General features: G+C 35.7%; 4 protein-coding genes across 15 annotated transcripts; 2 read left to right on the top strand and 2 right to left on the bottom strand.

Moving 5' to 3' along the window:
- Positions 1 to 25,452: 25,452 nt before the first annotated feature.
- Positions 25,453 to 84,991, top strand: LOC108002483 (Fanconi anemia group J protein homolog). 2 transcript variants are annotated; one of them, XM_017064196.3, is made up of 15 exons: positions 25,459 to 25,633; positions 25,865 to 26,411; positions 26,493 to 26,604; positions 70,636 to 70,698; positions 80,373 to 80,505; positions 80,585 to 80,686; positions 80,766 to 80,859; positions 81,136 to 81,360; positions 81,437 to 81,670; positions 81,934 to 82,245; positions 82,433 to 82,741; positions 82,935 to 83,267; positions 83,346 to 83,542; positions 83,617 to 83,668; positions 83,749 to 84,991. In XM_017064196.3, the coding sequence occupies exons 1-15, from the start codon at positions 25,542 to 25,544 to the stop codon at positions 83,836 to 83,838; spliced, it is 2,895 nt and encodes a 964-aa protein (XP_016919685.2). In that variant the 5' UTR covers positions 25,459 to 25,541; the 3' UTR covers positions 83,839 to 84,991. The 2 variants fall into 2 exon arrangements, with proteins under 2 accessions (XP_061933495.1, XP_016919685.2); XM_062077511.1 differs by lacking the exon at positions 70,636 to 70,698 and having other exon boundaries at positions 25,453 to 25,633.
- LOC108002485 (coiled-coil domain-containing protein 86) lies at positions 83,985 to 85,922 on the bottom strand. The gene is made up of 3 exons (XM_017064202.3): positions 85,272 to 85,922; positions 84,997 to 85,201; positions 83,985 to 84,169 (listed from the first exon to the last, which is right to left on the bottom strand). Exons 1-3 carry the CDS (start codon positions 85,469 to 85,471, stop codon positions 84,089 to 84,091), a joined length of 486 nt encoding a protein of 161 aa, XP_016919691.1. The 5' UTR covers positions 85,472 to 85,922; the 3' UTR covers positions 83,985 to 84,088.
- Positions 85,923 to 86,293: 371 nt separating this feature from the next.
- Positions 86,294 to 100,492, bottom strand: LOC108002484 (synaptic vesicle glycoprotein 2A). Of its 8 annotated transcripts, XM_062077512.1 has the most exons (13): positions 100,322 to 100,492; positions 100,135 to 100,177; positions 93,291 to 93,353; positions 92,055 to 92,216; positions 89,590 to 89,752; positions 89,090 to 89,211; positions 88,540 to 88,784; positions 88,203 to 88,360; positions 87,809 to 88,001; positions 87,350 to 87,464; positions 87,107 to 87,266; positions 86,905 to 87,032; positions 86,294 to 86,764 (listed from the first exon to the last, which is right to left on the bottom strand). In XM_062077512.1, exons 4-13 carry the CDS (start codon positions 92,092 to 92,094, stop codon positions 86,694 to 86,696), a joined length of 1,395 nt encoding a protein of 464 aa, XP_061933496.1. In that variant the 5' UTR covers positions 92,095 to 92,216; positions 93,291 to 93,353; positions 100,135 to 100,177; positions 100,322 to 100,492; the 3' UTR covers positions 86,294 to 86,693. The 8 variants fall into 8 exon arrangements, with proteins under 8 accessions (XP_061933496.1, XP_028524871.1, XP_016919689.1 ...); XM_028669070.2 differs by lacking the exon at positions 100,135 to 100,177; XM_017064200.2 differs by lacking the exons at positions 100,135 to 100,177; positions 100,322 to 100,492 and adding an exon at positions 97,965 to 99,283.
- Positions 100,493 to 113,558: 13,066 nt separating this feature from the next.
- On the top strand, positions 113,559 to 140,220 carry LOC108002460 (peroxidase). Of its 4 annotated transcripts, none has more exons than XM_017064150.2 (12): positions 113,559 to 113,979; positions 126,612 to 126,755; positions 128,060 to 128,378; positions 130,482 to 130,699; positions 134,639 to 134,815; positions 134,941 to 135,137; positions 135,274 to 135,457; positions 135,702 to 136,044; positions 136,214 to 136,544; positions 136,680 to 136,878; positions 136,983 to 137,088; positions 137,529 to 140,220. In XM_017064150.2, exons 1-12 carry the CDS (start codon positions 113,910 to 113,912, stop codon positions 137,614 to 137,616), a joined length of 2,376 nt encoding a protein of 791 aa, XP_016919639.1. In that variant the 5' UTR covers positions 113,559 to 113,909; the 3' UTR covers positions 137,617 to 140,220. The 4 variants fall into 4 exon arrangements, with proteins under 4 accessions (XP_016919639.1, XP_016919641.1, XP_016919640.1 ...); XM_017064152.2 differs by having other exon boundaries at positions 113,575 to 113,979; positions 128,072 to 128,378; XM_017064151.3 differs by lacking the exon at positions 113,559 to 113,979 and adding an exon at positions 116,554 to 119,997 and having other exon boundaries at positions 128,072 to 128,378.
- Positions 140,221 to 144,179: the final 3,959 nt, after the last annotated feature.

Genomic DNA, 144,179 nt, shown 5'->3' with positions numbered 1-144,179 from the left:
ACAAAGTTACAATTTTTGTTAAGCGGAGAAGGGTTTGGTAGCTTTCGACGAGTGTTCGTAGGATGCGGTTTTATTAAAAAGTGTTTTTTTTTTCTTATAATATCGAGAACAAGGTGAGTACGACGCGTCGACGCCAATGGAGAGGCTGAGCTCCATCCATCAGCGGTGAACGGTCGTCTTCTGGCATTCTCTACCGGTGCCCTCTTTGCCCCTTGGCGTCGTTGGACCATTCCAGTCCTCATTCCCCGTCCACCATCCTTCATTCCTTCTGAACTTTAATTCCACCGGTGCATTCCCCGTTACGTCCTGGCACGGACCTAGATGTAAGAGTAGACCAATCATCATATGGACTTTGGCGATCCAAACTGTCTTGACTGGTGGTACCGATTTAGAAGTTTGACGCTGATTTCAATGTTCCCTGCACATTAATGAGCCGCGCGATAAAATAAAGTATTACCGATAGCTAGGGACAGATAATATACGTAAATTACTATAATGCTCGGTATACAATTATTAATCAGATACGGAGAACGATTTTTATCATAAGTAGCATTATTAGTAATGCTATAACTCAATATAAATAAATAAAAATGATAGAAATGATAAAAATATTTCAACCTTCGTTAAAAATCAAGAAAATGTACACATTAATATACGATATAAACGATAAACTAAATTTAATGATATAAAAAGCAACTGTTTTGGAAAACTTCGATAAGATTAACCATACGTATTATAAAAATTATAATTGTACAACTAAACTTTTTGAATTAAACCATATTTTTAAAAAATCAATACCATGTTATAATTATTACATAATTTTCTCCAAAAATTCTAGGAAATGACGTCATTTTTCCTAGAAATTTTCAAGCACTAGAACGAATGAAACTTTACACAAAAATTCGATTTTGTATTAGGAGAACATAATATGGCAGGAGGTATTCCCAGGGATTTTTTCCAAGAATTTCACCACTTCTTGGAAATGACGTCACTTTTCCTAGAATTTCCCAAACGCTGGAAAGACTGAAATTTTGTTCAAAAATTCGATTTTGTATTAGGAGAACATAATATGGCAGGAGGTATTCCCAGGGATTTTTTCCAAGAATTTCACCACTTCTTGGAAATGACGTCACTTTTCCTAGAAATGCCCAAACGCTGGAAAGACTGAAACTTTGTTCAAAAATTCGATTTTGTATTAGGAGAACATAATATGGCAGGAGGTGTTCCCAGGGATTTTTTCCAAGAATTTCACCACTTCTTGGAAATGACGTCACTTTTCCTAGAAATGTCTAAATGCTAGAAAGACCGAAACTTTGTTCAAAAATTCGATTTTATATTAGGAGAACATAACATGGCAAGAGGTATTCCCAGGGACTTTTTCCAAGAATTTTACCACTTCTTGGAAATGACGTCACTTTTCCTAGAATTTCCCAAACGCTGGAAAGACTGAAATTTTGTTCAAAAATTCGATTTTGTATTAGGAGAACATAATATGGCAGGAGGTATTCCCAGGGATTTTTTCCAAGAATTTCACCACTTCTTGGAAATGACGTCACTTTTCCTAGAATTTCCCAAACGCTGGAAAGACTGAAACTTTGTTCAAAAATTCGATTTTGTATTAGGAGAACATAATATGGCAGGAGGTATTCCCAGGGATTTTTTCCAAGAATTTCACCACTTCTTGGAAATGACGTCACTTTTCCTAGAATTTCCCAAACGCTGGAAAGACTGAAACTTTGTTCAAAAATTCGATTTTGTATTAGGAGAACATAATATGGCAGGAGGTATTCCCAGGGATATTTTCCAAGAATTTCACTTCTTGGAAATGACGTCACTTTTCCTAGAAATTTTCAAACGCTGGAACGAATGAAACTTTTGTCGAAAATTCTATTTTGTATTAGGAGAACATAATATGGCAGGAGGTATTCCCAGGGATTTTTTCCAAGAATTTCACCACTTCTTGGAAATGACGTCACTTTTCCTAGAATTTCCCAAACGCTGGAAAGACTGAAACTTTTGTCGAAAATTCGATTTTGTATTAGGAGAACATAATATGGCAGGAGGTATTCCCAGGGATTTTTTCCAAGAATTTCAGTACTTCTTGGAAATGACGTCACTTTTCCTAGAATTTCCCAAACGCTGGAAAGACTGAAACTTTGTTCAAAAATTCGATTTTGTATTAGGAGAACATAATATGGCAGGAGGTATTCCCAGGGATTTTTTCCAAGAATTTCACCACTTCTTGGAAATGACGTCACTTTTCCTAGAAATTTTCAAGCACTGGAACGAATGAAACTTTTGTCGAAAATTCGATTTTGTATTAGGAGAACATAATATGGCAGGAGGTATTCCCAGGGATTTTTTCCAAGAATTTCACCACTTCTTGGAAATGACGTCACTTTTCCTAGAATTTCCCAAACACTGGAAAGACTGAAATTTTGTTCAAAAATTCGATTTTGTATTAGGAGAACATAATATAGTAAGAAGTCTTCCGTGAGATTTTTTCTGAGAATTTCAGGAATTTTCGAAAATGTCATATTTTTGGATTTATTCGTAATGTTGGTGTTTTTAAGGAATTTTTTATAGGATAGGTGGGTGAAATAAAATTAAAACGATTTATTATAAGTGATATTTATTAATAAATTTATATAGAATACATTTACAATAATACTGTGTTTTAATATATATAATATATTTAGAATTATATAACGATAATTTAGAAGATGGTGAAGTCGAATATCCTTTCCTGGTGGAAGTATGGCCATTTTTATGAGGTACTTGCTAGTATGATAATCTGAAAAAAAAAATATAAGCCTTGAAATAAAAAAGAAAAACATATCTTACGCAAAAATATATATATTGTCAGTAGATTTCTTTTGTAATTTTTTTAGAAAAATTTTCTGGTGCCATTTTCTGTCTATTTATATTCTCCTAATACAACGACGTAATTTCAGGCAATTACGTTAATGTTATCTTCAGACTTTCCTTTAATTTTGTGAATGCTATTTCAGCATCGAACAAAAATATAATTTTGTATTAGGAGTACATAATACGACAGGAGATCGCTCCAGAAATTTTTTCGAAATTTTTGTATAATTTTTGAAAATGACATCACATTCTTGGAAATTTTCTGAACGAACGAAACTTTGTTAAAAAATTCGATTTTATTAGGAGAACATAATGTCGTAGAATGTCTTGAACAAATTTGTCCAAGAATTTCAATAAGTCTTGAAAATGACGTCTAATTTTCAAAATTTCTAAAAATATTTTCTGAATTTCTGCGAAAGAAATTTTTTTAAAATTGTATACGCTTTCTTTATACAGCCTTCACTTTCTTTTTGTTTTTAAATTTTTAATCGTTTCTTCAACAGTTTATTTAATCCTAGAGTCCTTTACTCCTATTATTTACCTTTAAACAATATTCCTTATTACCTGAGGAACGATTTTTACGATATTCTTTGTTACTCGATTAACGTTTTATCTCTTAATAAGAACAATCCATTTTTTGGACGCTCGAACGAGTCACCATTGATGGACAATTCAATCGATGCTTTTCACGCTGTATTTAATCGTGAAAAAACGCGAAAAGAACACGTGGAATGTTGCAGGATGTAATGATCATGGTCGGAGGAAGCATCATATTAAATCAATTACCGATCGTGGTACGTTCCTCTGCGAGGAAATGATAAAAATGGCGGCGCGCTCGATCGCAATAAATAAATCCCGTGTAACAGCGTGAAATTACCGAGACGCGTATTATTCAATTTCCGTGGACGCCGCTCTATCTAATAAATCGCGTTAATCGTGTTATTAATAGGTTCAATTAATAAATACGGCCGGGATCGGGCATGGCGTCGATTGGCCTTTGTACGTCGGTGTTTTATCTTTTTAATTAAAAGCCCATATCATGTGCGTGTCGCAAGGTATAATATGCTCGATAATTGCGCGATTTTAATTTTCGATTACGCGATTTTGATACGTTATCGAAATCGATTTTTTGCGAATTTTTTGAGAGGAAAAAAAGAATTTAACTCTTTTCCATACATTTGCATCTATTTTTTCATAGATAGTTTGATTATTTCTACTGATTATTTTACATTTTTCGAACATTCAATCTCCAATAATTGATCCTAATTTTTTTTTTTTTTAACATTTCTTCTAATAATATTTGTCTCAGTCTTCAGCGGAATTTTTTAATAATTTGCCAAAAATCTAATATAATAAAAATAATAGAAATACGAAACTTAAAAGTGCTCAAAAATTTTTCATAACGCAGTGTAAACTTGTGAAAAAAGTGTTACGGGTAGATAAAATGAATCCAAGGGTGTCAAGAATAAAAGAGTGGTGGTCGAATAATGCCAGTTCCGAGGAAGGTGAAAATGTAATGAAAATGACGTTAAATCTCTAACAAAAAGGATGTACCGCGTTAATCAGAATTAAACATCGCCAGGTGTAAATCGAATAAAACGACGTTTCGGGCCGTGAAACCAATTAACATGCCTTCAATGTTGCGATTATGGTTTATCCAGGCCGCTGTTACGTCGCGGCATCAGAAGATTAAAGGGAAAAGCGGAGGAGTGATCAAGGCTAATGTATTCCGATTAAACGCCATTTTTTTCACGCCAGTGTGGCGTAGTATCCAGCGGGGAGAAAAAGTGATTTACAGGGACCGGTGGTATCGGTGGTAAATTAGCGGCCCATCGAGTTACGCGTGCTGTTAATTGCAGAATTCATTTCACAAAGGCAAAAAAAGAAGGCGGGGAGGGGGGAAGGGAGAGGCGTAGAACGCAGGAAAATCGAGCATTCTACGCGCCCAAATAATCGCGACACGTAATTCGTCGACGAGTAATTTTTAATTCTCTCGCAAACAAACAAAAAAAAAATGGCGGATCTGTGAAGAAGAAATTGTTAAATTCGTCTCGAGCTCTACCATGACGTTAGAAAAGGAAATGAAGAGAAGGAGGAAAATATGCAGGAGTTAATTGAGAGAAAACTGGTTTCTATTACTTATATGGAGACTCATAAGGAGCTAGTAATTTCGATATAATTCTCTGGAAAATAATAATAACATGTAATATAAATTAACGTGGAATCGCGATTATTAGTCACGCGATTAAGAGCATAATCAATAAGTATCCTAGCCTTTAGGATGAGAAAATATCACAGATGATTACAGAGAGATCAGAGATGATTGTAAATTATACCATTTAGAATCAATAAAACGGAAAAGGAAAATTTAGAGAAGGAAGACAGACGTCTTATCATTCAACGTTAACGATATACGATTGAAAATGTAAAAATTTACAATTCCTTTCTCTTCTAAAATATCAATCGAAACGAAACACGAAATCTCTCACTGCGAAAAAACACTTTATCAAACTTCCTCCTGCTAAACACCTTTCGTTAAATTGGAAAAGAAAATTGGAAGGCATCGAGGAAACGGTAGACTCCTCTCTCCTCTCCCCTCCCCCCGTGTCCTGTCTCCGGAAAAATAGGCAGGTAACGCGTCACAGAACCCATTCACCTGCCCCCCTAAATAACACCTCAGCCTCTCCCTCCCTCTCGTGGCGAGGAACGTTTTTCAACGTCGAGGCGAAAGGGGTGGCTCGCCTCGATGCGGCCCCCGAGATAACCTCCTCGTTATTTAGGGACTTTCCTCTCGGACGATCGCTCGGCCGAGACGGGCGGGGAATTACAATGACGTCGCGTCTCACGCGGGACGCGTGACACCCCGTGCGCGTTGAAATTTTCAATCGCGCAGGAAGTCTCGATTATTCCCCGCTCCTCTCGATACCATCTGCCTTCGCCACGCTCTCACGGAGTTTCGGATGATTTTCCACGGAGATAATGAAATTCTTATATATATACATTTGTATGTGTGTTATGGTTTTGGGATTGGTTTCTTTTTTTTGATTCCTTTTCGAGTTTGGAGCGGAGAAATGGAAAGAGTTATGAAAGAGGCGAAGTGAAGAGAAGATATTCCTCATTTTTAGGAGATTTTGAAAAAGAGTATATATTTCCTTTGGACTGTAAAGGATTCTCTGGATGGACACAGTACTTGCGTCGGAAGAAAGGGTGAAGTGGTTGATAGAAATTGTTATTTCGTTCGTAGAAGAGGTCTCTTTTTAACAAAAGTTCCTGAATCCTCGGTGTTATCTTATCCGTGACTGATTCGCAACACTAATTGCGCCCGCGATATAATCTCCCCTCGGCTTAAGTCGGCCAAACGATTCCGGCTGTCTTAAGGTTGTCGCTGAGTCGCAGTAAAAGCAAAAGACGCGAAGAGAGGAGGACTTTAATGAACCCCGGAGGGCTCGAAACGAGCTCTCCACGGTGACACCTTCGAGGCCAGCCTCGTGGGTGCGATCGTAAACGAATTAAGGGGTTTTCAACCGAGTTGTAAACCGATACGATTAAGGAGCGGGACTGTAAAGGGACTGTAAAGGCCAATTAACACGGGCGGTGACAACGGGATTGTAAGTCACTCCTGCTGTTACAACTGTCGCCGTGAAAAACATCCTCGAGTACCCCCTAAAAACTCTAGCCGCTCTAAAGGACACAGTTTGAAAATTATTGTTCAACTATTGATATAATATATTTATTTATATACATTTTTTGTTGCACGAATCTCAGAATGACACGCCTCGATACTCATTTTCTCACGAAATGGAATAATTCTAGGAGCAAAGATTCGTACGTTGTTCTCTGGAACAGGGGGGTGATAGTACAGGGTACCGGTCGATAAAGGAAATCTCGAGAAAAGGAACGCGCTATCTTCCTCTTCTGTTTTCCGTTTCCCAACGTGGACACGCAAAGAGTTTTAAGGGGCTTCCCGTTCGACCGGCCACCGACAGGCCGGCCAAACTAGCGGCACGAAACTCGCCCGAGAGGGGAGCCACTCATCCGGTTCTTTTCTAACGAGCACAACACGTTTCTGCAACGCGCGTTTCCCTTTACATTCCAAATAAAATGCATATTTAACGATGAGTTTTAGCTTAACTTATGCAACAGAGATCTGGATCTCGACGCGTTTCCCTTAAAAATTCCTCCGAATCTGTATCACTCGCACGGCAGCGATCGAGATTCTATCCGAATAAATAAGATTCCCTAGATCTCTTTCCAAACAACTGCATATCACTCGATAAATACAATCCGATCGCAAGACGAAAATCCAACCGATTATAATAAAGATTTTATTTAAGAAAAATATACCTAGATCCCACGCGTGGAAAAAAAGAAGAAAAAAAAAGGGAAAAATAGGGAAAGAAATTAATCGAAATTGAAGAAAATCGCGAATTTTTTTAGTTCAATTATCGATGGAGCAAAGTTGGAAGCGAAACGACACCCTGCGTGTCCCGTGGCAGTAATTATGGCGACCTTTATGGTCGGTCATTTAGTATGCTTTTTAGCTGCGGGTTTAACAGCTGTGCGTTTCACAGCTATACACACACAAAGCTGGCGTGCCGCGTTCGCTCTTGGTCGCGGGGAATGCACGCAATCGGCGGAAGAACTATGCGTGCGCCTCGAGGAACCGGGACAACCTGTCGAAGAACCGATTATTTTCTCCAGAAATTCTTTTCGCGGAATTTTTCTCCGACTATTACGCTACATTAAGGGCGATATCGTTTACACGTAAATTGGTCCCATAATTGCCTCGGATGATCGTAATTAACGATGGTAATTAAGGGGGAGGAGAGGGGAGGGGAAGGGTGTCACGTTCTCGTACACGGCAAATTCGCCGTTTTTCGCTGTTTCGATCGAATAGTTTTTAAAGAAACTGCGGAAGAAATATTTTAATTGGCAATATAGTGGGGAAAAAGTTCGAGGATAAGGTTAATTAATCAAGTTACGAATATTCTGTTCTTCGGTTCGCAAGTCGGGGTTGGAAAGGATCGCGTTTGGCTCGAGCAACGTAAATCCAACGTAAATCAAGAATTACAAAAGTTATCGTGTTGGCAGATTTGACAAGTTTTAGCTAGCTACCCTACTTGCTAAGTCGAAGTTCAAGGAAGATACTTCTAAACAAGAAGGGAAACGAGCTTTCATGCGACCGTCAATCACGATCCACGATCGCGGTACCGGCTGTCACGATGTCTTCTTTGAAGGAAAAAGGAAAAAAGGAAGGAGGAAAGAAAGAAGAAAAAAAAGAAGCTTGGAGCTATGGGGAAGTAGTCGAGGAACAGAGCCGGGAATAACGAGACGTTGACGGGCCAATTAGACCTTGGAACGTGGCAATAGTTTTCTTCCGAGATGACGTGTTACCTCCGTTTTTAGGGGGTTGGCATAATTGGCATAAGGGAAGAGAATCAACCATCCATCTTTACCGTTTTTAAAATTGGTAAAAACGAAAAATGTCCAGACATCTTCTCATCTTTTTCGCATGCTCGAAATGTAAAAAATACAAATTATAATCAAATCTCCTCTTTAACCCTCTCCCTCCTTAAAAACAAAGGGGAAAAATCGAGCTCGCAAACTTCGCAACCGCGAACAACTTCACCCCCAACCAACAACCCCTCTCCTCCTCAAGAAACCAAGAAACCAAGAAAGAAAGAAAAAGAGAGACACCCGAGAAGCACGCAACCGTCCTTTCTCGATCCAACGAGCGCCCCAAGAAACTTTCCTCCACCGTTCCCACCCGATCCGGCAAAAATACCTGCGCCTCGAGTAACAACCGAACGTCCCCCGGTGTCAAGAGGGCCGCGATTTGACGCGGAGCGGCTCCTCGCATACCAGGAGCGGGACGACTTTATGGGAGGCGGTCGAATTCTTTCGATCGAGGGGCCTCGAGGCTGAGGGAAGGGGTTTCGGCCGAGATTTCGTCTCGATGGCACGTCGCCGGTTTCACACCCTAAGTGGCGCGGTGCCTCTGTTCCGGCCACCAACACCGTTCCGCGCCCCGTGTCGCCACGAAGCGCACACCGTTCCGCGGCCGGCTGAATAAAAGATGAGATTCACACCGAGCCTTGTTCGCGGCTCTCTCTCTCTCTCTCTCTCTCTCTCTCCACGCTCTTCGCTTTTTCTCGCCGTTTCTCGACCGCCGCTACGCTTAATAAAGTGACTTCGGCCGCGGCGCGCAAAAGCTTCGACCGGTCTTCGAAGGAGGAGGAGGAGGAGGAGGAGGAGGATAAAGGGGGACCGGTTCCGGATCTTCGTTTCGACGTTTTGATAAATCGGACGATAGAGTTTCTCGGTTTGGGTGGGAGGGAGGAGGGAAATTGGTGTGGGTGGGATATCTGGAAAAATTATCGATTGGACGCAGGTAGTACCGTGATTATGATACGATTCGAGTTATTTATTGTGTATTAAGTGTAAGTGAGAGAATGATCGATTTGATCTGTCTTATATATTGTCTTTTTGAACGTTAATTTTTCGCATAATATCCTATTACGATCATTTGACAATACACGTGGCTCTAATAATTCGAATCAATATTGGAGACGATCTGAACAAAATCTTTCATAAGAGAAGGAGGCGTCTCTGCGTCCTGTGTACGAGGATTCTATCGTCAATTTATCACCTGATCCTAGAAATAATAACATTTATAATCACTTAACAATATACGTGATCTTAATAATTCAAATCGATATTGGAGACGATCTGAACAAAATCTTTCATAAGAGAAGGAGGCGTCTCTGCGTCCTGTGTACGAGGATTCTATCGTCAATTCATCACTTGATCCTAGAAATAACACTATTTAATCTTATATCATGCAATTGCAATCACTTGACAACACACGTGGCCTTAATAATTCAAATCTGAACAAAATCTTTCATAAGAGAAGGAGGTATCTCTGCATTTTGTGTACAAGGATTCTATCGTCTAATTCATCACCTGGTTCTAAAAATAATACCATTTATAATCACTTGACAATACACGTGGCCCTAATAATTCGAATCGATACTGGAGACGATCTGAACAAAATCTTTCATAAGAGAAGGAAGCATCTCTGTGTCCTGTGTACGAGGATTCTATCGTCAATTTATCATCTGATCCTAGAAATAATACCATTTATAATCACTTAACAATACACGTGGCCGTAATAATTCGATGCCGAATCTGAACAAAATTTTCGACAAGAGAGGGGGGCGCGTCCCACGGACAAGGATTCTATCGTCTCGCAATTTAGAGGCGCGTCTAGGACCTAATTGGGCCGTCAACGTCTCGTTATCCCGTCTTCCCGTATTATCCCGTGACAGCTGGTACCGGTGTCCTTAGTTTCCAGTCGTTAAAAGCCGGCCCCGCGATCCATCCACGGGCAAATTAAACGTCCTCCTCCGTTGTTCCGTCGTCCCGGCTCCGTTTATTGATTCGTAATGGTCGCTGGCGTGTCTCATGCAATTCTCCCGATATTGCGAAAAAGACGATGGAACGCGGCCGGGCCGGAAACCGGTTCCAAACACCGGTCCCGTTTCGTACCCCCTCGCTCGGGGTGTCTTTCATCCAAATCAACGGTCTCTCGGATGATCCCCGTCCCCCTCGTTCGGGGGGCGGAACGTCGACACGCAGCGGCAACCCTGCCTCGAATTATCGATGACGCCGCGCTTATTTGCATAATGACCACCGTTGTATAATTAAATGGGACACGTATACGGGGACGTGGCCCACTGTTTGCCCGCCACGTACGTGTAGCTTATGCTATATGGATGATATTGGGTGCAAATTCGATGGGCTAATGAAAACTGATCGTATAGGAAGCGCTGCCTGTTGTACGGAAGGTTAGGTTAGCTTCACTCTTGACGTTATCGTGATCTTGATCGGGCTATGAAAATTATTATTTTTAATGCTATACAAACTCTCGTTAACTTGTCCACGTTCGAATAATCTCGCAGCGCGAATTTACAAAATTCGAGACGTTTTATATAATATATATAAAACTCCTGTACAGAAATTAAAATACGTAAGGGAAATGGTTATCCCCAATTTTGTTAAATTCACTTATTCCGAAACATCACACTCGTCCTATATTTCAATCGTCTTCCTTCGTCTTCCAACCATCTCCAAACCATCGAAACTCGAAATCGTATAAAAATCCCACGCCAAGAGGAAGAAAAAAGTCGGCGAATGCCAACACGAAGCCGTGTTCTCGCCCCCGGAGACGCGACGGGTGGAGGGCCTCGCCCGAGGAATCCGATAAGACGGGGCGTGCCAGGTGAAAATCGGCAAGCACACAGAGATTTCCGGAGCGTAATCGCGGCCGCCTGAATTACCGTGCTCTCACTAATGGCCAAATTAAGCGGCGTTTCTATACGGAATTACGGAAGCCGCCGCGCCGATATTTCAAGCATTCGCCGCCGTTAAGGCGAAGTAACGAGGCGAGATAAGGCGCCCCGCCGTACTTAAGGCCCTCGGGGCCTTGCTTAGGGGCCCACACAGAAGCCACCGCCGGCTGACCCACCCCGCCGCCCCATCACTCCGTCCTCCTCCTCCTCCTCTGGCCCCGAGCTGTGTGGGACCGCGCATTTATTCGATGGTGTTTCACGTTCTTCGCGGAGAAATTATCGCTACGAGGTATGCTCGCTTACTGTGACCAACCGCAGCGATGGCTTCGAGCCGCTCTCGAAATCCTCTTGTTCCGCGCCTCTCTCTCTCTCCTCCCTGATTTCTCGTCCATCTAATCTAACGGCCCGCGAATATCTGTCCACGAATTGTCGATGTGAGTGAAACGATATGGATTCTAACATCTCGAAACAAAAATGGAGATGGCAAGGGAAGTATCGCTGAAAATGTTGAAGCAAAGGTGGAATGAAATTTGAATATTGGATAAAGGTGACGGGGTGCAGAAGTTGAAGGTGATTGGTCGAACAACAATCGGAGAGACAGCTGTGAGTTGTGTAGAATTTAGAGAAACTCGGCCTTATTTTAATCCACGGGCATAAATTACGCTTCTCCCTGATGCTAATCGGCCTCGTCGACGTTTACACCAAGAGTTACACCGAGGGATGGCTGGACAAATTTCACAGATGCTCGTGGAAGCGGGAAATTATTCCGCGAAGGTGCCGCTGCAGGTGTCGCGTAACGAAAAAGAAAGAATTCCTCGAATTTCGTACCTACCTCGAAACCTACGATATTTATTGCTGTACGATTACGAAACGTTGCTTGCGAATTAAATATAAACGATATATCCTTTTCTCTCTTTTTTTCTTAGCAAGACGCGAGAGCGTTGTTAAGGGAAAAACGAAAGAAGAAGAGCATTGAATTCGTGGAAAAGCCGAGAGATCGGCGATGAATGGCATTAAAATCGTCGAAGGATGGGCAAAGATTAAAATCGCGTTTCGGTATAACGAACGCACAGGGGCCTTTTCGCCTGTTTTCCGCCCAATTTAGAGCGATTAAGCGTCGACGAGTGGATCCACTGGGTCCACTCCTCCCCCCTTTTCTTTTTTCTCGAGCTTTAAAATAATTGCACACCCTAATGTTTGAAACCACTTTTTGTTATTAATTCAAAATCAATTCCCTGGAACATCGAACAGCGATTTACGTATTTTAATTTAGAATTTAAGAAGAAGAAAATGTTTGCGAGTAGAATCGCGATCGAACTCTTTCTTGAAATATTACATTCCATGAGAAAAGTTTATATTCCGTGACAAAAACTTTCGATAATAAGCGTTTCAAGCATCGTCACAAATATTTTGATACGAAAAATATTTCTTCTTCCTTTTCTTTTTTCTCTGACATGTAACTCGAGTTTATTGAAATATTTACACCGCTTCGATACGTTTGTTGCACAGTTAAACGGCATTATTTTTTTCAATTCCAACTATTATTAAACCCAACGACAAAGCTTGGCGCTATTATTACCCGTCCAAGCGGTATAAATGCTAAAGACCCGTATCAAGATCGAGACACCGAGGTGAGCAATGGCGTGGGGGATTGCACCACGGCACAACCGTTGATATCAATAAAACCAGAACTTTTATTCCACCTATGGCTTATTAGCCTGCATTAGGCGGACAGTTTGATCGGCGGCCGGTCACTTATCGGGGGGAAGGATCGTCCGGACGGATGGAAAAAGAAGAAACCACCTCCCCCTTCTCGAGGAGGAGAGAGAGATACGCGCGATGCGGCGGCCAGGGATTAAATTTCACCACGACCGTCTCTACTAATGACTCCGCCCGACGAATTGGCCGATCGAATCGATTATAACCGGCTCCTAGAGCCAGAGATCGAAAAGAGGATGACGAGAAAGAGGGACTCGGTTTCTCTTCCCTTTCTTTCAGTCGATGGTCCCATTAACGCTCGTGGGCCCGACCTTTCGCATGCACGCGCGAGAATTATCCGCGGCCCGCGGACGGAATCGGGGGAGGGGATCGACCGTTCCACCCGTCACGGACAATTTAACACCTGGCCTAAATGGTTTGTTGGCGCATAATATCGGCCGGCCCCGACAGGATACGGGACATTACAATATGGAAATGACGGGGACCCACCGGCCGCCGTCCATTGGACACGCCGAGCCCCGGGCGCGGCCAATTTCTGTCACTTTAATACGCCCGGCCTCGTGATAAACAGGGGAGAGGGGGGGATGCGAGTTACGCGGCCACCTCGATCGACGGTATATCATTGGAATCCTTTTCTTTTTATCGATTTCCAACAATTTCCCCCGTTTTGGCCAAGCTTCTTTAGCTCGAAAAGTTCTAGAAAGATCGACACGTGAGATCGAGATCGGGTTCGTTATTTGTTGCTATTCTTATTATTTCGTTTTGCTCTTTGTTTACGCAATCTGTGAAGATAACGTGGTTGTTTGATAAATTTAATTAGGTTTGATTATCGAGATTCCTTACGCGGAAGTATCGCAATTTCGTTCCAACGATTAATTAACCTTCCAACAGTTGCAACAGTTCGTTGTTTCGGAACCATATGTCCGTGTAGGAAAAAAAAATCCACGATGATAATGATTGACGTGTTCCGCTAATAAAAGACGCTCCCCACGCGGTCTAGGAATTTCTCACAACGAGACAGGAAGGGACACCTGGAGGATTCGCGTGGAGCACAGGTGAATCCGTGAAGGTGCCGCTTCGACGCCGCGCCGGAAGTCACTTCCTGCGAATCGCTACCAGCAGAAATTTCGCCTATTATATTATCCCTCGATCCTGACTGCCATTCACGAGAAAAAAGTGACCAAACTCGACTCTTACTCGTCGATACCTCCTGAAACAAGCAGGCGTTGAGTGTGAGATAATCGAATCTTACGTATAAATTTTTAATTATCAATTTGCGAATATTTTCGATAAATAGCAATTCCAGATGGAAAAATGTCGATTAATCGAAGTGGAGAGATTTCTCGAGGCGAGTTTAAATTACGTAAAAGTTGCGCAGTCGAGGATGATTTCACGTTTGAAAGGGTCGAACAATGCGAGAGCGATGTCGCTGTTCGTCGCTCGTTTTCGCAACGCCAGAAACCACTGGCGTGTCCCGATCGTCGAGCAACGATTTGACATATGGGACACTTCCTACCGGCGTCGATTCACCGTCATTATTCCGTGGTGCACGCGTGTGCAGCACGCCAATAAGCGTCACGCTCGCCCGCCGGACACGGATTCGATTATCGTTCCGAGGGAAATTAAACGGCTACCGAATATGTGGGATTCGTGCGTTCCGGCCAGGTGGATGTTTCCTACGACGATCGTTCCGAATGGAAAATTCCGTCCAAGGAAACCATAAACATCCACCGTTTCCTTCTTCGAGAATTCGATGAAAATAACGTTAGATTATTAAAATTTCGATGAAAAAGTTGAGATTCAAGCCGATCTCCTGTTGGAAAGAAGAGGTACGAAATTGATCTCTTCATTTTTCCACGCAATAATGCAACGGAGTCACGATTTTCGATTAAATCTGTGTAACGATGAATTCGAGTGCAAACAGCAATTAAAGCTAGATTATGATTGAAGGGTTAAATGAAATAGGAAACTTCAAATATTTGTTTCAACTTATTTCAAATTCTTCTCTCCTCTGGTAAAGGTAAATGCTCGTAAAAGTTCGTAGAGAAACGTTTAAAAGCTTCGAGGGACTATTAATTCCACGTCATTCCTAATTATTCCATATCCTAATTATTCCTCGAGACGAAGGATAGAAACAATCGTTTTCACCACTTCCATCTAATCAACAGAATCGATCGAAATCTTTCCAAAAACTTGCCAGGGAATGATTCATCATGAAAAAGGAATGGAAGCCAGTAAACGCTGCTAAAAGAAATTCCATTAAATCCGTTGATCGAACGCGGAAAATTCTGGCACGCCATACATACGGTTACCGTGTAGTTACAATCCAAACTGGCGATCGGAATTGGTAACAAGTCCCTGTGGGGCGAGCGGAAATGATCGAGCCGCGGGGAGGGGGTGGAGAAGCGCCATAAATCTTGGTGGCGGGCGAGGGTGTGGTCAAACGCAGTGTCGAATGACCGTGGTCTCGTCTACAAATCTATAAAGGGTCGGTGGTGGCCGCCACCCTTGCCTCCCCGCGGCCTGCACGCGTGCACGAGCCGACGCGCGTGTCTTTGCACGGCGCAGGGACAAACGAGGCTGCGGGACCGCTGGTCAAACACACTGCACACCTCTCTGCCTGTCTGTAATATGTCCTCGTCACCGGCAACGGCCGTTTTCCCCTTTCGCGGAAATTGCCGTTTTTCGGTGATTTATACACACCCTCCCTCCTCCGCGGTACTGGAAAGAAGCTTGGGGGAAGGGTCATCCTCTCTATGCAAAGTGGAGGAATATTGGAAACGGCTGGGTCGGAATTGAAACGTAACCAAGGAGGCTAAGGAAATTGAGCTTTCCTATGCGTTATTAGACGCGATTGCAACGTTTGTGGTTGTGATGAAAGGGTGGTATGGGTATTCGTGAGCAGTTTCGAGCTGTTTCTTTTTTCCAATTATATTCCGTGTATGTATTAGAATTAGAACTGTAATTTACGTTCGCTTTTCTCTTGATCGGTAAACGAAGAATTTGTTTCTTCGTCGAGCTCGCTTCCGTCCTTTAACACCTGAGAAGCCAAAGAAGAATACTTGAAGAATATACGAATGATAAATCGCAACTCGTGCTTCTTTTCGAATTCTTCTCGTCCTTTATCGAACGATGACAGTTTCAGAATTGTTAAACAATCCTGCGAAGCCAAAGAAGAATACTTGAATATACAAATGATAATATAAATCGCAACTCGTGCTTCTTTCTTTATGTTCGCTTTTCTCTTGAACGAAGATCGAGAATTTACCTCTTCGTCAAATTCTTCCGTCCTTTATCGAACGATGACAGTTTCAGAATTGTTAAACAATCCTGCGAAGCCAAAGAAGAATACTTGAGAAATGTACAAATCCTAAAACTCGCTCCTCCCTAAAATCGGGGCAGTCTGATTATCGCGATTGTCGCAGCACGGATTCATCGATCCGGTTCTTTGTGCAGACTTGAGCAATTATAACGGCACGAGGGGGACGTGGGAACGAGGCATCGGCGTTGATACGTCGGGGGCGCGTATTGTAATGGTTATTAGCGTCATTTAATTTTCCGTCGTTCGTTCGTTAATCGCGGTCTCCCGACCCATCCTCCGCTCCTCCTAGGAAATGGCCGATCCATTTGTCAGCGGCGTACCGGAAGCGGAGAAAGATCCGTCCGATGGACGGACGCGCAAAGGACTTCCTGCATATCGAGCCGGCCCGCGCATTCATTCCGCGGGGATTATTTATTTCCAGGGGGAAATAAATGCGCGATGCCTCGGTGTTTCACATGTTTTACATCGCCTGTCCCTCCCCCTCCATCCGGTTATTAGTCGTCGAGATTAAAAATCAAAAAAGGAACGAAAATACGCCCACTCGTACGTAAGATCGTACATTTCGTATAATTTCCAGTTCAGCGCCGCTCTTGATACTCGTTATCCGCGAGAGAAGAATAGATCTGAAGTAGATAACGGAAATTCGTTGAGAATATTTCGTCGTATATTCTCGTTATTATTCATTCGAAGGTAAAATTCTGGAAAACGTTTCTTTACAAATAGACGCCGCGCGCGGAGGATTGATTTTTCGGGTTTAGGTTTGGCAAGAAATAATTCTCTAGAGTTCACTTTTGGATACTTACGTTGATAAAAGAAAATATTTTGGATATCGAAATACGTGTTAAAATTTTGTTTCGTCGAAAATATAGAGATAAAGAGAGATCATTACAATTGAAGGAAATCAAAGCTGACTTTGAACGGAAGAACAATTTATTTGAACGGAATAATCAATCAATCAACAGATTTTACCAATTTGTAATACCTTTTCGGCACAATGAATGAAAATCCTTGTACATTTTTTTAGAAACTCTTTTTAACTGTTGCGTAATGTTTTCAAAATCTAAGAATCTAAAATTGTAAACAGCAATATTTCAAAGAGGGATAAAAGCTTTTTCAATAAGCTTCCTTCCGAGAGAATTTTCCCCTTGGCCGGGCTCGATCTCATCTTTCCAGAGTTTCCCAAAGTCACCGGCCCCCTTTTTCTCTCTGTCTTAGGGACGATTATTCGTGCGGACACACGGATTAGCCCATCGGTTTGTGGATCGCTCTAAGGGGATCAACCCCAAGGATTAGCCTCCGGTGTGGATGAACAGATTATTTTCCGGAGATAAGCCAGGATCGCTTGTCAGACGACCGGGATCCAGAAACCGAGCAACATCGAGAGGATCGTTTCAATAGGATATTGGAATTTAAAGCTAATCGTATCGCGTGACAGGCAAAAGTCGAATTGTTTGGAAATAGAACGGGCGAATAATTTTCCTCCTTTATTATACTTCTAACAGAAGAGAAATATTTATATTTCTACGTTTCTACGCTTCGTGTTGTTACGGAATGTGTAAATAGAATTTGTCGTTAAACACTTGGAACAAAAGTATTTAAGAGAGAACCTATTAATGAATTTACGATGATACATATTGTGAATATTCTTATATTATTATTTTATTCGATGTGATATATCAGACTAATGTAATGTAGGAACGAAAATTTTCTTTTTCTTTTCTTTTTCATTGATGCATAAAAAAATTAAGATATTTTTGTAATCGTTTTTGACAAAGAGATTACATCGAAATTTGATAATAGGAAAAAAATGATCCGCTCGTATCCTCCGTAAGAAAATTTCTTCTTGGAACATGTTGGACTCGTTAAAAAAGAAAAAACACATCATTAAAAACGTTTATCACCAGTGAACAAGTCCTATCCTATCTTTTTTTTTTCTCTCCTTTTTCCTCGACCTTTAACCCGACTCGATCGGGTCGCTCAAAGGTCAACACGACATTTTTCCTCCCCGCACGATGTTATAATCACCATATGGAGGCGTCATTTGGAACCGACTGCTCCATGGAATGCCGCTCGAAGGAATATCGATTACGGTAATTACGCTTATCTAGTTTACTGCCCGTGTAATCGATCCAGCTACTAGGAACCTCACTTAACGCAAAAACTTTATTATCTGGGGGCCAGTCCGGAAAAGCTGTAAAAACTTTTATGCCCCATCGTCATCGTCGTTTTCACGGAGGGACGAAAAAGCATATTCTCTGATGACGGAAATTTTGGATTTAGAACGAAATTCTGACCACGATAAGGCTATTGAGTTTGAAAAAATATTTTAAAGGAAATCTTTACGAATTTGTTACGAAACTTTTTCCAAGTATCGATTTTTCAACAATGAAATTTCGAATAATTTACGCATTGTATAATTAATTTATATATACCATCAAATTTTTTAAGGAATCACGCTTACTTATCGATCCACTTAAGCTACACGTACCAGCATTGAATTAAATAATTCAACATCCACTCCCAAGTATGGAATAGTATCGAAACATGTCCTCCCCTCGTGAAAGGATCTCGATTCCAATTCCCTTCGAGGAGCAATAAAACAGCGAGAGGCCCAGCGTGGCCAACTTATATTATCAGCGAGAACGAGTGCTATCGTCCTCGAAACGGCACGCGCGCGTTCCCGCGGTGGCACGAGGACGATACCCCATCTTTTCCACCCCTGATTCCCTCCGCTTCGCTGACCCTTGACCCTCCTGGATCCTGCAATTAATCTGGAATTGGATAGGACGTCTTGCGCCGCGAAAATATCGAGCAACTGCGAAAAAAAAGAGAGGGAGGATCCGAGAGAAAGCAGGGGGTAGAGTTCAGCCGAGTGAGAGGTGGTGATCACACAGGACATTGAGCATCCCGACGCCGACTGCGACAAATTATAACTTATTTTACGACTTTTTTGCACCGGCCATTTAACCTGCCTCGCCACGAGTGAGGGAGGGATCGGAAATGATCTCACGCACCCTAATCTTCTCGAGGTTTCTCAAGAAGATATGCTCCAAGGAGCATATTTTGTTAAATTATCTTATGAATTTGGTAATTTGACGTATGCAATTCGAACATAAATAATTGACTTGAAAAGTTGGCATTTGTCATAGGAGGCGAAAAGAAAAATCGAAAGCCGTTTTTTTTTAATGAGTCGACACTTTAATGAAATCTTTAGAAGAGTTTAAACCCGCGAAAACGAGCACTCGCGATAACGAATTAATAATAGCCTTGGGATTGCAAAGAGGGAGGAAGTGATATAAAATATAAAAAATTAACATTGTCCAGCGCGTGACGAGTTGCGATCGCGTGTTGATAAGGGGCGAACGCGAAACTTGTTTCTTGGGCTGTTTCTCGCTCGGCAAGGGAGCGTTACCCCGTGACAGCTGGTGTCAGAACGCGGACACCATGACGAAACAGTTAATGTATACCCGCAATTAAAAAGAGGAGAGAGTAAAGAAATGAAATCTTCCATCTCTATCGAGATTATTTGTTCATTACGAATGAATTTCAATTTATTCGTTTTCCATTTAACATTGAACAGATTCGAGATTCTTCCAATTAAAAGAGGTTGTAACGTTGAAACGAACGGAGCACGAACGTCGAATAAAAAGCGTAAGGACGTGAAATCGTGATTTCTCGAGGCCAGTTACCACCTGGCTGGGGCAATTACCCACCACTGTGCAATTATCAAAGCGGCGCTTTGCAAAGATTGCATGAGGAATAAGATAAGCGGCGCGACCGAATTATAAATGCTTTATAAGGAAATGCGCGAGCAAACTCTTTTACTAAATCAAACTAACGCCTCGGCTATACGCGAAATTTATTATTCCCTCGCTAAGTAAGAAAACATGTGGAAGGAAACGTAACGTACGTAAAACCGTAACTGAAATAACTGAATACTGTGACCAACAACCCTTCTCCCTCTAACAGATACCCTTATTTTTGCAAACGTTTAACCAGATATTTTAAAGATTCTAAACTTTTAACAGACTGTTTCTGTTTATTCTCTTCTCCAATCGCATCTGTTATTTCTCCAAGATCAATTCGGAATTCAACGATGTATGATCTTCGTACGATAAAGAAGATAAGACTATATTAAATAAGAAGCGACGGTAATCCGATCTCATTTTCGATACACAACATAAAGAAAATGTCTCGTCGTTAATCGTAAGAGAAAAATCCTTGTTTCCTAAAACGTCTTCGTGAAATCTGGGGAACAAGGCACCACGCAGCGTACGCACGTCCCGTTTTATGGCCGTCTCCTCGTGGAAACTAAACTTATTACGCGGCGGGGGTGCGGCGGCTCGGTTTCCACCCCATCCGCCGACGAAGGGAGGCTTTTTATTAAATCACACGTCTCGCGTGTTCCTCGCCGACCGATTAATTCGCCGTGACGCTTCCTTTTGTGGCCTTGGACCGATCTTATCCATATTTCATCCACCCCTCCTCCTCCCTCGGCGTGTTTTCTCGCTGCGGCTTTCGTCGAAACGCAATATTCGATAGATCCTCGAACGCACATTTTATGGCATTCTTGATCTTTCACGTGCGACCACGGAACGAATTTTCGTCGAAAGAAGGTGTAACGCGAGAATATAACGATTTGAATGTTGGATTCGATTATTCAGATATCTCTTATTTATTAGGCGATCTTCCAAACGTGAGATAATTATTTTTATCAACAGCGGTATATGTTTGGATCAAGTAATCACGAGTTTCGTATAAATTATCGTACACGAGGAGCAGTAATTTTTCTTTTGCATATCGGATAAAATGAACAAGCATCGAAGAAAGTGTTCGTCTTTAATGTCCATCTTAAATGTTTGTTCTTACGTCGATTCGTGGATTTGGACGCGTTTCTGTCGGAGCACGCTAATAGAATCATTTATCGTCGACGAGCCTTTTGTCGAGGTCGAAGAAACACAGACAAGGGTAGGTTCTGGGGGAAGGAGTTCTCGAGTCCTGCAAGGGACGGCTAATTCCACCGTGATCGCATCTGATCGATGTCCCTCGACCAATCCCGTGGAAAAGTTATTGTCCACTGTGCTCCTTCGCCTTCCAACTACTCCCTTTTCGCTAGCTATCGAATTTTTCCAGCAGTCCAGATGAAACGATAAATCAAAAATTGAACGAATTGAAAATAAAAATAATTCCTCCATCCTTTAACGAATTTCTTAACTTACGTTTTATCTTGCAATTCTACGAAGTAGAACACATTTGGAAAATCGATTCTACGGGCAGAAAGAAAATTGATATACGAAAATAGTCGATTTAAACGAAACGAGAGATAGAGCGAGAAGAGCTCTTATTCTCTGATAAACAACTTATACGTACCAACTTTCACATCCAAACTTGTCACATCCCGTAAAATCTGACGATTTTAAATTAATTCCTCTCGAAACTTTCCCTCTTGGAAAAAACAAAAAAACGAACGAAATTTACGAGATACTTTTACACTTGTACTTTTACCATCCTCCAACTCTATGAGATATGAAAATATCCGCGAGATTCAGCGTTTTCGACTTTAAAAAAGATCGGAGGAAAAAAGATATGCAAGGGACAAAACATATACACCCTCTAGGAGGAGCTGGCACGGGCGCACATGGACAGTTTCCCCGGTCCCCAGCCAGCATGATTCTTTTATTTTACTTTCGGCCGTGCTCCTGGACACGACGTGCCCGATTCGACCCTCCAGCTCCGTCGTTTCCCGAGGAAACAAAGAGGAAAAGTCTCGGATGGTGAAAGAGAAAAGGGAGAAAAAGGGGGAGGGGGGCAGGGGAGGACCAATGGACGAAGAAGGTCGCATATGGTGTCCTCCAACCCCCGAAAGTTTCGTGGCGGAGGGAGAGAGAGAGAGAGAGAGAGAGGGTGGCTATCTACGCCTGTCCTCCCGAACTCTGACCCTTTTATCTTATCTCATGGCCGATAGATAAGCACCGGTGATAAAGCTGCCGGGCGAAATGAAGGCACCGTTGGCGTGGATGCAGTCGCCATTCCTTAATTAAGTCCCGACGACCGTTTATTCGGTTTATTGGCTTGTTTGCCGCATGACTCTCTCCCCTCCCAGTGACGAAGATGCTGCCGGGAATTCTCGGTCGTTCGAACGTTACAATTCCTTTATGGAATTGTTCTTTTCCTCTGGCTCTTCCTTTTCTTTTCTTTTTTCATCCTTCGCCTCGAGAAACAATGCGAACGGGACGAACAAAGAAATTACGTATCGTGTCATCCTGTTTTTTAATAAAGAAGATTCGAAGAAGAGCGGTGGACGAAGATTTCGATGAAATTTAAACGTTTAGGTGGTCAGAAAATTACCGCTCGCCTCCACTTTCCATCCATCCATCGCGGGGGGAAAGAGAAGAGGTCGGTGTTCAAGATCGAGAAGAATATAGGCGAAAGAGATAGGCGAGATGGAGAGCAAGGGAGAGCAGGGAGAAAAAGAGAGAGAGGCAGAATTCATTACGTATTCCTCCGGCATCCCTCTTGATCTCCCCGCATTTTTATTGCACTTGCTCCTACTAAGAATATGTTTTATTTATATTTCATATTTCTCTCTTGTGTGTCCCCCTTCCCAGTTCCCGTGACCACCACGAGAAGCAGCGATTCCCCGGATTCGCACAGGGTGACCACGGGATACCAACGAGATCGACAGGGGGGAGGAAGGGGATCTTTTTTCCCCCTTCTTCTTTTCTCTCCTTCCCCCCCAATTTCAACCTTCGATTCCACATCCCCTTCCCTCCCATTCTCCCTCGGTGAATATCGAGAATCTCTGGAAGAATATTCTGGAAAATCAGGTCATGGCGCCGTTTTGAATGAGCCGGATCATTCGATGGAATCAAAGCGACAACCCTCTGTTTTGCTCGATTAATTGAACGCGGCGCACCAATGTTTAACTCCAAGTATTCCTGATTGTTGTTACGACGATTGTTTACCCTGTTGTTGGTCGATGGCGGGATCAAAAAACGGGCCAACAAATTGGAAAATTTGTGTTAAATTAAACGACAGGTTGTAAACACGCCGTTCTGATCGATCATCGCGCATTAGACCGCGTCGAGCGTGCACGCTTCTCGCCGTTTATATTGGTTAATTGATTCCCAGAGATCCCGATTGTATCCCGACGACACAACTCGTGGAAAAAGCGGAGGGGAATAAAAAAAGAGTTGACACATCGCACAGTCGGCGGCGCGTAAACCGGATCCAGACGCTTTTGTGACTTTTCGGGAGGGGTGTTACACGCAATTTGCCACACTTTCCTATAGTAATGACTTCCTCGGACCCCTCCACGTATTTCATGGATATCACACTGGCTGTGCATAACTTACAGCCGAGTGACCGGGCTAAGTTACGGTCCCAACGTACATCCCTCGCCGAGCGTGAAGCGACCAGACGCCGGGAAGCAAGAAGTAAATCACGTCTCGCGATCGTAAAAACTGAAATGTTGAAGACCGAGGACACGTTTATAGCTCGTTTATAGTATTAGATACTACGGTTGCACACTATTAATCCAATCGTCTTTTCCTCCCAACGTTTTCGATTTTAGTCACTTTGAAAGTATGAAACTCGAGCACTCCATCGAATATCAAATTTTTGTTTATATTTCGTCTACGCTCGAATCGGTTTCGAATATTTATTTTATCCCTTGGACTATCTGCATAATATGTGGCACACGTACGTTTCGTAAAGCAGACACTGTATATCTTTCCTTGTCTTTTGTTGTCTTCCGTTTATAAATTGCACGACAATTGAAATTGCATTTTCCGTATAATCTTATCGCAACTTCCTCGGAAAGGCACTTGTATAAAACTTGTATAAAATGGATTTCCTCGATGAGAAGGTAGTTTAACGTTGTGAAAGAAAAAGAAAAGAAGATAAAAGTCTCGTAGCACGCTCTTGTAAAAATTAATCGAGACGGTTCGAGGAGGAAAGTGTATTCTCCTCCCGTGAACCGTGTTATCATTAAGATATACATCATAACCGTGTGAAAACGCAAGGTCTCCAAGGATCGTTCGAAGTAAAGGTACGTGAGCTGAAAATACTCTCCGCAACCTGAGTAATTTCATTGCATATACGTGACGGTCTCTCTTAAACGTCTTTACCCTGCTCCGCAATATGGAAACGTATACCCTTATATATACAACCATACGAGCTTACGTACGTATACGTGATGAAAGCCGTGTACAACTCGCGCGTGGGAATTTCGGATAATTTGATAAGGATTCATGTCAGCGCGAGATGAACCTCCTCTCCTCCGTAGAATGAAATTCCTTATTCAAGTCGCACGCGCGCCGTATGGCTTTTAAATTCCGTAGCCCCCTTTGATGGGGGCCGCTTTCGAAATCACGGACGCAACAAACCACGTAAATCAGAAGTTTGATACGTTGGACCAGCCTGTATCGTATAAATCACACGCGGAAATTATATTTTTTTTTTTATCTCTCTCCTCTGCTCTCTCCTCGCCGGTAGGGGACGCATCTTCTTTATGAAGGTCACCGAACAACATCGGAATTAAGGCCCGAGAGGGGATGCGGGTTTCACCTGTCTAATCCTCAAAAATTATGTTTCCTCGCCGGGACTTGTGTGTGGAATAATGTCCCGTATAAATGCTCAACGGGGGAACTGTCGAGAAATTGATGACAGATTACTTTATGTGTTACGAAAGTGAATGTGAGAGGGCACTTGTCTTTCTTTTCTTTTTCTTTTTTTATTTTTTCTCGTTTAAATTTGGATCTTTTGGACGGAAATGGAATAATGGAATTTTGAGGATTGTTGGACTAATGAATCTTTCTTATTAATTTGTGCTGTGTATTTATCGAATGATATATAATATGTTAATTGATTCTCCTCAGACTCTTTTCAATTATTTTCGTAATATATATTCAATGATGTAAAATAATTATATTTTAGAATATTTTAAATAGTGATAGTAATAAGAGAAATTTTTAAATATTATTCACGTGACATATTCACCTAGACACGTGATTAATTTGACGTTTCATCAATTTTGTGCGGGAAAGTTTATTATAATTTCATTATAATTTTCATTCTTTATTTATATTTTTACAACTCTGCCCGTTCGTTCGTGTAAAAATATTTTTAAATTGTTACGAAAATATAATTTAAATATCGCGCTCTGACATACCGTAAATTTAAAAATGTGAAATGTGAAGGCTAGGTAAAGGCGGGAAACGCGTGTGACACGTACATAATAATCATCAGCTGTTTCTTCTCGATTTAATCAGTGTCAATCGATGCTTGTGATTTGTGTAATTATAACAGTGTTTGGATATATCATTTATTTAATATTCAAGATAAAGATCGAAGAGTGGCTTGAACAAGCAAAGTATGTAACGATACACGTGATAATGTATATAGTTTTTGAGGTTATATTAGCTTGTTGCTTTGTTTCCGACAATTTTTTATATTTATTTTACCTGACATTATATGAATTTTATTAAAAAAGTTTTGCAATAGCGTAATATTTTTTTTTATGACTCAATAACATATATTTATTTATTTGAAAAAATATAATATTTCTGTGACACTAATTTCCTACGTATAATTCTATTTTCAGTATGAATAAATTAAGTCTAAAGAGACATCATTCGATAAGTGAAGAGTCCCAGAATGAAAGTTTTTGTTCAAGAAGTTCGATCAATAATGTTGAAGTGACCAGCGATGAAAGTGATAACTTACAAAATAACAAAAGAATAGGAAGTGAAAAGAAATCTACTTCTCCATTGATTTCAAATGAAAACTATGATGAAAAGACTAGGATGAATAAGTTTCAACAAAGTACAGACAGTATAGAGTCGAATGAAGATGATACAGAATCTGCGTTTCTTGTAAATTCAAAGATTTCAATGTTTAATTGGAGTAAACAAAGATCAAAATTAAACACGAATAATGTTGGAAAATATAGCGATTCTGACTCTTCTGACAAACATACGTCTACAATATCTAAACGTAAACGTAAATATAAAAAGAAAAAACATAAAGAGAAACATTTTATAAAAAAGGAAGATACTGAAGTAGAAATACAACACGAGCTACTGATATCTGGTATTAAAGTAAAACTACCTGTGAAGCCATATTCGTGCCAGGTTGCTGTAATGAATAAAGTAAGAATATTGAAAGGATATTGTATTGAAAAAGTGATTCGTTAATAAAGAATATCACCAATATCATATCATATTTTACAGCTCATACAAGGTTGCATCAAAGGAGAGAACTGCCTTTTGGAAAGTCCAACAGGAAGTGGAAAAACCTTGGCTCTTCTCTGCGGTGTCCTGGCATGGCACGATCACTACATTGGTGAGTCAATAAATTATAATTATATCTATAAACTTTTTCAATCAATAATAAATAACAATAAATAAATAATAGATAAATTAAAATCTATCGTTCGTGAATAAAATCATTCTTCTTGAGCTTACATTCTGTTCATTTATTATCTACTTTATTTCATACACTATCGAGACACTTTCATAAATTAAGTGAATCTGTTTGCACTTTTTATCTATTTCATTATTATTGTATTGTTATCATACAATACAATTTTACGGTCAAAAAGAATTCTTAAATCAGAATCGCATCTCGTTAAAAATGTTCCTTTTCTCAGCATATACTGAATTTTTGGTTATCCTGTAAATTTTAGAAATCAGAATTAATATACTTACATCGGTTTGTTAAAGTTTTGCTTCGTCAGAAGTTTTAGAAACGCGTTACGACGACGATGACGTACAACTGTCGCGTGAAAGATGCAAAATATTATCGTTGCGTCATGTTTTTGTTGTTTAAATTACGGGAACTCGGTCGGACGTTCGTAAAGTTTTCGGGAACTTGTTTCTGTCTTGAAATAACTCTGTCAGCTCTGTAAACGCAAAGAAAATTAACGATTTGTTTAAAATAACCACGTAGAAAAATACCTTGAAATTTTATTTAGAATTTATATTCCATTTGCTACTTGGAAAATTCTAAGATAAAATAATGCTTATTAAAAAATTGATTTTTAAGCGATTCATTTGGTTTATTTTGTATTAGAAATTTTATATTTTCGAAATTCATTGAAATATAAAAAAAGATAGGGAAAAAAGTTTCTAAGTAGCAATCGCGTTCTAATTCATGTTTACTGAGCAGGTAAGTACTTAATTCATCTTATGAAATATACCCATATTTTGTTCCAATATTATCCAATAAAAAATGAAATTATTAAAATGATTCTATCAAAACTAAATACACAATTTTCACTTAGTATTTCTTGATATTAAAAAATCCTAATCACAAAACAAAATAATCGTCCCATTATTAAATCTAAATCTCTTGCCAATCCTCCGAGTGTAAAAATTAAATTCGTGGCGTGCACGAGATATGAAGCGTGCGGATCAAGGACTCGAGAAAGAGGACTAAGGATTTAAAGAAGTTGCCGTGGTGAAACAACCGACTATCAACAACCGTTTCCCCGCCCCGTCCTATTAATTTAAATTATTCGGTTAACCCTTACGTAGCCGGATTCCGTGCTTCCGTCTCTCTCGCAGCTGTGCATGCCGCTAATTGGCCGCGATTCGCGCAATTGCTAAACAATTAGAATCAGAGTCCTCCTCGTCCTCGACGGTACCAGCTCGCGAAAGGACGAGGCCGTTTGTCTGTCCGTCCTCCCGTAATCTCGCCGCCTTTCCTTGCCTTTTCGGGCTTATTATTATTTCGTATTTGCATAACGGCAATTTGCCTCCTTTGTCGCAATTTTTCTTCTCTCTCTTTCCACCGCGGACCGTCGTTACGGGTGATTTAGGGATACACGAAATAAGGGTGGGGGGAGCACGCGGAACATGAGAAATAACCATGGAAAGGACTTGAAATTTCCAAAGTTTTATCCCACGCGCAAGTTAATTTCGGGTTATCGAGGCAATAAATAGGAAATTCGAGGGAGGGGGAGCGAAGTAATGGGGCAAGTTTCTATAACACGGATTTGCGTCGTGTGGAAACTCGAGAAGGAGAACGTTCGCCTCGAAATTTCTTCGATGTTTGCGCAATGTTTCGCAACGATTCGAAACGCGCACGTTTTCGTTTCGTTGAATTATTACGACAATGTATCATCTCGAAGCTCGTATTCTTGTTGTTTGGGGTACCCTGTCCTTTTCATTTCATTCGAATAATTAAATCGTCTCGGATGGATATCCGAAAATCTGCGCGCTTTCTATATGTAGAATTGCATCTCTGATTTCGTTCTCTCGTCGAAACCGAAAAGATTATTATTAGGTTTTTCCCTGGGTGTAAATAATCAACGCGAGAAGCGAAGTGTATCTGAAATTGATCGTCGAAAAGGGCAATCTCGGATGCGTAAACGTTTTATCTGATTCGTGCATAGGAAAAATGAGCGTTCCTCCTATCGACAATCGCTTCGTTTCTTATCTGACGAGAGAGTCGCGACGCAGACGGGCCATTGTCTCTCTGAAAATTCCTCGGGGGAGGGGGGTGTGTGGCAAACTCCGGACCGATGATTCAGAAACTCTTCAGGGGGTTACGTATCATTGGTCGTGATCTTAATATTCGAGTGGATCCACCAACTAAGTCTGACCGTCCTTCTTTTCTTTTATTCGTGAATCCTCTTATCGAATTACGGAGAATTCTCATAGGAACGGAGAATTTTAATAACAAAACCATCCGTCCGTTATTATCAAATATCTTTGTCTTTAAATTTACAAATGTATATGTAAACATTTTTTTCCAAAAATCAACTTTACTGGATGGATATGTTAATGATCAAAATAGAAAATGGATAATAATCCCAATAATTGTTCGGTTTCAACGCGAAAGTTGAAAATTGTTTCATGAAACGGCGATGTAAAATGTTTTCTCTTATTGAAAACGTTCGAAGGAGACAATTAGAAGAAGCCAGGAAGCGTATCGTTCCGCTTCCGGAATCACGGATGGAACCTCCCCGGCTTCCTCTCCTCCACCTTCTCTTCCTTCTCCCGTCGTGACATCGCCCTCGTGAATCTGGAATTATCGAGCACGCGAAACCTCTTTCCGCTCGGCGGATCGAACGTGGAGGAAGGAAATCCTGGGATTAATTGGTAGTTTTCTGATTTCCAGTGTATCATTGCCGACATGTTCCCCTTTGCATACCGTTTCCACCAGCTATCGTTGCTCCCTGAAAATTGCACGAGGTGTTACGCGACGAGAAATATAGCGAACCTAAACTCGATCTAAAATTCGATAAACGACAATATACCTCTTTCTTTGATATTTGTCTAAAGGGAGACGATAATTTCGATCATGAGACAGAATTAAATTTATCGTTTCTTTTTTTTGTAATCGTTGTAAAGAATTAAGCTTTCGCCGAATGGGGCTTCGTGATTTTAAAAATGAAATTATGTGAAATTGTGTGATAACGGGGAACGTATTATGCGCGGAATTATATACTTCTTCACGTAATACTATAATATCCAATGAAACGTGTAGGTATATTATACCAGGATGTTATACGAAACGAACAAGCGAAATCGAAATAATTCTACAGGAAAATAGAAATCGATACGCACGCGATACGCACTTGTTTCCCCATCCAACGATTGTTAAAAATACACCGATGATATACCTTCTCTCGTGAATAATTATGTACAGCATTCAATCATTTTTTAAAATTCGAAAATCCGACGCAAACGATCGAAACGTATCCTTCGATCGTTCTCGTTATTTTAGAGAAAAAGAAAAAAGAAAGAAAGAATCGGTGCCCTCGAACGTGATCCGAAGAGGCGCGTGCGGATCGCCTACTTTGATTTCACCACTCGTGTCGCTCGACACTCGATACGCTTTGTAGTACGCATTCGTAATTAGGCGAACGAAGAGAGTGTGTGGCTCGATTAGCGTTAGTCATGGCAACAGTCCCTCCCCGCCCATGCACGACATGCTCCTCCATGCTTTTTTCTCCAATTATAATTCCTTTAAACCTGCCACTGTCACGCTCCAGCACGGAGGTCGAGTGGTACTGCTAGCCGCCGAAACTCGTGGATTCGTGTGCGCCTGCAAAGAGTGGATAATAATAATAAATCATTAGCCGTCCTCAACCGGTCGTAGCAGAAGAGAACGTCCCCGCGACGTGAGTTTAATCGATACTCCGACGTATCGTTACGATGACCATTCCAAGGCGCCATTCAAATTCGTGATTCTTTTTCTTCCTTTCCTTTTCTGTTTCTCGCTCTCGATAGGGAAAGGGGATATTATTACGCGCGCGTAATATCAAAGGATTTGCACGAAATAAATGGACAATATTTGATCCCTATCCTCCTCCCTGTTATTCTATTTCCGCGTATTAACCGGTGTTGTAACGAGTTGGAAAATTTTTGGTCTTTAGCGTGATTACAGGATTTCTATTTATACGGGTAGCGTTTTTTCATTCGTTTGGATTAAAGAGCGGTTTCCGAGGGATAGATGAAAATTTGAAATTTTCTGTAATTACGCGATCCTCGGATTTATTGTTCGAGTTTTTATCCTTCCCCTCGTTCCGCTCCTTTGGCCGGTATGTACTTACGTGGAATTAAAATATATGAGTTGCGGGAAGAATGGTAAATGCGGAATTTTTCTTTTTTCTTTTCCTTTTTCTTTCTTTCTTTCTTTCTTTCTTTTTTTTTGTAATTATTCCGTAGAAATGAAGGTTTCGCAAAGTTCAACTTTCATCCCATTTTAAAATCAACTCTGAATTTCACGTATGACAACTCGTACACGTCATCGTCTGAATATCAATTGAATTTACCATGAAAATTTTGTCGAGATGTCGTTCACGTAGCGCATCGCTATCCCCTTTTATATATTAAAAAAGAAGAAGAAGAAGAAGAAGAACCTGTAATTTCCAAACGAACAAACCAAGATCGACCAAGAATTCATTCCCCTTCTCGCAAAATCTGTCAAAATCTTTCCTTTCCGTTATCGCGCGACAAACAAAAACATCCTCCTCCCATATATAATATTATTAACCATAGAATCTTAAATTGCCTCTTTCACAACAACGTAATGCAACATACTTGCTTACTTTCTCCCGATGATTTATTATCCCTTGAAAACTATCGATCAACCGATCGCTAAAAACCCTCTCCCCCTCTCGCAATTAGCAAAGAATTCGCAAAACGAAAATGTCTCTTGCTCGCTCCAACTTACTCCGTCGAGACGATGGTAAGTAAGGAGGGAGCGATGGTCTTCCTTTAAAGGAAAGGACAAGGGTGTGGATGGGGGGAGGTGGAGGGGTATAAATTTCAAAAGTTTATCGCGGAATCGCATGCACGGGCTAATGTCACTTTATTACGAGGTTCGTCTCGTTCGTACGGACGAGAGTAGTCGAGGAAAGTAGGGGGAGGAGGAGGTCTGCGAGAGGAGGGAGGGAAGGGCCAGGAGGAAAGTTGGCAATAATTATCGGTGAACGGGGAATTATATATCGTTGTACCGGGCAATGTCGACCCCGTCGTCGCCGTGAATCGTCTTTGCGCCTCAGCATGCAACTCGACGACGACGACGACGACGACGACGACGAGTACGCTCCTCTGTGACGTTGTGACATTAATAACCGGGTCCTCCCGGGGGCTTTTGTGCTGGGGAAGGTACCAACCGTGGTACCATCGTCGAGCACCGTTCCCAACGGTCTATATACACTGCATACACTGCTCGTGATGCAAGGAATTGGGCTTGAATGTATATCGTACGAATTGATTTCGCCCCTTCGGTTTCCTCGCTTGTTTCGTTTTGGCAGGGTGTTTAGGAAGTGGTCTCCAGAAGGATTTATCCTCTCGGGTAAATTGGAAATTTTGCCTCCTTGGTTGAGTTTGTTGTAATTTTCGAGTTTTGGTAAGAGCGTGTTTATAGTTCTTTTCAGATGTCGAGCTCATTTTTTTAATATTTTCGTTGCGATTGTACACGCGTAAAAATAAAAAGAGAAGGAAATGCGAGACAGGTATTTAAATCGATCGTCTTGTTATAAAATTGAAAAATTATGCTCCAAATGAATCCAAAGTTAAAAAAGTGAGTGCAATCGTCGATCTGTTTTTGACAATTGGAAAGGGGATTTGTTTCCTTGAGGTTTTATTAAAATTTAGATATCTTGAACAAGAGTTAGTAATAGAAATCGTAACAGAGTTGGCCGACGTTGAAATGTAGCTAAAACTAAAATCTGTTACCTTTGAAATGGAATATTTTACTGACAGCAAAAATGTTTTTTGCCCGAGTTGGTTTTTCAAGTTATGTAACATTTTTGCAGGATCGCGTTTCTTGATGGAGTCACGTTTCTGAGAGAATTTTTCTGAAAAAGGGAATGCAAATCGTTTAAAGGGTTGGTGGTGGAAAGCAGAATTTTGCGAGTTTCAACTGGTGGCTCGTGAAATTTTAATGGGTTGCCAGTAGATGATATCCAATCTTGAAACGAATCTCATTTCACTTCATTCTTTCAAAGAAAGTCATCTCTAATTCTAATTTAACATCGCTCGTTTCGTTGCCGATCCAAATAATCGCAGCAGGGAACAAGGGAAAAACGAGTATTTCTAATTGAATGCAATAAAATTTTTCCTTTTTACTACCTATAATTTAATTAATCGGATTAGATAATCAGTAACAATAAGTAAAACAAAAAAATCTTATCAAATCATTAATTAATCACACTATTAAACTAAATTTTATCATTATATACCAACAATCTATCCGTAAAGATCAATCTTCCCCTCGAAAACGAAATCATTCTTTTATCGATCGCTTTGGAACGATTCACCCCCGATTTTCCACGATTCCTCGTGTCAAATCGTGAGCGGTTACCTCTCCCCCCTCATTCATCGGGGGAATAATCGCGCAGCTATCCCCTCCCCAGCGAGAAAAATCGGTCTCGGATCTAACGTTGGCGATTCGCGAAAAAAGAAAAGAAAAAAAAAAAAAAAAAGAAAGGAAAAAAAGGGAAAAAAAGAAAGAGGACGCGGTGTGTGGAGAGGGACAAAGGGACGTGCGTCTGCCGCGAACAGAAAAGAGATGGAAATAAAGGGAGGAACGGTAGTGGAGGAATGGTGCAGGGCTACCCGCAGAGCACGCTACTTACTGTGGCAGCTTCACGAACGAAAGACAAAGGAAGGCCCATGCTTTCATCCGTGCCGACATTAAGGTACCTACCGTATACGCTCTTTTGGGACACAATAAGGTCCGCATGCGGGTCCAACGGATCTCACGTCTTCTACGTACGCATACGGTTTTCTTCACAATGAGAATATCTCTTTCTCTCTCCCTCCCTCTCCCCTCCCCTCTTGCCTCTCTATCTCTCCATCCCTGCCCCCGCCCTCCTTTCGCTCCCTCTCGATTCTCTCTCACTCGCTCTCTCGTGTCTCTTCTTCCTTTGCTCGCTCTCGCCGATCCTTCCTTCTCCTCTCTCGTTTCGTTCTTCGCCTCTTCTAATTCGTAAAGTATCTTGCGCGTACATCTCGCGCATGATATTTCGAGTATTTTCGAGTATTTATTATGTATTTTAATATAACAGGTGAAAATATTCTATTTCTTCCCGCGCGGATTGGATTTTGATGCTCGGATCGGATGACGATTGACGAAACGCGTCGAAAATATTTTTCAACCATCTTTTCGAGAATGAAAGAAAAATAGGAAGAGTTTTTAAATTAAATTTTTAATAAGAAGTCTTTAATACGGGCTGTTAAAAACGAAGTGGAGATGAATTTTTATGAAAAAAAATCCGATATTATTCATCGATCGATTCGACAGTGTTTCTTTCCTTTTTTTCGATTTTTTTTCCTTTTTTCCCATTGGACGGGAACGATTGAGCTCCACAGAATAAGCAGGGACGTTCGAAATTATGAAGTTTGCAATAATAAACCGCGGTGTTCAGGGATTATGGGCGAGGGGGGAGGGGAGGGGAGAGGCGTAATTGATTGCGTGGCAGCGGCTAACGAGACCAATTATTCATAACCAGTCGATACGAAGATTCGAGTACGGTGAAAAAATAATACACCGGCTAATCGTTATTCTGTTTACCGATATCCATCGATTCCAGCTCTCGTATCTCGTCTCCTCCCTCCTCCTTTCACAGTAGTAGCCTTTGCCAGCCTCGGATATATTTTATTTATGCAAAGTGCTATTGTTACAACCCCGCCATCTCAAGGCACCACGTGATACACGAAATTCGCACTTTTTTTTTTTTCTCAGAAAATATCTGATCTTAATTGCGAACGATCCCTGTCTCTTCTAAAATGAAATTTAGAGGGAAAAGTAATCTGAATAATTATGGAGATTTAATCCGAGATTTTGCTCGTCAGAGATACAACATTTAACGAGAACGTTCCACTTTACACGTATATATATGTATAAGACGGCAGCAATAAGATTTTTAAGATACTTTTCAAAAATTATCACGAAAGCTTTTCACGAAAGTGGAGAAATAAATTCTATCGTGTTGCGGGAAACTTTTTCAAAACGAAACCGATACCTGATCTATCCGAAAATTGCACGTATATGTAAATAGACGTATATTAATTGCGATATATCGTGGTGGATTGAAATTTCCTCTTAAAAAAGAAAAAGAGAAACGGGGGATAATGGTGGAACGTTATGCAACATATCGATCGATAATAGGATGCAGAATGGTCGCGGGAGCAAAAGGTCCGCGGACAGGTCTTGGCTGTCCCGGATGGTCCCAGCCAGACGCGGAAGATAAGGGACCCCCCAAAGGTATGGCGTGCGCCGCCGGTTCCCAACCAGTCCTGAACTCCTCTCTCGGGTGGTCCTCGACGTTCTCTCCGGGCCGCCCTTTATACGGACCCCGTCCTCTCCACCCCTCTTTTCCACGCTGCTCCTCGATTCTCTCTCTCTCTTTCTCTCTCGTCTTCTCTGACGATGACGACTCGCCTAGTTTTTCCTTCCACCGCGCTCTCACTCCACCTTGAGATTCTTTCGCGACGACAGAGGGCGAGAACTCTTTTGGCAAGTAATGCGTGGAGAGCACGAGTTGCTTATGCATTTAAATACTTATCCCATTCGAGATTTCGAAATTTGCAGAGGAAACGTGTTATTACACTTTGTTATATTTCGTATAACTCGAGTGGAAAGTAGGATTAACTCCGTGGGCATAAAAGAGGAAGGTTATACGCGATATTCGGTTAATTCCCTGGAAATGGATGCGAAACAAAGGGTGTCGTTTGAGGAGGGAACGAATTTCTGGAACGGCGGATTAAAAGAATCGCAAGGGGGATAGAGATCCTCCTTAGTCGGAGGCTGGCTATCTGGAATCGTTATGGCCCTACGACTCCTGGAACAGCCGATTCCTGGACCACGATCTCCCTTGCAGGGCGCAGGGAATTACGCAAGACCGCGGCTCCTCGCCCGGAATCCGCAGGGCGGCGCTTTTTGAATCGCGAATCCTTTCTCGGAAGCGGATGCCGGCCAACCGATGCGTGCGATCGCTCGATCGAGCGTCCCTTCCCAGCACGAGTCTTCCTATACTGTGAGATTCGAAAAATCAAAAGCTTGCTGCTTCTGAAACAGTGGGAGAAAGTGAAGCAGGAGGAAGAATGTTTAAGACACTTTCTTCTTAATATCTTCTACCATCCTAGCCCCGATAATTTGCACGAAAAGCGTCCAGCCAGCCCGTGAGTTAACGAAAAATGACGCGCGTATAAACCGAATCGGGAGATAAATTGACTGCGGCCTTGAATGATCCCTCTCCCCCTGCCCCACTCCCAGCTCGGACGAATTCGACCGCGCATTCCCCGGTGTAATTCACGTGGAATCGATCCACGCGCGTGGATATATTCGGGAACGACGTGCCGCCCGTTTTTTCGTTCGGACGGAAATCGTTGCGCAGGTAAATTGCGGCCGCCAATTCACGCCGATGCCTCGCGACCAATTTTTCCCCGTCGCTGGATCCCGCCGTTTTTTCGCTTTCTCGCGTCCTTCTCCTTCCGTATCCGCGCCCCCTCCCACCACGATTAACCTCCCCTTCGTGGTGCGCTGCGATTGAAAAAGGGAGGAAGGGGAGGGGAGGAAAGGTGGAAATGGGATTGGAAAGAGGCGGAGAGATGTAATTGGAAAAGGACAAAGGGTTCTGTTTAACTCTCTGATTTAACGTTGTTTATTTGATCCGTGAGTCCACTCGAGTTCGAATTTCTTTATTTTTTTTCTTCTTGGTTTTTGAAAATACCAAGGAGCGTGAAAAGGTTTTGGTATGTTAGCGAATAATTAATATGTGAGAATTTTATGATTATACGATAGCATTTGAAACTCTCCTCTTGGATCATCAGATTTTCGGTTCAGAGAGTGTAAACGCCGTTGAGAATACTTTTCAAATCCGAGTCACCGAATTTGCATATTCTCGAAGGAATCTGGAAAAAATTTCGAAAGTCATGTAAAATCGGTTTCGTTCGAATTAAAGATTGAAAAAGAGGAGGAGGGAACGCTGCGAGAGATCGAGATCATCGGCACCGTTTATTTCCACCGGCCACTCGCCTAATTAGATTTAATTGGCGTGCGCCAAAGATCATCGTAATCCCAACTTTTTTTAATTCGGCATAATTCAGCGCATACATTACCGAACGAATCGCGCACCGTCTGAATTTCTAACGAGTCTGAATTCAACGACGAGACAGACGAAAACCTTCCCACGCGTCCGATTTCTCGATTAACTTTCGAATCAAGTCAAACGAGAGCGGGGAAAAAAATAAGTAGATAAATAAAGAAAAATTGGGGGAAACGTAACTGGGAGGAAGGGGAAAAACGGCGCTAAAAAAGGGGGAGAGAAAGAAAAGAGAAAAAGGTTATCGAGTCTCGCGAGATTGTTTATCCGATCGATTTTTATTTCCAATCTTTCGTATCCAGTTCGGGTACGGAAGCGTCGAGCGCAGGGAACTCAGTTTGTCGAATTACAGGGGCGGGATACGGGGAAACGTCTAAATAAATAAATTGTTGATGGGCGACGCGTTCGATCGAACAGCGTCAATCAATCGGCTTTTTAATCGTCACTGTAACGCTCCAATTCCGCGAGGATTTCACCCGTGCGTTTCGTTCGCGCTGGAACGAAGGGGTTTTTTTTCGACCGCAGACACTGCAAATCCCCTGCTCCCCCGAATTAACGGAATCGAAATTTCGATCGTTTCCCGGCATTCGAGCGAGGCTTCGAGCTCTCGATCCTCGTCAACGGTGTGTGCCCCATTTTGCACACACCGTTTTTTTCCCACCCCACCCCTCTGGGGCGGAGGTTTACTGTGTTCAACGATATAAAAATAGTTTGTTTCCCCCTCGACCCCGCAACTAAACGGAACGAAAAAGAAATATTCGCGTGAAACGCTTCGTTTTTTTCGACTTCTTTTTTTCTTCTTCCGTTTTTCATTCTCTCTCTCTCTCTCTCTCTTTTTATTTCAAACAGATGCCCGCACGAGGTTTTCGAGGGAACGTGTTTGCACGACCGAGTGAAAAGTTTCGATAACACGAAATCCAGCGTCTTTCCACTTCTTTATTTTAATAATTCAATCGCTTCGACGTTCCGCCATTTTTCTACGCCACGAATCGTTTTCAAATTTCCTTACTGTATCTCTCTCTCTTTCTCTTCTTTCAGATTAGCTCCAACCGTATCCTTCCCATTTGTTAAACGGACGTTGCTTCCTCCTTTCATTAAAGTCAACCCATTCTGTTCGTTTCGAAGAAAAAAAGTTGAAAGGAATTCGAAACTTTTCGTCGATCATCCAAACGTATATATATATATACACATATGTAGGCTATATTCCCAGGCGATTCGATCGCGTGTCCTGGTCCCAGCGTTTCATTATCGGAAGCTTCCCTGGTCGAGCATCGAGAGTGCGGGGCCCGTGCCGCTTGGGAAGAAGCGGAACAGGGGGGAGGAAGGAGAGAGAGAGAGAGAGAGAAGGTGGGCGACACCCTCTCGATCCCGGTTAGTTAAGTGCAGAAACTTCTCCCGCGCATTCTGCGCGCTCCTCCTCCCCTGCCCCCTCCCCCGGCCCCCTAAAGCGGCCATACAAATTTATGGCGTGCACACGCACAATATGCGTGCACACGACGTTAAACAAAAGCGATAGCGCGGCGGCGTGTCGGTGTGCGCGTTCGCGCGGCTTTTTGCGCGTGCGTGCACACCGGGGATCATGAATATGTATGGGTCTCTTTGCGGAAGATATGCGCGTGTCCTTTTTCCAGCAGCGTGTGTGCGTAAGATCAAAGGATGCCGCCCACCTTCTTTCTCCCCTCTCCCTCCCCCGCTCGTCTTTGCTCCTCGTTCCTCCGCCGCGGCTAATCGACCCCCTCCCTCCTTGCGCTCGCCCTCTCCTCCGCCCCGTCTACCCCTTTCCATCCCAGAAATCGCGTCTCGCTCCCACTCGCGCCGCATATTTTTTTTCTCCTGCTCCGCGCCGCCCGTCAGCTCTCCTCCCCCTTCTCCCCCGTCAACTTCATTCGCGCGAGTGTACATTACGCGAGCTTGTGCTCCTTCTCTTTCCTTTCTCTTTTCCCTCTTTCCGGCCCCCTCCTCTTCCTTCGCGTTTCCATCTCGCTTCGCGAGGAACGCGCGATTTTCTTCGCAGGGAATTTATCAGCTTGAGGATAATCACCGTGGGGACGAAGATTGCGTTATAAAGAGGATGGAGGAAGGGCTTTCGGTGACCATTTGTATTTTTTTGTGATCTTTCTCGTAGCATTTCGAGAGGTTTCCGACTTTTTCTTCCTGGTAAATTAGTTGATAGGGTTAGATTCTTGGGTTATTGGAATTGTGTGAATTATTCCTTCAATCTTTAGACGAAGTTTACTCGAATATATTTCGTATAATCGAATGGGTTTAGCTCCTCGTTTCAATATTTCAAATATATTGATCTGAAATTATGGCTGAGAAGTGTGGCTGGAACCTCGCGCATTCCATCGTAGATGCTTCAAAAAGTGGGGAGATGATATATATTGTAATATCCATGGGGTGACGAGTCGGTTTAACGATGGGGTTAAAGTCTCGGTGAAAGTTTCCTTCTATTTCGCGTTATTTCAGGAAAGTTGCTGGAACGGCGAAAAACCCAGTTCCAGGGATAGATTTCTTCATTTAGGTTCGGATAGGTCTTCGTAAGTCCATTCAAGTTATCGACTGCTCGATGTACCCGCATCGGAAAATCTTGTTCAAAATATACCTCGTGAAAACTTTCAAGTACCGCGAATTAAGTACAAGGGAGCATTGCGATCTTTTTCGAACACGTGTGTGAACCGAGCAAGTTTCTCGTTGGTGTGCTGTTGGTCTTCTTTTATCGCCATGCGCTCCTCGCGGAACTTTAAAGCACCGTGAACGATGTTTCCCCCTATTTCGGCCTGCCCGACCACGAGAGACTTCAATCTCACGTACCGAAGAAAGCCTTTCTCAAACTTTATTCACCCGCGTTCCGAATAACCATCCCAGTTTCGTTTCCTCCTCGATGCATCCTCTAATCGATCGAAATTAATAACCCAAGTTCGAATCGAGGCTCGATCGTAAACCAGCAGTCAACCGATCTTTCTCCTAATTCCCTTAATTGTCCTCGACATTTCTCACAACCCTTTGAGTTTCCACACTTCCACCGTCGGTATTCCACCAAATTCCACGGTGGAAACCCTCTCTGTTTTCTCTCCAAACATCTACGCACATTCCTCATCGTCGTCGTTTATCATTTTCCTCCATCGTTGTTCGGTCGACTGTACATCCAGTAAGTACGAAAAACTAATAGCGTATGCGTTGAACTGGGTGAGAAAATTCTTGTTCGCCCAGTAATGAGTGTCTAGTGGTCGATTGCGAAACGGAAGCGGGCCTCCGTTCGGCGAATAATGCGCCCACAGCCGCGAAGAATCGTCGAACGCGGCGCGGAAGCGGATGCTAATTAATGACCCTTAATTCTCTTAATTGGTCACTGTTATCACGGCGATCCACTCGTCCCGCTTGTACTCTTTTTCAGAGAGGGAGAGAGAGCCGCTTTCGGGCCTTCCACGCTTTCCCACACTCGACTGGCCACGCTGCCCGTACACCACGGATCGATCCCTCCGCAGGACCCCCACGATTAATTTTTCAAGGTCACGAATTTTCTCATCGCGCCCTGTTCGTTCGGCCGCGGTACGCGTGCCTCCATCTCGCGGTGGCGCCGCCAAGCTGGTGGCGGAGTTAGCCTGGAACAGAACCCTGTATACGCGGTGTCTTGAAAAGAAGAGCGTTCGATCGAAGCATCTTAAATTGAATTATGGTGCAAAATTCACCTGAAACTTGAGTTTCTAAATTTCTGTATACATTTGAGAAATATTTTAAATGCTGGTATTCGTAGATTCGTCGGTTCCGTTTGCATTTCAGAAGAGAAGTATTTTATTAAAATGTAATTGTAAAGAAGAAACGAATATTAAATTTTTGGGATTTGTTTAGAAAAGTTTTACATCTGTCCGTTGCTTTTCCTTTTTAATCTCCTCTCTCTTAATTTTTATCGTTCTTGTTAACTTTTACAATTAAATATGCCAACATCTTTTGCATTTCTGTAAATAAATATTGAATATATTAATTCAAAGTGAAAAAGATTAATTTTATTAGATATGCATTAAACATACGTTCACGAATAATCTAATTCAAATTAAAAAAGAAATAAATGCGTAAGAAATTGATAGCTAATCTAACATTCTGATCTAAATAGAAAAAGAAATGATAAATATTAGTACGATGATTATTTTACGTGATTCAATGCACGTACAAATAAACCAATTCAAATTAAAATAAAACGATAGATTCGATCCCAATTTACACGATCGATATCGCGAATTTCTTTATATATCGTCATCCTCGTCTTCGCCAAACCTTCTCCCTCGAATCGACTTACGCACGTTTCGGAAAGCTGAAGTAAAAGGAAAAGGCTCTACGATTCGAGAGGAAGAACGGAACAATGAAATAATTCGATCCATTTCCAATAATTTGATATGTTGGAAATTCTTCACCGGCTCGACTCCCCTTTTGGACCGACCTATACGAGAGCCGCGCCACTCCAAGTTCAGCCCGAGCGAAGATTACTCCCCGTAGGAGCCAGGAAAAGCTTATCGCGACGTCTCCGTTTTGCGCATGCAGAGCCGAAGGGGTTGAAACGGGGTTGGGGTTGGGGTGGAAGTGGCTGGTCGTGGGCGTTCGCGGTGCATCCGGTAGGAGGTACGTCGACGACAATGGAAATTAAAAATGCGGGTGGAAAGGAGCCGGGGTATAAGAGTGGAACGACGGCTTCCTCCAGGATCCCAGGATATTCCCGAGCGTGGAAAACAATGCCGCCTTCGCGTCAGTGCGCCCTCCACGCCGCGTCGATGAACTTCCATGAAAACTACGTTCGAATATTTATCCCTTTCTCCTCTCCCCCCGCCCCTCCTCTCCCACCGCCACGCGCTTTTGTCTGCTTTCGGCTCTCCCTTGGTCCCGATGTCTGCTCGTATCGGGAAACTTTGCGACCATCGAGAGCCTCGTTTCGAATCTGTTTAATCTCTTCTTTTTTTCTTTCTTCCTCTGATACGCTTTTTTCCTTTTATTCGTATTCGAGAGACCCACGTTTCGAGAAACGATACGACGCGATTACTTCGATTCGTACCCTCGGTTAATATTTGGATGATTTTGTTCCAGATGAACTGCACGAACTCTAAACTCGCACGCAAAGTGGTATTTCGGGAATGTTTCGTGTTCCAACGTTTTAATAGAGAACGAAAGAATTATTTGACGAAGGGTAAAAATCTTCATGGAATCGAAAGACGAAACTCTCCCCTCGCTTCAAATCGATCGGCGCAATTCTCCGTCTATTATACAAGAAACATTAACATCGTTATAGTTACATATTCAAGTTTTTCCAGAGCAAATTAATGATAATGAAAAAAATGAGAAGATTTAAATAGTTTATAATGAATTATAATAACCAGATTTGTATACATTAAGCTTATATTCTGCTCTCCATCGGGATAAAGAAACCGAAATACAAATATCCTCGAACAATCCAACTCGACTCTAACTCGTCACCCCGCGCAAGCGTAGCAATTGCAATTTAGAACCAAGGCGTCTCGAAATCCGAAGAAAACTCCGAAAGAGAAAGTCGATTCGTACGATCGATTTCCAGCTCGAATAATCCGATCTTCTCCGGAAGCAGAACAAGAAGAAACCTCCGTGTTGCGGTAAATTTGACGACCACTCGCGTCTCCCCCACTTTACTTATACTCTCCTCTCCTCTCCCCCTCCCTCTCGCCCAATCCTCCCTCCTCTATCCACACGCACGAAGACGCTCTCTCCATCGTGCGCCACGATATGCACGTGTCGTCAAGCTCTTCATCCCCCTCTCCTCCACGCGTGTAAGGCGAAAGCGTGTGCACGTGATGCACTCACTCGGCGTACATACGAAACCGCCCCGTGCCACGGCACTAATTAACTGATTCTCATTACGTGGCGCGCTGTACGATGCCCGCGTTTAATGAGACCACCACCGTACGGCGCACGGGCTTCATCGGGGAAAGGCATTTGACCACTCGATGGGAATTTGTTATGATAATATCGATCGGACGGGAGACACGACCGGCCAGCCAGCCAGCCAGCCAGCCAGGCCCTGGTTCTCGTGTCCCTTAACGAGAGACGGCGGGCTTCCATTTTGTTTTGCGCCGACGGGAAACAGGAGAGAGACTTTCCTTCCTTTTCCCTTTTCGAGCCACGGATATTTGGAGATATTTGGAGGAGGAGATTGATTTTTGGGACAACGAGAGGGAGTTGGAATTATGTGGAAAGTGTTTTAAAATTATTATTTAGATAGTGGGGAGGAATTTGGAAATTTTTAACGATCTTAAAATCTGCGCGCTTGTTCCTCGATCTCGATTATTTCGCTGTTTAAACGGGGATAAATTATCAGCGATATATTATTTGCCCACGCAAGGTGTTGAAAGCTATCGAGTTAATATTTGCAAGGTATTCGATATTCGAAAAGGTATCCGCGATTTGTTTGCCCGCCCGCCGACGAGTAATTTGCATCGACGCCTGAATTGAACGGCGGCCGATTAATCGAGAATTAAATATTACATTTAATAAATCCAGGAAGAGGATTAACACCGTGTCATACCTTTAATACAGGGCCGGTAACAGGCGCGGCAACTGTGCCGCGTTATTAAACATCGTCACCCTCGAAAATTACCTCTTTAGCCATTATCGCGTTCCACATTTTCCAAAACTTGCTAGTCGTTGCATTTATTTAACTCACAATTACGTGCTGTGTTCCGCTATATTCGTATACACGGATATGCATAATCGAAAGTGAATAAACGATCGAAAATGGACGAATCGCGACAAGGCCCCGTCTCGAGGAAGAAAAGTCGAGGGAACCGAGCAAGAAGAAAAGAAAAGCTTCCAATTTCTTCGTACGTGCACGCTCTCTGAAAGAGAAGGGGGAAAAAAAAAAAGGAGAGAAACAGCATCCAGTTTCCATCCCGGAAGCCAAGCAGAGGATCGTATCGAGCGCGTCACTCGGGATCGATCCTCCTCGATCGATCCTCCGCGGATCTACCTCCGCGACGGGTCCTCCGCGTCCGACTAGCCGGGTGCAGAGGAAGAGGGATCCGCTCTCGGGGATCCCGCCGCGGCGGATGGCATTCGTCGTTCGACTTGGCCTCTCTTTGTCGAGGACCCGTCCGATGGTCTCTCCTCCATCACACGCCAAATGCCCACGTACATTGTCCTTCTAGCCAGCAAGGATCCTGAATTCCCATTGGGCGAAAACCGTCACAGCCACCACGCCCATCTGGCCTTCCGTACAGTGGCTCACCTATACAGCTCCCGAAGCGAGAGAGAGACAACTCTTTCCTCCCCCCTGGGAGAAGAACGGCTTCTCTCTCCTCATCCACCACGTGTGCCTTCCCCGTACGTACGCTCCTTTCTTATTTTTGCCCGTGTGCGTTTCCCTCCTTGCACATGCACCTCTCGTCTCCTCTTCTGTGCACACCCCACACCAGGCCCTACCCTTCTTTTCTCCGCGACTCTGCTCTCTTGCCGCGCCGCTCCTCTTATTCGGTTCCGTTTCCAGCCCGAGGGACCGGGAGAGTCTCCGTGGAGAGCGACGCGGATGAAGAGCGTAACCGGGATTCAGGCTACCCTCGCGCAAACAGAGAGAGAGAGGTTATTAGCGAGGGCTGCGAGCCGCGGATCTATTTGTATTCCTTTGTCGCGAGGGTACCGATCACAGACTCCTCGAGAGATAACGAGGGAGGAAATATTCGGAATCGAGTGGGCGATTATGCGATTACATTTGAATAATTTGCGCGGCGTGGATTGGGCCCAGGCCGGGGCGGGGGTGGAGATTGAGCGCTCGAGAGGGGCACTCGGATTCGCGGTTGCCGATCGATGGCGTTGCCGCTCCTTTTTCGATCGTCTTCTGCGTGGGTATCGGAAGAGTTCGCGTTGCGACGCTTGTTCGCTTGGAACGAAGATCGAGCCTTTCGCTGGGCCTGGATTCTAGGAGGGACAAGGCGCATCTAGGAGCACTGATGAGTTTTTCGAGTGGCGGCCGACCCGTTCGTTGTTCAACACATGTGAAGGAGGACGAGGCTACTTCTGCTCTCTAGACTTTCGTCTAGCTGACCGTACTCGTTACTCCGTCTTCCGGAGGAAAGCTCTCTTCTTCCTCTTCTCCCTTCATCCGTGTTTCATTCTCCTTCCTGTTCTTCTTTTTCTCTCTCTTCTTTCTCCTCGATGATGGGAAAGTTTGATGAGGGTGCGCACCTTGGACTCTCGACACGTGATATCCGAGGATATCGCCTAGTCAATGATTCCTCGAAGAATTCGATCTAACTTTTTTTCTTTGAGAATCGAACATCTTCTTTTTACCTCCCCAATTTTCGATCCAATTTCGCGTCGCCCCTTACGAGGAGATGGATCCAAGACACTCGTCTTATTTACTCTTCGCAGTCGATCGATCTCGTTCCTTGGAAATCTTATTACCTGAGCTTGTACGCTCAGCTCCGAGAGGCCGAGCTGTTTCTTATGCGCCGTGGATCTTCGTGAAAGTATTCGAAGGGAAAAGAGAAGAGAAAAAAGAATCCCTCACGTTGAAGGGATGAATGATGTAGCTTCTGAATCGAGGAGTGGAGTGGATAAGGTGGAAGAAAAGAAAGGAAGAAACGAAACGTGATGTTGCACGGGGAGGAGGAGAGCATGGTTGATGAGAAGTTGCAGAGAAATGGTCAGTAAACGAACTATTATGTGGAGAGGAAAAGTTAGAAGTGGCGAATCGGTTGGGAAAACTAAACGGGGGAAGGAGCCGCGGAAACGGAGCGCGAAGAGGTGTACTCTTCTCAAATAAGAATGAAATCGAACGAGGACCGATGCTTGCTCGATGAAAATCGAGAGGACGTTCCTTTGTTAACATTCATGATCTAGATTTGAAAATAATATTACTTATTAATTATTATAAAAAAACGGTTACACAATTTAACTTTCTCCTTCTCGTTTCTATGTACCTTTCCCGTCGACAACACCAACCTCTCTCCTGGTGTGGAGATCGTTCACTCGATCTGAAAAAAAAAAATGGCACTTTATTCAATAATCATAGTGCATTCGCCTCCACGCAATTTCCACTCTCCTCAAATATTTGGATTTCGTATTCGAGAAGCAACGATTACGATTTCCACGCTCTACTCTATTTCTCTGCCACGCGGAGAGCCGTCGCGAAATTCGAAACACACGTTCGAGGTGGAAAACAGCGAGGAAAACTGGATCCGCGCGCGTTTCCAGCTTTTAATTTGCTCCCGCGGGAGGAGCCACAAATTCATTTCATCGACTCGCGCTCCCAGGGGAGAGAAAGGGAGAGGATAAGAGAGCCGTTGCTGGGAAATCCGGCCGAGGAAAGTGTCCCGTGGGACATATCCTATCCCTCCTCTAACGTAACGCGCTCCACTCGTAATCCGGCCGTCGGTCTATCGCATCGCTTCTAATTCCTTTAATTAAATACTCCGTTCCTCCGGCCCTTTGATCCTCCTTAATCCGTTCCCTCGTGCGTGTTTCGCCCTGGTATAATATGTACCAGGCCAACGTTGGATATACGTTTTCGAAACGTATCGATTGTATTAAAGATCCTTTTTAATAAGGAATTTTAAAGAGTCTTGGATGCATACACTTGTATTCTTGCGTAAGATATTTTTAAATCACGTTCAATCGTCGCCGTTTACCTTGTTACAATTACTTATATAATTGATGCGATGTAAGATATCTCGTTTGCCTCTCGAGGATGTCGAATAAATTCTAAAAGACGATGCGGATAGAAGAGAAATATTTCAACATCTGTACATCTTGCCATCGAAAAGTTCGTGTAAAGAGGATTTAAGATTGTCTTAGAAAAAGGATAGACGTCTAAAATGGACTTTCGATAACGAAAATTCTGACCCCTGACTCGTCTTCGAAAGAGATGCGAAGAAATCAAAAATTTCCCAATCGATCCCGATCGAAACTTTTCTTCCCACGAAAAGGAATTCAAACCGTCAACAACCGTCTTACGAAACATTCTCCCATCCGTCGCAAAACAATGCCAACAAAGGCCTCTCTGCTTCTTATTCCTTCTCGAAATCAGAGGGAGTGAGAGAAAGAGAAAGAGAAATCGCAATCATCCACCAAAACTCTCTCCCTCTCTCTCGACCACAGATCGTTTACTGCGCTCAATGGGTGAAACTTTGAAACGTTGGAAGAGAATCCCGATGGTAATCGGATACACCGCGCGAAAAACGATCCTCGAAACGCGTACGTGTACGTCCTCCTCCTCGACCGTCCCAACAACCTATGATGTGAATCCTATCGAAGCGGAGGATCGATCGAAACGCGCAAACGGAAACGGAAAAACTGGGGAGGGGGGTGGAAGAGAGAGAGAGAGAAGGAGAGCTGGCATCCCGGTCACGCTGGTTCCCGGTTGAGATCCAGCTAATCTACGGTGAAAAGTAGCTGTTCCTCCGGCGACCTGTTTCTCCGTCCGGCCCGGAGAAGCATTGTGCTCTCCTCCGCGTGCACAAGGCCCTGGTCCGGGTCACCTCCTCCTCGAGTGTTTACGCAATAGACGCTTTTGTCCATCGAACGATGAGCATCGTCATTGTCCGTCCATCTGTCTGCGCTGTCTGTTTACCGAATAGATATTCCCTATTCTTTCTATTTCGCCGTCTCCTTCCCCTCCCCTCTCCGCTTCGTCCCGAGCGAAAGATGTACTTTTATGCCTTTATGAAGGGAGCTGCCCCGTCCTCTCCCCTCTCCTCCTCCCCCTTTTGTTCTTTCCTCGTTCCCGAGGTTTTCGTTTCCGCGAGGGGTAGCGAGAAGGGAGGAGGATCCCGCAGGACCTCGCCTCTTTCCTCTCTCCTTCTCTCTTTTTATTCGACCAAAGGTGAGCTCTCCTCGATATCCTCTTGGTCGCGCACCCTTCTCTTCAGATTGGTTTATAATCGGACGGTTTATATATATATATATATGGATCTTGGGAGGGTAAGGATCGATTCTAAGAGAATAAGGGAGGATTCGTTCTTTTTCTAATTGGATAGGTAGGCGATCGTCAATCGACGGATACTCCATTTATCGGTTAAAGGGATGAGACGGTGTGTTTTTTTTTTTTTTTTAAACGAGGATAAAGGGTTTTCTGCTCCTTCCTTTTTCTCTCTCCGACTCTCTCGTCCCTTCCCTCGGAGGATGGTTAAGAGGATTCTTCGATTAGGGGGATGTAAAGTTTGGAGACGATTGGTCGGCCCCGTGGAACCGTTTGAAATGGTAAAATGATGATTATTGCAGTGACGGAGGTCGAGTGGAGGTTGGAGAAATCTTCAAAAGTGGAGTCTCTCGGGGGTCTCTCTCCGTGGAAAATCGATTGGTTCGAGTTGTGTATATGTATATTGTGGTTAATTGTGCGCGATAAATTATTACAACGTAATATCGACATGCGAGAACGATCGAAGGATAGATCGTGGGAAATACGGAAGAAAATAAAAAAAGAAAAAAGAGATCGTGATGGCGATGATGATAAAAACTGGTGGAAAATTAAACTTAATTAACCTAAAAAGCCACTAATAGTATCTCTCCCGCGTACGTGGGGGGAAAAAAAAAACGGGGAGGAAAACACTTGGAGTGCGTTGAAGCAGATCGTCGGTAAAAATGAAATCATGTGGTCGATGAAAATAAACAAAATCCGTTCGTGTATACGAGAGCCGTGAACAGTTTTCAACGTGGTCAAACTTTGTTCGAACTGAAAAACGTGTGAGCTTCAAAAAAAAAAAAAAAAAAGAAAAAAGAAAAGAGAGAGAGAGATAGGGGGAGGAAGAAGGGGAACAGAGAGAGAGAAAAAAGGTAAAACGAGCGGTATATATATATATATCACGCGAAATATTAGCACGCGAATTATCCATTTTAATGTATTTGTAACACTTAAACGCGAACGGTGCGTGTCTTTTTTTTCTTTCTTTCTTTTTTTTTTTTTTTTTTTTACCTTTCGAATTCATTTTTTTTTTCCTTTTTTTCTTTTTTCACTATGTATGTTTTGCCGACTATTTTCATTCACGAGCCATGATCTTTTATTCCACTCGAATATACGGTGAAATGGTGAAAAATTCTTCGGTTGTTTGTTTGAAATTCGATAGACATTTTTTTTTAGAAAATAATTGAGTTCGGTGAAAAAATTTCGAAACAAAAAAAAAAGAAAAAAAAAAAAAAAGATTTATCGGAATAGCAACGCCGAAACGGTATAACGTGGAAAAAAAAATATGATATCGTTTTTCGAGTTTCGAAAAAAATATATCGAAAAAAATATGATTAAAATATAAATTAATTCCATTTACGTTGTTTAGAATTGATTAAAAGTGAAAAATCGAATCTTCTAGCTCAGTTTCACGGAACGGACGACACGCCTTTGGCAAAGGCGTTCGGCACGTCAAAGAGTAAAATGTCGCCATGGACGCCATTACAGTGGCCATATTTACCCTGATCGTCAACTCTGTAGGGAGTTCTGCCCTCATAGTGCCCATATTCGCCGCATAAGTGGTGTACAGTATCCGACAAAAGTACGCGGCGATGCACGAAACGACTCCTTTTCCTGCGACCGAACGCATTAACTTGATAATTATTCAATCAAATAATTCTCACGCGGTGTTTCTTCCCTCTTCGATCTCTACATTTTACAATTTTAATACAAACACCGTTTCGCGAATAATTATCTAGGCGCAACAGTTAATATTTTTTATCTACATTTAATCGTTATCTACTTAAAATACACTCGAACATGATCGAAAAACTAAGCTTTTCAAAGTATGATTTACACAAGATCCCTCTTGAATTAGAAGCTAGGAAAAAAAGAGAAACCTAATCAAGAGTCGTAGTTCATAATCCCCCTAAATCCCTCCAAATACAAACTTTGGTCCAATTTCCCAATAAGTCTTTCAGCCGCGGCGATCGCGGCCAATCGCGAAAAAGCTCGAGGAGAGGAGATCGAAGGGCAACAATGGTTCTCGAAGGGAGTGGTAGAGGTCATTTCGAACAAAGGCCAGCCTCGTTCGTCGAGGGCGTATCGGAGCGGACTTCTCGATCGTAGCCCCGACAATCTCGATTGGTTTCCGGTGGTATAGAGAAACAAGGCCGCCGAGCTGAGGAATTTCCTCCTCTTTCCTCTTCTCCTTCTTCTCCTCCTTCTCCTTATTCTTCTTCTTCTTCCGCGTCAGAGCCGACTCTGGAAAAGAACAGGCGAAGAAGAGTCCTCCTCCTCCTCCTTCTTCTTCTCTCTAGTTTCTAGTGGAGTGGCTCGACTAACAAGTTACCGCTGCTAACAAGCAACCAGCTTCCTCCACTCGTTTTCTCTTCCTTGCTCTTCTTCCCTTTCCTCCTCTCCCGAGTACACCAGCCTTCCGCGATTCTTCCCCTCGCCACGGCCAAGGAAACAAGCGGCCATCGCGATAATAGGGCTCACGGTATCTACGTCGGGACAGCGAGAGCGCAAACAAACCCCCTGGCAAATGACGAACAACCGTGTCCGCGAAGGAAGCGCGCGATCTCTCTCTCTTTCGAGTGCCCGCCGGCCTCTCTGCTCTCCCGGAGGCTTTGCCTCCTTCTGGAGAGAGAGAGAGAGGCTTTTCGCGTTTCGGGGACGAGCACGGGCCCCGTCGAGTGCTCCAGTTAGCCTGGATTTTGCCTCTTCGTGACCTGGAATGAGCTTCCTCCTTTGGAAACCTCGCTGGGACTGATGGAAGATATTTTCATCGGAAGGAGGACGGCTAAAATCGTGTATTGTTATTGGTATGGAATTAGGGGAAATACAGAAAGTATAAAGTGGTGGTTTCTTTCTTTTTGAAGAGATTTCCAAGAGATGGAACAATTGATAAGTTTTTGGAAAGCAAGCATCTTTTTGTTGGGCGTGGTCCACGTGTGCTTTATACTTGTAGCGCTTCAAAGGGCGTTCTCTCTCAATGTAAGTAAGTATTGTGGAAGCAAAAACTTGGAAAGAAGTTTATCAATTAGTTTTTGGTATCGAAGGATTTAGATGTAACACCTTCTTCTTCTCTTTTTAAAATAATAATCCTTGCGCCCACTTACGTAAATTCCTCTTCGAGGACGATCCAAGACGACTCGTCACCGACTCGTCGCTGCTTCAACAATCTTTCCAATGAAGCTTTAACCCAGTATCGAGAAGTTTAACTCAATTTCACTTCGTACTTCCTCCATCTAAAATACTCTTACGCGTCTATTTGTATACCCTCAACAAGTCTAACTTTCTCCTCCAACAGCGAAAACCACTCAAGCAAATATCGCAAATCTTTTTCTACGATTCAAAACAACGAATCTCCTCCTCGATTATCGATCCTCGTAATTCCTATATCTTGCGCAATACTTTTCCCCTTTGTCTTTCTTTCTTTTGACGCGACAGAACGGCCAGATGTGTAAGCGGATAACAGATTGACGAGAAGAAAGGATACGATCGGATACGCGAGAGGTCCAAAGCTGGAAATTAGCAATGCGAGCGAACGAGCTGACCAATCAAAGCCTATCGGTTCCTTTACGTTTCATCTCCCCCGGTGTATGCACGAGAACACACGTGTACCCATCATGGATGGATCCGTTGCAGGTCACCCCATTAACCGGTCCCTTGCCCATCCTCCATTCAATTACCATCCGTGGAATTAATTGCGCGTCGTGGAACCGTTTTAAAACTTCGTGGATGGACGTTTCGAGTGGCAGCACGTGCGATGCGTAACGCGTCGCGGCTTGGACTGTTGTCGCTTTCTCGTCCTCGAACGCAAACGGAAACAGCAAAGATGTACACAATTTGCGTATATCGAGCCGGCAATGTCGTTTAACATTACGGTGTTTTGATCGAGGCATTCTTCGAAATCGTTGTACACCGTAATATTAGTGTATTAGAGTTGCGTATTGTTAGGAATATTATCGTTTCTTTCTGGATAAAATTAATAACGATATTGCAAAAGGGATAATAATTGTTTAAATTTTTACGAACTATTTGTCATAGAATTTGAAATTGGAGCTCGAAAAAATTAGTAGTTTTTCAAAGTACTTGGATCCGTTTATGTTTCCTGATCATGAAAACGATTGAAAATTAGACTGATTAAATTTCTTTGATTTGGATTACAAACCGATCCGTTCTTCGATTATTAAGAAATTGAAATACGAAGGGTGCAATAAATTCGAAGCTTTGAAGGTCTCTTTGAAAATTTATCAATAGCCCGCATTCGATCGTCGAATGAAACTTTGTTAATTTGATATTCCTGCTACTTAATTTCTTTGGTTGAACGATTACAAATTGTCATTTGTGAACTAATTATTAAATAAAATTCTTTTATCGACTATAACCTCAGCTCGATTTTCACGAGCATCGTAATCGTTGCAAGGATTAAAAGAGCGCGCCCCTGTTGATGTTAGGGAATAAGCCGCGGTTCCAGGCGGCCGAAAAGGAAGCGGTCCACGATTTATTTTACATTTTTTCATGTGTTTTATTGTCGCACGGTGTCCAGGCCGAAGTGTGCTGAAAGCGGTTAGACGGTTGAAACCGGAGAAGCCGACGAAACGCTTGCTCACTCGCCGCTGGCGAACAATTCGAATTTCAAAGGGCCAACTGTCGCTCTCTTACCTGACTTTGCCTGCAAAGGAAATCCGCCTGGGACCAACTATCCTCCGCTCCTCGCCATTTCTTCATCTCCACATTGCCCGTCGACTTTCCAGAAATCTATTTTCCCCCCCTTGCAAGGAATACTTAACGAGGAGTAAGCACCGTTTTCCACTTGAAAAAGTAATCAAGATCGATATCCCTAGGATATCCCTAATCCAAGTAGACACTTCTTTCTTTCCTCATTCGAAAATCGACGGAAGAAATCCACCCATGTTTTCTTTTCACATTTCTATTTGTTTCGTTTTTTTCTTTCTTCCTTTCTTTTTGCTCGTTTCCCTTTGCCTAGGGAGGTTAGGTCTGGGGATTTTTCGTAGGGATTGGCTGCATCGCCAGTGGCGACAAGGCGCGCGCTCGGAAAGCAAAGGCAATCGGCCGTAGGCGAGAGATTAAATCCCGGTGCAGCCGAGAGTTTTCGGTAATTTCGACCGCGGGCTTGTTTGCACACCTGAGCCCTGCCCTTCGCGGCCGATATAATTCCGTGGGAGCATTATTAATTGCTCTTCCACGCGGGACCCTCCGCCATGCATTTTTGCCATGGAAAACCGATCCCTCCCCTGGGAATATCCGCGCCAGCAATTTTTTCGCCCCTGTCTTTCGTTTCTTTTCGCGTTCACCTTTCACGATTTTTATCCACAGTTGGCCGATTGTTCAGAAACGATTTCTTATTTTTCAAAATTTTCTGAAATTCCCTCCCTCCCTCCTTTTTTCTCCAGAGAATGAGAGGTATTTTCAAATTTTTCTTTAGACTCACTCCATCTTCTTAATAATAAGATTCTTCTTAATATATAACTTAATATAACGAAATTTATGGTTTTACAAAGTTTTGTAAAATTTCCGCTTCTTCCTCTTTTTTACTTTTTTTATCTAGTTTGTCTGGAGACGATTTCATTTCAATAGAAACGTTTAGTTGATACGTTTAGTATTAGATTTCTAAATGATGATATTGCGAGATATTCCAGGTGATTAAACTGTACTTTTGTATTATATGCATATACAACGTGTAACGTATTAACCTACAATTAGATTTTATCGGAAAAGTTGGGATTAATTGGTCGATTGGTGAAATGCGGCGATTAATTCGTCACAGATTATTCGTTTGCGAGATAATTCGCGATAAGTTACGCGCGCGGATAAAATTCATTCAACCGAAAAAAGGTTGGAAGCTCAAAAATTCCTCGCTCGTCCCAAATTATTGGCTTGATTAAGAGTCGCGGCGGTATGCAACGATGAAATCAAAAAGCGTTAGTCGCAATTTTTTGCATCCAACCATCCACGAACGATCGACGAATTCTGCAAAGAATATTTCCAATCGACGACAGAAAGAGAGAGAGAGAGAGAGAGAGATTTCGAATTTATATATTTCATATAAAATAATTCGTATTTCAATTTTTACATTTCGAGTTAATCTGTCTATAAATTCAGTGATATAAAATCATTTTATCCCCCCTCCTCCCCGTTTCTCCTATAGGAATTTTCCTACCGTTAAATAAAACTATGATTATTTACCAATATCAAAACTCGTCCCGAATGATTTTTCAATTTCAATGAAATTCGAGACCACGTATTCCAACGTGTTTGACCGCGGATACCATCAGCCTCGATGCGTCGATAAATATTTTAGTAATTCTCATTTTTCTCTCTCTCTCTCTCTTTCCCTCTCATTCCCCCCTTCTTTTGTTCTTTTATCTCGTGAAAAATTTCAAGCCTGGCTTTTATTTATATTCCGCGCTATAAATCGACTCTCGTAATTTCAATTCTCCGTGATTCTCGATCGTTCCAATTTTGTGTATTTTTCCTCCCCATCCTGCTTCTTCCTTCTTCGCCCTTTCATTCATTTCATTCGCACGCGCGTCCGCTTTTAACCGGTTTTTAAGTTGTTTTTCGCGCCAAGATTTTTTTCGAAATCAAATCCAAGATCGAGAAAAATACCTCGCGAAATAAACTCGTGAATTCGATCGAGACTCTTGCTCCTTTTTTTTTTTTTTTTTTTAAGAACCGTCGTTCCATCGACTTTCTTCTTTTTCTGTTCGTGTTTATCGAGTTGGCGATCTCGAGTTTGTTGCCTCTGCAATAATATTTTTTAACGTCGGGGAATCGACAGTTGTAGAATTTATATCTCGATCGAATATGTAAAACATACGGCTACAAAAGATTTAATTTGCACGTCAATTATTGTATTTATCGTGCGATATTAATTTAGATTCGAATATGTTATGTTAACGTTTCATTTAATTACGTAATTTATATTAACGTCTGAATAGAATTTATAGAGCTTTTCAATATATTTCCTCTTCTATGTACATACAGATTATCGATATATTTTCTGAAAGGGAAACCAGAAGAATAAAAATCCCAAAGAATAACTGATCAGGGAAAAGATTCGTATTTATATTATATCCGCGTATAGAAAATTGACACATCGTTTATTTATTTTTAAAGAGAAAAATAATTCTCCTCCAAGTACAAAGAACGTTCGAGAAAAAACGAAAGAAAAGTTTGGCGAAAATTCCAAATGAAATAAAGAGTGAATTTTAAAAAAAATTAACAGGCAGGGTGATATCAAAGGGTGATATCCCCCCGTAACAGGAAGAAATAAAAATTCTTCCGACGATTTCCTCGGGAGTAAATTTGTAATTTCGTTCGGCGTGATGGCGGCCGATATCACAACATGGCCCGCAGCCATCGTCGCGTATGCAATTTTGTCAGGTAGTTATCGCGAAACGGGTTACGGGTAAAAAGAGGGAGACCGATAGGGCGGAAATAGGAGGAAGGAAACAAATGTAACTAAACGAATCGCGCAAAGTGGCCCGAGGCGGTCAGTTTGTTTCCACAGTCTCGATCCATCCAATACTCTGTGCATCTAATTTTTAACCAACGGGTGTATCTCCCTCCCCCCTCCGACGAAAACACAGAGAATAAAATACGGAGGAGTAAAAAGGAAGGGGACGAGAAACGACGAGGAGTTACTTCGCGTTAAAAATTATTGTAAAAAGACAGAGGGAGAGAGAGAGAGAGAGATTACGAGGGATATCGTCGACAGATAAGAACGCACCTCGATACGGCACGATTAACTCCGAGCGTTGGTGTTGCACGCCAGTGTACGCGATGTAACGTTTCGAGTGTCGCGAAAGTTAAACAAACGCAACTGGCGGCCAGGCAGAGAATTTTATTTACGACCTACTAGCTGAAGATGGAAAGTTTTCCAGCGAGAGTGTACCGAGCAATAGCTAACGCTGGAATACTCCATTCGCGAGTGTTCTTCAGGCTTCAACAAGGGTTTCGAAGCGAGCCGAGGACGTGGAAGAGCTAGAACTGCGCGTCTCGTTCTCCGAATAAAGAAAAAAGAGAAGAAAAAAGAAGGAGGAAGAAAAAAGAGAGAGAGAGAGCTCTGTCCACACTCGGTATTCCGTATACGTTACTACGGCTACCGGCGGAATACCGGCCGAGATAAAAAGAAGCCTCCCCCCTCCCCTCCCCCCTGGAGACGCAGGAGACAGAGGAGAACGGCAAGGAGCATGGTGGGCGAACGATAGGTGAACGGAGAGCGCGAAAGGGGGGTCGAAAACTATTCGATATCGGGCGGTTGATGGCTTCCATTGGCCTGTTATTAGCGAAAGAAAGTATCGCGGTGGTGGAATAATAGGGAGGATGGAGAAGGATGACGGTAGGGTGTCGCGACGCAGCTGTGCGCCACGACGGCACATCGCCACGGCCCCCTCAGATTGGATCACTCGGTAGATTATTTGGCTTTATGGTGCGGGGAATATACTATGCCAATATGACGTGGAGGGCTTGTTCACAGCGAGGGTGGTGGTAGCCATGGAAACGCCGGCACCCGTGAGTGTCGGCTCCAACGCCAGCCGAGTCCCTCATCTCCCTCCTTTCCTGGCCACCCCCGCTCGCTGGGGCCACCCCTCGCCTGCAGCACCCGCCAACCCTCTTGCTCTCACCCTCCTTCCGGCGCCAGCCGACAGCCCCCTCTGGACCGTAGGGCGAAAGCCACCCCTAAACTCAGTCCTGTAACGGATCCCTATGTACTTCTCCCGTCTCTGCCTCCCTTTCTCTGCCTCCACCTCGCGCACCCTACGTATACGTGTATTATACGTTATGTGCTCTCCGCCCGTCCACCAGTATTTCTCTCCTTCCCTTCGTGTACGTGTGTCCTCTCCGTGTGCGCCTGTGGCTGCCACATTGATTCGGTTGCACGTACACGTGGCAAGTTGGTAAGTGTGCAAGCTACTGAGACTGTGCGAGTGGCTGTATAGGCAGCCAGGGGTGCCTCCGCGATCAATATGGTGGACAGACGCACCGACACCCTCCACGGGAAGGCCAACTCGATTTACTAAATTCCCTCCTACGAGCCGTCCTCTCCCTGCTATACGCGCTCCCTTCTTTTCCAATGTCTTCTTTTCCAGTGTTTTCTCTTCCAATGTCTTTATCCTTCTCTCTCTCTCTTCTTTTCAAAGTTTCCGTATGGCAGGAAATCATATATATATATGATCATTTTCGAACGAAGATAGAATCAATTCTCCTCAAGATCTCGAGAGGTTTCTTTTAATTTCAATCGATGATCTTTTGACTCGACGCGAAGAGCGTTCGATTTTAAAAAAACTTCGAGAATTCCTTCTCCCATTTGTTGAAGTATTATTGAAAGATATGGAGAATTGGGGAGAGGGAGAGAGAAAAAGGAAAGGGAGAAATTTTCGCGACATTGGATAGCGCAGAGAACGCGAACGAGAAACAATCTGGCGGCCGGGTAACGGGAATACAGAGCTCGGCGAACCGCGAACAAAGTTACTTTGATCGCTATCAGCGAAATCGAAGCGCTTTGTCCGCCGTTGCACGTGTCTACTCCAGGATATTGCTACTTGATGGCGGTGCGCGATCGGCGAGATTATATTTCGCGGGGTGAGAACGAACGATGTAGAAGTCAAAATACAGTCGCTAACCACCACCACCACCACCACCACCACCACTATCACCTCCTCCTCCTCCTCCAAACCTCTGTGTTTCATGAAAGGGGTGGCGGAGGCGGTTCGCGCGTATCCTAGCCTCCGGTCATAGGTATTTATTTTCGAGCGTTTTCGTGCCTGCTCTTTTCCCCTGTAATTCAGAACGCTCGTTTCGATAATGTAACTGTTTTTGCTGCTCTTTATTTTTTATCTTTTTTTTTTTTTTTTTTTGGAGGAGTTTATTCTTGAAAACGAAAACATTCGTTCGATGAAAATGATACGAAAATGATCTAAGTTGTGAGTCATTTATGGATATTTTCATATCTCATTTTTTGAAATATTCATCATCGTTGGAAATTGTTGTAAATAGTTGGCTGTGAATAATATGGATTTCGTAATTACGAAGATGCAAGTTTATTATTCGTAACTCTAATTTAATTGTACAATTTTTGACAGAAATCATTTCTATTGATACTTGTTTACTATTTTTCTTCTTTTTAAATCTCTCAAATGAAGCATTTGAAAATGAATTCACTCCATTTCCCTAATAAATACCTAGATTTACTACAGATATTTCGTCCGAGTACAATTTGAGAGATTTCTGAAATTTAATTCTTTTCTTAATTTGTTTCTTTAATTCAAAACAAAAAAAAAAGAATTAAAAGAAAGAATTAAGTAGGCTAGAAGAAAAGAAGATAAACTGCGTCGGATTAAATTGCGGAAAAGGGAATCGCGAAGGCGTTCTTTTGATGATAATTACGATTAAAACGGGCAACGTTCAGTTGAAATAATAATTCTCATCGTCCTGCCTGTCGAATTTTGATTTTTAAAAATATCGCGTACAATGATAAATTCTAGATAACGATAGAGAACAATGGAAAATAATGTGATAAATTGTTCATATGTAAGTTTTTTATCTTATTATGCGATAAAAATATGAAAGGTGAAAAGGTTCTTTTTTTCATCCGAAAATATTTTATTTATCGAAAAAAGGATAAATCGAATATTGAGGGAGGTGGAAGAATAAAAAAGAACATGTATTAAATATATATAATGCAAAAGGTGGAAAGATAAAGAGGATAAGAGAGCTTCTATTCGGAATTTTTCCATAGATAGATTTCAGAATATTATTATTTATTTCGTTTGAAAAAGCATAAATATTAGGGAATGGAGAATAAAAAGAGTTTACAAATGAATCGTAAATGAGGAGGAAAGGAATGACGAATGAAATTTTATTAAAATAATATGGTATAATGACTCAAACGAAGAATCCAAGTTGAAAATGGCGATCGAAGAAGCGTAAAGCGAGTCAAAATGAATCGAGTTGAGAGGAGGATATTGTTCGTTTAGTTTTAATAATATAAAAAAAAAGAAGGAATGATTTATTTCGCGAAATTACATCGATCTCGCGTAATTAATTATATTCATTATTTTTAAGCGTTGATAAAAATGGTAGATAATTACGGTTTTCCCGGGGATCTTGGGTTAATTGATTTTTGCCGTGCAGTGCATGGTAATGAGCATAAAATAATAAACTTCTTTCGTGCGGTGAATTTTTAAGAGCGTGTTTATTCGGACCGGCGAAGGGAAAGCGAGAATAATTAAAACGTAAATAAACGAACTCTGCGCGTTCATTAAACCGTGGTTACTTATGTTTCAATTCGTTTAACGAAGTGTAAAATGCAAATAATTTGATCCTACGAGAAACTCGAATTACCCGCTATTGTTTGCAACTTCGAGGGAATAATACGGTCTGCAGATCATCAGTTTCCTGGAAACATGCAACCTTTGGATTTTCTGTCTATCCTTTCGCGAAATACGCTTCTTCGAAGAGAAATTTTGACGATCTCGAAATCTAAGAATTCCAAAATCTACCTTCGACTCCAGTCGCGGACGCTTCAAATTTTCTGTGAAATCTCTTGAATAAAAAAATCGATGCTAAAATACAAAAATTTAATTTTCATTCGCGTAGAACTCCTCCTCCCCCAAATCCAATTTTCCCTTTCCCGAATGGCGGAAATTTCGAAACGTCGAATAAGAATTCGCCTGCTCTCGTCAGATGGCGAAACAAGGTTACTTTATTTAATTTCCGGTTAATTATTGGCGGTCATCGGGGATCTCCTACCGTCCGTTTTCCACCATTTCACGCATCCGCGTGCGCGCACGGGGGTCGTCGAGCGGGGGTAGTTACACAGAGGCATGCACCACACCTATCTGCGCAACGTGTCATCCCCAGTATAAAGGCAAAACAAACCCTTCGCGATAGGGGAGGGGGAGCAAGTTCGCCGATTCCTGTCAATATCAGACTCCCCGTTTTACGTCTATTGCGAGACTCGATTTACGCGGTATCGCTTTCCTTTCCCTATTAAGGTATTAAACATTTACTTGTCCCTTTTAATCCATCCATCTGAAGCGAAGCGGAAAAGCGGATACGAGCGTCGAAAATTAGATTTCCTCTCCATTTATGCGGAAAGTTGGACGACGAGGAGCTCCTTCTCGAAAAATCAATTCAACTTGTCTTCATCAGATCGATACCTCGAAACTGTTTTCGTTTCGAACAAAAAGAAGAGGAGAAAAGAGAGAGAAAAATTTTGAACCAAATCGCGAGATCCAATCGTGGGTCAGCGCACACACCGAGCGACATCCATGGAAAAGGTGCGCGACAAAGGGAGTAACTCGATCAAACGTCGTGCATCCCGATGGAATCAACCCTCCCAAATACCAAAGGAAACCATTCCAAAAAAAAAACGAAACAGGAAAAAAAAAGAGAAATATCAACCGACGAACAGGTTATATATATACATCCGTGCAGCCGCCTGCGAGAAACGCGAGCGGATCCGCGTAGACTATAGAAGGCATTGCGAGGCATTGCACGGATAGGGGGAAGAAAAGGGACGAAACAATCGCGGGACAAGTTGGAAGCAGCCCGTTGGAAAAATTCCTCCTCCCCCCGCGGAAAGGTGAGGGCGAGAGGGAGAGGAGGAAGGGAAAGGAGAACGGTGGCGCGAATCGTTTTCTCGCTGCTTTTCCCGCGGCTGCATCGGCGGTTGCAGCCTGGGTTAGAAGTGCTGTGCATGGCTGCCAAGGAGGGAGGAGAGGAGGAGGAGGAGGACAGGAAAGAGGACGGTGGCTGGCGAGGCTCATTTTGTCGGCGGCAGAGATAGTGCAACATCTCTCTCTTTTTCTCCATTCTCTACTCGTTACTTTCTGTCCTTCCTCTCCTCCTTCACCCTCCCCGTATTTTCCCTCTGTTCACATTTTCACCTGTCCCCGTCCTCCGCCGCGCGCCTCCTCACGCCTCTCTCTCTCTCTCTCGTTTTTCACCCCGTTTCTCGTCTTCCCCTCGCTTTATCTCGTCGCCCGTCACGTCGCTCCCTCCCCTTCCCCTATCAACCCCAACGGTAACCCAAGGGGAGGAGAGAGAGAGAAAGGGTGGCCAAAGAAGGAGCGGGTAGGAGGCGGGGAGGGGTGGATGGTACGTGGAACGCCTGGCTGGCGACATTATTAGACGCCCCCGATGAGTCAGTGAGGCCAGGGGTGGATGACGACGGTGCACGGGCGACGTTCACCCGACTGCGAAAGGGATGGGGGAGGGGCAGGCAGGGGAGGCGGCCGAGTAATGAGAAGAAAAGACGGGGCGCAGCGAGATATCGCGCGCCAGATACGCCCGGGAAAAAGGCAGCCTCGCGAAAAAAAGGCGCAATTTTCGCGTGCGTCGCCCACACCCCCGCCGTCCAACCGCCAACGGGGGATTAACCCCTAGTCTAGCCTCGCGGCGAAGAAAGACCGCGTCGTTCGATGCTGCGGTTTTTCTTTTTTTTTTTCCCTCCTTTTCTTCTCTTATCTCGTCTTTTTTTTCCTTTTGGATCCGCGATTTTTAACTCAGCCTGTTTTTTTTTTTGAAAGCCAATGTTTGGTTTTGGTTTTGGTTTTGGTTTTGGTTTTGATTTTGATTTTGGTTCTGGCAATTGGCGCCCTTGTTGGCGCGTTGTGTTTTAATAATTCTGTTTGGCCTGATTTTGTAATTTGCTTTCTGATTTCTATGATGTAAGGAGTATAATGTAAATATTACGTTAAGATTAATTTGTAGAATAGATGGTAGTTCGATATGATTTGTATCTTTTGAAATTTCCACTATTTGTGATTTTTCTATTTTTTTTTTTTTTTTTTTAGAAATATGGCTGCAGCAGAATGTTTAAAATAATTTATCGATTTAATTCAATTTGTTACGGTTACGTTAAAACGTTTCAAATATGATTTTTAACGATAAATGGTTCTTGAAATGGTTATCGCTCGAAATGATCCTATAAACGTTCTACTAGATTAATTTCCCTTTTGATTTCATTTTAAGTAGGGCAAACGCGATTATAGTCGATCTTCAATCAATCCCAACCACGATTGAGTTTCACGAAACACTGTACGCGTATTATATCTAGCTTAGTTTCGCAATTTAAAAGCTTCTATTCCATTCTTGTAATTAATCATTTTCTCGCCGATTAATATTTATATTAATTTTTATCTCGATCGGTTTTTTCCTTTTAATACGAATAAAAGTTTCTTTTCCCCATTTTTATAGGATTCCCTCCTCCTCTTTTTTTTCATCCTTTTCTTTTTTATCTCTCATTCGATCAATATCGAAATAAAGTGAAGAGTTTTCGTGTCGGTGCAAGCGAATAAATAAAAATGTTTATAGCTCATTACCGGTCGGAATATCGCTTCTTCGTCGACTTCGTCGAGTACCTTAATGCATCACGTTTGATTGCATGTAGTCGATGGAACGTCCATTTAAGCGACGAATAACGCTCCATTAACCCCGCGATTTCATATCGCTCCAGCTTTAGCCTACGTAATTAAATGTAATTAATAATAGGTACAAATAATCGGCTCCGTTTTTATCGGCCGATTTCCCATTGAAAATGCGCCGAGCGATACACCACTTTTTTTCGAATTAAACTTTTATATTCGAAAGAAAAAAATAACAGTATACAACGTTATCTTAAACCTAAAAAGAAAAAGGAAAAGAAAAAGAAAAGAAATCAACCAAATCTCATTTGCAACATCCTAATAAAACGGCGACAACGAAATCCACGTCTCGATATCTCCATCCTCCCTCTCTCTCCCGCTGCGTGGAAGGCAGCAAACAAGAAACAAGAAGAAAGAGAAGGACGGAGAGGTGGAAAAAGCGTAGCGCCTAGGGGGGAAAGAAAAAAGGAAGGAGAACGAGGGAAAAAGAGGGAGATAAGGTAATGAGGGAAAAAAATGTGGCAGAAGTAGGAAAGAGGGTGGGATCGGAGGGAAGAAAGGGGTTCTTTTCATGCCGCCTCCTCTCGTTGAGGTTTTCCGCAGGAAGAGCACAACCCCCGGTTGCGTGTGACAGCCATTTTAATTCCGAGCCCCCAGGGGGTTCCTGATTTTCATTCCCCATGATGGAACATCAGCCATCCTCCTCCATTCGTCCCCTCTAACTCTCTCTTCCTTCCTCTATCTTGGTCTCTGTCTCCATCGGTTCTCCGTTCCCCTCTCTCTTTCTCTCTCCTCGTCTTCGTGTCTTTTCCCATTCCCCCCCTCGGTCGGTGGAAAAGCTTTCAGAGGCGTCTACGGGTACGAGGGAGGTCGGGGATGAACCGCACGGTGTGTCGGCTATCTCGGCTGTCGCATCGCGAATCGAATAAAAGCCGGCCGGATGGCTGAGGGATGAACCGCGCTCGTTTAATTTCGGCGAAAGAACGGCGGCTTTTTCTCTCGCTCGCCCCTCGAAAAACTAGGTCCGATCTCGACCTTCGATTAACCAAAAAACTCGGGAAATTCTTCTAGACGTCTTTCTTTAAAGGCAATCGTGTTTGCGAGAAGGTATATACGATTCGATGATTCGATGTATTATTAGACAGGATGCACTAATTTCGATGCATTGTAATTATTGGGCTTGCTAATGTCTACGTAGCCCTTCTAATACCTACTCAACAGACGCGTGGTTATCTTAGCGAGTAAGAGATTCTACAATTTTTATATTTAAAAAAGAGAGGAATTAACTGTTCGCGTCTTTGAATCTTTCGAAAAAGAATCTTATCCGAGCAACTTTTTGCCTACCGTCCTATAATGAAGCGAACCATTTAACTAGAGAACTCGTCCCAGTGTAATCCGGCTGTAATATCTAAAATTTCTCCGGGGACACCCGTTAGAGAAGGCCCCCTCGGCGCTGTAACCAAGTCGTGAGGGTAATCTCGCGAAGGGTGCATGCGTGTCGGCCGCGTACCGCTCTCACCCCTGATTCGCTCCACCTTCGGTTGGCCCCGAGGGGATTGAAATTAAAATGACAATGAGGGCAGATCCGAAGGGAGGCTAAAAACGCGTACCCTTGCCATCGGCCAATCAGCTACGGATCCGTGCTGACGCCATGGCGACCCTTCTCCCCTTTCGCTTTCCTTCCTTTCCCCCTTTTTTCTTTTTTCCCTCCTTTCTTCTTCTCCTTTCCACGGTGAGGAGGGGGACGTCGTGTGTTCACATGGAAGGAGGGGGAGGTGGGACGAAATGAAAACGTTTAAACCGGCCGGTGACGTTCAGAGATGTTTTCAACCCCTTTCGCGACGATCATTCGAGGGAGACACCACGAGGGAAACAAAATAGACGGGACTCTTGCGAGGGGATGGAAAACGGAATGCATAATCGGGAGAGGAGGGGGCCGATGGTTGGGGATCGAACAGCCCCGCGATTAATATTCTAATTACGTTGGGATGAAAGTGTCGTCCAGGGAGGGTATACGCGCGCCCTCGAGGCGGTCGTCGAATTTTTATTTCCTCGTCGATATTATGAAATTAATCGTTCCGCGTTACTGTGCTCGATTTTTCAAGTAAGCGCAACAAGAAGGAATTATCTTTTAAAAAGAGGCAGAAAAAGGAAAATACGTAGATATATAATATATAATATATAATATAGGAAAGATTGGCTCATAAAAAAAAAAAAGTGGAAGGAATCCACGACGAACGTTTTAATTTCCGCCCCATTTTCCATCTTTCAACTATCTCCAATCCCAGGTCTCACCCGTTCTCCGCGATCTCTCCACTCCCCCAACTCCCTCCTCCTTCTTTCTTCCATTTTCTCCTCTCCTGGCGGATGCGCGCCATGCAAAGTCGTAATTAGTGGCTTCGCGTGTAATTATCGTGGAAAAAAGGGCTCTGAATGCCCATAGTATTCAGCCTGTCGAGGATGAGTCCTTCGCGATGGAATCGCACCAAGCACCCTTGAGACATGCGGTTCTTTCTTCCTTCCTTTTTTTTTTTTTTAAATTTTTTCTCTTCCCTCTCTCTGCCTCTTTCCATTCATGGCTGGCAGGCTGACTGGCTGGTCGGTTCGGTTGTACGCCACCCCCTTTCGTCGCGCAAAGCGATCACGTTTTCGACTGTCATTAGTTTCCATTAGGAGGAGCGGGATCGGCTCCATTTATAGTCGGTCGCCATTTGCTACGTTCGACGTTCCTGTCGTTTCCTTCCTGCCTAATCTCCGGCCCTCCGATCGAAGGGATTTGTTTGTTTCTTTATGCAATCGACTATCCTTTTTCCTCCTCACCCCTCTTTTTTTTTTTTTTAATTAATCCAAACCACGATGGAAAATTGAAAGAGGGAAAAATCCTGATGAAAATCTTTTTCCCCCGTTTCGCTTCCCGTAATCCATGCTCTTTGGTATCGCGGAATCTCGAATCTCCCTTTCCACGAATCAAACCTTATTTATATATATACTTGGAAAATACTCTTTTTTCTCTTTTTTTTTTACCTTTCCTCGGTCCATTTTATCGATATTAAAAATCAAGATTCTTCGTGAAATTAATATCATCGTGACGGGATATTGAGATATTACAAATATCTCTCTTCTCATTGTCCCGTCGAGACGAGGGGGAGGGAGAGAGAGAGAGAGAGAATTAATAACACACAAGTACAGAAGTCATCTATGCGACGAGCATAAGTACTAAGGGCATTACGTTCCAAGCCGTCCACGAAACCCGATGGCAACCCCCGAGTAACGACGACGATGACGACTATGGTGTAGGATGGATGGATGGAGAGGGGGGGTGGAGGGTTTCGGCCGCGGGGGTTTCGAGGGCTCTACGGTCCGCTTTCGATTCATTGTACAATAATATGACGGAAATGTCAGTCAATTAATAAGCATACCGAAGCTGACTAATTTCCGCCTTTGTTCGTTCCACGGACCGGGATGGATGAATAAGTGGCCATTATGCGGCTTTTATGATTGGTCAGATCCGTATCACGACAGCCGGTTCCGCTTTTATAAACCAGCGCGCGGCACGTCGAAACTTCTCTCTTGCGGCGAACCTTTTTAACCGCGTGCACGTGCCGGCCGAATGTAGTATTATCGTTCTCTTCCCTCTTTTTCTCCGCATATTTTTTTCTTTTTCTTTTTCTTTTTTGCTGTTCTTGTTTTCTTCTTCTTCTTCTTCTTCTTACTACCGCCTCCACTTGTTGTTCCCCTTCTCTTTTTCATCCCGATTTTGAATTATTATACGAACGATTCGTTCGTAAAATAATCGATTTTTGATATCTCAATTACGTTAAGTATCCTCGCGTATTGTATTTTTTAAATTTTTGGGAGAATGGAGATTTACCGATTCGAAATTTTTCAGATCAACTTGAGGTTGATTTTAGGAGATGTGTTATAGATAACTGGAAATTTTAACGTGATTACGACTTGATTATGACGTTCGATAATACGTTGAATGTCGGATGGAATCCATTCGATTATAACTTGGGAATATATCCTCGCATCCCTCGAACGTTTCGCGTCGTTATAAGTTACGACTGATGCTTGCTGTATACCCCATTCCTTGCTAGAGTGCATAGTAATTCCAATTTGGATTCCAATTTTTTCTTTCCCTCTTTCGTATTATCAAAATGTACAAAATGTACGCGAAACACGAAATGTGCGTTTGAAATAAACTTTTATATTTATCTTCCATTTCAAGGCACGAGTTTGTATAAACATCCTCACGATAATTTCGGTTACGGTTAACCGAATAAATACGGGATATTAATTAAAAAATTATCGGTCATTCGAAAATACAATTAAAGGGAATCAAGATTCGATTCGTTTCGCGTTAGAGACGGTGACGTTAATGATTTTTTTTTTTTTTAAATATATATATATATATATATATATATAAAATAAAAAGATTATAGGAGCGTTGCACCCAGAGCATAAACGATAACAAGAGCGGCGGCGTGCTGGGGCAGGGATTATCTCTCGTTTTTCCGCTTTTCCACCCTCGTTTATTTCGCCGACGAACGAGCGGAATAAGAGCGCGGGCTAGCAATTACTCCATTTTTTGTTTCCCTTGACCTTCGCGGAAATTAAGCCGCCACGGCGAAAAATAATTCGTCGACGGGCAAACATTTCCGCCCTGACGATTTTTCCCTCGGTCCCCGTGTTTATTCTCTTTACAGTAATTAAATGTTTGCTCCTGAATCCACCAGTCTCGCCTAAACTGAACCGTGTCGTGGCGCGATTAGTCGAATTAAAGGGGCCACGAAAGCGAAGCGTCGAATCATCCCCCCTCGACGTTGCGATCGTAGAGTAAAAGAATGCGTGCTCAAATTTTATCTTTTTTAAAATCTGCCCGAAAAAGTTTAATTTCTTTTTTTTTTTAAATGTAAAAAGTTCGAGTTATTTATTAGCTTTTTCTTAACCTCTCCATCGTCAAGTTCTGACATATCCTCGAATGTTTCATGTCCTCCTGTATACGCGTGATCTTCCAATTGAATTGTATTTTTCGATTATGAATTCTTATGAATTCTTTAATTTTTTCCTTTTCTCTTTCACTAAGATAGTAATATTAAACTCGTCTCCTACGTTATATAAATGTAAAAGAGAAATAATTTTCACCTTACTTTTATGAATACGCAAAAAAAAAAAAATAAAAATTATTTCATCACCACCGCCTTTAGACCAAGGAATAATCAAGATAATTTCCCATAAAACCATCTCCATCTTCCAAAAACCAGCACCATCTTTCCGATTAAACGTTAAAACGTTTTTAAAAACGTTAAAGCTAGCGAAAGCCGCGATTGAAAGGAATCCCTTATCGACTCCGCCATCCTCTTCCTTCAAAGAGCGTCTGCCGGCGAAAGGGTTGCGAGATGGCGGCGGCTGCTCGATTCTTGGAACGGTCAGGCAATTACGCGGGCCCTCGAATGACGATGACGTCGCGTTATTCCGCTGACATCGCGCGGCCCGGTCTTGCGCCTCCTGCTTATCTTCGCAAGGGATGGGTTTCGGGTGGTTGCGCAGGGGCGGTGGGCGAAGATATAAAAGGGAGAGGGCGTGGCGGGGTGCAGCTGCGCCACGTATCAGCCACCTATATCCTTGTCCGGCTTATATTGCCAGGGGGGATAATAGCACGAGGGCGCCGGGAACGGTTTCATTACACGGCTTCCCGGGGTATAATATTCTCGGATATCTCGCTAGCCGCCCCCGCGGGCTTGAAATTCCGACCCTCCGCGTCACCGTCGGCCCCCCTTCTTCCAGGAGATCCCCCACAACCCCTTCTCGAAACGATGGAGGAAATTGTAGACGCGTCTACGCGGGGAGGCTCGATCAGGGAAAATGGCCGATTCCTGACCGTGATTTAATAATTCTTCTGATTTTTTTTCCTTTTTTCTTTTTTCTTCCTCGGTGTGGAACAGTCTTCCGTTTTTCTGATTTTATTCGAAATTTTATTTCGTCTTATTCGGGATTTAGATTTTTTAAATTTCAGATGGAAGAGTGAATCTCTTGATTATAGGTAATCGTTTCTTCGGAACGATCAGTTTTAATTGTTTAATTCCATTGAGATTTTTTTAGCGAAGTGATCTTGATTTTGCGTTCAACTTTATTTGGGCAAGAGTAGCCTCTTAGGGGTTTTTAAAACTTGTAGATGAATGAAATTCTGGAGATTTGGATGAATGGAACAATCATTTTTTTTGAAATTGTTTCGGCTTGTAAAATGATGGCGTACTTATGATTATATAACAGAAAAGTTGCTTAATTGCCCTTAATTCTTCTCTTCATATGATGAATAATATAAAATTGAAGAAATTCTTGGAAACTTATTCGAAAAAGGACATTTAAAAAATAAAATTTCGTCATCTTTAAGATTCCATAATAATAATAAATTTTGAATAGGAGCATAAATCGAAAGAATGATGGTTGTATCCATGAAGAAATAGAGAAAACAAAGATACTTCTTTTTTTAGAAAATTTTATGTAGACGTTCTCTCTCTCTTTCTTTCTCTCGAAAAAGAGAGAATATCTTGATAACGAAATCACAAATATTTCTCCGTGACGTTAATGAGATTATTTATTAAACTTTGTTTTTGTTTTTGTTTTTCATTAATTTCCCTTTCAACGGGATCGCGCATTTCAATCGAGAGAGAACGGATGAATATCGAATGCAGTTTTGAAGTCGCGTGCACGCAATTAATTCCAACGAAATTGTCAAAACTGATTAACACTCGACTCCGATTACAAATTCATCAGAAATTAACGATGGCCCGAGCCGGGCCGCGCAGTTAATAAAACCGTTACCGATAATTCAGCTTAACCAATTTAAAAGGCGAATAATCATTAATATGATTTACGACTCGACACTCTGAAAATCCTTTCAATTAGAATCCGAATAAAAGCTTCTTGCTTTTTTTTTCTTCCTTTTTCTTTTTTTCTTTTCTTTTTTTTTTTTTTTTTTCGTTCGATCCCAACTACCCTCCATCGAACTCTTCATCCCTGCACAACTTCCATATTCATCATTCGAAATCAGCGGAACGGTGCATCAATAATCTCCCACAGTCAATTCCATCCTGTCAACCCCTCCTCCACCCATCCCGAAACAACCCTTTCGCTCAATCCTCCCTCTACGATCGACAAAAAAACCATATATATATTTGTACCCCTCGCATACGGGACCAACAAAACAAAAAAAACAAAAAATCAATCTGCAGCACTCAACAACGCATCAAGCGTGACACAAAAGGAGCGCGCAAAAATCAAGGAATCACTCGATTTACCCTTTCGATCGTGTCCCAATCTCGATCGAGATCGCCATCTCGCCATCTCTACCCACCATTCCATATACGACTTCGATCGAATTGAAAAGATGAGAAAAATAAAAAGAAGGGGGAAATGTAACGTGCCCTCGAAAATTAGGCCACCTTCTCCTCCGAGGAGGGAAAAAAAAAAAATAAAATTGTCCTTCCCGTGAGGAGATCAAACGACGGTCACACAAAGAGGCGAGAGTGGGCGAGAAATTCTTGTGAAAGAAGAGGAAGAAGTCTCACGAGTCCTCGGTCGGTAAAAAAGGACGAAAAGAAGAGAGAGGGAGATCGTGTGCAGAAGCTTTTCCCCGGTACATTGGTCGGCGGCCTTTGATGATCCCATGCGCTAGTACAATGCGCGATCGTGCTCGTGCGCATTGCGATTAGTGTTTTTAATGCGCACATTGTATAAAGAGAAGGGCCCCCGTATCAGATGCGAGGTGGCCCACCGGGGACCAGTTATTAGGGCCTCTGACAGGCCCATAATCCCGTCGGCTCTCCTAACGAAAAATATAATGCCCATTAGTGGGAGATCTTTTCAGACGTTTGCCCTGCGTGTATGCCCCTGCCTCTGGCATATTTTCTTTTTCCTCCTCCTAGTCGCTCCCTCCATTCCTTCTCCCCCGTTCATCTCTGTCCCTTCTCTTCCTCCCGCCTTGCCTAGGCCGAGCCAAGACCGATATTCGCCGGCTCTCTCGCTTCGTCCTTCCACTCTGCTACCCTTTGCTGCCGGCTTTCGCCGATCTTTACAGTCGATGCGTGGCTACACGGGGTGCTACCGGAACACGCGTCCAACACGAATCCTACCCTCCACCGATCCCAATCTGCTCGCTCGAAGGTGCACTTCAGGGCGTACACTTCGTGGATACGGAAAATGGAAAGTAAACTCGAAGTGAACTGATTTTGTATGGAATGACAATTCGTCTAATCTTTCTTGTATCCATTTCTTTTATATCGTTTTTATTTGTAATTCGTATTCGGCTAAATCCTGTCTTCTTTCCTTAGGTTAATAACTTAATAGGATTGTGAATGATGGAATGAAAATTTTCATTTAATTGAAATTATAATGAAATACTCGTGGCGCGTCAGATAAAAATACTATCGAAAAGTTGTCCGAATTATAGATGTGACAGAAGATTGGGGAAAATTTTATGTAATCGATTTTTTTGTTTACTGTTCCAGCCGAGATAGACAAGAAGACGAACAAATTGGAAAATGCCGGCACCCGTTACGAGGATCTTCCACGTAAGTTAATCACACTCGAAAATATCGTAACAATTCGGAATGGTTTCCTTGAGAACGGATGCGGCCACCGTCTTCCAGCCTCTTGCCTCCATTGTGCCAGGTCGATACCAGAACAGTGAATATTACGTAACATATTCCGGCTCGTTCAGCCATGAAAATCCCCGACGGTTATTATATTTAATAGAGCCCACTCGATTTTGCAACATCTGCTTTTTTCCCTGGGTGCCGATCCCAGCAACACGCGGTGGTCCCTCCTCTTTCGAAAAAGAAATTCCTCGTCGATTATATCGAAAGAAAACAGAAGAAACCTGTTCCTCTCCCGAACGTTCCCCCGTGAATTTCAACCCTCTCCAAGGATAGAACGTTCTTCCATACGTACACAGTTTCTTCGCTTCTTAATACATAATATCTTGCTCGGTCGAAGAGAAAATCGAAGGGGGAGAAGAAATGCAAGAAACTTTAAATTAAACGCGAATGAAGGAAATTTTATAGATCGTGCAATGAAAATGTAAGTATTCCTCGAGCGTTTAATTATAGAAATGTAGAGCCCTTCACTCTCTGAATAGAGATAACTTTGCACGACGTCAAATTGACATTTGAAATACAATTTACAATCTCTCTCCCCCTCTCTCTCTCTCTCTCTCTCTTTCAATATATTATATCTATATTTTTCCATAAAAAAAAAAAAAAGAAGAAAAATTCGTGGTAATATCAATTTCTCTACAAGTGACATTTTCAATGATTAAATCATTGGACGTAAAAACAATTTTAATGGAGAATAAACCGCGTGTAATCAAGATTGTTTGTACAGTGCATCGTGTATCGTATCGTCATGGTTGGAACGATAATGGTGTGTACGGATCGAATGGATCGAAGATAGCACGGGACCGGAATCATATAATTTTATTGTTAAATTAGAATGTTAAGTGATGTTGATGAACGGGACGACACATATGTAATGAATGTCATACCGCGGTTATTAATTCCGCCGATAATACGTAACGCATATTAATGTACCGAATTCAATTGTAGTTTCATTTCAACGGTTACAAATGCTAATGATGATTGTTAATTATAACACGAATTGCAAATCGAACATCCTAAGGGGACGTAGCGAGTACAAACAAATTACTAATGCGATCGTTTGATGCCTCCCCTCCCCCCCAAATTTGTTAAAAACAATCCCCATTACGTACGATACAACCAGGATTATTAATTAATACAGTCAAACCGATTCGATTAATACATATCCGATACCACCATCCTCTACGTCCACTAATATTTTTAATCTCTTCCCCTCATCCCCTAACGATTACTAAAATTCCTCTATACATATACATATACATATATATATACGTCAAATTCAATTTCATCCTCGCGCGTCTCCTTCCCCTAAAATCTGAGAGGCAAAGTTGGAAAAAACGAGGGAAGGAATTATATTTGCACTTTCACTCCTTCCACTCGGTTGAGACGCATCGAACACGGTGCGCGCGTACCAGTAGCGAACGAACGCACAGTGTGCGTGGAAACGTTTGATGGGGTGAGTAATGTCGGGAAATGCAGCTAACGAAGTTTACGAAGACACTTAACGGAATTACGCCCTCGCCAGCAATGGCCTCTGCGAGCGAGTGCTGCTCCCCCTCCTCCCTCTCCCTCTGAATTCTCTTCCCTTTCTCTCTCCCTCCCTCTTTCCAGCCGTTTCCTTTTCTGGTGGCAGGGGATCGTCGCGTTAATTACCGCGAGCGGAGGCAAGAAGCCGGGGAAAATCGCGGCGAGAGAGCGCATCATCGTTCTCGTGAATATAGTCGAGGGTGGGTTGGTGGCTGGCGAAAGGTCGTGGAAGAAAAAGCAGCTGCTAGAAACTAGGAACGGGCGAGAGAGGGGGAGGGAGGGAGAGGAGGGGGGGTGGGCGACGTTGGGTGGATGACTCTCGGGGCGAAACGAGGGAGGTTGGCTCGGTTTTGCGTCGAAGAAGGGTGTTATTGACATGGTGGGTGTCGCGTCGTCGGCCATCTTGGCCTGCCTGCACCCTCTCCTCCGCTCGAGTCTCTCTCTCTGCTCCCCCATCCCGTCTACCCTTCGCACCCTGCCCTCTTTATCGGTCGGGCAGCTCGCGCCGTACGTCCGTCTTCCTCGCGTCCAGGACATCCTTGTGTCCCCCTTGTGTCGAGTGACATTCGGGCTATACGCCCGGCCTAACCTGCCCGACAGACGCCCTGGGCCACCCTTTTCGACCAACCCCGGCGACGAGCTCCGTGGGTCCCGGGGGTTGCTTGTCGCCATGGAGACCGAACCCTCCTCGCCCAACCCCCGTCAACCAAACACCGGTTTCCTGTCCCTCGGTACACACTTCCCTTCTCCTCGTTTCTCGCTGTCTCTTTGCCTCCTCCTCGAATCGTTTCCTCCGCTACGCGATTCTCTCTTCCTCCCCCCGCTCTCTCTCTTCCTCGAAACCGGTGGTAGTAGTTTTACAAACGGCGGTAATAGTGGTCCAAGTAGTAGTACCGCGGTCATCAGCGATTCTTCCAATTCTTTCCTACTCGCCTCTTCTTCCTTCGATGCTGTCCGATTCGTTTGCTCTTCCTTCTCTTCGTTATGGTTTTCGTTGAGGAATATAAGGTCTTCATCGACGAGGAAGACTTTTCTTCGTCTCATTTTCGCTTAGCTTAGGAAGTAGATGGTGGTTTCCTCTTCTTTGGGAAAAGTAATATCGGCGGGTGGAAAGTATTTTCACGCTGACCGCATCTTCCAGATCCCATCCAGCTTTAATCCCATGATCCCCGTTACTTTTTATTTATGTATTTGCTCGACCTATTTCTTCACTTTCCGCCAGTAACCGGATCCGATCCGACCGAGATAGGCATTTTTCTCCCCTGCGTATATTTGCTTTGCCCTTCTCGATTAGAAACTTCAGCCCTCCGTCTTCTTTTTCTCTCTCTCTCTTTCAAATTCTAGCGAATTTTGTTCGACAAAGTCACGAGACAATTGGGACAAATAATCGATATGAATTGGGAGGGTTGAAAATACGTTTTATAATTTTCAGAATGACAGTGGATCGATCTATCCCTTACTCGGAAGATCCAAAGATCTCTTCTTTTGAGATCTCCTTCCTTTGCTTCTTGAATATCTTGTTCCGTGAAAGAAGATGTTTCCATCTTGGAAACCTCTCCTCCTGAGCAACCAACACACGGAGGTCAGTGGGTGGATGTGAAGAAACCTCGCGCTAATAACGTTCTTGTACGACATAAGGGATGTTACCCCGGAATACCGCATTCTTCTCTTTGCTTTCTTCGCCGCGTAGGAGAAGCTCGATCTCTTCCAACCCCTTTTGTTTGCCTCCACTCGCTCGCTTCTTTCTCCATCGTGAACTGTGTTGCCAAGGGTTGCGATCACGTTGCCCCTATTTGTCCGGGAATGTAATGATTCCACGTTGCTTTCATAGTGGCAAGGAAATACGGCTTGTATGCTCGGTAACCAGCGGCGTAGAAAACAGTTTATTCAACGGATTCTAATCGAATACCACGTAAGAAAACGGACTTTTTTCATATATTCATTCGTTCAGAGACGAGAAATTTGTCAATTCGCAATAATCATCCAAAACTTGTACATACAATTTATAATTCAATTATCGAAATTATCTGCCTCGTTTCATCCTCCACTGCATTCCCTTCTTTCTTTTCTTTTTTCATCAACGCGCGATTTTATCACCTGGCTTCGTTCCTCTTCGCTCGCCCTTCTCATCTTATTGTCTCCCATCTTCTCGATTCTCGAAACGCAAATCCCTCGGACGATTCTTTGTTCTCGCCGGCGGGGGTGATAAATGAAAAATAGAGGAAAAAAAGAGAGAAAGAAAGAACCGAGGGGGGGAAGGAAGAATCGATCGGCGGCCATTGTGCCGCGGGGATGGATTAGAAATTCTGCGATCCCGTGGCCGTCGACAAAGGGATTACGGAATTTAAACGATTCACCGTAGTTTACGGTGCATCGTGTCCATATGTCGCGCACATCGGCGCCGGCATTGTGTCCCCGGATCGTTTCGCAATCCGCTCGCGCAGCGGGTGCATCGCGAAAACGCGGCAATTTCAATGCGAACGTTTCTGCGATGCTGCGCCCGAATGGGGGTGAGTCGCGCTCGCTGATTAATTCGCGAGATTTTTTCTTTTCTTTCGCTCGTGCCTTTTTCCCCTTTTTTCTTCTCTTTAATGACGAACGTCCACAGGCGAACGCGGTTAGAATAAATTATTACGGCCGAAGTCGATGACGAGCAAAAATTTTACAGTATTTTTTTTAAATAATCTAATAAGATATTTTGCGACGTTTCAGGATAGGATGCTTATGTAAAGATTAAAAGGAAACAGTGACCCGTCTTCGTTAAGGATTAATTTTGCATCGCACGAAATCCTAGAATTCCGAATGAATCGCGATGAAATTCTGTTTTGGAGAACAATTGATTTTTTACTGAGTTGAATTTTAATTATATGCTTTTCCTCGGCTATCGGTACAATTTATTTCCTTTATCACCGATATTAATAATTCTATTAATACTTCTTCTTGTTTTTAACGGGAACATTCTTCCATTATCTACTACTGTTTTCTTATCTCTTCTAAAATATCGATTTCAAACATTATATCCGTCCTCGGTATGGATGAAGAATGAAAAAAAAGTACTCTTAAAAAAGAAGAAAAGAAGAAGAAGAAGAAAAATCGCCTTAATAGAATCGATAATTGGGATCTCGGATCGCAGCTTCTTCCGGTGTTTTTAACGCAATTCCGCCTAGTGGAGAAAACGACGAAGAAAAATAGCGAGGTGAACCGCTAGGAGTGGTGGTTTTCTCATCAAGAGGACTTAGAGTATTTGTTGTCGACGACAGGAAGGGAAGAAAACGGGGAGGGATTATGGAGGGAGAGAATGGAAGAAAGTCGAGGACCAATTAATTCGTGGCTGCGGCTTGATTTACCAAATGGTTGTTAATTGGTTGAATTGCGGTGCTTCGCAAAACTTTATGACCGGCCGGGACAAAAGCCATATCGATAGAGGCTCAAGTTCCCGCTAATAATCTCTAATTCTCCAACTTTAGACAAAAGGAAGATCGGGATGAAGTTTTTTAGTATCTACCGATAAATTCATTATGGAGAATTATGGAATTACATCGTGGAATTATAATATTCATCCTTTTAACGTTCTTTCTTGTTAAAAAAGACACGTTAATATAATAATTTTGAATCTTTTCTACGATTACTGGAATTTTTTAAAAATTTTAATCGTATTCAATTATCAATTATCACTCGAATTAATATCGTATTTCGAGGGAAATGCTTTTTAATAAAAATTAGAATGTGTAAGAAGATTACGTAAAAATCCCTTACGTGATCTTACTGCAAATGCATATATATATATTTAATTTTTCTATAATCTTTCTACAATCAAAATCACCTCACTTAAAAGAACGAAATCGAAAAGAATCCTTTCTTTTTAAGCACCCTATACGTCTCACCATAGTATCCCCCCTCTAGAATAATCGCGACACTTACGATAACCAATATTAATTAGCCATCGTAACCGATCGTACAAAGTCCCCGTATTTCATCGACAAGAATCGAAGAATCGACCGCTTTATACTCGCGAATCAACTGTTTATTTATTCGCGATATGTGGGTGGGGAGGGAGCGAGATACGGAGCGAGTGATCGACGTGAAACGAGCTCATTCATAGTATCTACGATGAATGGGGAAGGAAATACGGACGAGACACGACACCCTATTGTTTCTCTGAATTTTCTTTTTCTCCTTTTTTTCCTTTTTTTTTCCCCTCCACCTTCTTCCTCCTCCTCCTCCTCCTCTTCTCCCTCGGTTAGAATTATTTCGCAGATAAGAAGGCACAGTGGCCGATTCATTTAGGATTTCTCGATAGCGAAGGATATTATTGGAGGCATCTTGACCTCGATTTCGCCCGACAGAGGTCGTTCTCGAATGATTAATATCAGTTTTATAACCCTTCTCGATGAATGGGGGAACGCGTGTATTTTTGCATCCGATTTTCATTTTTTTACGCCGTTTCAATGCGTTTCTACGAGGTCGATTGTTGCTGTTTTTGCTCGATAATGGGCGAGGGCTCCTTCGTGAAAGAATAACGAACCTCGGATGAATGGAAATCGACGTTGATCGTTGTAATTGATATAATTGCGCGCCGGAGAGGAGGCTCGGTTTGCGCTGTCCTCGTGTAATAAATTTCAAAATATCGGTGAAATGAATTTAGAATGGAAGGGGGGAAGCGAGGGTTTCGAACGTTTCCGCGTGTGAAGCGCGTGCGGCCTTTCAACGATCACTCTGGCGCGTCATTTTTCGAATATTTCCAGCCAGAGTTAAATTAAAAAGGAATAAATAAGCAGTCAAGCTTTAAACTTAAATTCGTATCCAATAATTTCATTATCACGTTCGCTGCAACAATTATTTAATTTTCAAAATTGTTGATCGTGTTTTTTTTCCGTGTTTTCGACTGATAAAGTTTTCTAATTATTCCTCGATTCATAATACCGATCGCTGACGAGTGTTCTGCCTTCATTATGCTTATTACGTTCGATATATTTTCCTTTTCGTTCATTCATTGATCCTTATGGGAAATATAAATTTATTCTGTTTTCTATACTCTTCTCTATATTTTACCTTTTCCTAAAAAAAAAAAAAAGTACTCGTGCAATAATTAATTTCAATGAAAACATTGGAGAACTTTGTTTATTAAAAAAATTTTCAACGAATAAGTTATATTTTCAAAAACACGCAGAATGATTTACAAAAAAATATTGCAATCCCTATATACGTTGTTAAAGTATTAATAAATATTCACATTTAATTAAATATACGATATAAATATAATTTAATGATAAAAAAAATAGAAGAATTCACTTAAAATGTGATTGAAAAATGAACTGTGTAACGCGTAAGAATAATTGCAACAAAAGAAATAGATCCATTTTCTAAATTATTCCGAGAACTTTTAATAACATATTATTTACCTATTATTTATTTCCCGAAATCTTATTAACAAATATTTATTAAAATATTTATTAAAAATCGAAAAATTCGTCAATCTTGTTCCTGTATTACACCGATGGACGATAAACGCGAACAATTTCATCGGAGCAGGCATCCATTTTCGGGCGAGAGTTCGAACGTTCTCCTCGTCATCCACTCCTCCATCCGTCTCCATTGATCCCTTCTCCTGTGCCGCCACGAACGCAACAACCCGCAAGTGTCCGGACGTCGAGGGCGTAATTCGATGGCGACGTTAAAGGGGGCGTCTCTCAGGGGTGCGATAACTTTCGGCGTCGACTGTATCGCTGGATGATACCCCCTCGGGGTTTTCTCCCCTCGGGTGTTGGGGTGTGTTTCGTTGCCTGGCAACGACACCCTCAAAGTCCCCGCTCTGATTGGCCCCGTCCCGCTTCTTCCTGTCTTAGCCTCTCTCTTCTCACCCCCTTCGACAATCAGCCAGCCGCGACTGTGCCTCCTATCGACGATCAAAACCACCTCCCTCCCCCTCTTTGTCCCTGACTCCAACCCCCCGCCGACCACCCTCCACGAAAATTGAAAGTCGGCCACCTTTTTTCGTGCCAAGATCGAGCTCGAATATTCGATTCTTTCCCATCACAAGTCTTAGATTCAACGGGATGTTCCCCGTTTTAATCGCTCGCCTCTCGCCACTTCCCCCTATCTTGGTGAGTATCTATTATACTTTTCTATTGTATAGTGTATTTTTTCGAATTTCTCCTTCAGGCTCTTGAAATTTTAAAATCTTTGGCATCGTATTGGAAGTTAAGGATGATTATTAATGGAAAATTCCATGTGATTAATTTTAATTGTGAATCTTGTAGTTTGGATAGATCACTTGGTTATTTTTCAAGTGGTTCAATTGATGATATTGTGTCAAGAAGAATTTGAACTTTTTTCCAAAGACCTACTTTAAAAATCTTCATCGGGATGTTCCATTTTTTTTTTTTTTATTTGTTTTAAAGTATCATTCCGAAGTTTGCATCTTCTGCAAAGTCGAACTCGAATGTTAAACTATCCGCTACAAACGGATCGATCCACAGCAACAGTTTGGTAACACAACTTCGTAAGATAAAGTTGGATGCAAGACGTGAGAAGAAAATTACAGATACAGAGAAATGTATAAAGTAATATAAACTATCGTTACAGTTCAAGCGCTAATTAAATTAATTTTCAGAATATTGGATCAAATATATCGCACAAAAAAAGGAAATGTTAATCCACCATCACCGCAAATAATCACACAATCCTATCCACAAACAGCAATAATTCAATAAACTTTGTTAAATAAATATCAAATATATCAAATATCATATCATTAACTCCATAAAGAAGTGGATTCGTCTCATTTTCGAATTTTGTCAATATCAAATATCACATCCAGTATATATATATATATTTCATCAAGTATTAATTATCGTTACATTTCGAATCAATCAGATTCACACACCTCGTTCTTGAATCTCCATATCCGTATCGAATATCGCTGTTAAATATTATTTCGAAGAATAAATTCACCTTACCCTCGAGTCAAATTATCCTTCCTCTTCAGGAGAAATAGATTCAGATCCTTACCTTCGAGCCACGGATTCCAGCTAGAGAATCGTTGCTTGGTAAAATCAAAGCACAATCGTCGAAATCCGCTTACGAGCGAACCCGTCCATTTCATGCCTTTCATCGTCATTTACGATCATTCCTATTTTTCTGACTCGAGGTGAATCGAGCCACGAAAGGATTTAACCATGCTTCCGCCACCCTCCGTGTTCCTTCGAGTAGCTGGCCTCCTTTTGTCGACATCCGGCGAGAGGGTGGATAAAACCACCCCTATTGATCCCGCTCAATAGATCCCCCTGCCCTTTCACCTGCCATCAATCCCGCTGTTTTGACATTCCTCTCGCTCGTCCTCGCATTAATAGAGCGCAACCAGCAGAGAAGGAAATATATATATATATACATATAAGGTAGATACGAATGGTACGATGTTCTTTCTTTATCTGTACCGTGAGCCTTTCAACGGCGAAGAACTTCCTAAATAAGCGTAATCCTTTTCAGTTAGTCGGCCCCCTTAGAAATCGCTCGCGTCGAGGATGCGCCCGGGGATCATGCGAATTCGATGAAAGATTCTTGTCCCTTTTCCAACCTTTCGCCTTTTTTTCATCTCCTGTTCTTCATTTTTCTCCCTCCTCCTTCTTCTTCTTTGTGATCTGGAAATGAATCGTTGCATTTTTATCTCTTTTCCTTCTTTTCGTCTTTATATTGTATATATAAATAGGATTTAGGAACGCAAGAAAAGGGGTTGGGAGACGATCGAGGGACAAGGAAGGAGTATATTTTATAAATTTTGATAGTGATTCGAGTAAGATTGAAACGAAATTTTTCTTTTTTCTTACGTTTCTTACGTTGATTTTACAATTCTCATTTGGGGGTTGCGAGTTAATAATTCGATAGTTAATAGATAAAAGAGATGGTTAGAGGAGAAAGATGCTCGAGGAAGAAAGGAATTATTGAATTATTCCTCCTTTTTTTTTTCGTCAAAGAGTTTCGAGTATAATTTCTTCGATGCTTGAGAAAGCTGGTGTAGGAAGGATTTAAACGGATTCTTTGTTTTGTTTTCGTATTTGTTCCAGAAGAGGGTAAACAAACGACTTCGTGCGAGAACAATGAAAAAGATTGTTGCGAAGAATTGTTGCGAGATAAAAAATGTACGGTTGATTCCGACGATTCCTACGAGGATTACGAAGATTTCGAAGATGCAAAAGGGTAAAAATTATTCCATCTTTTCTTCCCTCCTCCCCTCGAATTGTTAAATTGATCTTTTCGACGCGTGATATTATTTTAGAAAAAAGTTAAAAGTGCCAAGAATATTTTATGGCACGCGAACGCATAAGCAAATTGAACAAGTCGTGAAGGAATTGAGAAAAACTTGTTATAAACATAAGAAGTAAGAAGTATTTCTAGTATTTTATGTGGAGCGTAAATTTTTATGTTGATTATTATTATTATTTTTTTTTTTTTCTTAGAATGACCATTTTGAGCAGTAGAGAATATACTTGTATACAAAATACCACTAAAAATAAAACCGAGCTTTGCAATGAATTATTGGATACTGCGAAGGTTTGTGTTCAATTAATTTAAATTTTAATTAATACTTTGTTTGAAGGAAAAGTTCCTTTGTAAAAATTTGTTAATTTTGTCTTTTTTCTTTTTTAATTTTTATATTAAAATTATTAAAGAGCTTAAAAGAAAGCTCGTACAAATGATAAATGATAAATACGTTTGTCTCGTTTTTGAAAGAATGATGCAAATGTTAAAAGTTAATTTTGTTCCATATAAGTTTCTTGAATAAATTTTTTGAAATAAAATTGAAATCAAGAAAATATTTTTACACAGCACAAAGGATGTCCATATTACAACGAAACTAATAAAAAAACAATTGGCACATTCTGGGCGTTGGAAAAACTTGGTTTAAGATCGATATGGGATATCGAAGATTTGGTGAATATTGGAAAGGACAAAGAATCGTGTCCATACTTTGCAGCGAGAACCTTGATGGACACTGCGGATATTATTTTCTGTCCATACAATTATATCATCGATCCTAATATTCGCGAAAGCGTGAGTACATTTAAATTTTATTGATAAATAAAATATTTTGTTTGATTTTTATATTCTAATACAATTAAAAATTTAGTTGCAACTGGATATGAAAGATCAGGTGATCATCTTGGATGAAGCTCATAATATAGAAGATATTTCTAGAGATGTTTCTAGTGTTGCTTTTCGCGAGGATCATCTCCAGGCTACTGCACATGAATGTGAAACCCTTGCAAAACAGAGGGCTGAAGATTTCACGACTTATGATACTCTCAAAACGTTTCTTCTCAAACTGGTGGCATTTTTAAAAGACATGAGTCTTGACAAAGTCGTAAGTATTTTTCTATTACTTATCTGAAAAATTATTTGTTAAACTAAATTTTTCAAAATTAATCGGAAAATATATTCTAAAAAAAAAAAAAAATACCGAGTGTGATAGAAATGTGATAGTTTAATTAAATTAAATCGAAGCTACTTCTTTTCACTCTAATCCTTCGCTACACTATTGTTATAGAAACAATATAACAATTTCTACCTTGTCGTTGATCTATTGTAATTAATTTATATCTAATATAATATATATTCTTTTAATAGGATTACAATAATGAGAATCGTTCAAGTAAATATTGGACTGGTGTAGAACTAGCACAATTATTTAATATGAAAGGTTTAAACGAGACTGTCCTTTCTTCGTTTCTGATGGCCTGCAATAAAGCGATTTCGGATTTAAATAAAGCGAAAGAAGACAATAGAATGTACAAATCAATAATGAAGCCAATCATATCATCTAGCACCAAAATGACAATTGAAAATCTAATGTACACCATAAGAATGATCACTTCTAAGGAATACAAAAATGATTATAGGGCATGCGTGATTGAGAATACAGTAAAAGATTTTAAACATGTACGTGAATCGAGAATTAATAACAAAAAAATTAAATATTATCTATTTTCAATAATTACTAAAAAATTTAAGGAATATATCAAATTTTATCTTACCTTTTAAATGATAGATCCAATTATCTTAAAGTAAACTATAACTCTCCAAAAAAAAAAAATTCTAAACATTATCTTTTATATTAAAATTCTAGATAAATGAAAACGCGTGGATGTCGGTAAAGAAATGTGAACAACGTGTACGAACCTTGAAATTAGTGTGCATGAATCCTGGCGTGGCCTTTTCACCGCTCGCTCTAAATGCTCGCTGTATAATACTCGCATCCGGCACCCTGACGCCAACCACGTCATTCCAAAGTGAATTAGGAACGTCATTCACGCACGTGCTAAACACTGGACACGTGATACCTAAGGAACAAGTTTATGCGACCTGTATACCGAAAGGACCAAATGGAATAATGCTAAAAGCTAATTACCAAATTGTGAATACCTGGCAATTTCAAGTAAGCTTCTAATTAAAAATCCAAATGTCCAAATAGGATCTAAAGATGTTGTAGAGGATTGTTTAACGTGAAATTAAAAATTAAGAATTCCAAATAAAATATATCTTTCGAGGAATGTTTTCGAGGAATGATTACTTTAAAATAGTATCTTTTTATTTGAAATCTTTGATATTTTGAGATTTTCTTCTTATAGGATGAATTGGGCCAAGTGTTATTAGATGTTTGCGAGTCGATACCTCACGGAATCCTCTGTTTTTTCTCTTCCTATAATGTAATGAACATACAAATGGAGAGGTGGAGACAAAATTCTATTTGGAGTAAAATTACAAGTGTTAAAACTGTTTTCATAGAACCTCGTCATGGAGGCGGTCTTACAGATATTATGAACGAATACCGTGAAGTGATAGAGTATACTTCGAGTGAACCAAAAGGAAGAATCACTGGAGCTCTATTCTTGGCAGTTTTTAGGGGGAAAGTAGCAGAAGGAATTGATTTTAGAGATAACGAAGCTCGTTGCGTAATAACTGTCAGTTTCCATAATTTAAATATGATTTAATATCACTTAAAAAATCATTAAAAAAAATCATGAATAATATTGTCTCAGGTTGGAATACCATATGCAGTAAGAAAAGATCCTGTAATTGATATGAAAATGACGTATAATGATATGAATGTTTCGAAAGGATTATTGAGAGGTTCAGAATGGTATTCTATTCAAGCTTACAGAGCTTTGAATCAAGCATTAGGACGTTGCTTGAGACACATTCATGATTGGGGAGCAGTATTGTTAGTAGATGAAAGGTTTGTATTAATTACATGTAAATGGAGACATTTTATTACAAATATTCAACATGATTGATTTACTAATCTCTTAGATTCCTGATGCCACAAAACAAGGAGAATCTTCCAAAATGGGTCAAATCAATGGTAAATATTTTAACATTGATTTTGTATTGTTTTAATAATCGAGAAAATTATTAACGAAATTTCTATTTTCGAATTTACAGTGGATCAAACAAAATGAATATGATTTAAAAAGAAATCTTAAAAATTTTGTGGAAAAACAAAAGGCAAGAGAAAATAATGAACAAAACTAGTTTTAATTTAGGAAACGTGATATTCAAAAATATATTTTATCTTTAAAAATTTTTTTATATATATTAAAAATTATATTTTAATATTCAAGAATCAATTATATGATGAAATTTAAATAGATCATAAATTGATCAAAATTATATATATATTTTATATATGTTTAGACCATTCTTTTTTTTTCTTTATTTACAATACACACTTTACACATTTTAATTATAAAATCATAAATTACTTTAGAGATGCTCAATATTTCTAAAAATTGAGTGTATCTCTTTTTTGTATCATTCTGAGATGTTTCTTCTTAATCTTTTTCAATTTTGCAGTATTTGTGATCTATAAAATAAAATAATTTAGTTTCAATTTTTCAATTTAAATTCAGTTTCAATTTCAATTTGAATGTATCATAGTATTCGGGCCTACGCTTATTAGATTGTATGATGATACATTATTAGAAAATATTCTGGGTTATGTATTTAAATCAAATTTAACTCAATGGAGTAATGTAATTTTACATACAGCGATATTATAATATTAATCGCGGTTCCTTAATTCAACGAATTAGATATTATATAATAATAATTTAATTCAAAATTTTTGCCTGAAAGATTATAATAGTTATAACATGGATTGTTGCTGAAAATTTATATTTTTCGTGATATTAAAATAAAAAAATTTTCTACATTGATGCATATTCAACAACGTCAATATACGATCGCTATTTATTTATTATTTCTATGAATGATGACTGATAGAAAACTGGTATAATGAATGAATTAACATTATTAATTAATTCTATCTATCTAGAGACATTCGAATCCGCGGAATGCAAAAATAAAGTACAAAACCAATTCTTAGATGATTGAAATTACAGTAATAATAGATCCTAACTTAACTTTCTTATAATGGGGCATTTTTGATGATAATTATCATCTATCATTTCTGGTCTTTTCTGGATTTATATATTTTATAATATATATATTATATGGCTCAATATGCATAGACCTGAATACTATAATACATAATAATACATATAATACTATACTATAATACTATAATAATTTAATTTTAACATTATGTAAATTATTTTTTTTTTTTGTATGTTTTTCATATTTATAATACAAATATATAATAAAATGTTTAATTTAATCAAAAATACTTACAACTTGTACAATTTCACTCTTTCTCTGATTCTCTGCAGCACGTTTCAAATTGGCTCTTCTTCTTTCTTTTTTTGCTTCCTTTTCCGCTTGCTTTTTTGCTTTTATTTCCCGTGACATTTCTTTAACATGTTTTAGATCTTCTTTTAATTTTTGTTTTTTATCAAAAGATAATCGTATACCACGTGTTTTAACAATAGAAGAAAACCTATTTATAAATATAATACAAAATAAACTTAACATTATTGAATATATTTTACTTTTTTTTTTTTACAAACCTTTTCTTTTGTTCTTTCCATATCCTACCAGATTTTGGTTTTCCTTTAGGAATTTGTTCTTCTAATGATTTTTCTTTCTTGGTTTTTACTTTTTTAGATTTCTTATTGATACTATCCGAATCTTTTGTATTCGTGTCTGAAATATCTGACTTATTATTCAATATATCTTCTGCGCTAATTACCTTCTCGTCAGTCGTCATTTTTTCATTAGTGATTCTTATTTATAATAACAATATAATAATAAACAATTCTTGCTTTTATTGTAAACAATTAAAATATAAACAAGTAGAATAGGTTAGATATTCACGTGGATGCGGGTAACCATATTGCGAATGATTGACAACGCACCACAGAGACATCTACTAACGAATGCTGAAAATTTTTAACAAAAATAAATTCATGACTTCTCTTATGATTGCTTGTATAATCATGATACTAAATATCATGATTTTCGATATAAAAATTAAATATCACGGCATTGAATTTGATATCGCGACATACAATGTCATGTTGTCATAAAAATATTAAAAATTATAAAATAGAATAATAAGGAAAAGATGGACATAAAAATTAACTATCAGCGCCATCTCTTCATTATTTATAGAATGATATCTTTGGTAATCCAGATGGTAAGTTAATTCATATTTTATTTCTATCTTTCTCGTATTATTTGCTTTCTTTATCTATATATGTTTCATCTACGGCATTCTGAAGATGGCGCTGATTCCATATTTTTATCCTATCTCTTTCTTTTTCCTATTCGTTATCCTTATTTATTATATTTGCTTTACAAAATTTATGCGCCAAAACACGGCTCGATATCTGATTAATTTTTTTATCTTTTTTATTTAATCTATTGATTAAAAATCTTAACAAACTCTGATAGCGTTTTGTTATCTTGTATTGCATAAATACTAACATAATTGTATTTATATATTAAATATTATTTATACAGAAATAAAAATTTATTAAAAATTGTATAGACGATAATACGAAACGAAAAGGTCAATTTATAAAAATTATTTCTAAAACAATAAGAAAATATATTTTTATTATATAACAATAATGTTTCTTTTTATTAAATTGTTTTAGAAAAACATTGCAATTATGATCTAATTCACAGACTGACAAATCGTTAAAAATGACGAGAATTATTTTAAAATTATTTCATGCTATACAACCACGAAACTTATTTTAAAAATCTCACTTAAATCGTGCATTCGATTTGCAAATTATTTGAATTACTTATAATATGATGAAGATATCTTATGCTACATGAATGTAATAGTAATGTATTTACATATTTACATGATGAAAAATCATGCATTGAAATTATACATTCAATCAAGGACAAGATATATATTTACAAACCGTATTTTCAGCTATTATTAGCTGATTATATTTTATCCATTCGTATTGTCGTCAAGCAATCTGCTTTGATTTATTCTTTTGCGAATGCTTCTTGGGAAGAATAATTACCAACAATGCCGAAACTACGAAATGAAAGAAATGATAAATGATAAGAAATAATAAAAATTTGATAATTTAAATGAAACAAGATTAAGATTCATCATAATCATATTACGATCGTATTACGATACTTATTTATAGGGAAAGATTTATATAATTTTACCTAGAGAAACAGAGGCAATCATAAAGAAAGGACCCAGACAAGTTAAGTTGAATAACACCGGGAACAATAAATTGCCTGTAACAGCTCCTATTCTGCCGATCATCATGGAGAAACTAATTGCCATAGTTCTGAAAAAAAAAACATTAAAATAGTTAGAAATAGGATATGGAAGAAACATTTAGAGAATAAAACATTTTTATACCTTAAACATGTAGGAAAATTATCAGCAACAATGTTTACTACGCAAGCACCGCCTATACTCGACATAGCTACGAATACCGAGCACAAACCGAGTATACTATTGCTGTTTTCAGCCCAATAAAGTGACGTGCAGCAACTGGCTGCTACCATGAAACAACTTGCTAAAAAAGATAAAAATTAATATTATATTAATTTCATGAAAATTAAATCTAGATTAAAAAAAAATTTGGATAGATCAATTAACCTATGAGCTTCTTCTTTCCTATTACAGTAATCAGTGATCCTGCCAAAGTGTATCCAACAACACCGGTAGTCGCAATCACGATAGAATTAATAAACACTTTTGAGTTTAATTCCGCCTAAAATAAAACGCGCAGATTATAAGTGCAATAATAATACGATGTATAATGTGAGAAAAATTTAAATTTTAATAATAATGAATATGCAGGAAACGAATATAAAACATATATGGAACATCTTTAAAGAATGGATTGCAGAGATTAAAAGAAAAATTGACATACGAAAATATTGATTGTGAATTTATTTATTAAGCTACGAGTAATTTATTTTTTGAACGAAGATGGATACAATCTTCATCAAACGTAAATTACTTTCGTAACTTAATAAATAAATCTTAACTTTAAAAAATGAATACAGTTATGCATGTAAGAAATTAAATATATATAGATAATTATTTTAATACCGGTATGCATGCGTGAGCAACGCTTAGAGTTTCGTTCACGAAACTTAACGAGGAACTATAATTCGATTGCCGTTGGCCTAACATATAACAGAAACGTGGCTGCGAGCTCGAATATTCCTGTGTCGTGTAATTACTTTTGAAATGTTCCATCATAGTAAACAATTGTGGCATCCATAATCTAATCGAGTTTGACCTAAAAATTTGAAATTTGTCATTGATTCGTGGTGTATTATTATTCTAATCATTAAAATGGAACATTGACGTTATGAGAGATCAAGAAACTATTATTAAATGTTATTAAAATTCTTCACACGTTAAAAAAATTTCTATGCAAGTATTTAATAAAATCAACAATGTTGAGAATACATTTGAAGAAATATTCGTTAATTCTAACCCTATCGTGGCACCCAGTTGAATTAAACTTATCACGATAAGTTTGAAGATGTTTGGTGGCAGAAAGAGGGGTTTGATCTGTTGCCAGCAGGCTCGCAACTTGTCCCGTATATCGTCACTCGAACATTCAACGGAATATTCCTCCTCAAGATCTTTTATCTGGAACGAATATCACCTTTTATATTAATAAAAATTTCTGAAATTAAATTGTCCGTATCTTTTAAAATATTTTCCAACCAAATCGTGTATGGATGGATATAAAAGAATTGATGAAAAATTAAAATTCTTTTTTTAAAAAATTGCAAGAAATATCACCGATCATTGCCAAAATTGCTTACTGGATATGTGTTTGGATCCTTGCCGGTGTTCACGGAGTATATCTTTTTAAAAACCTCGAGAGCCTCATCTGTTTTGCCTTTCAATAAAAGAAAACGAGGGCTTTCGGGGAACGCGAAGATAGCCATGCAGGCAAGAAATTCTGGCAACGAGCAAATAGCTAAAAACACACGCCATGAATTGATCTCTATATCCCCGCTTCCTAGGTTAATGATCCATTTCTGCGGTATGATCAACCACGCGATACCTGAAACCAAATTATATATTTCTTTTCATACGATTGACAATATAACGCAATTTTAATAATATAATAAATTCTCAATTGAATTTTATCAATTTTCATAGAGAAAAATTATTTATGTATTCCAAATTTTCCATTATTTCGCATAAATCGTACGTATCGAGAGTATCAAACAATTTTGTAACGTTAAAATTTTATGGAGAGGAGAAAGTGAAATCAAAGAAAATTTCTTTTATATTTATCATAATTCATGCGATTAAGAAAAATAATCGTGGTAAATAAATCATGCAATATAACAAAGTGATACTCACACGGCAGAGAAATATTTCCAAGTGAGAAAAACACTCCTAACCACATATATGTTCGAGATCGTTGAGCATCGTTATGTACTTCCGCCAAATAGGACATCAACGCTGCGTATGGGCCGGAAATGCTGATATTAAATGTGCATAAAGAGTGAAAATTTAAATACGTATCACAAGTGCATAAAAGAAATTTAATACTTGAAGATTTTTTGCTTGAAATCTCCATTACACATCAAAATGTGTAAAACAACGATATGCGAATTTTTATTAATCATTACACAAATATCTCGGTACAGTTTACATGGCCATAATTATATATACGTAATACATTTAATTATACATGACAATCTTTTCTTTCCAAATCATACGTGAGTTTAAAATTTTTTTTTCATTCGTCAGTTTAACAGCTCACAGTTAAACATGTAATGTACTTGATAATGTTAATATAGATATCGAACGCAACGATTCAAGTTTTCATTGTTATACCGATCGTTCTATCAACTTACATTACTCCGTCGAAAAACTTGAACAGAATTAAAAGCCATGCGGTATGCGAGAAACATGTCACCAGACTCATGATACCGGTGAACATGTAACCGTAAAACATTATCTTCTTACGGCCAAATGTGTCAGTCATGAATCCCCAGAAGAACGAGGTGCATATCATACCTGAAATCAGTCACCAATTTTTCTTAATAATTGAGAAATTAACAATCATGGGATCCTTGATTGACATTAATGATTCATTAATAGAAATCAATATACGTCCATTCATTTGGATTCGTAAGTTAAGTTTTGATTTATTGATTATGAAAAATTATCGAAGGCACAAAATGATGATTTATATTTCTGTGATATTTTTTATTAGTAGATATATTCCAGTTTAAAGGGGGGGAAATGAAAAACAGAATGAAAAATGATTCTATATGTAGGAATTATAGAGATTTTAAATGGTTTTAAAAAAATCCATCATTTATGTTTATGGAAATTGAAAATCGATGGAAATATTCGGTGCTGTTGAAAAAAATGATAATAATTTTCGAAATATAGATTTACACAAAATACACACGTATACATATATTTATAAAAATTCATTACTTACTAATTCCTTAATTTATATTTATTATCACGAGGATAATAATCATATAATTTGTGATTAAACAAATTTTGATATGAATAATGAATACAATAAGAAGCAATAATTTTTTTATTTGCAGATAGATAAATCAGAAACGAAGGAAGTTTTTTATAAAGTTTGTAAACAACAGCTTAATATTTTATATGTCATTATGAAATTTGTTTACATATAAGACTTTTGTTTTGAATAAAGAATCATTAAAAAAGTTTAAAAATTATAAACATACACATAACACATTGTAAATCAATCTAAATTGTTTATTTGCCTACATTCATTGATATTTCCGTGGGACTTTCCGTTTTCATAAATTCTCGTATCTCTTCTACCTGTTTTTATTATTATTATCGTTATATCAGCTTCTTTACTTTAAAAAAAAAAAACATACGGTATACTGATACTGATAATTTATTTATCAAACAATTGTATTAAAGATAACATTGAAGGAAAACATTACGACAATTACGACGATTTATTAATTATATGATAATGATAAAAAACTGATAAGCTTCTCTAATAGTTTTTTTAAAAGTTTATTTCCTTTGAATGTTTTGCCTCGTGATTTATTTTGTGTAGAATAACGTGTGACGAATGGTTCAATTTGAATTACACGCATAAAAATCGAAACAATGCAATATAAATTCATAATACGATATAAAATACCATAAATAATAATGCATGCTAATATCAACTATAAAACAAATTTATTTAACAATTTCTTAAACGAATAATAATGCGTTATTTCTTTATTATGATTTCAGTTATAAAGACGAACTACGCGAATTAGATTTAAGACGTAAAATATTTGTAAATATTTTATAAATATGATCTCAATATGAAGAAAATATATCTTCGTTTCTGATTATTATATCACAAAATTTTATTTCGAAAAATAATCTGTTCTCTTTAGAAAAAATTTCCAAGGAAGTTTCCAATACCCTTTAAAATTCATGTAAGGATTCATTTATCTTTAACTATATTCACTGATAAGCAACCAAGCCTTATTTCCTTACCTGGCCAAATAATTAAAAATCTAACGAAGTATTAATATATTCGTAAAGACGAGAAGATCGCTTCTAGAGGCTAAAACAAATAGAAAAATTGATATAGAAAAAAACATCTTCATTCTATCTCTACTTCGCTTCATCTAACGCAAATTAACTTATAATTTGAACGAATAATACACCGAAATTTTTACATACCAACTTTCCTATTTCTTTCATCCTATACTCGATCGATTCTCTAAAGATATTCCACGAATACATTAACACTCTGATTTACACGCATACATTCCTGTTGAACCAAAAGCTTGAAGCTCTCTTCACTTTTTAAACAAAACTTTCGTATATTAAACGTTCTATCGGAAATTCCATTTCATTTATTAAAATAACATCACATTACGTTTTAAAATTGTAATTATCCAATATAAAATATTTCCAATGCAAAACGCAAAAAAAAAAAAAACGTGTCGTTTAAAAAACGAAGGGTGCGTGAGCGTACATATGAAAATCGGGAAGCGATTTCTATATAATCGAACGATCTGCCGATCTCGAACGCGATCACTCGAGTATCAATCGCGATCGTTCGAGATCGTTAGCCATGCGAGCCACGTGGCCAATTGCAGGATGAGGTTACAAGAGTGTGTTGTCATTTAATTACCATGTCTGAAACTCGCACAAATACATTCCCTAAATTGTCCATAGCGTACACCAGAACTGTTCGTTCTAACCAGAAACTCGAAGCGTACCAAATGCGCGCTTTGACTCTCTGTGTCTTAAGCTCAACCTGTAATTACAGTCGCGGTTACGCGGTTACGCCAATAAATGAATATACCACCTGCGAACGTCATCGAGTTGAGTAGGCCCTTGTCGAACATGGTGAGGCCCAGGTCGCACTCAGCTGATGGCAACACGTACGATATAGCCGACGAGGAGAATATGCTGGAGAAACTGGCTGGCAACACGGCCAATAGTAACAGATAATTGAACCTTCCATAACCTGTCCAACAAATTAGATATTAAAATCTATAAAAATTAATGTTAAAATATTAAAATTTATCTTGTTCGTATTGGAAAGAAAATTTATTCGAAAGGAAATCTTCTTTCCGTTGGAAAAGTTGTTGATGTTTTACGCTTTAAGTATGCGTAGAAGTATGAATAATGTAATTGATTTTGCGTTAATATATATATATACGTTCATTCACAATTTTCTTTTTTCTTTTGATAATTATAAGGAGAGAGATGCTGTGTTTCATGGATGAATAAAAAAATTGTATTAAGGATCTAGGAATCGTTTAAAGAGAGAGAATAATATATTTTTTCTTTTTTTTTTGTTTCACTTAAAGCTTCGTTTTTCGAGAGAAAGGAGCTTGGAAAATGGAGGAAATGATGGAAATGATAATTTTCATTGGATGTTTTTGAGAACTTGAGCTCGGATATACGCCAAATGTGTATACGAGCAAACTGGATTCAAAACCAGATTTTTCGTTCCTATTCGCATATTCATGTTGCTTTTTTTTTTCTTTTTTTGCAAAACATTTCTCTCGCTGTTGCCTTCCAGATACCAGATGTGTATTTTTTTCTTCCCTCGTTCTTAAGAAAGAACCCTTTTCTGTTCGTTTCTTCGAAGAAAGAAAAAGAAACAAGCAAAAAGATGGAGATTCTTGCACATATACAACATATATTTACATATTTCTTTTTCTTTTTTTCCTTTTTTAATAAATGTATCTATTTTTTACGTGGTTATTTTGAAAGAAAAATTTTTCTTTAATCTTTTCCTGTCTCTCTTAAAAAAACTTGGAAGATTAGAATATAAAAAACATTAACGCGAGAATTTACAATTATTATTACATTTGTATAATTATTTAACATGTACATTATTTATTTTTAAAAAAATTACAATATATTTAAATTATTTTTTAATTTTATATTAGCTTTACGTAACATTTGTATTACGAATTAAATATTCGGTAAAAAGAAGAATATATCACGAAAATTCACAAAAATTATATGAAAATATATGTTTCTGGTTTGAATTATATATTTATAATTTATAAATGATATTAATACTTACCAGAATTAATTATTGCTCGCTCGAAATCTGCAGGACCAGATTCCTCAGACTTTTCGTCCTCACCTGTAACGAAACACACGTATTTACAAATTATTTATATTTTTGTTATATATTTTTATTATATTTGAATCTCGTAACATTATTAACATAATAATATTCCAAGAAATTATTTATAAATTAATAAGAAATAGAGATTGGAATTTTTTAATATATACTTATACGATACATCAAGAAATGATTAATTTTAATAAATGTTCCAAACGAGAAGTTTTTTTATTAAACGATTCTAGACACAAACGATTAATTCTAAACTTGTTATTGATAATTTCATTGAATAAATAAAATTGAAGCAACAAAATAACATACATCGGAAGCGATTGTATCCGAACATCGAAAACAAGTCGAAGATTCTTTTAAACACCATCATTCACTCACTACACCCAAAATAAAATAAATCATCATCATTGATAAAATAAAATAATCGATAAGTAAAATTTATTTCAATTTTAAACATTTATTTTTTTTTAAATATTTAAACTTGTTTACATTCCTCTCATAAATGTTCAATCAAATTTAAATACCATACAAAATAAATTCCTATAATTCTTAGATTAACTCTTTGATCGAAAAAATATCATATTTTCGTATATATCATAGCATATTAAAATAAATTTTAAATATTTCAAGATTCTGTTGTCAGAGAATTGAGAAGATATTTATATATCTAAAAATTGGAAGAATATTTTATTGAACACATATCTAAGAAGAACACGTATTTAAAAAGAAAAATGGTTTTCTTGATAAATCATAATTCGAAATGAGGGAATATAAAAAAATTACAGATCCTAATCCCAACGATAAATTTTAATCAATTTTTTCTATTCAAAGAATCGGTTAATCGAAGACTGAAGGAATCATAATTGTATAAAAAATATGACGATATACTTCAAAAGTTTTAAATTGTGTGTACCCTATTCTTAGAATCAATTAAATTTAATTAAACATTTATGGAAAATATTCAAACAAGCAGAATTGTAAAAAAAACTATTACTGTTTGCAATTTAAAAGATACTAAAATATCAAAACTTCAGAAGTTTTAAATTGTGTATATCGATTCTTAGAATTAATTAAATTTAATTAAACATTTATGGAAAATATTCAAAGAAGCAGAATTGCAAGAAAAAACTATTACTGTTTGCAATTTAAAAGATACTAAAATATAACAATAAAATTTATTTTAAAATCTTTGAAATCTATTGAAATACATATGTAATATAAAGTGAACATGCCTTTAATTTGCAGTTCAATATGTAATGAGCAGTTAAATTATAATACAATAATATTATAAAAAAATCTGTACTGTTTCATTGGATAAAAGAAAGTGAAGAAAATTTAAATAAAATAAATTATAGTGTTAATTAATAGAATATAAAATTTAATATTTTAACGATTTTTAACACTGTAACAAGTTTAAACAAAAAAGTTTAAATATGATTAGTTAATGGTGCTGCGATGATGGTCACGGCCGAACTGAAGAAGAATTAAATACGAATACAATTTCGAGTATTTGTATACACTCGATGACTTGTGTCGATCGACTTTCACGTATCTATACAAGAAATATTATAAACACACGAGGTGTTTGAATTTATCTCAAATTTATATAAATATTTGAAAATTAATTAGAAAGCATATGTTCATGTATAAATTCTATCATTTGTTATTTTTATTTTAAATATAAATTTACAACAAGTTATATCCGGTTGTGTTATTAATTTTAAAAAATATCTCATTTAAAAGATATGATTATTATATGAAAGAAAAGACAATGAATATAATTAATTAATCAATAATAATTCAATTATAATTGACATTAAAAACGTTAAAAACGTTGAACGAAAATGTAAAAATTTAAATAAAGAAAGAAGTTTATAAATATTATATAATAATATTATATAATAATCTGGAAATATTAAATTATTATTACGAAATCTTATAAAATATTCATACAGTAATTATAACATATTTTTTTTTATAATTTTTATTACCTTAATATTATATTAATGAATTTTTTATTAAAAAAAATTATAATATAATATGTAAGAAAAATAAAAAAATTACAATCATCGATGATAAAATTATTTTAAAAAAAAGAAAAAAAAATTAAAAAAACATGAATGACTGAAAAAAAGCATCATCGCAACAAAACAAATATAATTTCTTTATCTTTCATATCGATGTTCAAACAAATTTTATTGGCAAATAATTAAGCATCCATTTTTTCTAAAACAAGTATTCTGATCCTATAATTTTTTTATTCGTTTTAATTAAAGATATAAACGAGGAGTAATTCGTTATCTTTTATTATCGAGGAGATACAAATTTTAGTGTACAATGAATGTACAAATAAATCATCTAATTCCAATTGATAACGAGAGGGAAAATTTCGAGATATCGCGACAATGGAACAAAATATTTGTGAAAATAAACATACTATCCTTCTGTGTATTTAACATACGCAAATGATTATCTTCAGATAATTAATGCATTTTTCGATGCTTTCAAAAAAATATCGCGTAATGATTAATCATTATAACTGACATTCATCAACAATTAACAAATTTAAATTTAAGTATTCTAATTATACGTTGATCTAAAAGTTTTATTTATTTAAAACTCGATTAGGAAATCCTGAAATAATTTACAGCGTTTAAAATAATGTGTACTTAAAATAATTTATGTATTTCTTAAATATCATTTCAATATCTTAGAATGCTTTGGAAAATCTTAAAACATAATATCACAAATAGCTCGAAGATAATTGAATAATTTATTTAAAAAAAAAATATTTGTTAAAAACTTTGTTAAAAATAAATAAATGACAGAGACATCGTTTATAAAAAATTACAATTATCTCTTATAAGTTGTTGACACGCTATGCAAACGATATTTAATTAATTTCTCCAAAATTGATAAAATTGTATCGAAGAAATTTAACTTCGTATATCGTAATGAAAAACAAAAAAATTTTTCATAATAATTTAATATTATAAGTTCCTGATACAATTTTTATCCGATCAATAAAGAAAATATTTGCAAGATTATTTTAATTATAGATATAACTTATAATCAAAAATTATAGAAAACTTATAGAAAAAAATAAAGAAAATTCTATTGCAACAATATCAAATTATGTTAAATCCTTAATGCACTTTTTTAACTTTTTCACACAAGTAATAATATCTATAAAAGACTTTTCCCATTTAAATTTGTATCCATAATATAATTATCTTAATTATAACGAAGAAGTGAAAGAAATTTTAAGTAATATCCACTGATATTTTTATTTTTATTTTGTAATGAAATTTTGTAACGAAATATTAAAAAAAATAATAAATATCATTTATAATATTACTATTCAGATTTGCTCGTACATCTTTCATTGCGAATAAACACTTCTTTGATCGTGCAAATATTTCAGTAAATTTAATATAAAACGAGAAAGTTGAAATTTTACGTGACTTTTGAAATAATTCAAAACGCGCCTGGTACGTGATTTCCTCGTTTTTCAGTTTGGTTCATGACAAATGTGATAAACAGGAGGAAAAACAAAATTAAAGTGTTAATTCTTCACCAATTTATCTTTACTAGCAATAAAGCACCAATATATTTTCATATTTCTAATATTAAATGTTTTTATTAGTTTTTCATAATAAAAATTTTGATAATAATTTTAAAGTTAAACTTTAAACTTGTTTTTAAAATTAAATTTAACTCACGAATAACAAGTATTTACGAATAATTCCTACTATTTGCAAGAAAATATTTTCCATCTACGAAACATGCAAAGATTTGAAATGTTGATGGAGGAGGAATGATTTTGAAATTTCTCTTTAAATGAAATTTCATCATTTTGTCTACTTATTTTGAATTAAATGAATCATTAAATAAACAATATTTATATAGCTAACTTTAGAACATCACGATAAATAAAAATTTAATTTCTTCCTAACGATATTTAATCATCTATTTAAAAAGATATTTTCATAAACTAATGCATCATAATATAATCAAAAAGATTTAACTTTAATAATTAATAAATTTTAATTATATTAATAAAACTTTCGTGATTTTTTACTTAAAATTACAACAATTTGACGAAAATTTTATGTTAAGTTTTAATTCGAAACCATCTTTCTAAAAAACAAACATGGAATAAACTTAGATAATAATTTTATATATTAATCAAAAATCAGACATTAAAAGAAAAGAATTTTGCATCAAAAGTTTTAATGCACTTTAATAATAATGCACTTTATAACAGTTGATAGTTTTTTCTTTAAAATATGATTTATTTATTAAAATAATAATAATAATAATATAATATTCTAATATCTTATCTTTTCCTCGTTGTTAAAATTCGAAAATTGAAACATTAAACTTTTGTAATTTATGCAATTTTCTAATAAAAAAAAATATACGTCTGATATTTTGATTAATCAGAAACTATTACTAAACGCAATACAAATAATCAATTCTAACAATACCTTATAAAGAAAAATATTAACTAACATAACAATTTTGTTCAACTTTGTATCAATCACATAAAACAACAAGAAAATAAAGTAAGCGAAAATGCGTCAAAAAAGTCTCATCACGAATTAACAAACTTGCCTTTGAACTTCACTGACGAATGCATTAAATATCCCCTTGTTTTCCCTCCTTGAGTCTATCGATCAGTCTATCGTTCGCCACTGAGAAGAACAACTCGCACAGACACAACAAAAATGTTAAAAAAATAAAATGATTATTGCGCGCTTCTTTTTTTCTTAACAACAAAGAAAGATAAGGGTGAGGAAAAGAAGGAAAACAAAAAAAAAAGGAAATTATGGTTGCGCGTTGACAATAGTTACAACGTGCACCGTGATAAAACAAGAAGCGGATCGTAGTTTCAGCTGCACGCACCGTTCATGCCTGCCGCGAAACTACAATTCGTGTTAAAATCAAGCGAACGTAAAAGCCTCCTGCGACACGTATGTAAATCCAGACCCTGGTGGGGCGAAACTGGTTATCGAAACGAATCATACCGGTGATAGACAAAAAAGTCATCTCCACCCGCACGCAACACACTCGATCGTCAATTTGTCCGATGGTCCACGCCTAGGGATTATGCACGAAAATCTCATTCGAAATATCAAGTAAGGCATCACATCCTCCACAATTTGCGAATTAATATTGAATTTCAGAAAATGCTGACTGCTAATTCGATTTTGGATATCGTTTTTTCTTTTTCTTTTTCTTTTCTTTTTTTTTTTTTTCTTTGAATTATAATATGTAAGAAATTAATTGTAAAGAAAAAAAATTCGAAGTCAAACCTTTTATCTGCTTTTCTTCTATTAATTAATCTTCACATAAAGATAATTGATAATATTCTTATAAATATTTTAATATTGAAGCAATTTATTATACGTAATAATGAATTTTATATAATTTTAATATCGAAAATGTAATTGTCTGTAATGCTTGTTTAGTTTGATGTTACTCATGATTTACTTATTTATTACCTCAAATTTATCAAAGATGTGATTCACGTTTCTTCTACAAAACAAAACTGATTCATCTGTGGAAACATTATCAAATGATTCACGACGAAGTGTTCTTCAAGATTGTTCTTAAATTTTTAATAAAAAATATTTCATGTGTTTTAAAATATATATTTTTAACGAAATATTTGTCAGTGAAATCATTAAATTTGATAAAACAACATAGAATATGCAAAATTTCTATATACATTTACATGAACTATTAATTATTTGCTGTGTGTCCGTTTTTGTAGCAACTTCCTTAAATTTGTAAACTAAATAGTGAACAAAATACATTATGGAAAATTCCATTTCTCCGTTTGACAATGACAAAATTTACACTGTTCCTTCACTGATATGGATATATATTATATGTACACACCCCTAATCCTCTTTCAATAAACATTATTTACAAAGAAGATGGAAAAAACCGAAACCACGATATACATTTCATCTCCAATTTAATTATTTGATTTTCAATTAAAAAATTGAAATGTAACAAACATAACATGTGGAGCATTAAAAGACTTTTAATATCAATTATAATTTATATATTTTCATAAATTTGTATTATTATTATTATTATTATTATTATTATTGTATATGCTTATTATATGATATAAATAATTATTACAAAATATTTGAACAGTTTATAAATATTAAATATTATTGAATTATCAGTAATTGGCTAAAAATAAAATTAAAAATTGATATATTTATAAAAAAATTTGAACAAAATTTCTTAATTTTCCTTTTTAATTTTTTATTTAAACATTTTCTATTTTGACAAAAAAATATAGTAAAGAATAGTAAAAAATATAAAATTGAAAAATTATAACAATTATTGTAGTATTTATTGATATTGGATATCATGACTCAAAATAAATTAATTTAAATATTATAATATCATATAAAAATACTTTTTTTTTTACTAATAATATTTTTTTATTTTCTTTCTCTTTCAAAGTTTTATTAATTATCTTGTGATAAAATAAAAAGAAAATTATTTTAAATTTATTTTTTTGTAGAGATTTAAGAAATTAGAAATTATAATAGCGATAATAATAATAATAGTGACTTAAACGATAAAATTTTATTCTACATTTTTTTTTTTTTTTTTTACTTATTTTCATATGTAGAATAGTCATTTACTTTATTCCTATCTAATCGAAAACTAGTTTAGTTAAAAATTTCTCAAAAACTTGTTTTACTCGAAAACAACGTCTAAAATGAAAAAATTTTATTATATACTTTCGACTTACTTTTTCACCGCATCAGAATCATTATTCATTGTTACAAGAAATCCTGTAAAGATTTTTGAATTAATATTTGCAATTATGATTAATAATCACGATTAAAATATGTGATATTTAATCATAGTAATTAATTAATAATTTGATGAAATGTAAAATTATAAAAAAATTGATTGATAAACTTAAAGAATCTTACCTTATCTAATTGCAACGTAAATGCGTGACTTTACTACTGTCGATGCTTTAGCCGCCTGATGAAACTAACTGTTATTCTGATAAACTGACAGGAAACTCATTCATCAGGCGATGAATTATGGTATTATTATTGCAATATTCAAGATGATAAAAATTTTCAGGACCTGAAATGCAGATATTTACTCGTTAGTAAAATATAATAAAAAATATATGGCATATTATTCGCAATAATAATATCAATTACGATTTGGAAATTCAATTATAAGATATTTTTATAAGACCAGTAAAAAGTACGTAAATACAAGCAACAATAATGTTTTTTATACCAATAGATCAAAGGCAAATTTTAAATCATCTATTGTCATTGTTCTGTGACAAGTCAGCAAAACTGCAAATAATATAAAATTTAATTAAGAAAAACGATGGATTAAATCCGATTAAATTAATCATAGTTTAATTATGATTATATTTATTATAAAGAGCTTTTGTAAATCTTAATTAATATTTTATTAAGTAATTGTAAAAATATCAAGACCATGACGCCAATTCAAACTATTATAAAAGGAAATGTAAAATAAATGGCATCGGGCAAATAATAATCCATCGCATATATAGATGGCGCGAGAATCTTGTTTCACAATTTTGAATAATTTTAAATGAAATTAAATTACTAACTTTTCTATCAATATATTTCATTTGACAAAAAATGAAAGAAATAATTTACATAAATTAAATTAAGTTAAATTATGCAGAAGAAATTATTTTATAAAAATAAATAAAATTGATTATTTATAACGAAAAGTTAACAAATGGAACAAATGCATTTTTTCATCAATCCCTATATTTTCATATTTATAATTTTTTTATTTTAATTATAACCACATACCCATACAATGAAGAAAGTTTTCTGAAAAAATAAAATTAAGACAAATAATTCTTCAAGGAAAGTTAAGTCCTTAACAATTACTTACTTGTAATTAATAAAGTAAACACATTTCAATCATTTCTTAGTATCATTCTTGACCTTTGCTCTCAATCAAACATAAATTATGAACAAAACATGATAACTGTTCAATATGTAAAATTAATCTTTTAATCTCCCTTTCGGTTTCTCTTTCTATCCCTTCTCAGCTATAAAAATACACGTACAATTTTTTGTAACGATGCATTTTGATATAATGAATTCTTCATTGTTTTATTTTCAATCTTAATAAAACTTGAATAGAAGATTTGTAACAAAACTGAGGATGAAGAAAATATGCATTTATATATATTTATAAAAATGAGATGGTCTATTATACTTTGAAATAGAGTATAACTAATAATCATCGAATAACTTTTATTTTATGTTATAATGAAACTTATACTGTATATCTTTCTGTCATCAATTACATTATCGAAATATCAATTAAATAATAGAAATAAATGGGTCTTAAATTAAATAGATATTCTATTGTATTTTTCTTAAAATTTATTAATTATTCGTTAAGATATCCGCACAAATCATCTTTAATTTTTAGGATGTATGAAACTGTTTCATTCCTTTGTTGACGTAAAAATTGATATTTATGAATCACTATTCAAATGTATCATAATTTATGATAATATATTATTTATATTTCATGGAATTCGAAAAAGATTCAAGGAGGTACAACACAACTTCTTATCTTTTATTATTCTAAAAAATCTTGTTAAATAAAAAATAATGATATATTTTTGTTTCAATAAACATTCTATTTAATAAATTTTACTTTATTTGACGAATTATATTTATACTGAATGATTTATTAATAATAATAATAAATTTAATGAGTTAAAAAAAATAAACATTTTGTTATCTGCATCAAAATATATTATATTTTACAATATATTTTTTAATCAATATATCTTATATACGAATTCTGTAAATAAATTATTATAAGTCTCTACAGTTTCTTTTTAATTAATTGCATTCAAGATATAAAGAAAGATTGTATTATTAGTATTCTTAAATAGATACGAATTAAATTTGTTCGATCGATAAATTCATCCTGCTAATTACTTAATTAAGTGGCTAATGATTGGTTTTATTATTTTAAGATTAGTACTGAAGATCAGTATAGAAAATTAATTGTGAATATTATTTGTGAATATCTAAGAATTTAAATACTTTTGTGACCTCATCAGAGAATATAATTGAAATGACTGTTGTGTAAGTATTGTGTACGTGACCAAATTATCATGAAGTTTTACCAGTACGATCCTGAAATTTATCTCTTATTCTGTTATAAATTATTAACTTTGACAACTTCGGTTTAACGTATATAGGGATATTCAAATTGAGTGACATACTTTTTCACTCTTTCACAAAACACGGACTATTTGAAATATTTCAGATTTCTTCGTTTTAATATAAAATCTGCAAAAAACATTAATCAATGAAAGATCAATAAATTATCATTCGAATAACCTTTTCAAGCTCCTGCTCGTTTTAACGCTAATTTTTCATTACATGTTCGCCATGATAGCAGAGATAACAGGAATTATTTCATTAATAAGGGCTGTAATTATTTTTGTATTAGCTCGTCAATAGTTTTTGGATTGACATAAATTTATAAGATCATATGATCATACACGTTAAAAGAGATTACCAACATCATGTGATTTCACATTTAATGAAGTAGAATTTTTCCTGTGGAATTCTTTGAAAAGTGAAGTTTATCTTGACAATCTGAAAAAAAAAATATATCAATGAAGTAAATCCAATTACATTAATCTTTCGAATATTTTACAATTTATGTTACATATTTAGACAAAAATTTTAATTCAATCTATTGCGAAATTTTTCTAATACAATATATCGAATACAAACCTTTTTTCCAATGAGTAGACATCATAAATCACAAATAATGTTAAATATTTGTCTTCAAAAATTTAAATTTAAATTAATATAATATTTTGTTATTAATAATATGTCTTTAACATATTTTAATTATTTAAGTTTAATTTCTTGCAACTTTATTTCATTTGCATCGTTTTTCGAGTCGATGTTGATAACTCTTGTTATCTACATGTGGCGCGTGCAAAACACATTTCGAGGAATCGATTTATGTAATTGATAATAATCGAGCAGACGAAATCTCGTGGCTCGTAGCGTGATCAGAAATGAATGGCTCGCTTACTGAATTGAGCGTAACATCCTATTCAGGGCAAAATTCATGGTAAAATTCATTATAACGATCTAGGATTGCTCGTGTTTCAATGTCTTCAATTATACTAATGGTTTAAGAATAGGAAATATAAAAATATAAGATAAATAGAATTTTATCGATTTTTCGAAATTAGATTTACATTTTGGTATAACGTGTTTGAATAATTTAACACATTATGTACATATTTCTGCCCTTGGCCTTCTTTAATTTTTCTTTAAAGCTATCTCGTTTTAAAATATCGTATTTCTCGAAGATAAGCTAGGCACGTACGCTTAATATCTCCCCTCTTTTTAAAAATAATATATCCTTGACTTAAAGCTTCTTTTTTCGCTATTACACAATTAAATAAATACACGAACAATGGTTTCTTTTTGCATAATAATTGTGAAAATAATTCTTTATCCATTTTAACGATTTAAGAACAAAAATTAAAATTACACAAAAGTGTTATTATGAAAATAAAATTATTGGCTAATAATTCGAATATATTTAATATTGAAACGAAAAGAAGAAACGAAAAATATCGTTAATTTTTTTTTATTCATATCTATTCCTTATATCTACTTATAATTAATTAATTACAATAGAACAAAAATCATTTAAATTTGATACATTTGATCTCCCCACTCCCATTTAAAAAATCAGATTTTTCCAGAATTTGCTTTTAAATAAACATCAACGTTCAATAAGGAAATAATAATCGCTTGGCAAATGTAAACAAGATTTTTTTTTAATATCATTTATATAATGCTGTTAATTCCAATAATCATAAAAAAGATGAAATACCGCTATAATGAACCGGTATGCACCATGAACTGGTGTCTGTCGGATCTATATGTGCGTATGTGTATATGTGCGCTGATTCCCAATGACCCCAATAATCTTGAAAAAATAAAATACAAAAATTCTGCAGTCTTGTATATCAAAACAGGACTTTTTCAAACCACTAATCTAAATCAAAATAAACTCAGATACTCGCTAAATCAAACAAAAAGTTTGAGCAACATATTCGAAGTAAACTTAGATATAATCCAAACTCTAACCAAAAATTACTCTAAATTAAATATAATCAATATTCGTCTATATTTTGGATGCTTCGTAGAGTACAAAAATTATTGGACAAACGAAATCAGATATAAATCGGAGACTTTATAAGTCCAATTCATAAAACTTAACTGTTTAGTTATCTGCAAATATCGATTAATTATTGACCGAGTCCATCCATATATTAAAAATATGAGAAGTACACGGAAAATTCAATCAATTTTTCAATTAAATTTCATGGTCAAATTTCAAACCGTGTGCCAATGCGGGTACATCAACATCAATACATATACAAACAACATTCTTGAGTTCATTGTTTTGACATACAAAATCCAATCGATATTTATATCAATCTCGTTATTAACTATTATATAAAGTGAATACTTAATACGTGACAAAAGATTGCAATAATTTTTGTGGAGAATTAGTTTGTTATTTACAATTCTCTTAATTTTGAAGGGTTAAAAAACTTTGTTCAATTATGAAACCTGTATATGTTGACAATCTAATGTATGTATACTACTTAATAATGTAAGTAGATAAGTATTACTATAATGTGTTGGCACGATAAGGATTTGTTTTATAGGCGTGCAGCCAACTAGGTCGAACAGTTCAACTTTAACTTACCATCTACCGAAGACTTTCCGACTTGACAACCCTAATCTTGTTTGTTTGAAAACATGATTTTTAATCCTGATTGAAAAACAAGTTCCATTGATAAATTTCATCGAACGGAGAGATGTATGTTGCATATATAATTCACGTTTCATTCAATTAACATCGTTAATAGATTTTAACGATTTTTACATTACAGTGTCGATGTTGAATAATAATATTACTTTAATTAATATTGTTATCGAAAGAAATTTCGATTTTCTTTTGCCTCTAAATAAAATTTCTTCGAACGATACATCTCATTTATTCACTTGTATTAATCTTTATTTCAAGTTAATCATTTTTAATGATTTTAAACACTGAATAATCATTTATTTCGTAAAATAAGTTTTATTCTTCTAACTATTGTGCGACTTTTTTTTACATTTCTAGGTATTTCAATGATTTTTAATATACTTCCTTCTCAATCAAGTTTCCTTTTCTCAATCAATCTAAGAATAAATGGTTACTGAGGAAAAACGGTTTTTCCCGTTACGATTTTCATTCATCGTTATTCTCTCTGTTTCTTGTTAATTTACGAAACAAAACTGTAAATATTATCATATTTCATTGATAAAAAAAAAAGTCTAAATTATGTGACTTTTGATAGATGACCATACAAATATTTATGACGAAATTTCCATGTATCAATTTTAATATTTTCATAAAAATTTATTCCACATCATCGTCATTAATAATCATATTTATATAGATTAAAAAATTCATTAAAGAAAGAAAAAAACATCATATCTCCCATAAATAAGTTTTTCTTTTTCATCCTATTAAATTTCAAAGATTCCTATCTTTCTTTTTTTTTTTTTTTGATCTATAAACCATATATATATATATATGTGCAAGTATAATAAAATGCAAATATAGAAAACGTACAATCTTAATCATTTCTTTCACTGATTCAGCAACACGAAGAGTAGAAATTGCGATGTATGTTTAAAAATTCTCTGAAAAATCATCGTTATCGTAACGCTTTCTATAAACAAATGACGTGCTTTCCGTAGAATGGATATCAAACAAACAAAGCATGTCTCACTGTGGTAATAAGAAAGCAAGTTCTTTCAATTCTCTCGTGAGGCACACACTCGATTAATTGGAATCGATAAAAAATAATTGGAAAAAATGAAGTTGTTTTTTTTTTTAAAGTTAACGGTTGTGAAAATAAAATGCGTTGCATTTATTCAGTACGTACAAAATGTCAATCATTAATGTATCATCATTTCCGTTGTTTGATTAATTTACACATACGACTTGTGTAGATGTAAGCTTGTTCGAATTGCGTAACGATTTGATACGATATTAAGATGTTAACATTTTACGATCATTTTTCTTACATTGAGATTGAAAATTTCAATGTATTACAAAATGAAATATAATTATTTGAAATATATTATGAAATGGAAAACGTAATTATGTGTTTTATCGTTGAACATTTTTCGACATGATATAATAATAGAATTCTATTAATTTATTTTTAATTAATTAATCTTAGTAATGTAATTAATAATGTAATAATAATGTAATAGTAATGTAATAATGTAATTACTACTACGGAAGATTAAATCTATTCGTCAAAACATGAACGATTATTATTATTATTATTTGTTATTAGATTCCTATTATTACACAAGATTATATACATCATAGAAAAATCATAATTAATAAGAAGAATCAAGAATCAATGAACTTATATCGCACATTTAATCGTATTAATTTGTTACGGATTTTCACAAATTTTTATTTTATTAAAAAGATATGGAAACTTAAAATATCTTTGTCCTATTGAACTGATAATTTTAGTAAATAAAAAACGATTTATATAATAAATTTATGCAAAATGTTTTTCAAATATATAAATTATAATGTGTGACTCGTATGCGTCTGTTATAAACTGATTTTCATTTATGACTTTTTTATAAAAAAATAGTTTGGAATTTTTTCAGTTTGCTCTGTAAAAACTCAAACTTATTCGTTGTTAATTAAAATATAGATAAATTTAATTATTAGTTAAGCTGCTGATGATATTGCACAAAAAATAAATCTATTTCTCGTATCTATTTTTAAAACCGTGACAAACAAAAAGAAGAAACAAAATGCGTATATATCGTTTCCTATATTTATTCATCATGCATATACGTATAATCATCAATTTTGGCATCAGATATATAAATCTAATTAAAAAGGAAGATACTATCTTTTTTTAATCCATCTTAATTATCAAAAAAACCATTATTCTGTTCCTATAAAAATAATTTTTCTTCCTCAATTGACGATGATCTCAAATATTTAAGCAATAACACGTATTCATAAAAATACCCACAATCAGGTTAATTAATAAATGATATTACGATATTTATACATTTCCTCTTGAATTAAAATTCCTTGAAATGATTCGTAAAATTTCTCAACATGTACCTGAAATATCAATTGCACAAAATAAAAAAACAAATTATGTAACAATATTTAATTCTTTCCACAATACAAAATTTTCTTTTCTTTTAACCAATAAGAGTTCGAATTATATCCCGATGATAAAAAAATTAGAATATAGTATATGCTCAAGCAAAATATTTGAATAAACTTGTTATCTCGAGGATTTTTGTAAAATCTTCTTAAAAATGTTTTAATACGTTCGATCGTTCTTACGTTCAATTTTTAATTATATCCACCGATTGAAATTACCTATTCTTGAAACGAGTCGTATCTCGAATCGTCGAAGTAAAATTTAACTTCGCTGTTTCCCTCGAGTCTCAAGGACTGTTGCCACGAAAGCGTATAGTACACTATAAAAAAAGGACGAAGGGCCATCGAGAACACCATCGATAAGACGAACGATGAATTGTTCTTTGGAGAAGATGAACGAAGACTTTTCGTCCGGGGTGGAGAACGACCCGGAACGACCCCACCAGCAACCAATGAGAGAGGCAGAGGCCTCGCTATCTAGAATCACTTGCTGGCCGATAGAGCTCGTCTTCGTATATAGTTGCAGTTGAAAAGCTAAGATCAGCCAGAAGCGCACTCGAGGTGGCACGAATAAGAGCTGCAGTCTAATATAAACTAGTCAAGGTGTTCGAGATCGGTGCAACGAGATCGAGACTTCAAGATTTTCTTCTCGATCGTCACGTTGAAACGATCGTGAGTATACTTTTTGGATTAAAAATTTATTCTCCTCGTGTTTTAGTTTCTTTTTTTTTTTTTTCCCCCGAATCGAGTTCATTCGCAATCAACTGTTGGGAACTGTTCCCGCGTTTTCGTATTCGTACGCTGTTCTTTTTGTAAAAAATCTGCCCTGCAACGAGTCGAATTTTATACGAACTAGAGGAACGTTTCGTTTATCGCGGTGTTATCGCGCTGTCTTTTATGATAAGTGTTACGTGAGATTACAAGACGTTGATCTCTTTTTTCAACGCACGTTCGATGTTTCTTTTTAACGTTTGTTGAAAATTGAAAGAAACGAACGATCGTATATATTCATGATCCATATGGTTTACATTGCATTCTGAGATGTATCTACGTAATACTCACGGATTATGGCTCACTTATTCTTATTTTTATACTGTCTTTAATTTCTCAGTTGCTATAGTATGTTGACTTAACGAACGTGAATTGATTATGAAACGTGTCATTGATTATGGAAAATCTAATAAATTTATTTTCGATTATAATTCGGTTTAATCCTTTTTATTCGAGTGTATTATGAGACATTATAAAAAAAAGTATTTTCAATTCGATGCAAATATTTAATTTGAGAAAATGATTGTCTCTGAAGTAAGAACTTGATAACGAAAATATATTAGACAATTTAAACGTGGCAATGAGAATGCGAATATAAATTTTGCACTAGTCGTAGGGCGACCTAGATTCTATAGCTATTTTTAAAAGATACTGCAATGGCGACCATTGATAATAAAATATCTACTATTTTTCATAATTATGTTTAATCTGAAAATCATTAAGAGTACAATTATAAATAAAATACATTCTAAATTAATAACTCTTTTTTTTTTACAATCATTTCTATAACTTATCTATGACTAATAATTACTACAATTATTTTATATATATATAATAAAACGGAATTATTTTCTGCAAAAAAACTTTAATGTCACGTAAAGTAAAGATTAATATCAATTTAGTATCGAACAATTATGAATAATAGATATTTTAGTATCAAATGAAATTCAATATCTTAGAAGATATATCTCTTCCGATTAAACCATAATATTTGAATCATTAGAACAAAAATTGATAACAATAATTTTCCATCAGTTTTTTCTTCTATTATATTTTTCTCTGGTTATCACGAATCATTCAAAATATCATTTTTCTTTTTCAATTACAATGCATTTTTGTAATATTCTTTACAATTGTTTCTTTATTTTCCCTTATCGATTTGGAAAATTGAACTTTTACACGAACATTTTGAAATATCTGTTTATTTTCATATTTTCCCGCTAAAAATATTTCCCTCTTTATCGAACGAGCAATATGATGTTCAGCTCTATGCTGCAAATAATAGATGACGCATTCATGGCATTCTCTTTTCTAGTCGCTGTTGTATATGTAAATTATGTACTGTTATATAATAGGATAATTTTTTAAAAAGATAAAAAAAAATAGATTAAATTCTATATCAATTTAAATCTAATTATAAGAAATAATAATAGAAAATATTTTAAAATCCTTATTACAATATTTTAAGAAACTTATTTCAATGTTATTATTAGTAAAATGTATTTTAATAATATAAATTTAATGATTTCTTGTTTGCTTATTGTTAAATGTGATAAAAATGCAAATTAAAATGGTATAAAGATAACAATAATTTCATTTATCTTATAATAACATTGATAGATAACAAATTAAAAATCAAAATAACAGTATAAGTATTGATATTAAAATTATCTGTTATATCAGCAATAATAATAATAATAATAATAATATCAATAACAAAATTATTAATATCATTGATCTTTAACTTTGAATGAAATATAAAAATAGTAAATCTAATACTTTTAAATAATAATTTACTGAATTTTAATTTATATATTTTTTCTGATCTAAAATTATTAATAGAAATATCGTTAATAATAGAAATATCGTTAATAATAGAAATATCGTAAAATAATTTTACATTTAATTTATTCTGTAAAATAAATGATAATCGTTTAAATAGCAAAGTTTAAACTGTCCCGATTACTAAAAATAACATGATTGAAAATAAAGTATGTGCGACGAATATTTATACACGTACATCATACTCATTACGAAATAATTAAACAGAAAATACGTAATTATTTGCTTCCTCTTAAATGAAAAAATTTTTCGATGAATCAATGATTATGTTCTAAAAATTCCTTTTTTCTTTTTTCTTTTTTACTTTTTTTTAAAAATTTTAATACAGAATTTTATTAATAATTTAATTTTATTTAATAAAATGTTTTATCTTTTTTTATCTTTATTTAGGAATTATTAAAATTTGTAATTGTAGTAATTTTTTCAATCCTGAAATTATTTCTAGAGTCTATTTATAAATATTTATTTAAATTTCTATAATGCTTCAAATGTGACATAAAGAAATAATATAATATAATATAATTAAGTTAAAAACTTTCATCATAACATAAAATATAAAAAGTTTTACCTTATTTTTATCAAATTCAGAAATAATTTTCAATCATTCATTTAAATTAATTAGATTTTTCATCCTTTTCTGAAATATCTTTAATTATATATATACATACTATTACATATCAAGAAATATAAGTATTGTTTTATTATCGAATACTTCTTTCCAATTCCAATTTGTAATTATTCATTTTTACATGGAAATTTTTAGAACGATTTCTTTAATTTAGTGAATCATGTTAAATAATACATCGCAATATTTAAATATATGATGAAATTTAATTTCCGACTATATTCGATTCTAAATTTAGACACGATGATTATTTATTAATTATCTCCAGGATGTTTTGTCCATTAATTCATCTTTACATATAAAAAAAGAATTGAAGTTAAAAAATGGACTATAAAAAATAATAAAAAAAAATTATTTTTACAACATTTTATTTCTATTTTTCGATCTACATTATTTATTAGAAAAAAAATTTCCTGTAAAATTTAAATAATATTATTCAAAAATAAACTTGTCCTTTTTGATTTTTTTTTATTGTTCCATTTTTATTCCATTTATTCAATTTTATTTTAATTTTATAAAATATTATGTCAAAATAAAAAAAAAATAGAAAATATAACTATTATAATAGTGGAATAGCTCATGTTGTAGTTGATGAGCAATAATAAAACTACTGGAATTATTTGTAAAATTTGTCACGTGTCTCCTATAGAGAAATAGTGTCTTATGACATAACAATTTTTTCGATTGACTAATCGTGATTATATTCATTGAAGTTTTTTTTAAACTTGATCTAAAAATTCTTCGTTGTGACATTGTCGTAATCATATGACCTTCGTTACACGTAATATACTTTACAATGTATAACATTGATAAAAGAAACTTTTCCAATACTTGTTAAATACTCTCATTTGTTTAAATTATTTGATTGACTCATCGTCTTCACCTGACTTTTTATCTGCTTTGATCTTTACAAAAATTTTGTCAATTTTCATTTTTAATTCCAATAAATTCCAATAAATTCAACAAAGAAAATATTCAAGTATTCAGAATCAATTACAAGTAAAAGTGAAATTATGAATAACAAAACTATTCGACTATTAGCAAAATAAATTTGAATTTCTTGAATATGTGATAATGAAAGAATTGAAGAAAATGAAACTCCAAGATTGCTCTATGATCAAAGTTAATTTCAAAATGTCAATTATAAATTTCAATTAATTTCAATTAACTCAAAATTTTATCAAATTAATGAGATTGCAAAAATAAAAAATTAAGTAAATAATATTTATAGATTAAAATAATTTATTATTTTAAGACATTATTTTTCTGTAAAAAAAAGAAAAAATACAATTTCAACACAAAAGAAATCCTATTCTATAAAGGTAGAAAGAAACGGTAAAGATGCCGCATGCCGGCCGGTCGAACGAGCACGTGATATACGCGTGACGGATAACCATTCTGTACGATCTTCCTACAGAGCCTGGTCTCATTTCCCCCACTCAAGGGGGGAGTGGGAAACTATTGCTGGTTTTACCGTTCCCTTCCCTATCGTTCGGTTTTTATTCGCTTTCATGACAATATGGAAGTGTGAGCAGGATAGATAGAATAATCATGTTCGTTTTCATCTAAATTACGTATTCTTTCTGGGTTGCGTGATATTGTTCGCTCGAAAAACAAAATATTTTTAACGTTATGATTACTATCGAAGAAATTCGCAAAAACTCGAATAAAATACAAATATTGTAAAATGAGTGCTCTATGAAAATATTCTTTTATTTGCGAAGAAAAAATAGAAATTAGATTTTTATTATATAATTTAGTTACAACTGGTATAACTTTTATAATTTTTATTTATGTGAAAAGAAACTTGAATATCAGAAATTCATAACTTTATTGAATGTTAATTTTGTCATGGATTTTTTTTTTTAATGCAATGAAATAAAGTTTATATTACAGAGAATGTGAAGATTTTTATTTTGAACAATAGATTTTCAAGGGATATTTTAAAAATTTTGAATTATTTATTAAATATGAAAAAAAATTTATTAAATTGAAACCGAGATTCATTAAAGAACTTTCCCTAAATTGTTTTAACACATTAAAATTCTTAAAGATTTAATACTTAAATTGAGTGGCAACTATCAATTAACAATAAACAAATCGCAATATGTCGCAAGTAGTGATAGATTTGAACCGGATCAAATCACATGAAACAACTCATGCTTTTTGAGTTATATAAAATCTTAACTTGTAGTTAATCATTTTTTAACAATTTTAATTTCGAAAGATTAAATTTGTGCAATATATGACTGTAATATATAAGATTGAATTGATTAGTGAATTAATTAATGAATTTTTCATTTTCGAAAAATTTAACTTACATTAAATTTCAAATATATATAATTTTAATATTATGCTAATATAATTGCAAAATCTCTTTTCCGATCTATTCAAACCTCTAACATATAACAATATATTTGAAATTTTGAAACTTCAATCTTCAATATCATCATTAATACAATTCTATTTCAAGTTTATATGCAATTTATTATTATTGAAGAAACGAAGAAACATAAGTCATTGTCTCTAGAGTATCATCGTTTTATTGTTGGTACGCATGGGCGCAGACATTATGCGGTTCTATAGGGGCAAGCGCATGCGCTCTCCAGAAAACTGTTTTGGAGGGGAAGGAGAGGAGTGTTCCATAGGGAGAGTCGAATTCGGATAGCCGATCGTACAGGAAGTATTTTAATCCAGTTTACGGTTTCTCGTTTACTTTTTTCGAAATTGACTTTAATCGTTAATTATCAATTAATTTTTAATCAATTGATCACTTAATTTTCTTGACTTTTCAATCGGTCTGTCTTTTCAAATTAGTTATAAATAGTGACTGTAAATTCTCGAGTTTTCGCATTCGAAAGGCATTATCGATCCTACAAAGAGAGAGAGAGAGACTAATTCCGCCGTTGCTTTTGAATCTTACAAAAAGTTGAGGCTATTGGCCCAGGGCTCCAGCAGCCCAACTATTTAATATTCGAGTGAAAAAAATGGGCGTGGATGTGTTCACTTTCCTGTATGAAAACTTGCGAGTCGAACGTTTCAAGAAATCATATTTAGGTAAGCAACAGCATTGGCGTAGACATTGTACTGAATAATTGAGAGCAATAAGTGGGGGAAATTGAGAACTTACAAGTCATGTTTATATGGCAAAATCTACCATTTTTGAATTTAATTTTATAATGTTATGTAATTTTAAAAATATTTACTATTTAATGTTACATATACATATACAATCTCTACATACAGCCAAATATATATATATATATTTATCTGTATCGATAAACTTTCCTTATATGCATACAATACGTTTAATAGGTTTGTATAATTAATTAATAGTAATAAAACTATTAATAATATTGTAATATGTCAAAACAAAAAATTATTAAAACAAGAATTATCAAAAATTATTAAAATTATAGGGAATGACATCTTCAATATTTTCTGAAATTATTATTCTTGTTAATATACTGAATAAATATTGTTTAATACATCAATATAATATATTTTTCTCAGTTCAATAATACAGTTCAATAAAACATGCAGAAATCAAATATTTAAAAATAATGTATTTTATATATTTACAAACAACTGATTTACATTATAAATATTGATAAAAAATAACTATCAATAACATTTAATCAGTTGAATTATTTTTTATTATTTTAAAATATCATTCGATGCAATCATTAACATTTTAAATAAAAAAAAAATATTTTGCATGAATGAGAAATATGATTATGACTAGTAGAACATCTGCACTTTTTCTAAATCAATACTCTGGCATTGAGCATTTGATGAAAAAGTGTTGACGTCAAAACTATACAAAAGGTCAAAAATTTTAATATAATATTAAAAACATTGAAGTTGTTAATAAAAAATTTTTTTGATATTGAATATTAAATATCACCATTATCATTATATCATTTATTGACAATATTTTAATAATATTTGATATTTTAAATACAAAATTGAATTTTTTGCAAAATTAAATAATCTGAGAATTAAAATGACATAATTAGCCTTAACACAAATTTTTTTCTAAAAAATATCATTGAGAAATACAAGTACAAAAATTTATATTATTTCGATATTAATAATATTTTTATGTTATTGAATTTTTTCTAAATTGAAATTCAAAAAACAAAAATTAATTTGATTTTTTCTAATTTTTTCTAATAACAAGAATTTTCTATACATTTTCTTATTATCTTGAAATATATTGAAGAAGTGGAAAATTTCATATCGATAAGAGAAGTCACATATAATCCATGTAGCTTTGCAATTTTTCAATGAGCAATCTTGATAGCACTGTAATTTTCCTACAATTATTATATGTAGGTTACTATATATAAGATTAAGTGTAAGATATACAAAATTTAAATGAAGAAGCATAAGATTTTTATATTAAATATCAGCAATGAAAAAATTGTATCGAATTTTTATATTTTTTAAATATTTTTGCAATTTTTTACTTTTAATAATTTTACTCTCTTATAATTTTGAAATAATAATATATATATATATATATATATATATATGATAATTTACTGTCATATATACAGATTTGGTTATAGCTACATCAATATTTGTTTAAATATTGATATAACTATAATTGTTAATCTAAATAGTGAATTTTTAATTTTTCTTTTGAAGATTTGCTTGTTATTGGATTATTTGGATTATACAAGTTTTTTGATACATCTTTTTCTTTTGAAAAATATTTAAACTTCTTACACGTGTTTGAACTGATACAATTCGTGTTAAACCTATTGCTAACATTTCAAAATGTTACATTGTATCAAATATTGAAAACTTTCATTAAAAGAAAATGATAAAAATTAATTAAACTGATTAAATATATTTTTCAAATTAATATAATAATAAGTAAATGTATAATAAACTAATTCATGGCACAATTTATTTATTATTACATTTTATCATTATCTTTCTATCTAAACTCACCTTTTTTTAATAAAATAAAATATTTTTTAATTAGAAATATTTTTACAGTAAAAGTTATAATTACAATTGAATAAAATTTAAATTCCATAACTTAAATAATAAGTTTTTCTTCAAATTACACAGTAATATTTTGTATTGCACGTGTCGAAAAAAAGTATATATTTAACATCAAATTTCATTCATAAATCTCGCATAAATGTAAATTTAATTCTCGAAACAAAATTTATCGTGATATTCTGTATTGATTCTTTTTATTTTCTGATTTTATTTTCTTCAATTTGCACATTTCAATTTTATTTCAACGAGATTTTGAAAAGCGAAAAAATATCAACGAAATAAATTGATGACTTCGCAAATAATTATTTAAAAATCTATCGATATGTTAAATCGTTATAATATTTAAATTTTAAATAGCACTGTTCATTTTAATTGAGAATTAAATATACTAAGAAAAATATTTAATTTAAAAAATAAAAACCTGTTTAAAAAAAAATATAATTTTAAAATAATACGCGTAAAATTGTTTAAAAGTTATTAAATAAAATAATAAGTCTAACTAATAATTTCATAAATTTGTCGATCTTCTTAATTAAATTATTATCGTATCCTTTGTACAAAGGATTCAATTGATCAAATTAGTGATAACCATAGTTAAGTTCCAATTGACTTAACACCCTCTTATTTATAACTGTGCCCATTAGATACATTGAGCTAGTGACACAATTCTCATTCTTAATTTGAGTTACTTGAGAAAATGAATAACATTTTGTTTCATTGTGTATATATCATTTATATTCTAAATCCAAGTGTCAAAGAGTTCCGAAAAATAAAAATACGTAGATCTAACTATAGTTTTTTACTATATTATGACTTCAATTAACATACTATAGTTGAAATCACAAAAACACGAACATTTATTATGTCTTACGATAACATCGAATTTTACAAAATTAAAATACATGCTATTCAATGCACGTATTATATTTCATGTATGACTTGACAAAAAGTTGTTGACAAAAAAATTTATTCATTTTTAAAAAATGAAATATTTATCCTCTAAATTTTGATTCTTTGAGTCATGCCACTGTTAAATGAATAGCTTTATTTCTCTGACATAGAAAATTACATCGTATCAAAGAGCAGAATAGTCAAGATATTGATTAAAATTATTTATCGGTTCTAATGGTCACACAACAACATCGATTTAATAATGGCGTTTGCGCATTTCTCTACTCCCATTTTGTTCCTTCGTGTAAATATCAGTATTGCGCAGGACGGAAATACTATAGTGAAAGCAGTGGAAAAGTACTGGGATTCTTGGAGGGTGCTATAAATTTGTATTACAATAGAATAAGGGGATATGCTTACAACTAAAAAAAGTCTTTTAACAAAAGGTATAATAATCTAAAATTTTAGGAGTTTGTGCACCCCTAAACTCCCTATTGAATAATCCTTGGATTCGTACGTTACATCTGACATATATAGAGTATATTGAAAATCGTGGTATACCCGAGCAAGGGATGATTTTACGTATAAAAATAAATCAAAAAAGAGAATAAATTTCTTTCGCTTCAAATTTTCGTTTAGATTAAAAATTGTTTAAGTGAAAGTGACGGATTTCTAATTGCATATGAGTGAATTATTTATAGTATGTGAAAATGTGAAAATGTGAAAATGGCAAAAATGTAAAATAAAATATTTTTTTCATTCAAATATTAATTTCCAAGAAATTTGAAAATTTCTTGATTATTGACCGTGTAATTTTTTCTTAAACAATGATATAAAATATTATTATACAATTTTTAATTATTCTCATATATAGAATAATCTAATAAAACATTGTATAAACATTGTATATATTATTTTATAATAACGTTTGAAAATACATGAATATATTTGTTACTGATTATGAATTAATGAGATGATCTAATCGCAATGAATAATAATTATAAACAATTTTCAAACAGATCAAGCAGATCTTTTCGTACTTCTAAAAAGATTTATTATAAAGATTATAAACTTCTAAAAAGATTTATTATAATAAATGATAAAAATATTTCCAACTAAATTAAAATCACATTGACAAATATCAATTTACTATAATTATTTATCATTTCATTTCCCTGGAAGAAAATCAATAAATAATTACATTTTCAAATTATCCGATCATAATGCGTCATCTAAGCTTAGTTTTAAGCTTTAATTAAGCAATTAATATAATAATCACGTGCAAACCTGCTCCAATTTCATCGAAGCAAAACTAATATCGATTACCTATGTTCTAGGTTAATAGATAAAAAGTATTTGTGAATTATTAAAAAAGAGAAAAATCTAAGAAATAATTGGCATTTTTCTGGAAAATATATGAAATACGCATTTCTAAATCCTTCCGTTTAATAAACAGAAAATCATACGACGAAGAATCGGCAGCGATAACCTGGAACACGCTTAGGGAGCTGACATGCAGCGGGGAACGAGGGGTGGGGGGACGGGACGAGCACGTGCTCACCGAGTGATAGAAGTTTTTTTCTTCGACCGAATAAGGTGACCCTATCCTGATAGTGGGGTCCCACGAACGAAGCGAGCAAGTACGCGAGTAAGCGCGTAGAATGCGAGGAATCGTTGCCGTTAGTAAAACAAAGACGGAAAATTCGTTCTACAACGTAAGATAGCATAAGTAGGAAAGAGATAGGGATTGCGGTTGAGCGAGATGGGAATATAGGCAGGTGGGGGAGAGCTCAAGTGTAAAAGTGGTGGGGAGCTACCTTGTGCGCAGTGCATAAGAGAAACACAGAAATATGCAACTGAATAAATGGAAAAGAGACACTATATGGGAAGTATACGGAATGTTGGTGTGTGTGCAAAAGTAAGTGAGAGCGAGAGAAAAAGATATATATATATATATGTATATATATGCATTTGATCGAAAAACTGAGAGAGATACACCAGTTATGTATATTGCCAGAGAATAGAAGATATATTTCGTGAAAGCTGATAAAGTAAAGAGAGATATACAATATATAGTTGAAAAAGAAATATGCGGGATACCAGAGAAGGTGAGAGTGAGACAGCCAAAGTGCATGGAACGCAGTATGAGAAAAGCAAAAAAGAAGCATGAGCTGGAAGTATATGGAAGTATAAATACGTGTTGTAGTTAAGTAGTTATACAACATATAAAATAATTTCATATTATTACGCATCAAGTATTAAAGTAAAATATCATTTTATATAATAATTCGTACGAGAAGGATGTATCAATATAATAATAAATATACATGCAATCTTTTTATTAATGTGTATACAGCTGCAACGCATATATACATATATATATATATGCTTGAGAAGAAACAATCTGACTATCAGTAAGGATAGGAACGTTCTGTGATGAAAAAAAAGAAAGAACAAAACATCCTGTAAATATATAGATATATAGCGTGTATAGAACATTCAAGTAAGATACATAGACCGTAACTTTCGAAGAAACGAGCTCCAGAAAATACATTGCAAGAGCGTCAGAAACAACTGAGGATCGTTCGTTCGTGTTAAGCGCGAGCGATAAAGATAGAATATTACGAGAATGTGTAGGAGCTTCGGTAAATAAGCGAGCGCAAGAGAGGGGGTTGAATAGAAAAGAGAGAGAGGATAGAGAGAATTCTGTAGTCCGTAAACGCGGTGCTCGTGTTCAGTCGTCTTCAGTCCAACTTGGATACGCTCTTCGGCTCGTCCTCAGCAGCCAGTTTTCATAAACGTATTCGCGAAATACTTTTTCCAGTTCGCCGTGAATTGCCAAAGGTGAATGCACCTGTACAAGGAGCTTCCAACGAGTATCTATTCCGACTAACGAGTTCATTAACGAAACCGGTCTAATTTATTTGAAATTCTATCAGAAGGAAAATCTTCTCCTTCTGTCTGACCAATCGTTTCAGCTCGTGTGCGCGTCGAAATTAAAAAGATTCGTATTGGATGTGTCAATAAAACGGAAATATCGTATCTAACCGCGAGCATTGCTATTCCTCTTTTGCGTGCTGAGAATGTTTCTTATTGCACCAGTGGACAATAATCGCTGGGCCTATACGATGCACGGATTGGAGAAGCCTATGGATCACGTGTCTGGTAATGTCTGCTAACTATATTTTAAATATTTGCTCGTAATCAATGCCTTTTATTATCTGGTACACGTCTTGATGTACACGTAAGATTTTCATGACTTTTATTATAGAAGCAAACAAAGATTTTGTACATTTAAATTTTAAATATTCGTGTATTATTATATATTCATATATTTTTTTTAATTCTTTAAATTGTCCAAAATAAATTTGGACTTATTTTTTATCGATATTTTTCTGGTTAAAATTTAATTATTGCGATTCTTTCTAAATTTAAACATTATTGTTAAAAATAAAAGATAATTATATTATTGTAAGACGCGAAGAGTAAGACTAATATCTAGAGATTTAATTTTATTTTATCCTCATGTTTTATTACAATGTTCGGTTCCGTTAATTTAGTTGGCCTACAAAATAACAGACATGAAAGAAAATAATATCATTTTTAATATTTCAATAAAAACATATGTACTTAAAATATTTATTTCTTATGATAAGTATCGTTTTGTAAATACTTGTTCACAAATTAATACAATTTTTTTAAAATCTTTTTTATTAAAATAATGATACTAATCTGTAATAAAATATGTATTTAAAATATGTATTTCGATTATACATTTTAAACGAACTTTGTGAAAGTTAGAAAATAGAAAATTTAAGATATTTAATATTAAATTGCAGATATTATACTTTATTATTATTTATTATTCTTAGATTTTTATATTGATTTTTTATATGATTTCTGTACTCCAAGTATTTTCTCTAGTACAGTATCTTGTTACTGTTATGAAATATAGAATGTAGCTACTTATCTCTCAGAGTATTGTACTCGTTCACCTCGTACTACTGCACTGGTAGATATACGATATACCGCTTGAATATATAAATTTAATAATTTAATATTAATAACTTATTTATTTCTTATTCAAAGTACGGACATTAAAAGGAAAACAATAGTTTTCAATTCTAAGGAAGAAATTTTAATTATGTAGTAATCTCAAAAATATTGAATTTTTAATTTTTATCGTAAAACTTTTTTATTCGACTATGTTTATATCTAAATAGCAAGACAGACAAGTTGAAGACAACATTACGAAAGTAAATATTGAGACACACGTCCTGGGAATTCGACCGGTAATTTCCGAATCCAAACGAATTATTCTATATAACGTGTGTTCAAATTCTCACATCATATGATGGAAAAAATTGCTAAATTAAATATTAAGTCAAATTTACGGAATCTACGGAATCAACAATTAAGATTGAAAGAAAGTTGAGCAAGTAAAAAATTGTATTCATAGTAAAAAATTGAATTGGAACTGATTACTAATAATTTGTTGTCTTTCTTGCTCTATTGTTTCTGTAAACATTACAAATGATTTGAATTATTCATATGTTTGTATAAAAATACATAAGCTAAACTAAATTTGAAATTTCCATTGAAATTTCAAATAAAAGAAAAAAAAAGAAAAAAGAAGAAAAAATGTTAAGTACAAACAATAATATTGATTTTTCGTATCTGAAATGTTATCTAGGTCAAGATACTATTTTTTAAAATACTTGGTCATTTATCAATATCTCGATTGCACTTATATAGTTATATAAATATGGTTATATAAATAACATATATACAAATAATATAAAAATTTTTAATTTTTAGAAAAGATATTAATAACAAAATTCGTACATGTATAGTTAGAAAGTGAATTTTTATATTGCCCTTATTGGAAAAAAAAATATTTTAAAATTAAAATATCTTGTGTATTTTATTGATTGAAAAATGTGATAAAAAAAATGGAATAATGAGAAAATTTAAAAAATATTTTTGGGAACGATCAAATGATACGATAAATAAAAAAAAATTCATTCAAAAACTGAAATGGAAATAAGTTATAAGTAATAAATTATTTTTTAAACTAATATCATGTTATAATAGTGGATTTGAATTAATTATTATTTTAGAAAATAATTTAAAAAATTCGTAGAAATATACGATTTGTTTTTAATTACAGCTAATTTAATATTCTAATAATAACATACAAGTGTTTGAATTAATAAACATGATAATACATTGAAAAACATTTGCACTCCATATGCGTTGTATATTCGTTTTAGATTAATATGAATTATAAAAGAAACGATATTAAAGAATAATTAATAAGTTTACATAACTAATATGTATTAGAATATTAATAACATTCTAATATTAGCATCAGTAATATTATGTGATATTAGTTTAAATATTAATTTAAATGATTAAGAAAAATCTTGAATCAAATTTTAATTTGAAGAAATGTAACTAAGTAAACTCTAAGTTTTGATAATTTAAAAAACAATTTCACGTTATATAAATACTAAAAATTACTATCAATTGTAAAGTATCTATTTATAAATTTTTTTATTTGAAAAACATTTTAGAAAATTGTAATCTCCAATCTTTTAATTCTCACTATTTCTAATTTCAAATCTAAACCTCTTCTGAAATATTTTATAATATAATAAAATAAAATTGAAAGATTACTCTTTATATTATTAGAATGGCCATTAAACGTATTCGGTTTATTAAAGTGATGATTGTAATAACCGTTGTAACTTGAGCTATACCGTGATGTAACGAAACTCATCTTCAGTGTACTCATAGAGAGGAGGCGTGAAAAATGCGCGTCTGTATTTTACAGCAACATATGGCATTCATTTTATAAACACATCTCGCGAGATGTGCGCGCAAAAATCGAATCATCTGGTAAAAAAAAAAAAAAAAAATAGGAGAACGTCGTTTGTTCTGCACAATTGCATTTAACTGTAAATTCGCATTTTCATTTTACGATTTTTAAACAAATCACACCTCTGACACTATTTCCGTTCTCACGAAGGTGTTCCACAATCAGGATATGTAATGAATCATTCTCGATAGACGCGACTAAATTTAAATACGATTACGCTCACTTTGTAACTTTGTTTCAAAAAAGAAGATTTATTGTTTATGTTTGTAAAACCGAAAGATATAAAGGAAGAGGATATCCAAGAATATATTTTCATTTCTGCAAATATTTTCGATTTATATTTATAAAAAGAGAAAACAGAAACGATTAGATAATTTTGCCGCACGTATAGTACAAGTCATGCATAGAAATTATTTTGAGAAATTTATATTTAGAAATTGATATTCTAAATATGAATTTCTCGAAATAGTTTCTTCGTATATTTTTATATTACCCCTTTTCATTGAATATTGAATTGTAATAATTAAATACATTGATATAACTTACATCAAATAATTTAAAATAATGGCATAGTTCCATTTTCTATCAATTGAATTTATATGCTATGATTTTCAACCTTCCATCCTTAAAAATTATGCTGAGAGCATGTGTACTAGATTCTACTACGTACTTGAGATCTTGTTGAAGAAATAATAATGAAAAATATAGAATTGAAAGGAGGTAATTCGAGATTGTGAAATCGAAGCTAAGAATTGGGATTATTTATTCTGGAAATTACTAAATTTAGATTTCTTATAATACTATTTCAGTAAGAGTCATTTCGGTTTTCTCAAAGAGAAATGAGATTGAAATTGGATCGTAGCCAGTTATTATTTTACAGAATTGATATAGAATTTGTGATTCTATTTTGGACTATCTCACGAATTATCTTATAACTGAAATAAAAAAATCGAATGTAATTTAATTCATTCATAACTATAATAATTTTTTTTTTCACACGAAAAATTTATTTTCAGCTATCTAAAGTATATTTTTATCTATCTTATTTATTCGAATATGTATAATGATGATAAAATTTTCATTCAATAAATTATTCAATTGTATCGATATATCGAATGTTGAATAATAAAAAAAATTTAATAAATTCTAATAATTTACTATTCATCAATAGTAAAATATCAGAATAAAGTTCAACAAGATTTCTTATTTATACATCGTTACAAAAAAATGTTTATGTCTTTTCAGAGATATAAATATGATATAAGTTATCATAATTTAAGCATAATCGCAATTTTTTTTTTCCTTTTTACGTGTACGTTAAGATCATATAAAGTAGCTATAAATATTCTATGCAAGTGACTTTGTGTACAATATGAAGATCGAAGTGAAGAAAAAAAAAATTATTGATCACTTTACGTTGTTCAAACATTTCTTCTATATCTTATAATATCTTATAACAACTACGTAATTGTTTGTTAATGAACTATTGTTTGGTATTATCAACAACATTATTATCAGCAATTATTATGATAATGATTTTATTTAAGGCGTTGAAAATTACACAGATACTCGATTTCTATATTTTTAAGTATCCACACGTATAAATTAACAAAAAAAATTATAATTACAAGTGAAAAATAAATAAGAAAAAAAAAAAGAGCTAAAGTCGAAGAGATATATCGTTTAATAAACGATGTATAATGAATATTGATATAGACATACATTATAACGAAAATATGATGCGATAGAACGAAGGCGCCATCAATTTGCAATCGTTCTTGCGTTCTATTAGAAGCAAAATTAAATTAAAATCGAGGAAATATTAAGAATGCAGAATTTCTCATAAACAATTGAATTGCGTATTGAAAATATATTGAAAATCACGTGGTATAATAAAACATGCACAACATGTGTACTTATAAAATATGTTGTTTTATGCGGTAAATTTCAATAGAACATTTTGCCGATAATTGAAAATATGCTAAAAAACTGAATAATCCTGAAAATGTTGTTCTTAAACTTATAAGTGAGAAATTATATCTTTTTTTAGAAACAAGCATATAATAAGGATCTATCGATTTAATATGTATTGATGAAATGAAAAGAATGTTGACAATTCAAACAACGATTTAATTAATTAATTTTCGAAAAAAAAACCATTATTTATTAATGGTTTTTTTTTCGAAAATTATAAAATTTGCTAAAAGATAGCGAAAAATATCGAATGCTTGAAGCAATAATTTTTTAACTTTGAAAATTAATGAAGTTCGTCGAAATTTATTTGAAATTGCCTAATAATTGACATTGACAATTTTGAAATCAAATCTTACATATTTTGATAAGTATTAAGAAATTTCTAGAGTTCAATAGAATTTAATATTTTATATGTCGCAAGAAATGTTTTTAAAATTATATTACCATATCTTTATTTTCTATGATTTCGTCTAAGTGAAAAATATGTTTTATAATCAATTAGACGAAATTGCGAATAAAAAATAAGGTATTACACTATTAATGATAACAAATCTAGAAATATTTCAAAATACTATTTTCTAAACATTTAAACATTATTTATAATCGTCGAGTAAATCATAATGAGATAGGATAAATTCTAGGAGGTTTTCTAAGGTACGATAATAAGTTGTATAATAATAAATTGTTGATGCTATATACTCTTTTATAGCTCTTTTTCAATTCGATGATTATATTCCTAGCTTTATTGACATAAACTTTAATCGTGAAAATTAAACAATTTTAAAAATCAATATTTTTCAAAAAATTTTTAGATCTTTGAATCTTTAGATCTGATTTTCACAAAAAAAAAAAGAAATAGAGGAGATGAAATTAAAGGTGGGAAATTTCAAATGATTTATCTAACTTTAATGCGATGACTCTCGAAAATTTATTTAAACTTATTTCATTATATTTTCCTATATCTTTTATCTCTTAATATCAACACAAAAATATCTCATATTAATTATAAAAGAAATCTCTTTTATATCTATCACGTAGTATAAGTTAAATGTAAGATAAAATTAATAAAATCATTTGACATTGTTACTGTAAAAAAAACAAAATTCTATAATTATATTAACTCTGAATTAAATTTATATCGTTGATAACCTTACTATCAATGACGTCAATGTTCTTTCAAACTTCATTTCATTATCTTAAAAGTGATGTGGAATGAATAATATTCTACAATCATAATTACTAATAAAATAATTTGAACGTTCAATTTTTGTTACACAATAACAATTTTGATTATACATTGAATTTAAGTTTAAATTTCACCCAGAAAGATCTAAATGAATCGAATATATATGATCGAAAAAGGAGATATGCAATTTTTATTTAAAATGAAATTAACAAATAGTGAATGAAGATATATTATAAATAAATATTAAATTTTGAAAAGTGAATTATTTACAAATAATACCGAATTTTTTTAAAATAATCGAAAATCTAAAATAAAGAATAAAATATTGTGAATATACCAGGATAATTTATATTCGTTTTTTAAAACAATAATAAATCCTGATATTATTTATGAATACATATATCCTTCTGTGTATAAGTTGATGTATCAACATCGAAAAAAAGAAAAGAAAAAGAAAAGAAAAGACAAGTCAAAATCTTATAAGAAGTCCTCGAACGATTTCGATCAATTAATCATTAACACAATAAATCTCAAATCTTTTTGAATTATTGTACTAAACAAAAGCACGTTGTTACGCGAAATGACTCAACTAACCACTTCAAGATAATAACAATTGCGTCGTACTTTTTCGCGATAAAGGAAATTCATTTCGATTAGTTCTATAAGTACGTCGAATCAATTTAGTCAAAGAATTTCGATAGAAAGCATATTATAAAAAAATTGTTTGATTTTGTGCAGCTGGTGGCCTAATGGCAGGTTCCGTGGCTACCTTGGCGATCCTATGGGTCTCTCTACAAACCATGGGATTCCTTGGAAATACGCATACGATCGGTGCCTATAAATTGCCAATTTCCTTGCAGAACTATCTTGCCAGTTATACAGGTAAGTTGTCCATTTTTCCTCCATTTTATATATTATATTATTGTTTTTCTTTTCTATTCAAGAAAATTTTAATCGCGAATTGCAGTGTGTTCGATGATAAATTTTATCCTGGATTACCATCAGTATTGACGCTTATCATTGTTATAAATATTTTATTTTAGAGTTTATTTATATATATACGTTGCATTTTAAAAGGTAATCCAAGATCAAATACATCATCCTTTGATAGAAATCAAATAAGTGTAAGTGAAAGTATTGTAAAAAAAAGTAATGTAAATATATGCAATTGCTTAACATTTTGTTTGTTGTGAATTGTATTTGTAAAATATTATTGAAACTATAAATTAGAATTGGAAGTATGTTTGACAATTTTGCAATGTTCAATTAAATTTCACATTTCGAAGTGGCAGAAACATGGAGGGAATGTTTATTTTTTTAAATAAGAAATTTTAATTTTCAATTTATATTTAATATTTGGATGCTTTTTATCAATATATATTTGTTTTCGTATAATTTTCTTATATCATCTACGTCTATTTTATATAATAAATTTATGTAGTTACAATTGTCAAACATTTCTAATTCTCATTGATAATTATGAAATTTCTAATTATGAAATATCTAATATTTAATAATCATCTTATTTTTAAATGATATTTGAAATAAATAACGAGCACAATTGTAACAAAATACTGTTTTACAAATTGTGCTCGCATCTTTATTATCTTGCAATTTGAAATTTTATTAAACTATATAACAAAAATTCGTACTTGTAATTATACTTCAAAATACTTATAACGACAATAATTTAATTCTACACAATCTTATCTGAATACACGAACAAACATTAAAAATTAAGAGTCACTCGACTTGTTTCAAAAATTTTCTAAAGAACACAATATTTTACCGATAAAAAAAAAAATTCTTTCCACAACATTTATGTCTTACGCGTTACAAATAATACACATACTTTAGCCACAATAATTATCCGTTATGTAAAACTTACGCAAAATTCGAGAAGATATCTTACATTAAGATTATCTTATACGTAAACACAATTTAGAAACATTAACGGTTGCAAAATTCTAAGAAGTAAATAAAGAAATAAATAAAGAAAGAAAAAAAGAAAAAGAAAATAATTATACGTACTTTTCCTCCTCCATATATCTTTGTGCCTCACACAAATTGTTTTTCACAACAATTTCGTATAGAAAAAAAAAAAAAAGAAAAAGGCTCGATCCGTTAGATCCCGTGTACAATCCGGTTGAATTGATTGAATTCCTTTTTTACCGACGTTTTTAAAGGTATCCTTTCAGGTTTGCCGATGACAAACTACCCTTACGAGGGCGGCGTCGTAGACACGGGTCGTACCCATAATCGGCGTTACCCTCACATTGACGAAGCGGTCTTGAACAACTCGATCAGTTTCGCGCAAAGCTTGGTCGATCGTATGAGCACCCTCGAAAGGAATATCGCGAATGCTGGCGTCGAATTGATGGCTCACACGCCGGCTGGAAAACAATTCCTTGATTCATATCCTTCCGAGGATGCTTTCGAGAGAGGCCTCGACGCCATAGTGGCGATGAAAGCTTCGTCCTATCTCCTTCATCAGAGCTGTCACAGGTAACATATACCTCTTAGGTCAAAGGTCAATTTCTGATTGGCTGTTACACATGTCTATACAGGATGTTTCCTTACTGGTGAATGTCGCCTTAGGGATTAATTCAGCGTTTAAAAGTAATCCGAAAATTTATATTAATCTGAAATCTATTTTTAAGGATTTTAGGGATTAAGATTTTACGAGTTGTTTATTTTCGATTATTCAACTCGATTATTTTAAAGATCGATAATTAAAAAATTAATGTAACAAAGTATTTTTTTTTAATTATAACTTTTTTTTTAATTCCTGTTATTACGAATTCATTGGCGGACGATACGCGTTACTTTTGAACGCTGAATCTTTCTTTAAAGTGGATTTCGTTTATAAAAAAAAAAGAAGAAAGATTGTATTTAATATATCATCTGGAAAAAGGAGGAAATTGTGCAAAAGGAAGATTCTTTTTTCAAAAAGGAAGATCCAAATTTCATATTACTTAAACACTTGATGTTGAAATTGAATTTTACATTCATCTATAATACGTTCTCATCTAATTCTATTCAATATGTGGATTTTCTATATGAAATGCATAAGAAAAAAAAATTTTATAAAAGTATTTACAATGGGAAAAATTCAATACATCGAAATAATTTTTCGTATCAATTATCTGCTTCGAGTAAATAAATAAACACTTCTTGTTGTTTATATTTTTCTTGAACGAATCATGATATGATAATATTAAATATTATCATTATTTTGATTATTTATCTAAAAGGTTATAAAGTGGTGCAATATTAAAACAAATATCAGAAACTTGAAATCTTATTCTTCGTTAAGCAATTTAGATTAAGCAATTTAGATTTATAGATATTTCACAATTTTTGTACTAAAAAAACTATTAACTTATAAATCTATTTGTTGCTTAAACTTTCAATGAAAATTCTTGCTGTGTTTGCAAAATATCGATTGAATTTATTTTATTGTAATATTCCGCTTATAACATCAAACTAATAAAAACGCCTTTTTGCACAATGAGCAGTTCATTAAAAGAATTGTTTCCTACTGGGATATCAAAAGATGGTTGTAAGATTATCATTTATGTAATTAAAATATTATTTAATTATATTTTATTTATTATCAAAATATAAAATATTTTGAAACCATCTTCTGAACTCCTAACTTCATTCTCTAAAAGTGCTTCATTCTCTAAAATGTAAAATACCTTTTATATTTTAAAATTCACTAACCATAATTCTTTCAAAATTTTTAATTGAATATTGACTTAACATTCTATGTTCAATCATTTATCATTTCCTATTTATTTTTAATTTCTACGTTATACGTTCAAATTTATATATAAATGATCCTCATCTATGTCATCTTTACACGATGAATGATTTTGTGTTTTAAAATTATGGAGAACATTCGTTGCGAAATTACTAACTTTACATAAAATAAGATTTTATTTATTTAAAAATTTTATGAAATTAAATATCATTTTATATTTCATAAAATTTTTTATGAGGTTATTTTATTACGTTGCTTTAAATTTTTTGAATAAAAATAACAAAGAAATTATTTTCAAATTAAAAAAAAGAAAATATGTAAAAGTAAAGGTAATGTATGTAATTTAAAAAGATATAAATTTAAATTTTTATATTCTATATTCCTATCTAATTTCTAGCATAAAACATCATTCAATAAAACACTTCAAGAGTGTTAAATTTATTGCTCCTGTCACAATCAGCGTAATATATTCGTTATACATTTGTTTCATTATTAAGCATTCAATATTATCAACTTTATTATTTGCTACTAAATAGCTACTCATTCAAGATTATTGCCACTTGGAATACAATATCACGCTTAACCAAGCAAATTGATTATACAAATTACTCTCGCAAAAACTTATCGTGGTAGATTCACCTCTCGATTTATATATACAGAAGCACAAAATCTTTTTTACCTCTCTTACCACAAAAAAATTGACAGCCTTAATGACAATAATATCCCATATATATTCGTATGGTAGCATGTTGTCACCATCAGTAATAGTCAAATACGTGGGCGCCTGTTCACAATCCGCCGCTACTCGTGATTACAAATCGACCGATCGATATTTGTTACAGATTCGGCCTGGACAAAGACGATTGCGCTCGTTTCATATCAACCTTGTCACTGGAGGGGACTCCGTTGAACTCGGCCTGTCCATCGTCGCGGCACAAGGGCTGCAATTCTCTGGCCAAGTACCGAAACATCGACGGCAGTTGCAATAATGTCCAAAATCCAAGCTGGGGTAGTGCGATGACCGCGTACACCAGAATTCTCTTCCCCCAGTATTTCGACGGTAAGGGTGTTTCCTACCGTGTGACGATCAGCAAAGAAAGAAAAAGAAAAAAAGAAAAAAAGAAATTCAAAGAGAAATGACTCGTCTACCATATTTCACTACAATCGTCGCCCGTCTTAGCAAAAATTCGCGAAAAAATTTCTACGGTATGCTCGAATCATTATTATCTCGCTTCTCGCTGGGCACACTTCGGTTTTTTTTATCTCTCGCTCGTAACGCGTAACGCGATACGCGTCGTTTCCTGTGTTTTAACGCTCGGCTTGACGGAATCGGACTTTCGAACGGACGAAAGAAACGGAAATAAACGGGAAGAAGAATATATCGAGATACATTCGAACCCTCTATGCCGTGTACCGTGGTGTTGTCGTTATTTGTGTGGAATAATAATCGTTCAATTATTTGCAGCCTCTGAACGCTTGGCGCTTCCTTCTTCTCCTTTTCTCACGTATCCGTCCCCTCACTCCTCTTGTCGTCTCAATTTTTTTTTCTTTCGTTGTACTCGTTGTACTCTTACTAATGCAATTTCTTCTCGAAGGGAATGACTTCGCTTCTTTTCTTTTTTAACTTACGATTCAGAACGGCCGATGATCCAAGGATATTTTCCATCACGTTTATCGGATTATATGCGGTTTTCTTGCGGAGAGAAAAGATTCGTTTGCATCTATATTCTTACTCTTATGGGATATAGGATGTGTTTGATCCGTTTTCTGTGTCGTGGAGATGTATTTCGTGCACGTGTCCCACGTTTGACGATCTCTGTCCATTTTCTAGTTCCGATTTCCGAGTATTGAGAAGAGTGATAATTTTTTGGTCGTTGTATTATTAATACATGCATGGGGTGTCCTAGAAATATGTTAATTTGCCAAGTAATATTCAAATGTAATCACAAATTGAATATGAATGATCCTTTTAAAATAATTATATAAAATTTATGAAAAGAATTATAGTTGAGATGAAAAAATTGTTTTTCGATGACTAATTCTTTTTATTCGTATGTCGCCCATGAAGAAATTAAAAACACACCTGTCTGTTTTTACACTTGAATAAACTTACACTTCTTCTCGTACAGACTGTTTTACGTTTAAATAAAAAAATCTTCGAGATTATTAATAGTATCGAAGATATTTGAAGCAGAAATATTTATTAAATATTATTGAACGATATTCTATTTTTTTTTATGATATTCTTTTTCAAATAAAAAATTTTTATATTTAAATCATGAAACATGTGAAAAATTTAAAGTAGGCTAAGTAATTCCAAGTATTTCTGACTCATACGCCTGTATGTTTCTAAATACCTAAGAATATTACTGAAACGATAAATGATAAATTTTTTTTTTAATGGAGATTTAAGTACTTTGTCTCGTATGTAAAGCAATGTACTGTATTTATGCAGAATAATTCAAGGACATTACTCATATACATTTCTATGCATACAAGTGATTCTAATTTTATTTCATTCGATTTTCATTCTTACTTTTACTTTTTACATAATTGAATTAATCGAAATGTTAAATATTATACGAATTATTATTTTTATTAATTCTAGGACACTCTGTAATTACGCTGTATTCTGTTACGCGATTCTCACGATGAATTAAAAATGAAAAAAAGAAATCCTTGATTTTCAATCTGTCTGATCGCAGGTTCATTCGATTATTATCTTGTCTTTGATCAGGTTTTTCTTTCCCCCCCATAATTTTCGGACAAATTCGATTCACCAACAACATAGTTATCACACACTGTCGGGGTTATATTCTTTAGAAATTCTTCGCCTCGCTCGTCGGCCGTTGATATTTTTAACAAGAATCCGCAAAATATCGATAAAAAACTTTTTTCGAACGGCTCGAAAATATAAAGTGATTCTTTCATATTCATGATTCGATGTTCATTACCGGTGGTATACGCGAGTTACCAGCAGCCTCGACCTACTAACCCACCTACTCCTCATATCGACACCTCGCAAAAGTATATACGATCACACACGACACGCAGAAAAAAGCATATCACACACGTTTATCACACAACAGACGCAAAGCCAAAAGAATATACATGTGTGTACAATATATATTAGTTCAAAAATTTAGCATCACTATTTAAAAAGATACTGAGTAAACGATTTATCGTTAATAGAAATTTACCAAAGATTCTCTTCCGCTCCATTGATACGTTTTATCTTTCAGTTTTTTGTACATATATTTCTTCGTCGATTCGTTTGATAATTATATCTTGTTTTTGAAATTGATACTTCCTCAATGCTCGATTACATTAGATGATCTTATCTTTCCATTGTATCCTCAATTTTTAATTCTTTTAGATTAATCATGAAAGATAGCCACTGATCGTCGAATATCTCTTTTCACATATACTTAAACACACGTCAATTTAAAAAATATATATACATGAAAAGTTATTTATTAAAAAGTTTTTATATATCAAATAGATGATAATTTCTTCCCGACGAATAAGTGATCAGTATCAAACTTTTGAACGACGATATTATATTTGTACCCTATCTGTGTTACGTACACATACAAAAAAAAACGAACACACTCTCTTATCCTTGGGCGCTAATGGACAAAAAAGAAAAAAAAAAAAACGTTCGTCGATTGGCTTAACAAATTATATTCTGTGATTTGCATTACAGTTGTTGTGCGATAAGGCACATAGAGCATAAAATGCCTGAGTGTAGCAGTGAATAATACTGCCTACAATAGGGTGCCCCGGTCGGGAGATTCTATCCAGCAGTAGAATGTGTATGTAAACTAATTCGGATATATCTAATAATGTATCATATTTATTATTGTAACACTAGTTCAAATATTTTTTCTGTTGATTGCGGTATACGGGTCTCGTTAAAGGTGTCCGAGGCAAGCGAATGAAAATTGGGAGTCATTCGCGCGATTCCAATTATCTTTCAAATCTTCGTTAACATTATTTTTTCTCTTTTTAATTTCCGTCGAATTAAAATTTATATTTGTATACATTTTTAACACGCATTTAAGCAGTTATGTCGAGATATATCATCGAGCATCCATCATCTCCCAATTTGATTTTCTCACTTGGGCACCTTCATCAGCCACATAGATAAGTCACTTGATCCCTTCTGTAAGCGTTCTCGACGTGATTTTTCCTTTTTTTTTCTTTTTTTAATGAACAAGCATCATTGCATCATTTGTGGCAAATTAGAATAGAATCACCGATCGCGAAATTCGCGAATGTGAATTAAAAAAAAAGAACAAGAAAATAATCCGTTCTCAAGCGTCGATAACGCATCAGAATATCACGTCAAATAAAAAAAAAAATAAGTAGAAGACAAGTATTTTGTATTGCTCTGCAGCGCGAGAGTCGTCGTCGTTTCTCGGTCGATTCAGAGATCAATCAGCGCATTCAGGATTCAAGAAAAAAAAACAGAAAGGAGAAGAAGAAGAAGAAGAAGAAAAGAAAAGAAAAATTTTAATCGAACGATTCATAGTCGGAAAGCAATCGTTGCCGAAATTCTAACTTGAAAAATATGACATACCTCGCCTACTGATTGGTCTCTGATGAGTTGAATGGTCGCGTGCTGAGGCAGGTTTTATAGGGTAGGATTCTCGCATTGCAGGGATTGGAACCTCGATTTCAATTGTTCAGTATCAGACACACTCGCTCTCGCGCTGCACCAACATTATTTCACACGCATACGCGGAAATCACCTGCAAGATTTTGTCGAAATCGGAGTAATGACGATCCTTCCGTTCTCTCGAAACTTTCCTCCTCGGCTTCGAGTCGATTATACGATTATGAACCACTTGTTTGATTCTCGCGTAAATTGAATATTATAAATACTCTCATTTTCACTTTTTCGATAATGTCGAGAAATCGCGTGATATTACTCCGATTAGGCGACGAGAGGTGTGGCGAGACAATGCACGAGCCTAATGCTTAATTTGGCGATCAGGAATCCAAGAACCGAGACGTATGGGGCACACGAGAAAGCCGCTACCCGGTGCAAGAAGCATAAGTGTGGCCGTGTCGACACCCAACGATCAATCGGACGTCAGCAGAACTTTAACGGTGATGCAGTGGGGTCAGTTCGTTGCAAACGACATTTCTTACACCCCGATGCGCAAAATGGGTAAGCGTTTTTTAGTAGATAAAAAGATTATTATATTTGGATTGTTATATAACAACGTAACGACACATCTTTTGAATTCACGTTTCATCAGAGTAATTGTTATACAAATAATATTACGTTTACAGTGTCGACAGGGAAGCCAATCTCGTGCTGTCGGTCAGACGGAAACACCTTATCACCTAGATACGTACACCCTGATTGTTCCGTAATTATGGTACCTGATCGAGATCCTATTTACGGGCAACACTACGTACGATGCATGAATTACGTGCGCTCGTTGCCGGTTCTTAAGGCGGAATGTACATTTGGACCCGCGGAACAGGTATATTTGACTTTCTTTATTACAAATCTTGTTATTTTTATTAATCTACGTTGAAAGAAAAAGAAAAAAAGAATAATGTTTTGAATAGAATTATTAGAGTTGATTAGAATTATTATTTTTTTTTTTGCGATAACAGATGAATCAAGCGAGCCACTTTTTGGATGGTTCAGCGATCTATGGTTCTACGTTGAAAAAGTCTCGTCAACTCCGCGAGTTCGAAGGAGGTCGGTTAAGAGTTCACAAGATGAATAATCACGAATTCTTGCCAATTGGAGAGGATGAAATCTCGTCCGCATGTGCGAAAAACTGTTACAATTCTGGTAAGTGAATCTTGATTTGCAATAAAAACCGATATTGACATTCGTCGAAGGATAACATTTTAAAATATCGTTTATCTTTTATATCTTTCGTAAACGATGATTTGAACATTAATTAAATTAAAAGACGACTTCTTTAACGACGACACATTTGACTTTTGTGCCACGTGTCCCCCTCTCCTCCTCTCTATTTCACTTCGAGTTTCTATCGTAAATTTCATTAGATATATATTCTTTGATTACTTAGGCGATTATCGCGTAAACACGCATCCACAACTTGCTGTCATACATACGATCTGGCATCGTGAACACAACAGAATAGCCGACAAACTTGCCGAGTTGAATCCTAACTGGTCGGACGAGACGCTGTTTCAAGAAGCTAGGCGTATAGTTATTGCTGAAATTCAGCATATCACGTACAAAGAGTGGCTACCTATATTGCTGGGCAAGAGGTACACCCGCGCCGTCGGTCTCGTCGTTGGGAATAGCTACAGTCGTAATTATAATTCCGAGGATGATCCAGCGATCAGCAACGAGGTCGCGACAGCAGCTCTGCGCTTCTTGACTTCTTTGATGCAAGGAAAAATAAGGTAAATTTATTTTTAATTCGCACCAAAGCTGTGATATATATATATGTATATCAAAACCGAGGGGGAAAAAAAAATTTTGTTTGAAAATTATGATATATTTTTTTGTTTGCATGTCTGCTTCGATTAAGAAGAATAAAAAGTCGCTATTTTTATATGTATTTTGTTACAGTTTGACAGACGATAAACGGCAGATGAACAAAACCGTTTCTTTATCGGAGTACTTCTTCAAACCAATTATAATCGAGTCTGACGAAGTGTTCGACGGTTTATTACGTGGAATGGCCACTCAGACCAGCCAGAAAATGGATGTTAGCATAATCGAAGACGTAACAAGCAAATTATTCGCGGCCAGTCAAGATAGCTTGGGCTTGGATGCAATCAGCTTGGACATTCAACGTGGCCGTGATCATGGCCTACCAGGTTACAATCATTACAGAAAGTACTGTGGTCTTCCAACTGCGAACACCTTCGACGATTTCTTGGATTACATTCCAATGGAGGTAAAATCATTTTGATAAATATACACGATTTAACGAACGTGTATTTTCCTATAAATCGAAAAATATTGTTTGAAGCGTAATTAATATATAAACTATAAGATTATTTTCATCTCAAATTTAAATTTAAATTAACAGATGATGAAGAAATTGCGCGCACTTTACGCTCATCCTGATGACGTAGACCTTATTATCGGAGGTATGGCCGAGAGACCAGTGGATGATGGCCTATTAGGCCCCACCTTCCGTTGTTTAATATTTGAACAATTTTCGAGAACTCGTCGCACCGACAGATATTTCTATGATTCTGCGTATCAACCGCATCCCTTCACGCCTGGTAAGAGATGCATTTTGATTGGTAAAGAAATGACATTTATATCGGGAAATATTAATATCATCGTTTTGAGACCGATATAAATTGCAATCGAAACTTTTTTGCAGAGCAATTGGCACAGATACGCAATGTAACGTTAGCAAGAATATTTTGCGATAACGGTAACAATATTACCCAAATGCAACCAAATGTGTTTCTCCGGCCACAAGCAGAGTAAGTTGATGATATTTCATCCAATTGTTTTATCATTTCGATAAGAAAACTTTTGTGCAAATAATCTTACATCTATTTTTTAAACATCTATTAAACTACACATACTTGTAACGATTATGAGAAAAACTGATAAAAAGTCTCATATTGTGTCTCATTTGTATGTGTAAATAGATATATATAGAATCATATGCTAAGGTCGTAAAGTCAGCTGGACGTGTTCGAAAAATGCCGCTTTAAAACACTTTAAAAGCTCGATTATCAACTCAAGAGCTATTGACATACTTATTTCTACGAAATGATCTATTATAATCGTGAGATTCGCATAGTGTGACCCAATTATAATAAATATCACTTAATACTTTAATTTACGACCTTATTATATTACACTATTATTATCATTTTAATCATTAAATATTATTTTTCTTTTCTTTTTCTATCAGAAACGAGTTGAGGTCCTGTACAATGTTCGAAGCTATTCCCAGCGTGGATTTATTCGCTTGGGCAGAAAGGGCCAAGGCCTATCGTTGAACTTCCCCTTTAATTGGCTGGTCACATTGCCGCATCGGTTTGCCCGGGTCGCAGGACGGGCACGATATTAGAGATAACGAGACGATGATCGATTTTGGCATAAAAATCTGCCAAACTTTGACACGTAATCTTATGAACGCGAAGGAAAAGAAGGATGAAGATTTTTTTATCGAAGAACCGCGTGCGATCGAATGACCAACACAACGGGCACGATGAAGGGAAATAAGACAATTTGGTGGTATATATATTACATATGTATATATGCTACTCGAAAATCAATTAAATATAATAAAAAACAAAAAAAAAGAAAAAAAGAAAAAGAGGTGCATCCAACACACGTGACTAGTCGATTAAAACGAGCATGCTACGGGGCTATGCTACGAGAAATTATATATTATTCTTAAGAGAAAGGGGAGGAAAAAAGAAAAAAAAGAAAAAAAAAAAGAACGAGTGTTGTGTTCAATAGATGGAGATTCGACACATTTAGATCTTACGGAAAATTTTTCTAGTATAATTTAGGAATAACATGAACTCATATGAGAATGCACGCGAGTGAGAAGCTAGATAGAAGTCGTAGATACGCTAATTTCTTTAATCCTACGCTTAAAGTATAATATTTGTTTTCCTTTGCGACGAGCATTCAATAGATCATGAGAATTTTTATTTTATTGATTCGCCATATTTTGTTCTTCTACTCATTTATATACTCTTTTTTGAAGAGGTTGAAAAGAGATCTTTTTATTACGTTTCATTCTTTTTCATATATATTCTCGTGAGCTAAATGGAGTTTATTTTTGTATCTGAAAATTATTATATACGATATAAGAGAACATGATATTTTGGATGCCCTATAAAGTATGCAAGTGGATGCATGAGTGAGTCTTCTTGATTATTGCACTTTGATCCATTGTGATTTAATGATTCTTTTTTTAGATTATTTTAATTAATATATTCGGAATGCATTAAAGTTGTAACCTTATACAACATTTCAAACTCTTGGTATATCAATTTTCTTCATATTTTTTTTTTATAAATAAAATTCAATATATCGTCTTTTTATATGAGCAAAGTATGTAATTATAAAAACTTTAAATTAATTATGACTAATTTGAATTTTATTAGTGTTCATTAATTAACAATAGCATATATACATATATGTCTTGCTCATCTCCCAGTTCTTAGAAAATTGTATTTCTTGGAAAATTTACATATGTAAAGCATATTCCCATTTTTCATACTAGTACAAAGTATAGCAATATAACTATTCATACATATCAATTTTTCCAATCTTTTATTGAGCTCTCTATATAATAAGCAATATTTTATTTTTCATCTTAACTTTAATAATTTAATTTCATTATATTCAAATAGTTTCCAAGAAATTATGATGCAAATAAAAAAAGAAAAATAGAATGAGAAATCACAATGGATTAATACAATAAGAAAATGACTCGAGTGTATTAAATCAAATAATATCAATAATTTCAAATAAAGCGAAGCAATGAATTCAAAGTAGAAAATCAAAATGAGAATTCAAACGAGCAATAAGTTTTGAGAAAATGATCGATATTGTAACAGATGAATTTAGTAATCTTTCTAATCTACATAAGTATTGGATGAAGAAATGCTTCAGAGATTTTATCATACCTATAATAAGATTTAAAAGAAGAAAAGAAAATTTAAAAGAAAAAGCAATATTTTTTTAATCATCAGAATATGATCTTTGCTCATGTGAAATGAAACCAAATTTTAGAATTTTATATAATATTTTTAAGGAAATATAACTAGGATGTGGTTATAAAAATAATGTAATCCAATTTTTTAGTTAGTATATGTATACATTTTAATTACATTCACTTTTATACAATAATTTTCAGCACTATATCTTTAACTATATATATTTGTTTAAAATATATACATAAGAACATTGAAAGAAGAATTACTGTAGAATCACTGTATGTTAGGATTACTGTAGAATTCTTCATTCAAAATACAGGAAAACTGTTGAATATCGATTGTTGTAGGAAAGAGTTAAGTTTGATCGAGCAAAATTAATCCAAAATCAAAATGAAGAATTTATAAATACGATCATTTGCAATTTGAAATTTATCATCATAACAAATCAAATGAATGAAACGAACAAGATCAAGTTTTTTGAAAGCCAAAAATATATATTATGAAGAATCATAAAGAACTATCTATCCATCTTACCTACATTAAAACTTCTACTTTTGCTCGTTCAAATATAATAATTCTTAATATTCTCAACGACTAACTGCCACTTAGAAGCACGCGCGTTTTTTGAATTTGTTTAGAATATTTTTTTTTTCCTGTTCATTCTTGTTAATAACTCAAATTTTTAACAAAACTCTGATCAGCGTTTAAGTTGATTTGCATGACTGTAACGACTGAAATACTTTTAGGAGTATATGGAGTATGACTGATTAGTTTTTAAATAAAGAGTAATATTGTTGAACGTTTTATACGTGATTAGGATTAATTGTACTTAAGATATCCAATACAATCCAAATTTCAAAACTAATTGAAGATTGGATTAATCGTATTACGAAATTAGAAAAATAAAGATCTAATCAGTAATATTAACACTTTTAAATTTTATTATTCCTCGAAATTTCCCTATACTTTCTTTTTCTACATCTTTATTTTTTCATTTTAATTAAAACAGAAATATAAAATACCAACAAAAATAAATATTTTTTAAGATCATCAAAATCGACTATTGATATATGATATATGAAATTATGCAGATTACGAACTAACGACAAAAAATAAATAAATTTTATTTTGAATCTAACCTATTATTTAAAAGACTAAAGATATAGAATAGACCTAACATTCTCTTTTTTGTCCCTTGCACTTAAAATTTGCATCTTCAATGTCATTATTAATATAATATACTCATTTTTCGATAAAATATTTCAAGATTTCCTTTTTCTTTTTTTTTTTCGTTTAAATCCCATTATAACATTACTAGAACTGAATGATATCTCTCGCACGAAAAAATTAAAAAAATTTATTAGGATATAAAATTACCAAAATATGACTATAAATATGACTAAAGAAGAATTATCCGACTAAAGAAGACAAACTAATCAATTTAAACAATTAACAATTGCAATCAGCTACCAAAATTAATAATCAAAAATAAGCTCAAAGAATACACGGTAAAAATCTGTATTCATATACTTTATATAGAAATTAACGAACTAATCCATCATAAAATATCTATCTATAAAAAAATATCGCAGCCATTAGCTCATATTATTCGCTATAAAATTTATAATTGTATCGTATGATATAATTATGAATTGTATAGTAAATAATAATGATTTCCCAGGTCTCACCGGCGTGGAGGTTGCTGCGACTTGGAGACCCACCCTAACCACGACGTCCCATCCACCCTCCTTTACAGCGAAAAATTTACTTATCATCAAATAAATTTTCTTTGTGTGCGTTTGCAAAACGTTCAAATTTTTGATCGCTGTGCAATACAAGCAGCAAAAGGAAATATATAAGAAAAATTTAATTTTCCGACGCGGAAGACTAAATCTGAAAATAAAAAATTATATTAAGGAGACTTTCTATCGATATTTTACATTTCCATCCGTTATGAAAATGAAAAATAATTGATAGTTAAAAGCGTGAAAAAAAAAAAAAAGAAAAATAAGCAAAATAAGCAACCCCATAAAGCACTACACACTACTTTGGCCATTATCTACTTATTTACAAATGTATCTACTTTATTAATTAAGTTATGCATATATTTAATCTTCTCTTCTAATTCAATCTTCCTGTCCCTGTAAAAGATCCTGAAACAAACTTAAGTACAACATTAAAACATTTTAAACATTCGTCACAAACACAAAATCTCATATTCTCATATTCTCACATTTCTATTCTCACAGAAATTAAATATTTTTGTTTATAAACCCTGTCTGTCGAAAACAACGTAAGAGATATTTTCAGTCACACAGTTTTTGACCAACGTCACAATTTTCAAGAATTTATGATACGAACCACATATAGTCTGGGAAAATGCAAGTGAGGAGATACCAACAATGGCTAGTAATCGAAATCACTAGCTATCAAGTATTACAAGGATTTGATTGTTGATGAATGAGGAAATTTAGGAAGTTAAGGCAAGTGATCACGATGCCTTAAAAAAATGGAAATATTGTTTCCGGAAACTTTGAATCAGAGTAGGGAAGGCGAGACAAGCCTTTTAATAAGAGAAAGAACATTAAACACGTCACTTATAAATTTTACCCATCAGAAAATTGAATATTTCTTTCTATCTGACATAAAAATTGGAAAATTTATCTTATATCGAAGAAAAAATGTGAGAATTCCGTTGAAGAAAGCTGAAGAATTTCTGAAACAGACAAAAGAACAGATTAATAAAATTCAATAAATTATAGCTCTTCTCGTCCATTTACTTTCTTCAAGTCGTACCTGTAACAAACTCAATCCCTAGATTAATATTTAAAAACAAAATTTATACATCTTATTAATTCTTAAAGAAAAATCAAATTGTCAAAAGAATGTAATTCATAATTTTAAATGAAAATTTTGTTCATTGGTAAAAAAGTATATTTTTTACCAGTATTTTTATTAACAAATGCTCTTAATAAAGGGGATGCTGGAAAGAAACAAACGAGGAGAAGGTAACTAGAAGGGTTACCAAAAATAATATTTATCCACTCAATGTAAACTCGAGCAAACCGTGAGTGGACCATCTTTTCTATTTCGCAACGCTAATATACTAGATTTTCCAAAGAAAACGCGAAGAGTGCTTTATTATTATTTGCAATGCGATTCTTGATTAATAACAAAAAAATAAATAAATAAAAAATAAAAAAAGAATAGAAAATTCCCGAAAGTACACCCTTAGTAAGGTGTTCCAAATATATTTACGAAACTTTAATAAACTAATTTTTGCACTCGTATTTTATTATACGCAACACTAACAGCGGAAGATTGCAGCCATATCAGAAGAGACTGCCGTTGTACAACCATTTTTGTATAGCACTTGCGTGCACTTTTGGTTGCAGTGATCCAGGAACAGGAACATTTCCACATTCCAAGTGTGGAAGGAAATGGGCAATTTGTAAAACGTAGTATTAAATCAAACAACGCGATTATTTATCAACGCAACACTAATTTTTAAAGTGAATTTAATAAATTTATTATTTATTAAAATTTATATAAAATTTATTATTATTCTACAAATGAAAAATTCAAATACGATATTAAATGAATTATTATAAATTCAAATTTACTTTAACAAGTTTTAAAAAAAAAAATTAAAAAATAGGTCAATTCATAATAAAAGTAATTAAAAGCAAACGCGATATTTTTTATAACGCAACACTATTAAAAAAACCGCGATGCCCATGATGACTGGATCTAGATGATGGGCCGGCATGCAAATCGGCCAGACAACACAACAACAATTACTACATATACTAAAACGAGCACAATGACAAAATAGTAACAATGACTTCCCATCCTTTGGACCCAAAACAGATCCAAAAGATGAGAAGCCATTCGTTGCAGCCCCTCTTCGTGACAGTTTGTCGAGGCCTCTTCGGTCTTCCTCCTTCGGGCGCAATGCCCGCTGAAACTTAAATCTAGGCTCGAGACTCACTAATCGCAAATCAAAGAAAAAAAAACGAAAAAAAAAAAGGCTAAATCGCGGAAACTAAGTGCACATAGACGACCAACCATCAATTGTCGATCGTACACGTGCAGAATCTCGAGCGCAACGTTCGTTTCGAATTTACCTCGCGATCGCGACCGCGGAAATTCGAAAAATCGATGAATGAAGTCAAATACGAGTGGCATGCTCCATTCGTATATTCCAACTTCATCCTCGATTTTTCAAATTATATTTCCTGAAACAAGTTGTCACGCGAAAACGCGCCTACCCGACCAGAGACTGTGACAACTTGCCCGGCCCTACCTACTTATAATTAACACACACACCAGAAGTATACTACCTATCCTACCTAACCCTATATTTAAAAATATGGCAAAACAGGCATTCCAACACATTCGTTCTACGATTCTCACGCATAATACTCGGGCGCAAAAGCCTACACTAGGGAAAGCGTCCCGGGACGCCTCCGACACCCGAGCTTGGCACACAACTCGCACACTCTAACTTTACGTACCATTTTCCTGAAATCGACTGACGATAGCTAGTGACCATTGCGTGAAATGCAAATAAAAACATGTACATCTTAATTCTAATTATAAATATTTATTATTAAATCTTATATCTTGAATATATCTTTTATAATATATCAATTGAATTATTAAAGTAATGTAAATTTGATCATCATTGACCATTGTTATAATTTGAAAGTAAAAATTATAATATCGTGTACAAATATTGTTGTTGGAAATCGTAATGATATTAATCGTGGATATTTTAAATATTTCAAGTTATATCGTGTCATAGATAAATGAAACGACGCAATTCCACAGCCTAACCACACACACATAATGTGGAAAATACGTCGTGCACGATACACTAACGC

This window comes from Apis cerana, linkage group LG7 (assembly GCF_029169275.1).
Source record: "Apis cerana isolate GH-2021 linkage group LG7, AcerK_1.0, whole genome shotgun sequence".
NCBI lineage: Eukaryota > Metazoa > Arthropoda > Insecta > Hymenoptera > Apidae > Apis > Apis cerana.
The sequence above is the reverse complement of the archived record's forward strand: the minus strand, read 5'-3'. Positions and strand labels throughout refer to the sequence as shown.

Bases quoted from the DNA above. Each gene is read 5' to 3' on its own strand.
- LOC108002460 (XM_017064149.3), top strand. From the start codon at position 119,916: ATGTTTCTTATTGCACCAGTGGACAATAATCGCTGGGCCTATACGATG. The intron at 130,700-134,638 runs GTAAGGGTGTTT...TTTGGCGATCAG, and splicing joins CTTCCCCCAGTATTTCGACG to GAATCCAAGAACCGAGACGT. The intron at 134,816-134,940 runs GTAAGCGTTTTT...TTACGTTTACAG, and splicing joins CACCCCGATGCGCAAAATGG to TGTCGACAGGGAAGCCAATC.
- LOC108002484 (XM_017064199.3), bottom strand. From the start codon at position 93,717: ATGATGGTGTTTAAAAGAATCTTCGACTTGTTTTCGATGTTCGGATAC. The intron at 89,212-89,589 runs GTAAGTTGATAG...ATTTAATATCAG, and splicing joins AAGTTTTTCGACGGAGTAAT to CATTTCCGGCCCATACGCAG. The intron at 87,033-87,106 runs GTATAAAAATGT...TTTTTTTTTCAG, and splicing joins AATTTTCCTACATGTTTAAG to AACTATGGCAATTAGTTTCT.
- LOC108002483 (XM_017064196.3), top strand. From the start codon at position 25,542: ATGCTTGTGATTTGTGTAATTATAACAGTGTTTGGATATATCATTTAT. The intron at 25,634-25,864 runs GTATGTAACGAT...TTCTATTTTCAG, and splicing joins GAGTGGCTTGAACAAGCAAA to TATGAATAAATTAAGTCTAA. The intron at 83,669-83,748 runs GTAAATATTTTA...TCGAATTTACAG, and splicing joins CAAAATGGGTCAAATCAATG to TGGATCAAACAAAATGAATA.
- LOC108002485 (XM_017064202.3), bottom strand. From the start codon at position 85,471: ATGACGACTGACGAGAAGGTAATTAGCGCAGAAGATATATTGAATAAT. The intron at 85,202-85,271 runs GTTTGTAAAAAA...ATTTATAAATAG, and splicing joins TGGAAAGAACAAAAGAAAAG to GTTTTCTTCTATTGTTAAAA. The intron at 84,170-84,996 runs GTAAGTATTTTT...TTTATTTTATAG, and splicing joins AGAGTGAAATTGTACAAGTT to ATCACAAATACTGCAAAATT.